General features: G+C 44.5%; 1 protein-coding gene across 6 annotated transcripts; it reads left to right on the top strand.

The window, feature by feature from the left end:
* The first annotated feature begins 37,428 nt into the window (after positions 1–37,428).
* LOC135552448 (endothelin-converting enzyme 2-like) lies at positions 37,429–141,361 on the top strand. Of its 6 annotated transcripts, none has more exons than XM_064984082.1 (20): positions 37,429–37,547; positions 37,658–37,803; positions 69,594–69,677; positions 82,186–82,330; positions 82,624–82,839; positions 101,411–101,535; positions 103,462–103,608; positions 103,932–103,997; positions 105,330–105,518; positions 124,233–124,375; positions 133,140–133,254; positions 133,676–133,786; positions 135,941–136,039; positions 136,275–136,352; positions 136,485–136,588; positions 136,901–137,011; positions 137,091–137,158; positions 137,322–137,512; positions 137,861–137,956; positions 138,361–141,361. In XM_064984082.1, exons 2-20 carry the CDS (start codon positions 37,771–37,773, stop codon positions 138,535–138,537), a joined length of 2,298 nt encoding a protein of 765 aa, XP_064840154.1. In that variant the 5' UTR covers positions 37,429–37,547; positions 37,658–37,770; the 3' UTR covers positions 138,538–141,361. The 6 variants fall into 6 exon arrangements, with proteins under 6 accessions (XP_064840154.1, XP_064840159.1, XP_064840155.1 ...); XM_064984083.1 differs by having other exon boundaries at positions 37,440–37,500; XM_064984087.1 differs by lacking the exon at positions 135,941–136,039.
* The last annotated feature ends 2,818 nt before the right edge of the window (positions 141,362–144,179 follow it).

Genomic DNA, 144,179 nt, shown 5'->3' with positions numbered 1-144,179 from the left:
GTGGGCACAGCCCATTACATCACTGGGACCGAGCTCCCTGCCATCCAGGACCTCTATACCAGCCGCTGACAGAGGAAGGCCCTAACAACTCCAGCCACCAAAGTCATAGACTGTTCGCTCTGCTACCGCATAGCAAGCGGTACTGATGCATCAAGTCTGGAACCAACAGGAGCCTGAACACTCCCATAGGGCGGCGCACAATTGTCCCAGCATCGTCCTGGTTTGGCCGGTCTAGAATTTGTTCTTAACTGACTTGCCTAGTTAAGTAAAACATAAAATACACCCAAGCCATAAGGCTGCTAAATAGTAGACATATCACACACGCTGTTGCTACAGTTTATTATCTATCCTGTTGCCTAGTCACTTTACTCCTAGATATATGTACATATCTACCTCAATTACCTCAAACCCCATATCGACTCAGTACTGGTACCCCATATGTGTATATAGCCAATCTTTCATTACTCATTCTGTATTTATTATTACGTGTGATTACTTTTCTATTATCTTTCTCTGCATTGTTGCGAATGGCCCATAAGTAAGAATTTCACTGTTAGTCTACACCTGTTGTTAATGAAGCATGTGACGAATACAATTTTATATGATCTGACTATCTGAACAATCAGTAAGCCTGACTTGTGTTAATAACCATGAGTGTACAAGAGGCAAACAGTTTTAGGCACCAAAATGGACCAAAACCGGGAGAGGGAGGGATCACCTAGACGTCCAAAAATAAATGTTCATTTTTGCTTTTTGTTGCAAATTGTCTTACATTTTTCATTCAGCATTCTTATTGGATGTTTCCCCCTCCCCCCTCAACCCTGGAGAGTGTGTGCGTGTCTGAGTGAATCACTCACTGAAACACAAAAGCTGTGTTTCAAATGCCACACTACTTCCAATATAGCGCTCAACTACTGGCCAGATATGCAGAACTTCATGGCTATATGCAGAATATTTCACATCCCCACAGTGCACAGCCTTTGTTAGGCTGCCACCATGTGGCCTGTGGTGTAAGTGAGACACACCTGCTTGCCTGCGATGGTATAGTAAATCAGGTTGAACCACTAAAAGCAGAAGTTAAGGTGTGCCTGCAACTCAATAGCCTGACGTAGACAGCACATTTTTTGTCCATTAATTAAAATAACATCAAATTGATCAGAAATACAGTGTAGACATTGTTAATGTTGTAAATGAATATTGTAGCTGAAAACGGCTGATTTTTTTTTCAATGGAACATCTACATAGGTGTACATAGGCCCATTATCAGCAACCATCACTCCTGTGTTCCAATGGCAGGTTGTGTAAACTAATTCAAGTTTGTCATTTTAAAAAGCTATTTGATCATTACAAAACCCTTTTGCAATTATGTTAGCACGGCTGAAAACTGCTGATTTAAAGAAGCAGTAAAACGTGTCTTCTTTAGACTCGTTGAGTATCTGGAGCATCAGCATTTGTGGGTTTGATTACAGGCTCAAAATGGACAGAAACAAAGAACTTTCTTCTGAAACTCGCCAGTCTATTTGTTCTGGACCTGTTAGCTGTTTAGCACCCCCTAGTGGCAGTTTAAGTTCAGCAGTCTAGAATTTACCTGCTTGTGTCATGTGACAGGAAGCAGTTTCAGAAGTGGCAATGTGTAAGATGTGCAAGTTTGACAGAGTTGTTACAATCCTTCAACATACTACTTTATAAGCTTTGTATGACGCAAGGTCTGTAAGTACATTTGTTTATTGACACAAGAAATGTTAATCACATAATTTTCATGTTTCTGTAAAAGATGAATAATTGAGTTAGCTGTTAGCTACTTTGCATTAGCTTCAATGCTATTTCTCCCTAGGGATACCTAGCTGAGTAATGTCAAGCATGCAGTTGCGTTCTAGTAACTTTATTTTATATTTGGCTCTATTTTATACATTTATTAATGCAGTTATTGTGGAAGACATTATGTGCTCTATACTACTGTAACTGAAAACATGTGATTTTGTGTTTGTTGCAGTTTCACACTGTGATTCAAGTAAACTTCCAAAACGGCACCCTGCTTCCCACAGAGTTATTTGAATGAGTGTTCAGGTAACTGGGTAGCTGGATATGGGCTACTGTACATTTAGCGAGTCCAGTATAGTGAAAAGACAGGCACAGCTACCCCTAAGAGAGAAACCTGGATCAACAAGGATTAAAGAGAACCTCTTAGAGATCGGGCTACTTTTTTCAACATTCTGTTAAAAATCGCGCAACATTTCAACGTCCTGCTACTCATGCCAGGAATATAGTATATGCATATGATTAGTATGTGTGCATAGAAAACACTCTGAAGTTTCTAGAACTGGTTCAATGGTGTCTGTGACTATAACAGAACGAGTTCTGTGGTCAAAATCGCCAGAAAACCTGGTCACTATAAATCGACGAAGAAAAAATCAATCCGCCAGCCCAGGTATTGTCTATTGGAAGGAAAAATAATTAAGAGTGAGATTACAGTTCCTACAGCTTCCACATGATGTCACCAGTGTTGTGATTTCGATTCAACTAAATCCTTGGTCATTTGAGTAATAGCCACATCCGGTTGTCAAGTCCACAGATGTAAACAATGGAACCGGAAAAGTTAGTTACGTTACCCAAACTCGTGCTTATTGAATACAGATCGCTCCGTGATCAATTTGATCATTTATTAACGTTTAGTAATACCTTAAGTTGGATTACAGAAGTAGTTTGAAGTGTTTTGTCAAAGTTTATAAGCAACTTTTTTAATTTAAAAAAATAACGTTGCGTTTAAAAAATGTGTTTTTACTGGATCTGACGGTGTTCATAAATTGACATTTTGGGTACACAAGGACCGATTTAATCGAAAAAAAGACCCAATTGTGATGTTTATGGGACATATAGGAGTGCCAACAAAGAATCTCGTCAAAGGTAATGAATGTTTTATATTTTATTTCTGCGTTTTGTGTAGCGCCGGCTACGATAATTCCTTTGTTTTACGTCCCTTCTGGTATTTCGGCGTGTTGCCTGCTATCAGATAATAGCTAGTCGTGCTTTCGCCGAAAAGCATTTTACAAATCTGACTCGTTGGCTTGATTCACAACGAGTGTAGCTTGAAATGACGAGTGCTATTAGCATTTGGCGTAGCGCATTTGCATTTATTGTTGGAAGGGGGTGCGGTTGCGTCCCGGGTGGGCCAGAGAGGTTAATGGGCTGTCATCTCGGCACAGAGCAAGGCATCACGACATTGCCATCTTAAGTCTTCACCCTACGTGCCACACTTACCTCACATCATCATGGCAGAAAGTAGTAAGGAAAATGTTACGCAGCAGGATGAAAACATTAAAGAGAAACATGGAACATTTGATGCACAGTCAAGTTCTCGCTCTTACAAATCAGTCAGTTCCAGGTCGTCAGCCAGTTCAAGGGCTAGTATAGTCATCGCCAAAGCAGAAGCAACCCAATCCAGAGCAGCTTATGCGAAGAGAGAGATAGACATTAAGGTTGAGAAGGCCCACCTCGAAGCAACCTTGGATGCCCTGCAGGAAGAAAAAGAGAAAGATGCTGCTCTAGCTGAGGCAGGAATACTGGAGGCCGCTCTACACGAAGGAGATCTTGGCTTCGCCGGCAGGTTCTCACCCGCAGTCCCACGTCAGAAACGCCTTCAGCGCATCTTGGACTATGTGATAGACCACGCTAGCCTTAGTTCAAGTCAGCACTTCAACAGTGTGAGGGATAAAGAACCATGTGACTCTGCCGACACAGTTACATCAGGTAACATTCACTGTGCCACCAACCAAACACACACAGACGAACAACCTACACCAGGTCATACGACCGTCGCCAGCCCGAGTAAGACCAACAACCAGAGGAATGGCGGGATAAAAGAAGAAAGTCACCAGCAGTTTCCTACTTGTTCCCATGGGAACCCCTGCAGAGCCTCTACTCAAGGTGAACATGGCATAACCCCCACCACCTACCCAGGAACCTTGCCCGCAGCCAGTTGGTCACTAGAGGGTTAAACCTGAGAACTATTGGGCTTGGAAAGCCTCCTTCCGTAATACCACATCAGAGATAGGAGAAGAGCTTGACCTGCTCATCAAATGGCTTAACGCAGAGTCTTCCGAGCAGGAACGCAGGATAAAGGCAGTCCATGTCAGACATCCGCCAGCTGCGCAGATGATGCTCTGGGAGAGACTTGAGGAAAGCTACAGCTCACACGAAGCCATTGAAAGGGCTCTCTTTTCCAAGTTGGAGAACTTCCCCAAGGTGACAAATAAAGAACCCCAGTGACTCTGTGACCTTGGATATCTACTATTGTGGCTCGAAGCTGCAAAGCAAGATTGCTACCTACCTGGCCTATCATTCCTGGACAAATCCAGAGGGGTGAGCCCAGCGTAGAGAAGCTCCCATATGGCCTGCTAGAAAAGTGGACATCAAAGTCAGGACAGACCCCAGCTTCAACTTCTCCTCTCAGGTGGCACCCGTCAGAAGAGACAAGCAAGACAGACATGGGAAGACTATCTGTCCACAAAACACAAGTGTCTTCAACTGAGAACACAGGGATCAGAAGAAATCAGTGGATTTGAATAAGCACTGCCCCATCTACAATAAGCCTCGTCCATTAAAGAAGTGTCGAGGTTTCAGAGAGAAGCCCCTGGAAGACCGCAAACAGTTCCTCAAAAGAGAACTGTGTTTTCAGTGCTGCTCTTCCACAAACCATCTGTCCAAGAACTGTAAGGTAACGATGAAATGCAATGGATTCGAAAGCAGCTGGCACTCCATCCCGGCCCAGCTCCATGGAAGTTAAGCTCATCCCCTTCCTCTTCAGAGCATGGTTGGGAGGAAGAAGGAGCGGCGAATCAGGAGATAATTTCTAAGCGCACCGAGGTATGTGGAGAAGGAATGAGCGCGAGAGCATGCTCCAAGATATGCCTTGTTTTGTGTTCCCTCGATGGACGACGTGACGAATCCAAAAGGATGTGCGCTATACAGGATGAACAAAGCAATCGGTCTCTAGCAAGATCAGAGTTCTTCAACATCTTCAAGGTCAAAGGTAATTCATCACCATACACACTCAAGATGTGTGCGGGACTCAGAGACAGCCGGCAGGAGGGCCCGTGGTTAAGTTGTGGAGCCAGTCGATGAAAAGATGAGTCCCTGCCTTTCCACACTCATCGAATGTAACCAAGTCCCTAACAACTGCTCAGAAATTCCCACTCCAAATGCAGCTCACCACCACATTCACCCAAGACTCATCATAATCGAGATCCCACCTCTGGATCCTGAAACAGACATACTTCTCCTCTTAGGCAGAGACGTCTTGAGAGTACATAAAGTCAGGAACCAAATAAACGGTCCAGACGATGCTCCATTCGCCCAGAAGATAGACCTAGGTTGAGTTGTCGTTGGGGACGTGTGTCTCAGAGGTGCCCCAAACCATCTCAGGTGAGCTCGTTCAAGACATCTTGGAAAATGGTCGTCCAACCTCCCTCAGCACCTGCAATAGTCAGGTTAGGGTGAAAGAGAAGCTCAGTTACGGAGCACAGCAGCAGATCCTCAACGAGCCAAACCTGCAAGACAACTCACTGACACTTTTTTTTGAGTTTGGTAGGCCCAGTATTGGTTGCCTTTGTTTGGTAAACTTGCCACTGCGGTGGATAGTTGTGTGCTGCGTTGGAGAGAGTACATTGGTTAGTTTCCAGGCCCCTGCCCAGCCTGGACACTCTTGCTCAACTTGCTGTTGGGACATCGGTCTGAGGAGGTGAGTACAATTGGCTGTGTACCTCAGTGTGAGATTTGGATAGGGTAGTAAAACTTCTACCCAGAGCTATAGCCTTTTTCCCCTGTTAGGCTTAGTGTGTTTTTTTCATTTTGGAATACATTGGGCATGGTTATTTTGTTTGTTATTTTTGTGTGGTGTCTGTGGATTGAGCAGTTGTCTCCTTGCCAGCGGGTTACAGTGCGTAATTATCCACCACATAACGAACTTTGAGCCGGCGTGTGACACCAGCGATCACAAACTTGCACCTTTGATCGACGACACGATATTCCTTCAGATCATGGACAACAAGGTCTGCCAAGACAGCTCTAACAGCTGGGTCGCACCCTTGCCCTTCCAGACTCCCAGACGAACTGCCTAACAATAGGGACGCTTGCAGTCGTCTCACCTCACTCCGTCGTGCAAAGTGGCCTCAGATGAAGGAGCACTTCCTAGAGTTCATGCAGAAAATACTAATCAATGACCATGCAGAGGTAGCACAATGACTTCAGGAAGGTCAAGAATGCTGGTACCTCCCTTCGTTTGGAGTCTATCACCCTAAAAAGCCAGACCAGATCCGTGTGGTGTTTGACTCAAGTGCACCATTTGAAGGAATCTCCCTCAATGATGTACTCCTCACAGGCCCTGATCTCAACAACAGCCTGCTGGGGGTACTCATGAGGTTCAGGAAAGAACCTGTGGCCATCACTGCTGAAATCCAGCACATGTTCCACTGCTTCGTGGCAAGAGAGGATCACAGAGACTTTCTCCACCTCCTGTGGTATCGCAACAATGACCCCAGCAGTGACATTGTGGACTACAGAACGCATGTCCACGTCTTCGGCAATAGCCCATCACCAGCCTAAGGAGGGCTGCCAAGGAAGAAAAGGATGACTTTGGCCATGATGCGTGAAGGTTAGTTGAACATGAGTTCTATGTCGATGACGCACTGGAGTCATTCACTATCGAAACGGAGGCCATCAGTGTCCTCAGTCGAGTACAAGAAATGATTGCGCTATCCAACCTCAGACAACACAAAATTGCCTCCAACAGTCCTATGCTGATGGATGCGTTTCCCCCGACGACCGGGCCAAGGACATTAATTAACTGTTAGAGCTAGGGCTACTTTTTTCAACATTTTGTTAAAAATTGCGCAACATTTCAGCATCCTGCTACTCATGCCAGGAATATAGTATATGCATATTATTAGTATGTGTGGATAGAAAACACTCTGAAGTTTCTAGAACTGGTTAAACCACGGCTATGACTATAACAGAACGTGTGTCTCGGGGAAAATCCCAAGGAAAACTGATCACCCAAAAGAAAAAAAATATCAATGTGCCAGTTGCCTGTATTGTCTATGGGAAGAGAAAATAGATGGCTCCCAGTTGACAATTCCTACAGCTTCCACACGATGTCTCCAGTCTTGGCAATTGGTGTGACATTATTCCTTGGTTCAACGAAGAAGAGGCACTTCCTGTCATCACTGCATCACAAAGGAAGTTTTGGTAGAGAGAATATCGACCATCGTCTCAAGGCTTAATGCTATTGAATACAGATCGCCCCGTGATGAATTCAATCACGTAGTAACGTTTACTAATACCTAAAGTTGGATTACAAAAGTAGTTTGAAGTGTTTTGTCAAAGTTTATAGGCAACTTTTTTAATTTAAAAAAATAACGTTGCGATTAGAAACTGTGTTTTTCCTGGATCACACAGTCTTCATAAATGGACATTTTGGGTATACAAGGACCGATTTAATCGAAAAAAAGACCCAATTGTGATGTTTATGGGACATACAGTGCCTTGCAAAAGTATTCGGCCCCCTTGAACTTTGCAAACTTTTGCCACATTTCAGGCTTCAAACGTAAAGATATAAAACGGTATTTTTTTGTGAAGAATCAACAACAAGTGGGACACAATCATGAAGTGGAACGACATTTATTGGATATTTCAAACTTTTTTAACAAATCAAAAACTGAAAAATTGGGCGTGCAAAATTATTCAGCCCCTTTACTTTCAGTGCAGCAAACTCTCTCCAGAAGTTCAGTGACAATCCGACAATCCAAGTTCCCAGACTTGGATTGTGCCCACAGATCTCAACCCAGCTGACCATGGGTCTAGATACATAACAGTAGCCCTCCTCAGCAACATGACATGGCTGTCTGGACCAGCCTTTCTTCAGAATCCAGCCCTGCACTCCTCCAAATCTCTGAGTTCTTTGACCTTATCAACACTGAGATACAGCCACCGGTGACTACTTTTGGGGATTAATCAGAATAGTTGGGTAACTTAAGATGTTTTATTTTTATTGCATGCTTATGTGAGATATGTCATTAGAATGTCTATTCTTGGATAATACTGTTGGCCGGTTGCAGTTATCTGTTCTCTATCAGGGTTCAGTTACTTGGGCCGCAGAGAGGGGAGAGGTCAAGCTTGCCCTCATATATAAACATATCTTTTAAACCATGTTAAGGGGTGATTGAGGGGGAACAAAGGAGACAAAGCTCAACGATAATTTATAGCTAATGCTGTCTGGCTATGGGATACTCCTCTCTCAAGTAAAGTCTTCCTTTGTAATGTTCCTAAGATCTGTTATTCGTCATGTGAGTTGAGATGGGTGTGTCTTGGCTATAAATGATACTAAGAACTGTTTTGTAAGGACTCTCAGAGAATTCATTTACATACACTGAATTGATCTGAGAGTCACAGGGTTGTGATGGAGCTCATATAATTAAAGATGGACTTTATGATAACTCTGACTTGTGTGTGGTTTGCTCTCATGATTTGGTAAATACAGGACATTTCCACTACACTACTCATGTCACTCAAGTCTCCAAGAATCTGTTAAGCTCCAAACTCTTTAAGCGTTTCTCCAAGAACAGTCTCATAAAGGCAGTAGCACGCTTAATCTCTCAGCCTGCACAAGAGAGCATGCAGAAGAAAGCAGTTTTCCTACAGACAGCAGTCTACGAAGTCTGCAGTCTATCTGTGACAGTGACGGACTGCTCATAGTTGGAGGCCTAATCGAACAATCTAAATTAGGGACATATGATTGCAACCCAATCATTCCAGGTCGTCACCACATGGCAACCTTGCTTGTGCGTCACCACCATGAGGCCGTGAAGCATCAAGGAAAATATTGCACAGAGGGTGCCATCCGAGCAGATGGACTCTGGTTGGGTGGAGCTGAGAGATGTATCTCTTCAAGTGTGTCACGTGCAAGAAGGTCCATAGGAAGACAGAACACCAGCATATGGCAGAACTGCCAGCTGAGTGGCTACAGGTTGCAACACCTTTCACCTATGTAGGCGTAGATGTTTTTTTCGGCCCATGGGAGGTGGTCTCACCCGCAACAGAGGAAGACACGCAATTAGCATAAGGTGTGTGGGATTGTGCTTGTGCACAAGAGCTGTACACATAGAAGTAATTGAATCACTAAGTGCTTCCTGTTTCATAAACGACCTGAGAAGATTATTCTCAGAGGCTTAGCAAAGCAAATACATTCAGATTGTGGTACAAACTCCACTTTTGGAGCTAGGAACCTGCTATAACATCTGCAAAATACTGTATGTGTACGCGACCAATAAAAATGTATTTGATTTAATAGCTACAAAGTTAACAAACCAAATGAACAACTGCAGAGCATTTAGTGCATTTTAGACCGGTAACCTCTTAAATGTAATGGGAAAATCTAGTTAAGTTTTCTGCCTAACTAGATATACCCAAAAGTAACAGCTGTGTAATTACATGATTCTGACAAGCAAAAACCTGACCTAAAAACTTGTTTTAATAAGTGGTGTTAGGTGTGGTCACGGGACATTTACAATCTCTAAACCAGTTAGCAATAGTTTGCATTATGCATATGCAAACTATCCAACACATACCAAATTGAAGCTAACCTTGTAAGATGTTTGCTGTTTGGTGAAAACGTTGTGTAAAATAAACATTTTGACTCTCTGGGCTTGTGATCAATAAAGGTATGTCACAGGCAGACAAATAAGATCATGATCTGTGGAGTCCCGGCTTTCGGTGTGTATCAACGTATTCCATGTTTATTTAGTTTATGCTTCACAACGATAACCAGAAAGTAGGTAGCAGCCATCTTAAAATGAGTTCATTGGCTCGGCCTGCCCTTATACATTCCTATGCCCATATTTGGTAGTAAGTTTAAGGCACAAATCAATAGCCAAGATTCTCAGCTTTCCGCAGACACCCTGCTTTTGCAGCAGATAAAAAAAATCTAATAGGGTCGACAAATATGGGGACTTTACATTTTAGAAGAAGTTAAGATATCTAGCTGGCAAACATTTAGTTGTGAATTCAATGCTGTCACTATATTGAACAAAAATATAAAGACAACAGGGAAAAAATGTCAAGGATTTTACAGTTCATATAAAGGAAATCAGTCAATTTAAATGAATTAATTCAGCCCTAATCAATGGATTTCACATGATGGGCAGGCACGCAACCATGGGTCGGCCTGGGAAGGCATAGGCCCACCCACCCACCCACCCACTGGCCCAGGCAATCATTCTCTGGCAGCTCTGGTGGACATGCCTGCAATCAGCATGTCAATTGCACGCTCCCTGAAATATTACACTTTCACAACAGTTTGCCAGCTAAATATCTTATAAATGACTATAAGCTTAACTATTTAAGATGGGCCAAATGCATTCTCTCCTTTTCAGGGCTCCAGCTATGCATTTGGGTTGCTAACTAGCTAGTGGCTATATTGCAAGATCAAGCTTCTTGGTTGCAGTTAGTTTATGTTTGCTTGTGCATGTTAGCATTTAGCTAGCATCCACTATGGGAATTCGCTAGTAATTGGTAAGCATTTCCTAGCCTTTTTTTACATTTGGAAAGCAGTAGGACCCCCTTGTGTGCACTGCCAGTAATACCGTATACCTCGGTATGGTACAGGAACAGTAGGAAGGTATGAACATCTTGATACCGCCCAACCATAGTAGCTTATTTCTGCATCCGTGTCGCAAAGAGGGAGAGAGTGATGGAGACCTGCCCGAGTCAGCATTAGTATCTACTTTCATAGAGCTTTGGTCAAAAATAGTGCTCTGGCCTTGATGGAATGGTTCCATTTTGGATGCATCCCTACCTAGCTAGGTGTCATTAACACAGACGTTACAGTATAATTTCCAGTCTGGATGCACGCAGCAGGCATCGTTCTTAAAACAGGCATCGCTCTCTACAGGCGTCGTTCTCCGAGTGTGGCGAGAGTGCCTGTAAAGAAGCGGACAGTTGGTGAGCCTAGAAGGGCTGGAGAGGCACGTTCCATTCAAAGGATCAACAGTAGAGAGAAGGGTGGTACCGCCCACAACAAACAAAAAAAAGTTCAATGACGGCCTAGGAATAGTGGGTTAACTGCCTCGCTAACCCTGATTCAGATGACCATCCTACCCATGCTAGATAATGGTGATATAATTTATAGATCGGCAGGTAAGGATTCTCTCGAGCGGTTAGATGTTCTTTACCATTCGGCCATCAGATTTGCCACCAATGCTCCTTATAGGACACATCACTGCACTCTATACAACTTTGTAAACTGGTCATCTCTGTATACCTGCCGCAAGACCCACTGGTTGATGCTTATAAAACCCTCTCAGGCCTCACTCCCCCCTATCTGAGAGACCTACTGCAGCCATCATCCTCCACATACAACACACGTTCTGCCAGTCACATTCTGTTAAAGGTCCACAAAGCACACACATCCCTGGGTCACTCCTCTTTTCAGTTCGCTGCAGCTAGCAACTGGAACGAGTCGAAGACTCAATCATGGACACTTACTGACAGATGTGGCTGCTTCACGTGAAGTATTGTTGTCTCTTGCCCTTTGCAGTGTTGTCTGTGCACAATAATGTTTGCACTATGTTTTGTGGTGCTACCATGTTGTGCTGCTACCATGCTGTGTTTTCATGTGTTGCTGCCGTGCTATGTTGTTGTCTTAGGTCTCTCTTTATGTAGTGTTGTGGTGTCTCTGTTGTCGTGAAGTGTGTTTTTGTCCTATATTTTTTAATCCCCGCAGGAGGCCTTTTGTCTTTTGGTAGGCAGTCATTGTAAATAATAATTTGTTCTTTACTGACTTGCCTAGTAAAATAAAGGTTAAATTAAAAAAAGTTAAATATTCGAGATGAGATACTAAAAAACACTTGACACTTGACACCATCTTGGTCTTTGTAATTACCAAACCGGAAATAGTTACTAAATGGCACGCCGAAGCAGCTTATTTCCACAGAAGATTTGCCACTCCAAACAAGTCTCGTACGTTTAAAAAAGGTGAAATTCAATGCATGCAAAATGCTCATTAGATGTCCAGAGATGCCTGAATAAATGGTTGCAAGTAAATTCAGATTGCAAGTATTTAACTTTGGGTGTTAAGTGAGGTAAACCACACATTTTCAGATGCTTTATATACAATGAGAATGTTTATATATCACGTCAAATAATGAAAACTTACGGAGTCTGGATCTCTTTATTAAACATACAGTGTACACTGAACAAAAATAGAAATGCAACATTCAACAATTTCAAAGAGTTACAGTTTATATAAGGACATCTGTCAATTGAAATAAATTCATTGGGCCAAAATTTATGGATTTCACATGACTCTTGGTCACAGATACCTTAAAAAAACAGGTAGGGGCGTGGATCAGAAGAATGTCAGGGGATTGTGCTGAAACATGAGGTGATGGCGGCCTATGCATGGCACAACAATGGGCCTCAAGATTTCGTCAAGGAATCACTGTGCATTCAAATTGCCTATCGATAAAATGCAATTGTCTTGGTTGTCCGTAGCTTATGCCTGCCCATACCATGACCCCAACGCCACCATGGGGCATTCCGTTCACAACATTGATATCAGCAAACCATGTGCCCACACAACGCCATACACGCTGTCTGCCATCTGTACGGCACAGTTGAAACCGGGATTAATCTGTGAAGTTGGTTGCGACTCCGAACTGCAGTCAGGTCAACAACATGGTGAGGACAATGAGCATGCAGATGAGTTTCTGACAGTTTGTGCAGAAATTATTTGGTTCTGCAAACCCATAGTTTCATCAGCTGTCTGAGTGGCTGGTCTCAGACAATCACGCAGGTGAAGAAGCTGGATGTGGAGGTCCTGGGCTACGTGGTTATACGTGGCCTGCAGGTGTGAGGCCGATTGGACGTACTGACAAATTCTCTAAAACAACGTTGGAGGTGGCTTATGGTAGAGAAATTAATATTAAATTATCTGGCAATAGCTCTGGTGAACATTCCTGCAGTCAGCATGCCAGTTGCACACTCCATAAAAACTTCAGACATCTGTGGCATTGTGTTGTGTGACATAACTGCACATTTTGGAGTGGCCTTATATTGTCCCCAACCCAAGGTGCACATGTGTAATGATCATGCTGTTTAATCAGCTTCTTGATTTGCCACACCTGTCAGGTGGGTGGATTATCTTGGTGAAGGAGAAATGCTCACTAACAGGGATGTAAAAAAAATTGTGCACAACATTTGAGAGAAATAAGCTTTTTGTGTGTATGTAAACTATTTGGGATAATTTATTTCAGCTCATGAAACATGGGACCAATACTTTACATGTTGTGTTTATATTTTTTGTTTAGTATATTTGAATGTTAACTGCCTATGTGTTCCAATTTGCATGTGCAAAAAAAGCTGGTTGAGAGAATGCCAAGAGTGTGCAAAGCTGTCATCAAGCTAAATACTTTGAAGAATCTAAAATCAAATGTATATTTGGATTTGTTTAACACTGTGAGCGGACCAAGTAATTGGGCGTCACTCTAAAGCGGGAAAGTGGAATAAACGAGTCAGCAGTAGGTTTTCTTGATTGAACACAGTTCTCTATTGAGGGCATTTGGTCAACAAAAACACTCCAACATAATCAATGAAAATCTTCCAAGGAAAACATACATCTTCTTCTCCAGATGAAACAGGAACACAATAGGATTATCTTTAAACTCCAACTAAAAGTCACAGGATTGTCACCTTCTTAGTGGTTCTTCCTGGATGGTTCTTCCTGGATAGCTCCTCTCTCTTGGTGGCCATCTTCCAGAGATAGTTTTCCCCCTCCCCCCTCTGCTGGTTCCATTCTCTCTCTTATAGGGGAAGGAGAGTATGTCATTAGTACCGTCAGCTGTGCTTAATTGCCTCTGGTTACCTTGTCTCCCATGCCTTGTTGGGCTACTATCCGTGAGCCCAGCCTGCCCTCTGGTGGTCCTTCCACAACACTTTTTTGGTTACTACATGATTCCATATGTGTTATTTCATAGTTTTGATGTCACCACTATTATTTTACAACATAAAAAATAGTACAAATTCAGAAAAACCCTTGAATGAGTAGGTGTGTCCAAACTTTTGACTGTTGCTGTATATACAGTAGGATGCTGCTTTTATAAATTGGGTTTACGTTTAGTGCAAGCCTTTCACAATACAGAAATACATAGTTAAAATTGTGTGTTTTGCACCCCTTTCTGTCCGATGTTACATTGCAACATTGCATAGCTAGTTTTTTCCCCCCACAGGAATATGTTATTTGGATCTTCTTGGGCAGTCCAAATCACTGCTTAAAGGGATACTTTGGGAGTTTGGCAATGGCCCTTTATCTAATTCCCCAGAGTCAGATGAACTCATTGATACAATTTTTATGTCTCTGTGTCCAGTATAATGGACGTTATAGGTAGTTTAGTGAGCCAATGCTAACTAGCATTAGTGAAATTACTTGAAGTCTATGGGTATATGGTAGTATGATTCTAAATAAATACTTAAAAAATACATATCTGTAAAATACTGAAGACGTGTACATAAAATGTATTTTTCTCCAAATACTCTTATCTGGAATTTAAAAAAATGGACAACATATCAACAATCCCCTCCGGGCAAGTCTGGGGAATATATCTCTGGATAAACACACAACATTTGGTCAATGCAGTTGCTTCTGAAGCTCAGACTTTAGCGAAATTAAAGTACACTGAATTTAGACTTCTAAACGCCTATTTAGACCAGATCACCATCTCTTCAAAGTAAGTTACAAAATATAGTTATGTTTGTAACACCCTCTATGAAATACACTTTTAAATAATGTGTAATTTAATGTATTGAGCTTTGACCATAGAGAGCCTTTTATTCTCTATGTTGGTTAGGTCGGGGTGTGACTAAGGTGGGTTATCTAGGTTATTGTATGTCTATGTTTGCCTGGTATGGTTCTGTTTATCGTTGTCTCTGATTGGGGATCAGATTTAGGCAGCCATTCCCCACTGTGTTTTGGTTAGTGCACATTGCACCGCTGTAGACACGATTTGTTAGTCTATTGTTAATTGTTTGGAATTCAGAGCACGCTGCGCCTTGGTCCGACATTCATTCTAACGAACGTGACCGTGTCACGCCTTGGTCTTAGTATTTTGTGTTTTTGTTAATTAGTTGGTCAGGCCAGGGTGTGACATGGGTTTATGTTGTGGTATTTCATAGTGGGTTTTGTAGTATTTGGGATTGCGGCTGAGTAGGGGTGTTGTATAGGCTTGGCTGCCTGAGGCGGTTCTCAATCAGAGTCAGGTGATTCTCGTTGTCTCTGATTGGGAACCATATTTAGGTAGCCAGGGTTTCACTTTGTATTTCGTGGGTGATTGTTCCTGTCTCTGTGTTAGTTTTCACCGGACAGTTTCGGTCACTTTTGGATTTTCGTTTTTTTTTCTTGTATTGGAAGAGAAGAGTACGAGCGCCATTCTCCTTGCGGAGTTGGTGCTAAATACATCATCACGGTCAATCCCTGGGATTGGGCTGGCTAACACGATTCGTTTTGCTTGGAAGGAAAATGAGTTGGAGCCGTTAGGACGAGAATCTTTTGGAAGAATTATATTGATGGGGATTCTAAAGCTGACGGTGAAGGACGTGTTTTGTTTCCAAGGCAACTCGTTGGAGGGAGCATACGACGTCGCGCTATATACGGAAGAAAAACATGATGATATCCTTAGAAGGGCAAGAGCAGTGGGAGGTGAGAGGCCGATGTGCCACTATGAAATATCAAGTCTGGCGAAGAATAACTTTAGGGTTGTAACTGTTAACATGTACAACCCTTATGTTAAAGATGAAGAGGTGAGGGCTTTTCTGGGGAGATACATGGATAACGTTTCCTCAGCTAGGCACCTCAAAGACTCCCTTGGGTTTTGGAATGGGAGGAGAGGTTTCCAGGCCCTCCTCAGGGAGGACCCAAAGGGACATGGTGGATACCTTCATCCTCCTGCTATGTTCTCCCTTGGGGCTGACAGGGGGACATTGTTTTATGCACATCAGCCCCCATTTTGCAGGCGCTGTATGGCCTATGGACACATTTTTGCCTCGTGCAGCATGAGAAAATGCAGATTTTGTGGATCTGAGGATCACGAGGCGAGGGATTGTGACAAGCCTAAGACATGCCATGGGTGTGGCTCGTCAGCACACCTGTGGCGGGGGTGCCCGGCCCGCCAGAGGTCATATGCGTCTGCGGCTGGGGGGGGAGCAGGAGCGGGGGATGGGGGAAGAAGAGGAGGGGAAGGAAACACGCCTCACGACAAGAATACAAGTCCAGAGGGGAAGGCCACAAGGAAGGAAGAGGAGCATGAAGCGGCGGATGGAAGAGAGAAGGAAACAGAAGGCACGGGAGTAGGAGAACCAGGAAAAGCGGTGGAATAAGGCAACCGAGTGGAGGAGAATGAGAGAGAAGAAAGCGAGGGAGGAATGGTGGAGAAGAAGACGGTGGAAGAGCAAGTGGACTGGGGGGAAAGTGACATGGTGGAAGAGATGAGGGGTATGGTGGAGAAGCTGGCGGGGGGAGGGGGTGGTATCTCTCCACTGCCGCCATCACCAAAGAAGAGAATGAAGAGGAGGGTGCGATTGGCCGACAGTGAGGGGGAGGGGATGGCCAAGAGAGTGATGGGGGTGGGAGAAACCTCTGGGTTGCTGCTGGTTTCCCAAGACTCTCAACTTCCTTTGGGTGGGGACACACCTAACAAGACTCAGGACTGGGTACAGGAGGAGGTGGGGAGTTTTTTGTTTGGGGACTCAGCCTCCCCAATTTTTTTCCAAACCAGCTGCAACACACTGGGGAGGGGGAGGATTGTGGGGGTAGACCCAGGGTGCAGGGCACCCCGAAGCCAAACACTATTCCTGCATCCTGGGATGGTGTGATGGAGGAAGAGGGGGGGATGTCGGGATTACAGATGGTGTTCTCACCGGTAGATATGGAGCAGGGGAGCATCGGGTGAGTCTCCTGTTTTTGTTTCTTTTTCTGTCTGAGTTTAGAATTTGAGTGAATTACATGTTTTATTATTTATTTTCTTCATGGAGTCTAATTTTACTTTTGTTAGTTTAAATGTAAGGGGTTTAAGAGATTGTTAAGAGGAGGGTGGTTTTTAGTTATTTGGAGGGTGTGGGTTTTGATTTTTGTTTTTTACAGGAGGTTCACCTGAGGGATGGAGGGGATGTTAGTAGATTTAAGAGGGAATGGGACAATGGGGAGTCGGTTTGGGGTGTAGGGGGGGTGCACTCATCGGGGGTAGGGATTTTGTGTGGGCACAGGGAGGTAAAAGTGGAGGAATCTTTTGTGGTAATGCAGGGGAGGGTTATAGGGGTGGATGTCACGATAAGGGATTATAATATTAGATTAGTGGTGGTGTATGGGCCACAGGTGGTGGCAGACAGGAAGGAGATGGTGGACTGTCTGACGCCCCTGTGTGTTACAAATAGGAAATTAGTGATAGGGGGGGATTTTAATACAGATTTATGAAGAGCGGGGGATAACAGTGCAGGCGCCATTGCTAGGCTAATGGCTTGTCATGGTCTGGTAGATGGTGGTATGCACACTACTCCGAAAATGGACGGTCCTACATGACGTAACTCCAGGGGGGTTGAGCGGAGGCTCGATTATATTTTTGTACCCAGGTCTATGGGAAAGTTGTCGGGGCGGCTGTTGCCTGTTTTCTTTTCAGATCACGACGGGGTGCTCCTGCAGGTGGGGTCGTCATTCTGCCTCTTTGGTAAGGGGTACTGGAAGCTAGATCGGGATGTGCTGGAGGAGCAGGCTTTTGTTGACGGGTTTTATGTTTTCTTTAGGAGGCTTGAGGGTCTCCGGTCCATGTGCGAGGGGGTGTTAGAGTGGTGGGAATTAGTTAAGGTGAGGATTAGGGCTTTTATAATAGGGTATTGCAAGAGGAAAAAAAGGGAGGAGAGGAGGGAGGTGGATCGTATCCAAAGGTTAATTGAACTCGAATACGAGGCAGGCAACCTCGGCGGGTCGTTTGACTGGGAGAGATCCTCAACCCTAAAGGCGCAGCTCAGGGAGTTGCAGGAGCGGAAGGCTCAAGCTTTCCTGGAGCGTGCGCATAGCGGCTTTCTAGAACATAATCAGACTTGTTCTGCTATGTTCTTTAAGTTGGTTAGGGCAAGACAGAGTAGGAAGGTAATGCATGGTGTTAGGGAAGAAAATGGTAGTATAGTTAGAGAACCAGAGGATATGGTCAGGGTGACAACTGATCATTTCCAAGGTGTATTTAAGGAAAGGGAAATAGATGTAGAGCAGGGAAATGTGTTTTTAGAACACTTGTCCAGGCGGTTGCCGGAGGACATTAGAGAAGTGATGGAGGCCCAGATTTCACTAGAAGAGGTTGAGAGCGCTCTTAGGAGGATGGGAAAAGGGAAGGTGCCTGGGATGGATGGGCTGCCGGCTGATTTTTATCTCAAGTTTTGGGGTATACTTGGACCGGTGGTCCTCGAAGTCTTGAAGGCCATCCTTGAGACGGGGGTCCCGGGGGGATCAATGGCTGTTGGTGTGCTGTCACTTTTATATAAGAAGGGGGAAGTAACTGACCTTGGCAACTGGCGGCCGTTGACCATGCTGTGTGTAGATTACAAGATACTTGCAAAGGTTTTAGCAGACCGGTTGCGCACAGCCCTTCCCTACGTCGTTCATGAGGATCAGACGTGCGGGGTAGAGGGCCGCTCTATTAGATGGAACCTACAGTTAATCAGGGACTCCATCGCTTGGGTTGAAGATAGAGGACTGCCTTTTATGGTAGCAGCGCTAGATCAGGCGAAAGCCTTTGATCGCGTGAATAGATCCTTTGTATTCAGAGTGTTAGGTCGATTAGGATTTGGGGAGAAGTTTATAGGATGGATTCGTACATTATATTTCGGAGCGGGGTGCCGAGTTAGTGTAAATAGTCACTTGGGTGACGTTTTTGACCTCTCGTCTGGGGTCAGGCAGGGGTGCCCACTCTCGGCTCTCCTCTTCGTTCTGTACATGGAGCCTCTGGGGGCTGCCATTAGGGCAGACACAGGGGTGGAAGGTCTGCTGATCCCTGGAAGTGGTGGACTGCGTGTTAAGATGACGCAGTACGCCGACGACACTTCCTTGTTGTTGTGCAAGGACTCGTGCTTGACAAGGTCCCTTGCCATCTTTGGGGATTTCACTCGAGTGTCGGGAGCAGTTCTGAACCATGCAAAGTCTTCCGTCAAGTTTTTCGGAAGATGGCGCGGTAGAACGGATGTGCCTGGGGGTTATCTCTCTGTGAGGGGGCCCTGAGGATTCTCGGGGTCCATTTTGAGACCTCCGGCTCTGCGACGCTAAACTGGAACATGCGTATTGCAGTGGTACAGAGGAAGCTAGCAATGTGGAAAGCTAGGTATTTGTCTTTTATGGGCAAAGTCCTGGTCCTAAAGGTGGATGTGTTGCCGTCGCTTTTGTATTTGGCATACATCTACCCATTGCCGGCTTGTCTGAGAAGGCCTCTAGTGAAGCTTGTGTTTCAGTTTATGTGGAGTGGCAGGTATGAGTGGGTCGCCAGGGCACGCATGATCTGTCCCATCGGGGAGGGAGGTAGGGGGGTACCACATTTCCCCTCAAGCTGGACACAATTTTTGTTTCTTTCTTGTTAACGGAGCTTGCTCAGCCAGTGATACACCCGTCCGGTTACCTCCTGCGGGTGTTTTTCTCGTATCAGGCGAGAAGCATAATGGTGTGGTCTAACACGGGTCCTCGGGCGGAACAGCTACCGTGGCACTTTGGTCATGCGGCCAAGTGGCTGCGTGCGCACCCTGAGGTTGAAGTTGCCCGAGTAGGTTTAGATCATAGGCACCTGTACGAGGAGGTCAGAAAGGCAGAGAGTCGGGCGCCTGTAGTAGGCATCTCGGAAGCGGTCTGGGAGGGAGTGCAGGTGCGGGGTCTGGACAACAGGCTCAAGGACCTGAATTGGTTGAGCCTTCATAAGTGTTTGCCGGTACGTTCCATCTTGTACCGGTTTAGTTTAGTGCAATCCCCCACCTGTCCAATATCCTCTTGTGGCAGGGAGGAGACTGTGCGTCATGTCTTTTGGGACTGTGCCTTTGCCGGAGTAGTATGGGCTAGGGCACGGGTGTTGTTAGGTTTGGTAAAGGGGGATTTTGTATTGACGTGGGCCAGGTTAGAGAGGGGTGTAGGGAGAGTGAGAGGGACGGATAGGGACAGGTTTCTGCTCTGGCTTCTCATGAGTCTCTTTAAACGGGGGCTGTGGGAAGCAAGGCTGAACATGGAGAAGACAGGGAGAGATTGGGGGGTGGAAGGGATAGTGAGGAGAGTGGAAGGAGATTTGAGGGGGAGGATGAAGAGGGAGGAGAGGAAGTGGGGGCAGCATGCTGCTCGGGAGAGGTGGAAGGGGGGTTTAGGGCTGGGTGTCATTTAGATTTGTAAAAGGATAGATTAGGGACGGGGAGATAGGGAAAGGTGTTTTGTAGGGTGACGGGGAGGGAAGATGCTCCCCTGAGGTTTTGTTTGGGGTTTATGTTTAGTTTAATTTAATTAGTTAAATTAAAAATATCATTATTTGTGTATGTATGTAAATTATGATTTGTAAAGAATGAATGGCACTGAAGATAATAAATTATTTTTATAAAAAAAAACAGGCTATATAGGTTTTTTTCACATTCCGTTTGTTGTTTTTGTATTTATAAGTTATTTCATGTATCGTCATTTGTTTCATTAAAGACATGAGTAACCAACACGCTGCATTTCGGTCCGACTTTCTTGCGACAAACGAAGAACGCCGTTACAGACCAATTGTATGTCCATTTTAAAACGGTAAAATTCAAAAAAATGTATGATAACCTAAGAAAATGTTTATTTCCTTCAAGGTTTGACATTTTTATGTTTACTTTTTGAAAATACAACTACTAAATGGACCAAAATACCAACAAATCTCAAAAGTTATAGGTAGATGCAAAAATATAATTTCGGCCTGGCCTCAGTTTACATGCAAGGAAAACTGGGTCCTGGCTTCTATGGGTTAAGTCAAGGTACCTCAGTCAAATCAAGGTACTCAACACCCCTAAATGAATGACAAATGGAAAGGAAGACCCACACATCAAACCCTGAACCCCAGGAAAGGGAAATGTTTGTACTCAAATACTGATATTTGATATTAGGCAGATCAGAGACCATTTGAGTTACTGACAACAGTACATGGTGGCAGGTAGTCCAGCGGTTAGAGTTTTGAGTCACACAAAATCGTTATAAATTGGGGACAGCGGTGGGATCAGCACCTTAACTAGTTCTAGCAGCAACTTGCAAGATTTGCTAACTTTAGATGGTTAGTTGCATGGGAAAATTGAGGCAGAAGTCGAACAATCCGGGAACAGCAATCAAACAACCACCGGCCGACCGACAGCCGGTGGTGGATCAGCCGGATGCCATGGACTGGTGGATTGACTAGCTGATATTACTGCGAGAATCTTTAGAGGGAAAAAAAAGTTGAATGGGCCGCTAGCAGCGCAAGTGAATGGATGGTGCATGGCAGATCGTTTGAACTCTCTCATGCTGTTGCTGAGGGGAAATGTGCAGAGATTTTGTAGTATTTTACCTCAGGATACCAAGAACGATTGCAACAGCAGAGGCATTTTGAACCACCAAAACATGCTGACTGGGAATGTGCTTTTTTTCAGGACAAAATACGTAAAGTGAGTGAGTGCATTCATGGCTTTGTGCATGATTTAAGCAGGATAGCTTCAAGGTCTTATCCAGATTATAGCACGAGCACAAGTGATTCACTGGCACGAAACCATGTTATTACACACATTGGGTGCAGTGATCTTTGTGTGCACCTGCGGATGGCAGTACCAAAATACATTGGAAGAGGCAATCAGCATTGCTTCAGCGCTTGATCAGATAAGGCAGCTAGACTTGCTGGAAAGCAAAGACACTGCTCAATACAAACTGAACATGTGTGGGACAAGCAAGGTTACTCTGCCTCCAGTTGGAGACTGTCAGGATTTGGCCAGGGTTGTTCCGGGTTTTGGTCACTAGATGCCCCCATTGTGCTTTTAGACCTTATGTTTTTTCCCTTGATTCCCATTATTATTTGCACCTGTGCCTCGTTTTCCCTGATTGTATTTATACCCTTAGTTTCCCTCAGTTCTGTGCTCTGTGTTTGTATGTTAGCACCCAGCCCTAGTGTTCTGTGTATTCTTGTCGATTCCGGTGGACGCTCTTGTGGAATTCTGTTTTTGTTTTTTGAGTATCTCTTGAGGCTTTTTTGTGCTATACCTACCACCTTTTGGATTTGCCATTTTGAATTGAAGGACTTCTCCTTTTTACTTTATTAAATACACCGTCTTAAGTACTGTTGTGTCTGCCTCATCTTCTGGGTTCTGCTGACTATTCGTGGCTCAGTTGATTAAGTGACTGTTTCTCACTCTGGAGACCCAGGTTCGTAACCGGGTCCTGACAGAAACACAGAGCCAAAAATGAACCCAGAGGCAGCCAGTTCCCAGGACATTTTTGCCATGCTGTCCCACCACCAGGAGACTGTCCAACGCCACGAAGCCGCCCTGGTTCAGCAAGAGGCCTTAATGGCTAGACATTCTCATCTTCTGTCGGAGATGCTGACTTCCATTAAGCAAATATCTGATCGTCTTACCCCGGCAACAGTTCCCGTCCCAGTACCTCAGATTCACGTACCCATGGCAGTTAACCACCTGGCTGAACCTCGTCTTCCACCTCCCCAACGGTTCTCAGGTGATCCAAGTGCTTGTAAAGGGTTTCTCACCCAATGTTCTCTCTCCTTTGAGCTACAACCCTCGTCGTTTCCCACCGACCGGTCTAAGATCGCTTATATCATCACCCTGCTGTCGGAAAAAGCCCTGGCCTGGGCTACTGCTGTGTGGGATGCCCATAGTTCCTGCTGTGCCAGCTACTCTGCCTTTGCTGAGGAATTCAAACGAGTGTTTCAAGGCCCAAGCAGTGGTTCTGACTCAGCCAAACAGCTCCTGACTCTCCACCAAGGTTGGCGCAGCGTGACGGACTATGCCATCCAGTTCCGCACGGTGGCAGCAGCGAGTGGTTGGAACAACGAGGCGCTCACGGTGTGCTTTCTGAAAGGCCTTTCCGACACTATCCAAGATGAACTGGCCACTCGGGAACCACCGGACAATCTCGAGTCCCTGATCAAGTTGGCCTCACGCATTGACCAGCGTCTGAGAGAGAGAGAACTCAACCGTAGACCTCTAGCCCCTATCAGTCCCAGCTCCGAGTCCCCACCTTTATCCTCGCTGGCTCCACCGGAACCCATGCAGATTGGACGCATCTCCCAGGCTGAGAGAGACCGCCGGATGAGGGAGCGACACTGTCTATATTGCGGCAAACCGGGCCATTTCCATTCCACGTGTCCCGGGCTCCAGGGAAACGCTCTGTCCCATACAGACCGGGGGGAACTGTAACGGGAAACATAACCTCCTCCCATCCGTCCAACTCCCGTCTGCTCATTCCAGTCACCCTCTCCTGGGACAACCACAAGCTTCACCTTCAAGCCTTTGTAGACTCTGGAGCCGCAGGTAACTTCATGGATGGTGTCTGGTCGAAGGAGAATGGCGTTCCCTCTGAACCTCTAAGTGAACCCATGAGGGTCACTACATTGGATGGAAGCCCTTTGGGATCTGGACTTGTCACTCATGTCACTACCTCCTTGCGACTTTCAGTTTCACAACACCAGGAATTGATGAACTTTCATTTGATCTCCTGTTCCGAGTTCCCTCTCGTCCTTGGATACCCCTGGCTTCACAGCCATAACCCTCACATCGACTGGTCTGTGGGCACTATCAAGCAGTGGGGTCCTACGTGCCAAGCTACTTGTATTTTCCAGAATTCCCCGAGTTCTACTCCCGAGTCTTTAGAATCCATCGACCTGACCCGAGTTCCCGAGTGTTACCATGACCTCAAACTGGTGTTTAGCAAACAGAGGGCCACGATGCTACCACCCCATAGACCTTACGATTGCCCCATCGACCTGTTTCCGGGCACTTGCCCCCCCAGGGGTCGGATCTTTTCCCTATCTCCACCCGAACGAGCTGCTATGGATACGTACATCAAGGACGCTCTGGAAGCAGGCCTCATGCGTCCATCCACCTCCCCGGCGGGAGCAGGGTTTTTCTTTGTGGCCAAGAAAGACGGTGGATTACGTCCTTGCATCGACTACCGGGGACTCAATGCCATAACCGTCCGTAACCGTTACCCGCTACCCCTTATGGCCACAGCCTTCGAGCTGCTCCAGGAAGCAGTTGTTTTCACTAAGCTTGACCTGCGGAACGCATACCATCTTGTGCAGATCAGACCTGGTGACGAGTGGAAGACCGCTTTCAACACGCCTACTGGTCACTATGAATACTTGGTGATGCCCTTCGGCCTGACCAACGCCCCAGCGGTGTTCCAAGCGCTCATAAACGATGTGCTTAGGGATATGCTTAACATATTTGTGTTTGTTTACTTGGATGACATCCTCATCTTTTCGAGCTCCCTTCAAGAACACACTAAGCATGTCAGACAAGTACTCAAACGCCTCCTGGACAGCCATCTGTACGTTAAGCCGGAAAAATGTGAATTCCATTCATCCTGAGTACAATTCCTGGGATTTGTAGTGGAACCCGGTCGAGTCCAAATGGACCCCAGGAAGGTAGGGGCGGTAGCGGATTGGCCCACCCCCAAATCCGTTAAGGAAGTTCAGCGTTTCCTGGGCTTCACAAACTTTTACCGCAAGTTCATCAAGAACTTCAGCTTGGTGGCATTCCCTCTCTCAGCTTTAACCAAGGGTGGCAATGCAAGGTTTTTGTGGGGAAGAGAAGCTGAGACGGCCTTCCAAGGACTCAAGCAGCGCGTTCTCTCTGCTCCCATCCTGATACTACCGACTACGGATGAACCATTTGTGGTGGAGGTAGACGCATCAGAGGTTGGTGTTGGAGCTGTCCTGTCTCAGAGGGGTGAAGACAAGAAGCTTCATCCGTGCGCTTTCTTCTCACACCGGCTTACCCCGACTGAGAGGAACTACGATGTGGGGGATCGTGAACTCCTAGCGGTTAAGATGGCATTGAAGGAATGGAGACACTGGCTCGAGGGGGCTTCTCACCCGTTTCAAGTGCTTACGGACCACAAAAATCTGGAGTATATCCAGCAGGCGAAGCGGTTGAACTCTAGACAAGCTAGATGGTCTCTTTTCTTCAATCGATTCCAGTTTATCCTCACCTATCGGCCCGGGTCGAAGAATCTCAAACCGGATGCCCTGTCCCGAGTCTACGCTCCTGCCATTCGAGATGACACGGACATGCCTGTCCTTCCTGCTGCTAAGATTGTGGCTCCGATCTCGTGGCAAGTTGAGGATACCGTGAGACGTGCTCAAGCTAGCGAACCGGACCCGAAAGGAGGTCCTGCCAATCGGTTGTTTGTCCCCAAGGCAGTGAGGACTCAGGTCCTTCTGTGGGGGCACTCCTCTCGCCTCACCTGTCATCCGGGCGTAGGTCGCACCTTGGAGTTCATCCAGCGTAAGTTCTGGTGGCCTACCATAAGAGAAGACGTTGCCACTTTCGTCAATGCCTGCCCCGTGTGCTGCCAGGGCAAATCTTCTCACCTCCGCCCTCAAGGACTCCTTCACCCTTTACCTGTTCCCCACAGACCCTGGTCCCATATCTCATTGGACTTTATTACTGGACTTCCTCCATCCCATGGCAATACTACTATCCTAGTCATAATCGACAGGTTTTCAAAGGCGGCCAGGTTCGTCCCTCTGACTAAGTTACCTTCTGCCAAGGAAACGGCTGAGTTGGTTATTAATCATGTGTTCCGAGTCTTCGGCATTCCTCAAGATATGGTTTCTGACAGAGGTCCCCAGTTCGCCTCAAGGTTTTGGAAGGCCTTCTGCCAACTCATGGGGGCTTCTGCCAGTCTATCTTCAGGGTACCATCCGGAGTCCAACGGCCAAACAGAGAGGATGAATCAAGAGCTGGAAACCACCCTCCGATGTATGACTCGTGACAACCCGTCCACATGGTCATCCTTTATTGTTTGGGCCGAATACGCGCACAACACCTTGCGCTCCTCCTCCACTGGTATGTCCCCGCACGAGTGTCAGTTTGGCTATGCTCCTCCATTGTTCCCGGACCAGGAGGCAGAAGTCAGAGTGCCTTCAGCCTTGAAGTTCGTCAGACGCTGTCGGCTTATGTGGAGGAAGACCCGTCTTAATCTTATGCGTTCCTCACAGAGGTACCAACAACAAGCCAACAGACGTCGCCGTCCCGGGCCTACCCTGCGCCCCGGCCAGAGAGTCTGGCTCTCCACAAGAGACTTACCACTACGGGTGGAGTCTCGCAAGCTGTCCCAGAAATACATCGGTCCCTTCAAGGTTGCCAGGAGAGTTAACCCAGTTTCTTATCGCCTACACTTACCCAGATCCCTTAAGATTAATCCCACATTTCACATTTCATTGTTAAAACCTGTTGTTTTTTCTCCCCTTGTCCCGGCAGACAGACCTCCCCCTCCGCCTCGTGTCATTGGAGGCCAGCCGGCTTATACCGTCCATCGGATACTGGATTCCCGCCGGGTGCAGCGGTCCTGGCAGTATCTGGTGGACTGGGAAGGCTACGGTCCCGAGGAGCGCTCCTGGGTTCCTGCCAAAGACATCCTGGACCCTGACCTCATTCGTCAGTTCAGGGCCCTCCACCCTGAGAGAGCTGGTAGGAACGTCAGGAGCCGTTCCTAGGGGGGGAATTCTGTCAGGATTTGGCCAGGGTTGTTCCGGGTTTTGGTCACTAGATGCCCCCATTGTGCTTTTTGACCTTATGTTTTTTCCCTTGATTCCCATTATTATTTGCACCTGTGCCTCGTTTCCCCTGATTGTATTTATACCCTTAGTTTCCCTCAGTTCTGTGCTCTGTGTTTGTATGTTAGCACCCAGCCCTAGTGTTCTGTGTATTCTTGTCGATTCCGGTGGACGCTCTTGTGGAATTCTGTTTTTGTTTTTTGAGTATCTCTTGAGGCTTTTTTGTGCTATACCTACCACCTTTTGGATTTGCCATTTTGTATTGAAGGACTTCTCCTTTTTACTTTATTAAATACACCGTCTTAAGTACTGCTGTGTATGCCTCATCTTCTGGGTTCTGCTGACTATTCGTGGCTCAGTTGGTTAAGTGACTGTTTCTCACTCCGGAGACCCAGGTTCGTAACCGGGTCCTGACAGAGACAATGTCAGAGTTCCAAAAGAGATGTTCAAGTCATTGTGTGAGAGCATTGCACACTTCCGTGAAAGTAAAGTTTTAAAAATACTTTTGATAGTTTCAAAACATCATCAAGAATAGTATGGTTTGAATACTTTTGATAGTTTAAAAAAAGATATACAGTAACAGTCAAAAGTTTGGACCACACCTACTCATTCCAGGGTTTTTCTTTATTTATTTTTTTACAATTTTCTACATTGTAGAATGATAGTGAAGACATCAAAATGATGAAATAACAGACATGGAATCCTGTAGTAACCAAAAAAGTGTTAAATAAATCAAACTATATTTTATATTTGAGATTCTTCAAAGTAGCCACCCTTTGCCTTGATGACAGTTTTGGACACTCTTGGCATTCTCTCAACCAGCTTCATGAGGTAGTCAGCTGGAATGCATTTCAATAACAAGTGTGCCTTATTAAAAGTGAATTTGTGTAATTTATTTCCTTCTTTATACATTTGAGCCAATCAGTTGTGTTGTTACAAGGCAGGGGTGGTATACAGAAGATAGCCCTATTTAGTAAAAGTCCATATTATGGCAAGAACAGCCTAAATAAGCAAAGAGAAACGACAGTCCATCATTACTTTAAGACACAAAGGTCAGTCAATCCGGAACATTTCGAGAACTTTGAAAGTTTCTTCAAGTGCAGTTGCAAAAACCATCAAGAGCTATGGTGAAACTGGCTCTCATGAGGACCGCCACAGGAAAGGAAGACCCAGGGTTACCTCTACTACAGAGGATAAGTTCATTAGAGTTACCAGCCTCAGAAATTGCAGCCCAATTTCACGCCGTATAGCATGGAGGAGGAGCTGTGATGGTGTGGTGGTGCTTTGATGGTGATACTGTCTGTGATTTATTTAGAATTCAAGGCACACTTAACCTGCATGGCTACCACAGCATTCTGCAGCGATACGCCATCCCTTTTGGTTTGCACTTAGTGGAACTATCAATTATTTCTCTCTTCAGGACAATGACTTTATCTCCAGGCTATGTAAGCACTATTTTACCAAGGAGAGTGATGGAGTGCTGCATCAAATGACCTGGCCTCCACAATCACCCTACCTCAAACCAAGTGAGATGGTTTGGGATGAGTTGAACCACAGAGTGAAGGAAAAGCAGCCAACAAGTGCCTCAGCATATGTGGGAACTCCTTCAATCAGAGAATGCCGAGAGAATGCCGAGAGTGTGAAAAGCTGTCATCAAGGCAAAGGGTGGCTACTATGAAAAACCTAAAATATTAAATATATTTTGATTTGATTAACACTTTTTTAATTACTACAATATTCCATATGTGTTTTTTTCTCATTTATGATGTCTTCACTATTATTCTACAATGTAGAAAATAGTAAAAATAAAGAAAAATCCTTGATTGAGTAGATGTGTCCAAATTTTGGGATGGTACTGTATATATATATATATATATATATATATATATATAAAGGAAGAGAAGCTTAGGCCTTGCCCTAGATAAAAAATGATGACGCATCCCTCCGAGACCTAATCTTTCCACAGAGCCATCTCAGGAATCATCAAGTAAAGGATTTCCTGTCAGGTCCACCCAGCAGGATGCCTCAGGGAATGTACACAGGCTTGGGCTGAGAGTGGTTCCATTCTATACAATAGACCAAAGAGGCCAGCAATATTCACCAACTCAGGTCTTGCAGCATGACAACTTATTATCAATTTGAACCAGAGTGGGCTAGTGGCAAGAACTATAAGAGGACGGGCTCATTGTAATTGCTGGAATGTTTGACAAGAGGACACATGAGCAGCGACTACAATAAGATGAATGACATGAGATATGTCAGAGAAAGCGACCCCGTTTGCTACACATAAAGATGGAGGATTAGAGTTCTCCCAAAAAGGTGAAATCTGCTGTTTTTGGGTTTTCACACTCTTATGTAGGTGTCATAGCCAGCCATAAAATGACGCAATATGTCAGAACAGGTCTAAATATGTGTCATGACAGTGTTATGATCATATTATAAGATATTTATGACTGTGTCATAACATGTTATGATGCTGGGTGTCAAGTATAGTGTTACCCTGTCACTATGATGTACCAAAAGTTGTGCGCCATTTACTCTATTTGTTTGGTGTGTTGTCATTTGAGTCTTTGTAAACAAATCATGAATAGCTTCAAAACATGTTTAAAACTATCCCATTGATCTCTAGGAATATTGGTCCTTACATCTATTGCTCTGTTAATGGTTTTCAGTGTGGTAGAGTGGACCTCCATGTAGGTCCAAGTACCATACAGTCTAATTCTAGTCTAGAATTATTTTGGACCATGATTCCTTCTGATTTGTGTTATGCGTAGGTCAGTTGAACAAACATTACAGACAGCAGCACGGCATGGGAAATGCCCTAAATGGCTGGAGACAGTTGCTATGGCAATACTATGACAACGCCTTAACTGGTCTCTATGGTGATGCTATGATGACCACTGCAGCTCAAGGCTAAGCATTGTGTGCTCTGCATCTGGTATGGGTCTGATTAGAAGTGCTTTTATCTAGTTTTAAGAAATACACTGACGCATATGGTTCACAGACTGCAAATTGTGGGCCCGTCTACCGCAGTGAATAGCAGCTTGGAGAGCACCGCTCAGATTTGTTTTGATTATGCATATTGCTGTTATTGGTTTGATAATTAGGCCTACTTCACTCAATAGGATGGGGCCAATGGTGGATGGAGCTACACTTCCATCCAGACACACATATTGATATGATTCTAAATATTACTATGGCATTTGGTATGTTCACTATGATCCTCTTTTGTATCAAAGCCTATGTCAGATTCTCCAGTGAGCGTAATTGGCTGCAACGAGTGTAATTTGATAAATAAAGTTGACATCATTAGAAAGAAGATATTCACCTCTTTTCTACTGTAGGTTTGTAATTCAAAATGTGTTTATTCTGTTGTTGCTACCAATATTCATACAAACATTTTGGGAAAAATGCATCAGGGATTTGCTTGCATAGGACTAGGCTTCCACTGTATGATATTAAAGGGAAACTTCACACTTTTTCAACTTCATATTCATCATCTCCAGCACCACCCCAACATCAACATATGTGAAAATGGTGTGTTTCTATGTTTTGTAGTAAAAAAAGATAGAGGAAGATAAGTGTTTCAAATGACATCATCGTTGTGCATCGTAATCAATTGTGATTGTATTATCTAACCATAGTTACTTTGGAGAGGACGGGGATGTATTTTCCAAGATGGCGTAGCAGTCAGACGTCTTTTTCTTTATCTTGTCGTGTCCCGTGTATATATCTTTTTATATATTTTTGAAATATTTTTCTTAACCTCAACTTCAACATACTTTCCTGCAATCCGCCTCACCCAATGTGGTATGGATCTACCGACGTAATCTGCCCGTGGGGGTTTTTCAACTGGCTTCTCCGTCACGACGTCCCCTGAATGCCCATCTGCTAGCCTGCTATCTCTGGCCCGCTAGCTGTCTAGAGCATATCGGACTGTGAGCTGAAGAGGCCCATCGGACAAATTCTTTGGCCACTATACCTATTTTGCCAATTGGCCTGAACACTTTTACCACATGGAGCCCTGCTGATCAATCACGACTGGTCTGCTGATGTAACAACACGAGGGGGCTACAACAGACTTCTTCCATTGCGATGTCCCTCTAAGGCCCTTCTGCTAGCTTGCTAGCTGTCTGAATCACCGTGTCTCCAGCCGCCGAGCTACTCACTGGATACCTATGATCACTCAGCTACGCATGCCTCTCCCTAATGTCAATATGCCTTGTCCATTACTGTTTTGGTTAAATCAAATCAAATCAAATGTATTTATTTAGCTCTTCATACATCAGCTGAAATCTCAAAGTGCTGTAACAGAAACCCAGCCTAAAACCCCAAACAGCAAGCAATGCAGGTGTAGAAGCACAGTGGCTAGGAAAAACTCCCTAGAAAGGCCAAAACCTAGGAAGAAACCTAGAGAAGAACCAGGCTATGAGGGGTGGCCAGTCCTCCTCTGGCTGTGCCGAGTGTAGATTATAAAGTGGTTTTAAACAAATCAAAAGTAGCCACCCTTTGCCTTGATGACAGTTTTGCACACCTTTACAAACATTTAAGGGTGTTATGAAACGTAAGTCAAGACGTTATTTATAGGGAGAATACGAACAGGCTATTGTAAAATATTGCTGAAAACATTAGGATTAGCATACAGTTGCAACATAATTTAGCCAATGAAAATGTCTCAACTATAAGACCCAACGCTGGAGCAGAGAAGCAGGTATGGAGAGTGAACATGTAATATTGAAAGACATGGAACAGTGTCAGAACCGGGTATCATAACGACCTATGACAATTAATGCTGAAGCGGGGAACAGAGCTGGGGAACAGAGCTGGGGAACAGAGCTGGGGAACAGACAGATATAAGAGTTGTAATAACACAGGTGATTGAGTCCATCTGATGCGCGTGGCGAGGAAAGCATGTGTGTGTAATGATGGTGGCAGGAGTGCGTAATGCTGGCCAGCCTTGCGCCCTCGAGCGCCAGGGAGGGAGGACGTGACAGTACCCTCTCCCTCTAAGGCGCCACCCGGCGTCCCACCTGGGCAAACCTGGAGGGCTGGCTGAGGCACAGTCACGGGACAAGCCAGCTGGGCGTAACATTCCGAAGAACCGGCAGAGGCGTGGGAGCTTGACAATCTGGCAGAGGCATGAAAGACTGGCGGTCCTGCTGATGCGTGGGTGCCCGATGAGCCGGCTGAGGCTTAACAACTGTTGGTCCTGCTGAGGCCTGATGTGCGATGGGCGCCTGCCGAGCCAACCCGGGGCAAGGAAACCGCTCAAGCCAGAAATGGCTCAGACGCCCGACGAGCCAGCTGAAGCACCCCCGGTTCCATTGGCTGCGGTCCCCCGACCCGATGTCACCACTAACTGATGAGCCAGCCCTCCCCGGTGCTTCATTTGGTGGCTTCAGCACTCTGTAAGAACCTACGCTAGAATAGAGAAGCAGGTATGGAGAGTGAACATGGAATATTGCACAGACATTTAACAGGACAAGAACAGCGTCAGAACACACAACGACATACGGGTAACACAACTACATACGATAATTAATGCTGAAGCGGGGAACAGAGCTGGGGAACAGGCAGATATAGGGGAGGTAATTATGGTGGCAGGATTGCGTAATGCTGAGCAACCTGGCGCCCTCGGGAAGACGAGAAATCAACAGAATGAAACAAACACTTTAAAGAACTGTTTTTTTATTAGGATAAATATGCATACAATAATAATAATGATATATAATAACAATAATGATAAAACTAATCGTAATAAATGCAAAAATAAATACATTTAAGTTTTTTAATTGTATCAAACCTGAATAGTCCACTAAAAGCAAAACTTGTCCCCAAAGAGGGCATTCCCCTTCTCTGGTTCTTTTCACTATTGGCTACTCTTTCTCCTCTAACTTTAATTTGACTTCAATGAAAAATACTTCCATCTTCGCAATCAACAGTAGCCTTTGGCCAAGTCTCCTCTTTCTTGATCTCACTCTCCTCAGCAACAGGTGCACGATATGTGAGAGGCCGGAACCAGTTTCAATTGGCTGACACAGATAACAAGCTTGCCCAGTTTTCTCATCACCTCACTAATTAAATGAATAGAGGATGGGTCCAATCGGGTCCAGACGGTAAATCAATTGTAATTGCACATATGAGTCTTGGTGGTACCAAACTTCTTCCATTTAAGAATGACGGAGAGCACTGTGTTTATAGGGACCTTCAATGCTGCAGACATTTTTTGTACCCTTCCCCAGACATGTGCTCCGACACAGTCCTGTCTCGGAGCTTTACGGACAATTCCTTCGACATCATGGCTTGTTTTTTTCTCTGACATGCACTGTCAACTGTGGGACCATATATAGACAGGTGTGTCTTTCTCAATCAAGTCCAATCAATTGAATTTACCACAGGTGGACTCTAGGTTGATCAATGGAAACAGGATGCACCTGAGCTGAATTTTGAGTATCATAGCAAAGGGTCTGAATACTTATTTAAATAAAGTATTTATGTTATTATTTTTAATACATTTGCAAAAAAGTTTAAAAAACAATTTTTGCTTTGTCATTTGTATTGTGTTTAGATTAATGAGGAAAATGTTTTATGTAATCCATTTAGAATAAGGCTGTAACGTAACAAAATGTGAAAAAGTCAATGGGTCTGAATTGTGTTGAGAAGAGCTTCAACACAAGGTGAGATCATTGCTCTCCAATGGCAAAGCTAAACCTTTGAAGGGAGGGAGACAGTCTGAGAGAAAGAGGCTGAGAGAGAGAGAGAGAAAGAGAGAGAGAGAGAGAGAGAGAGAGAGAGAGAGAGAGAGAGAGAGTGAGAAAGACTCAGCAGCACAGAAAGAAAACTTGATTGACTTTAGAAACAAGAAGAAATGACTTTTCCTGAGTGCCACAGTTGTGCTCTGTGAGATACCTGAGACCAACACACCTCAGTAAGACATTTGTGTTGACAAAGTGTGTGTGTGTGTGTGTGTACGTGCACACAAAAGAGTATGTGGCAAAAACAATTGAGAGATTAGATTGGTGTGCGTGAGAATGTGTACAGTGCCCTGCAAATGTATTCAACCCCCTTGGCGTATTTCCTATTTTGTTGCATTACAACCTGTCATTTAAATGATTTTTTATTTGGATTTCATGTAATGGACGCATACACAAAATAGTACAAATTGGTGAAGTGAAATGTAAAAAATAACTTTTTTAAATATATATATTTTTAAACTAACAGAAAAGTGGTGTGTGCATATGTATTCAATCCCTTTGCTATGAAGCCCCTAAATAAGATCTGGTACTGTACATCCAATTACCTTCAGAAGTCACATAATTAGTTAAATAAAGTCCACCTGTGTGAAATCTAAGTGTCACATGATCTGTCACATGATCTCAGTATATATACACCTCTTCTGAAAGGCCCCAGAGTCTGCACCCCCACAAAGCAATGGGTACCACCAAGCAAGCGGCACCATGAAGACCCTGAAGGAGCTGCAAAGCTCCACAGCGGAGATTAGAGTATTTGTCCATATGACCACTTCAAGCCATACACACAGAGCTCCAAAGAGAAAAAAATAAGCAAACACGTTTGGTGTTAGCCAAAAGACACGTGGGAGACTCCCCAAATATATGGAAGAATTACTCTGGTCAGATGAGACGAAAATGTAGCTTTTTGGGCATCAAGGAAAATGATATGTCTGGAACAAACCCAACACCTCTCATCACCCCCCGAGAATACCATCCCCACAGTGAAGCAGCATCATGCTGTGGGGATGTTTTTCATTGGCAGGGACTGGGAAACTGGTCAGAATTGACCAGGGAAATTCTTGAGGAAAACCTTTTTCAGTTTTCCAGAGATTTGAGACTGGGACAGAGGTTCACCTTCCAGTAGGACAATGACCCTAAGCATACTGCTAAAGCAACACTCGAGTGGTTTAAGGGGAAACATTTAAATGTCTTTTAATGGCCTAGTCAAAGCCCCAACTTCAATCCAATTGAGAATCTGTGGTATGAATTAAAGATTGCTGTACACCAGCGGAACCCATCCAGCTTGAAGGAGCTGGAGCAGTTTTGCCTTGAAGATTGGGAAAAAATCCCAGTGGCTCGATGTGCCAAGCTTATAGACTGCAAGAGAATTGCAGCTCGAATTGCTGCAAAAGGTGGCTCTACAAAGTATTGGATTTGGGGGAGTGAACAGTTATGCACCCTCAAGTTTTCAGTTTTTGTCTTATGTCTTTGTTTGTTTCACAATAAAAAATATTTTGCAACTTCAAAGTGATAGGCATGTTGTGTAAATCAAACGATACACCCCCCCCCCCCTCCCCCAAAAAATCTATTTTTATTCCAGGTTGTAAGGCAACAAAATAGGAAAAATTCCAAGGGGGGTGAATACTTTCGCAAGCCACTGTATGTGTTTGTGCGTGTGTTCACCCATAGAGTGAATCTCAGTTATTGTAGTGGTACAGTTAGGCCTGAGAGATGCTGATTTCAAAAGACGGAACTATCAATAACCGTGTCTTTCCAATATCCAGTGACATTGTTTTCCTTTTAGAATGTTAAAAACAACCTCCATGTGTCTCAGAGCTGACAGTACAGCCTTGGTGTATTGATCACTGAATGGCTCTCAAATGAATGTGCTTGGAGACACACTGGGGATGGAATTTCATAACAAGTACCTGAAAAAAAAGTAATGAATGCTTTTGATTACCACAATACCAGAAGCTCACAAATCATCCATTCCTTTGTGTTTGTGTCTTTGTGGCCTATGGGCCCTGGTCAAAAGTAATAAACTATAGTGGTTAAGGAGCCATTTGGGATGCATTTGTTATTTATTCATGCGGTACAACCGTATATCTATCTAATGACCTCCAAATGTTGGTCATCTGTGACTTGTCACCCAATGCATTATTTCTGGACTAAAGAACTGCTGCAATTTCAGAGGTTCTTCAAATCACTGCACAAGTGTGCTGGTCTGAAGCCAGTCAACACATTTAAATTTTGGTTTGTAGCCATTGCAGCATTATTCAATTACTGGCCAGCCACTTACAATATTTGATTGATGCAATGTATAGTTGAAGTCGGAATTTTACATACACCTAGATTGGAGTCATTAATACTAGTTTTTCAACCACTCGACACATTTCTTGTTAACAAACTATAGTTTTGGGCAAGTCGGTTAGGACATCTACTTTGTGCATGACACAAGTACTTTTTCCAACAATTGTTTACAGAGAGATTATTTAACTTATATTTCACTGTATCACCATTCCAGTGGTTGAGAAGTTCACATACACTAAGTTGACTGTGCCTTTAAACAGCTTGGAAAATTCCAGAAAATTATGTCATGGCTTTAGAAGCTTCTGATAGGCTAATTGACATAATTTGAGTCAATGGGAGGTGTACCTGTGGATGTATTTCAAGGCCTACCTTCAAACTCAGTGCCTCTTTGCTTGACATTATGGGAAAATCCAAAGAAATCAGCCAAGACCTCAGAAAAAAATTATAGACCTCCACAAGTCTGGTTCATCCTTGGGAGCAATTTCCAAACGTCTGAAGGTACCACGTTCATCTGTACAAACAATAGTAAGCAAGTATAAGTATAAGTATAAACACCATGGGACCACGCAGCCATCATACCGCTCAGGAAGGGGACGCGCTCTGTCTCCTAGAGATGAACGTACTTTGGTGCGAAAAGTGCAAATCAATCCCAGAAAAACAGCAAAGGACCTTGTGAAGATGCTGGAGGACACAGGTACAAAAGTATCTATATCCACAGTAAAACGAGTCCTATATCGACATCACCTGAAAGGCCGCTCAGCAAGGAAGAAGCCACTGCTCCAAAACCGCGATAATAAAGCCAGACTACGGTTTGCAACTGCACATGTGAACAAAGATCGTACTTTTTGGAGAAATGTCCTCTGGTCTGATGAAACAAAAATCGAACTGTTTGACCATAATGACCATCGTTATGTTTGGCGGGAAAAAGGATAAGCCGATGAACACCATTCTAACTCACTCTGCTTCAGGGGAGAGGTAGTGACAGCGCTGCATTTCCTATTACACTGTGACAAATACTCAGACCTAAGAGAATATTTCTTTTCCAAAATTATAATTCAATACAAAGAATTTGAAACTATAAAAGATGAAGAAAAAATCTAATATTTATTTGGTGAAAAGCCAAAATGTGAAGTTTTGGCAGCCCAATATGTGCCTCCTGCCACAACCTAAGGGACAGCCAGTGAAAAGTGCAAAGTAATGTGGATAATATTTCCCATCTTGTTTTGTTTTGTTCACGTCATGTCTCTTCTCAGTCATGTTGACACTGGCTTTAATGTATTGTTGTTCTCATTAACATTGTTGTTGTAGTTGTTGTTAATGGTAATACCATGTCCATTAATACTAATATTATTGCTGTTGGTCCCATTTATTTATATATAAATATATATTTTATATATAAATATATATTTGTATTTTTCGATATGTATACTTTGACAATGTAAGTAATAATGAACTTGCCATGTCGAGAGAGAGAGAGAGAGAGAGAGAGAGAGAGAGAGAGAGAGAGAGAGAGAGGGGCGGAGTGTAGTCAGCAGTGTGATTGCAATCTTCCTTCTTGTTCATCCCAGGGTTGGCCGACTACACGCGTGAAAAGGCTTTTTTTCCCAACATGGAAACATTCTGCTGTAGGTCTATTTTGCTTGCATTCGAGAGACACTCGTTTTGGGATTAGGTAATGTGGCGCGCACAGTCCATTGTGGTCAATTGCGGTCCTAGATCAATACGGATAGATTGACATGTGTGGGTTTAGTACATATCCTTTTGTTGTTTGTTGTTCCACAGGATTTGGTAGAGCGAGAGAGATGGCTTCTCGATCCAGCCACTGGAATCGTCAGCAGCAGAGGTAGCGTGTCTCTTGCACTCGCCCAGCGGTCGATTTTGCTGTCTGTTGCACGATGAGCGTAGCTCTGCAAGATTTGCGGAACAACGTAAGTCTTGTAATGATTTGATCATCTTCTTAAACGTGATGCTACTCTTCTCATAATTTATCAGGAGACAGAGCTCCGTGGACTCGTATGTGATCTAACCCCATTGCAATCAATCACCATATTTATTTTGTTGTGTTTCTTACTGCTAAACCATTTCGCAGTCATGATTCGAATATGACTTGTTTATATTCTGCACATGTTGTAGGCTATGCGGACAATAATGCTCGAGCAGATTCTCGGGTAAGCTTTGGTCCTCCTCTTATCCATCCTTAAAATACTGTGTTCGGCGCTCACTGCCCGTGATGAAAATGGTGCACTTGCTCTCTCCATACAAACGTCGGTATCTTTTCATAATTTAGCAAAATACTGTCATAAGAGAAAGTGCAGCCTCAGACACTCATGCATAAATCCAGAAACACGTTTTTCCAGCATAGGCCTACATGTTATTACATGTAATAATTTGATTGTATTTATTTGAAGTTGTTAGAGAGAAGTTGCTTAGCCCAAGGCCCACACCAGTAAATATTCATAGAGAGGCTGAGGTTTTATTCATTGTCATCTCTTTAAGGGCCACACAGCCTATGGTTGAGTTGTACTGTGTTCTCTCTATCTCACTCCTGTGCTCTCTCGATCTCACTCGTGTGCATGGGCTTTAGTTTTGGCTCACACAGCTGTGGAGCTTAGGAGACACTCAGTTTGAACGCCAGTCGGTTACACTAGCACATAACAAATTTAGGCCTAACTTGTTTATTTTGAACTTCTCCGTTCTGCTTTTTCATTTGTCCTCGGTTTTGAATATAATATATAGCCTTTTTAATCTCACTAATAGGCTTCCTTCAGGTCTTGTATTTTGTTGACTCGGTGTGCCTTGCCCACACACTGTTGCCTATGTTGGCTGAAGAAGGCATAAGGACATGATAGGGAACTGGAGTAAAGCCATGTATTTTACTATGATAACCAACACACAGCTATTGACTGGTCACACGGGACAGGCATTTTTGTTTTGTTATGTTGAGATTCCAGTCCGACAGGCTGTACCTGTTGTTGCTATGGTTCTGTTGCATTGTGTCGTTGTCACCTAAATATTGTGGGATATAAAAATGCACAACAATGACCATCTGTTCGGTATTGGAACAGTTTTATGATACCAAAGTGAGATGTGAAATGTCTCTTGTGATCCAACAGATAAGTCTATCTGGTTACAATTTGGGCTGGATAGGTCTTGTGCGTGTTTATTTCTGTGTGTGTTTATTCATGTGTGTTTGTCTGTCAACCATCAAACTGAGAGCAGGTGAAGTAGGCCTACTGCATGGGCTCTGCTTCAGGCTTATGGCTCTGTATAGACCTGTCTGTAATGTAGGCCTATGGAGCTGGAAGAGCAGTCCCCAACCACTGCCCAATATGCCGTGAATCAATTAGTAGCCTGTAGTCCTCAGGGGCATTTCTGAATATCTTCATTATCTCTCTAATGAACATCATTAATAACGCAATCTGTGCACTGGGCCACAGTGAAGCAGGCTGTCGCCCACTAGACACACTGTGCACTAACTCAACAAACTGTTACAAGGCCTCTACTGTTCCCAGTACCTGTGTTAAGAAGACCAATGGTATTTACACTGCCTCAAAGGGCTGATCTCATCACACTTTAGCATGTAGGACATCAAAGCACCTCAGGTCTGTTTCGGATAGTAGCATGCAGAGACATACAAACACTTACTCGCACAGGCGTGAGTAACATAGCGTAACGACCCTGGGTTTATAAGCGCAGAAATTGACTCTGCCGCACGAGCATGCTTTTTTGATAGCGCGCCAGACCTCGGGCTCGAAGGTCGAGGGTTCGAGACCTGCTCCCTGCTGTTTCATTACATTGGTGTCAGAAGTGATCAGACCTTGCATCCACGACAGTGCGTGTGCTTGGCTGGTGAGCGCGTTCCTGTAAGACATAGAGCCGCAAGCTAGCGCGAGGACGCGCTCATTGAAAGGAGGGAGTAGTGTAACGACCCTGGGTTTATAAGCACGGAAATCGACCCTGCGCTACGAGCATGCTTTTGCAGCACAGTCGATAACGCGCCGGACCTCGGGCTCGAAGGACCTCGGGCTTGTTTCATTACAATACTTTTATATACAGAGATCCATTTCCATATTTAGTCAACTTCTCTTTTGATTAACTGCCTTAATTTTGCTGGACCCAGGAAGCAGCAGCTAATGGGGATCCATAATAAATACAAATACCCAAAGTGATTTACAGTGCAGACATACAATTTCATTTTAGTGATCCCAGGGGGAATCACACCCGCAAGCCTGGCATTGCAAGCACCACACTCTACCAATTGAGCCAAACAGGATTATTTCAAGGAAGCAGCAATGACGCACATTTTTATACATTGGCATACGTCTCTGGGTGGCCTCAGTCTCAAGTGTTAGCAGTTGCTTTGCTGTGACCAGTTGAGGGAGTGATGGGAAAGGCCAAGCCTGAGTGACAGCTGGAGAAGGAGGCCCTTGAGTGACCTGAACCCGGGGTTTATCAGGGCTGGTGTATCCTGTGTGTGTGTGTGTGTGTCCTGCCTTAGGGCGGTGGGGTGAGCCCCTTCCTGTCTGAAGCAAGACTCTCCATCTGTCCTGGCTCCATCGGCAGGGCTGGAGAGGTCAACGGTTATGTCCTAAATAGCACCCTATTTCCTACAAAGGGCTGTCCAAACATAGTGCAATACTGTATCTAGAGAAAAGTGTGCCATAATTTGAGATTTGACAAATTTATGAATAACCCTATGCAGGCTCATCATCAAGACTTGAGACAATAAGCTGATTTATTAAGATCATGTAAAACCCTCACCACTGTCATTTGTCACTAACTGTCATCCATTTTAGCCTGTGTATACTAAATACATGAGATGCGGTCTGTGTTTCTTTTCCTTCGTCTACTGCTTTCTATTTAAATGCTCTCTGACATATTTTAAGTCCTCCCTCCTCTTCCTTCTACTTCCCTCTATTCCTCCATAACATCTCTCCTGGCAAATCTTTCTCTCTAACGCCTTGGTTGCTTGACAATGTTTCTCCCTCTCTCTCTCCATCTGTTCCACCCACCCATCAACCCACCTACCCCCTCTCTCTCTTTCTCTCTCTTTCTCTCTCTCTTTCTCTCTCTCTCTCTCTCTCTCTCTCTCTCTCTCTCTCTCTCTCTCTCTCTCTCTCTCTCTCTCCCTCCCCTCTTTGTGTTTTTCCTGATCTCGTTGTTTCACAACTGTGCAGTGTATCACCTGAGATGGACAAAACAGAAGGAGAGGAGGGGTGGATAGGCATGAGGAGGTAGTTGTGGGTATGACCATATGAACTGACCAGGAAAAACTCTGGGGCCCAGTTATAACCTTAGGCCCCTGAAAGGTCAAATGGTTAGGGAAAACTCGGGGCCCTATAGAAATGAGGTTAAGAAGTCATTTTTTTGTGTCCTGCATTTGGTTTACTGGATAACATCAGTGTCCTTTTGCACTTATCTGCCAGGGTCTGCATGGGATAGAATCCTCGTCCCTCCACAACTTTGTCTCACAAATGTCTCCTCACTTCTTTGTCTACCTACACTACCCTGCCTGTGCAATAGAATACCTAAAACAAAAAGAAAAGAAAAATCCCCTTTTCACCTATGTGTGTTGTCATCCAATATGTACTATACGTATTACTGAGTATTTTATTTAAATGCATGTTCATATCTGTGTAGTTCCCTTGAAATTGTTATACTGTTTGTAGACTTGCGGACTATGTATGTATGCATGTGTGTGTGTACCTGTGTGTGTGTGTGTGTGTGTGTGTGTGTGTATGTGTGTATGTGAGTGTGTGTTTGACACTTGGAGAATTAAACACGGTTATTGCTCTCATGGTAAAAGTACTCCATTTTTGTACTTGAGTAAAAGTAAAGATACCTTAATAGCAAATGATTCACGTACATTTTTAATAAATAAACTCACGGGACAATTTATACTATTTAATATTTTTTATGGACAGACATGGGCACACTCAGACATGATTTACAAATGCCGTATTTGTGTTTCGTGAGTACGCCAGGTCAGAGGCAATAGGGATTACAACACGTTAAATTGATAGATTCATATTATTGGACCATAATTCTGTGGTGCCCGGGCATTCGAAATGTAACGAGTACTTTTGGATGTCAGGGAAAGTCTATGGGGGTAATAAGTCTATATTTTCTTTCAGAATTTAATGGAGTAAATAATAAAAAATATAAACAGTAGAGTAAAATGCAGATACCTCCCAAAACTACTTAAGTAACACATGTCCTATTAAAGGAGCCACAAAGCGGGTATATCCTCGAAGCCTCTGTTATTTTCTGAAGAGACGGACATTGTCCTTTTTCTTATCCGGGAATATTCTTCTTTTGCCCCCCCCCCCGTCTTTCTTTCTCTCTTTCCTCCAGTCTTCTCTCCGTCCTCCCTCCTTCCTTTCGGTAGTGATAGAGAGAGAAGAGAGAGGGGTAGCCTTGATGCCTAGATCAGTGATGTCATTCTCTCTCCCTGGGGAGGACTCTACTGTCTCCCTCCTTCTCCCCGTCTGCCCCTCCCTCTCTTTTACTCTCTCAATCTGCTGTTCTCTTTAATAGATGACGCACTGAAGGGGACGAGTAGGGGTCAGGGGAGGAGAGAAACAGGAGAGAGAGAGAGAGAGATTAAGAGAGAGAACGTGTCATTTTTTCAGTGTACACACACTAACAAACAGAGGAATGACATTTGTAATGTGTGTTTGTTGGACTGAGAAAGAGAAAGCAAAGGGAAGAGATTTTTTGGTTTGTTTGTTTGAGCGTGTCTCTGTGCGTGTGTGTGTATATGTACCCAATTCATCAGCCTTTTACAGATGCACATCAATTAAAGCAAGGTAAGCTTAGTATTTCAACAACACTGGACTAATGTTGCTTATGTAAGATTTACATAACAGAGTAGCGGCAGCCTCCCCGGTTTTGTTTGTTGTGCTTGTTCATTTACAGCGCTCGCAGTGTGCTCTTGTGATGTGCGCTCAAGTGGCTAACTTCATTAGGGCAGCATTTTGTTGTCGGCAGAGAAGAGAATGTCCTTTCTGTGCGCGAGCAACAACAACAGTCATGCAGGCTCTGGCTAAAAGTAGTGCCCTATATAGGGAATAGCGTTCCATTTGGAACCTCTCTGTGGTGGCTGACTGTAACCAGGGAAGGGAAGGGGACGGAGGACGCCCTCTAGGGGTAGAGGTATGGAAGTGCATAATGACAGTGGTCACTGAACAGATGAATGGTTTGAAACACTTAGAAAAAAAGGATTCCAAAGTGGTTCTTCGACTGTCCACATAGGAGAACCCTTTTTGGTTCCATGTATAACCCTTTTTGGTTTCATGTGGAACATTAAGAAAAGCTCTCTACATGGAACCGAAAAGGGTTATTCAAATAGTTATGCTATGGGGACAGCCGAAGAACCCTTTTAGGTTCTAGCTAGCAACTTTTTCTTAAAAGAGTGTAGAGCTCCATGCATGAATGGGCATGTTGTTATTGTCAGTACAAGAACATGAAAGCTCTCTCTCTCTCTCTCTCTCTCTCTCTCTCACTCTCTCTCTCTCTCTCTCTGTCAGTCTTTCTCACTTTGAGGACTGTGGCTTTCGTTCTCTTGGAATTGTCTGTCCTTTTTTTGTAATAATGCACACAGAAGCAAGCTTGCCAAAGAAAATGGACCCCCCCCCCTTTCCACTCTATGGGGTAAAATTACCCATCCATTTTTCTCTGCTCCTTTTCTAAGAAGTATATCAAAATCAGTTTGTCTGTCTGTCTGTCTGTCTGTCTGTCTGTCTGTCTGTCTGTCTGTCTGTCTGTCTGTCTGTCTGTCTGTCTGTCTGTCTGTCTGTCTGTCTGTCTGTCTGTCTGTCTGTCTGTCTGTCTGTCTGTCTGTCTGTCTGTCTGTCTGTCTGTCTGTCTTTCATCCTGTCTCTCTCTCTCTCTCTCTCTCTCTCTCTCTCTCTCTTTTCTTCTCAACCCCCAGCTCATGCTGTTTGTCTGCTTTCTCTTACTCTGTAACTCGCCCTCTTTCACTCCCACTGCCTTCCTTTCACCCTCCCTCGCTCTTCAATTGCTTTGTGCTCAGTGTTTATAGTCCTTCACTAACTCTGCATAGAGGGAGAGAGCGAGAGACAAAGAAGAAAGAAAGAAAGAAAGAAAGAAAGAAAGAAAGAAAGAAAGAAAGAAAGAAAGAAAGGGAGGGAGGGAGGGAGGGAGGGAGACAGAGAGAAGAAGTGTAAGGACAAACTCTTGAATACTTTATTAAAGGTAAGTAAAGCGGAAATGTTCTCATTTATCCCTCCATATCTCTCCCTCTCTCTCTCTCTCTCTCTCTCTCTCTCTCTCTCTTTCCATCTCCCTTTCCATCTCCCTACTTCTCTCCTATGATTGTTCTAACCTGATTGAATAAGCTTATTGCCCATAAACCACCTTTTGACAGCTGTGCTGTGCCGGGGGTGTGTGTCAGGCTGTTGCTAAGGGCAATAAAAAACTATATGTGTGAATGTGCCGGTGTCTCTGTGTGTGGGAGGGAGTTGTTGTGACTCTCTGGATTGGGCTCATTTTCAGAGGGAAGAGAGAAAGGTCACGAATTGAAGAAAAGAGGAAAGGGAGATTGCTGAACCCTGACTTACGTTTCTGTGTCGCTAGTGAGCAGCATTTGATGTGTGCGTGTGTGTGAGCAGGACTCTGCCCTCAAGTCCAGGATGCAGTGGGCTGATAAGAGGGGTTTGAAATGGTAAAGGACATGGATCCTCATGCACACACACACAGAGACGCACACTACCATTTGAGGGTCCAGTGTGAGTGTCTGTGAAGGTCAAACACTGAAGTGGTGAGAGAGGGACAGGGAGTGTGTTAGATGTAAGCAAAGAGAGGGCCGTTATTTACTTACTGCTTCTAAGGACAACATCGGCCCACAGCTGGCTAGATCGAAACGGCTTGTATTGAGCAATAGTCCTGATTCTCACGCTCAGAATATGTCTCTTTTGCCTGTGCGAACAGAATGTGAAATCTGACACCACTTGAAGCTGGGTTGTCCCTCCGACCATTTCATTCACTCTTCTGACTGTCCATCAACTCCTGGCTGATTCTTATGTCACAGCCACTAACAACACTGGAATCCTAACATCGTAACGCAGCAGGAGAGAGGGGTTTCAGTGCTGTAGCTGTCAGGATTTGGCCAGGGTTGTTCCGTGTTTTTGTCAGTAGATGTCCCCATTGTGCTTTTTGTCCCTGTGTTTTTCCCTTGATCCCCATTATTGTTTGCACCTGTGTCTCGTTTTCCCTGATTGTATTTAAACCCTTTGTTTCCCTCAGTTCTGTGCTCTGTGTTTGTATGTTGGCACCCTGCCCTAGTGTTCTGTGTGCTCTTGTCGATTCCGGGTGAAGTTCTTGTAGTATTCTGTTTTTTGTTTTTGTTTAGTTTTAGTGAGTTTCTTTTTAGGTTTTTTTTGTGTTTTACCTACCACCTTTTGGATTTGCCATTTTTTATTTTAGGATTTTTTCTTTATTAAATACACCGTCTTAAGTACTGCTGTGTCTGCCTCATCTTCTGGGTTCTGCTGTCTATTCGTGGCTCAGTTGGTTAAGTGACTGTTTCTCACTCCGGGGACCCAGGTTCGAAACCGGGTCCTGACAGAAACACAGAGCCAAAAATGAACCCAGAGGCAGCCAGTTCCCAGGACCTTTTTGCCACGCTGTCCCACCACCAGGAGACTGTCCAACGCCACGAAGCCGCCCTGGTTCAGCAAGAGGCCTTAATGGCTAGACATTCTCATCTTCTGTCGGAGATGCTGACTTCCATTAAGCAAGTATCTGATCGACTTACCCCGGCAACAGTTCCCGTCCCAGTACCTCAAGTTCACGTACCCATGGCAGTTAACCCCCTGGCTGAACCTCGTCTTCCACCTCCCCAACGGTTCTCAGGTGATCCAAGTGCTTGTAAAGGGTTTCTCACTCAATGTTCTCTCTCCTTTGAGCTGCAACCCTCGTCATTTCCCACCGACCGGTCTAAGATCGCATATATCATCACCCTGCTGTCGGAAAAAGCCCTGGCCTGGGCTACTGCTGTGTGGGATGCCCATAGTTCCTGCTGTGCCAGCTACTCTGCCTTTGCTGAGGAATTCAAACGAGTGTTTCAAGGCCCAATCAGTGGTTCTGACTCAGCCAAACAGCTCCTGACTCTCCATCAAGGTTGGCGCAGCGTGACGGACTATGCCATCCAGTTCCGCACGGTGGCAGCAGCGAGTGGCTGGAACAACGAGGCGCTCACGGTGTGCTTTCTGAAAGGCCTTTCCGACACTATCCAAGATGAACTGGCCACTCGGGAACCACCGGACAATCTCGAGTCCCTGATCAAGTTGGCCTCACGCATTGACCAGCGTCTGAGAGAGAGAGAACTCAACCGTAGACCTCTAGCCCCTATCAGTCCCAGCTCCGAGTCCCCACCTTTATCATCACTGGCTCCACCGGAACCCATGCAGATTGGACGCATCTCCCAGGCTGAGAGAGACCGCCGGATGAGGAGCGACGCTGTCTATATTGCGGCAAACCGGGCCATTTCCGTTCCACGTGTCCCGGGCTCCAGGGAAACGCTCTGTCCCGTACAGACCGGGGGAACTGTAACGGGAAACATAACCTCCTCCCATCCGTCCAACTCCCGTCTGCTCATTCCAGTCACCCTCTCCTGGGACAACCACAAGCTTCACCTTCAAGCCTTGGTAGACTCTGGAGCCGCAGGTAACTTCATGGATGGTGTCTGGGCGAAGAAGAATGGCGTTCCCTCTGAACCTCTAAGTGACCCCATGAGGGTTACTACATTGGATGGAAGCCCTTTGGGATCTGGACTTGTCACTCATGTCACTACCTCCTTGAGACTTTCAGTTTCACAACACCAGGAATTGATGAACTTTCATTTGATCTCCTGTTCCGAGTTCCCTCTCGTCCTTGGATACCCCTGGCTTCACAGCCATAACCCTCACATCGACTGGTCTGTGGGCACTATCAAGCAGTGGGGTCCTACGTGCCAAGCTACTTGTATTTTCCAGAATTCCCGAGTTCTACTCCCGAGTCTTTAGAATCCATCGATCTGACCCGAGTTCCCGAGTGTTACCATGACCTCAAACTGGTGTTTAGCAAACAGAGGGCCACCATGCTACCACCCCATAGATCTTACGATTGCCCCATCGACCTGTTTCCGGGCACTTGCCCCCAGGGGTCGGATCTTTTCCCTATCTCCACCCGAACGAGCTGCTATGGATACCTATATCAAGGACTCTCTGGAAGCAGGCCTCATGCGTCCATCCACCTCCCGGCGGGAGCAGGGTTTTTCTTTGTGGCCAAGAAAGACGGTGGGTTACGTCCTTGCATCGACTACCGGGGACTCAATGACATAACCGTCCGTAACCGTTACCCGCTACCCCTTATGGCCACAGCCTTCGAGCTGCTCCAGGAAGCAGTTGTTTTCACTAAGCTTGACCTGCGGAACGCATACCATCTTGTGCGGATCAGACCTGGTGACGAGTGGAAGACCGCTTTCAACACGCCTACTGGTCACTATGAATACTTGGTGATGCCCTTCGGCCTGACCAACGCCCCAGCGGTGTTCCAAGCGCTCATAAACGATGTGCTTAGGGATATGCTTAACATATTTGTGTTCGTTTACTTGGATGACATCCTCATCTTTTCGAGCTCCCTTCAAGAACACACTAAGCATGTCAGACAAGTACTCAAACGCCTCCTGGACAGCCATCTGTACGTTAAGCCGGAAAAATGTGAATTCCATTCATCCCGAGTACAATTCCTGGGATTTGTAGTGGAACCCGGTCGAATCCAAATGGACCCTAGGAAGGTAGGGGCGGTAGCGGATTGGCCCACCCCCAAATCCGTTAAGGATGTTCAGCGTTTCCTGGGCTTCAAAAACTTTTACCGCAAGTTCATCAAGAACTTCAGTTTGGTGGCAGCTCCTCTCTCAGCTTTAACCAAAGGTGGCAATGCAAGGTTTTCTTGGGGAAGAGAAGCTGAGACGGCCTTCCAAGGACTCAAGCAGCGCATCCTCTCTGCTCCCATCCTGATACTACCGACTACGGATGAACCATTTGTGGTGGAGGTAGACGCATCAGAGGTTGGTGTTGGAGCTGTCCTGTCTCAGAGGGGTGAAGACAAGAAGCTTCATCCGTGCGCTTTCTTCTCACACCGGCTTACCCCGACTGAGAGGAACTACGATGTGGGGGATCGTGAACTCCTAGCGGTTAAGATGGCATTGAAGGAATGGAGACACTGGCTCGAGGGGGCTTCTCACCCGTTTCAAGTGCTTACGGACCACAAGAATCTGGAGTATATCCAGCAGGCGAAGCGATTGAACTCTAGACAAGCTAGATGGTCTCTTTTCTTCAATCGATTCCAGTTTATCCTCACCTATCGGCCCGGGTCGAAGAATCTCAAACCGGATGCCCTGTCCCGAGTCTACGCTCCTGCCATTCGAGATGACACGGACATGCCTGTCCTTCCTGCTGCTAAGATTGTGGCTCCGATCTCGTGGCAAGTTGAGGATACCGTGAGACGTGCTCAAGCTAGCGAACCGGACCCTAAAGGAGGTCCTGCCAATCGGTTGTTTGTCCCCAAGGCAGTGAGGACTCAGGTCCTTCTGTGGGGGCACTCCTCTCGCCTCACCTGTCATCCGGGCGTAGGTCGCACCTTGGAGTTCATCCAGCGTAAGTTCTGGTGGCCTACCATAAGAGAAGACGTTGCCACTTTCGTCAATGCCTGCCCCGTGTGCTGCCAGGGCAAATCTTCTCACCTCCGCCCTCAAGGACTCCTTCACCCTTTACCTGTTCCCCACAGACCCTGGTCCCATATATCATTGGACTTTATTACTGGACTTCCTCCATCCCATGGCAATACTACTATCCTAGTCATAATCGACAGGTTTTCAAAGGCGGCCAGGTTCGTCCCTCTGACTAAGTTACCTTCTGCCAAGGAAACGGCTGAGTTGGTAATTAATCATGTGTTCCGAGTCTTCGGCATTCCTCAAGATGTGGTTTCTGACAGAGGTCCCCAGTTCGCCTCAAGGTTTTGGAAGGCCTTCTGCCAACTCATGGGGGCTTCTGCCAGTCTATCTTCAGGGTACCATCCGGAGTCCAACGGCCAAACAGAGAGGATGAATCAAGAGCTGGAAACCACCCTCCGATGTATGACTCGTGACAACCCGTCCACATGGTCATCCTTTATTGTTTGGGCCGAATACGCGCACAACACCTTGCGCTCCTCCTCCACTGGTATGTCCCCGCACGAGTGTCAGTTTGGCTATGCTCCTCCATTGTTCCCGGACCAGGAGGCAGAAGTCAGAGTGCCTTCAGCCTTGAGATTCGTCAGACGCTGTCGGCTTATGTGGAGGAAGACCCGTCTTAATCTGATGCGTTCCTCACAGAGGTATCAACAACAAGCCAACAGACGTCGCCGTCCCGGGCCTACCCTGCGCCCCGGCCAGAGAGTCTGGCTCTCCACAAGAGACTTACCTCTACGGGTGGAGTCTCGCAAGCTGTCCCAAAAATACATCGGTCCCTTCAAGGTTGCCAGGAGAGTTAACCCAGTTTCTTATCGCCTACACTTACCCAGATCCCTTAAGATTAATCCCACATTTCATGTGTCTTTGTTAAAACCCCCTCCGCCTCGTGTCATTGGAGGCCAGCCGGCTTATACCGTCCACCGGATACTGGATTCCCGCCGGGTGCAGCGGTCCTGGCAGTATCTGGTGGACTGGGAAGGCTACGGTCCTGAGGAGCGCTCCTGGGTTCCTGCCAAAGACATCCTGGACCCTGACCTCATTCGTCAGTTCAGGGTCCTCCACCCTGAGAGAGCTGGTAGGAACGTCAGGAGCCGTTCCTAGGGGGGGGATTCTGTCAGGATTTGGCCAGGGTTGTTCCGTGTTTTTGTCAGTAGATGTCCCCATTGTGCTTTTTGTCCCTGTGTTTTTCCCTTGATCCCCATTATTGTTTGCACCTGTGTCTCGTTTCCCCTGATTGTATTTAAACCCTTTGTTTCCCTCAGTTCTGTGCTCTGTGTTTGTATGTTGGCACCCTGCCCTAGTGTTCTGTGTGCTCTTGTCGATTCCGGGTGAAGTTCTTGTAGTATTCTGTTTTTTGTTTTTGTTTAGTTTTAGTGAGTTTCTTTTTAGGTTTTTTTTGTGTTTTACCTACCACCTTTTGGATTTGCCATTTTTTATTTTAGGATTTTTTCTTTATTAAATACACCGTCTTAAGTACTGCTGTGTCTGCCTCATCTTCTGGGTTCTGCTGTCTATTCGTGGCTCAGTTGGTTAAGTGACTGTTTCTCACTCCGGGGACCCAGGTTCGAAACCGGGTCCTGACAGTAGCACTGTCAGAGTTCGATATATAGCCCATAATGTAAAATAATTCATAGATTTTAAACAAAAAATATTTTCTATTTGTCATAGACAGACAAGATTAATATGATTCGAAAGGGGAGTTCTTAACGAGTTCAGGAACTAGTTAGATCTCTGTGAGACGTTCACAGCGATGGGGCAGACGTTTTGATCGAGACCTTTTCTAACACTAAATATACAAAGATGTTTTTTTATAGTTATTAGGAAGGTCAAATCTTATTGTTAGTCGTTTGAAAAAATCTAGTAATTTGGAGCCTTATTCATACAGTTTTAAAATATTACGTATTTTTTATATTTTTATCATATTTGTACTGTGTACTTGAGCTTGTGTCCTCCAAAGTGACTACACAATTTATAACTATTTTTACCAGAAAGGTGAGATTTGAACCTTTCTTGGAGTATGCAGCATTACTAGTTACTGTTTTTGGCCCTCATTTTCCATTACATTTAGTTACATTTAAGACTTGTGACAATTCTTATGGTTCCATTTTCCCAGGCAACTTGGCAAGTCACAGCTTTAGTATTTGAAAAAACTAGCGTTTGAACCCAGGTCTGGTTTGTGTGTGTTTGTGTGTGTGTGTCTTTACTGTGTATGTGCTTGAGAGTGATGCTGGTGGTTATTTGTGTTTAGTGAGGACCTCGCCCATGTCTCATGACGTCTGTGTGTCTGAGCACCTTCACTCAGGGAAGATCAGGGTCCTGGAGTAAACTGCCCCCTTCCTCCCCTTCGCTCTATCGGTCCCCCTCTTTCCCCCCTTTCTGTCTGTTCCTCTCCCTTTTTTCTTTCTCTGCTTCTCTCCCTTATCGCTCTCCTTCTCTCTCTGTCCCCCCTCTTTCTCTCTTTCTGTCTGTCCCTCTCCCTTTCTATGCTTCTCTCTTTATATGTCACCCTCTCTCCCTCTCTCCTCTCTCTGTCTCTCTCACTCAGTCCCTCACAAATTTTCTCTTGCTCAGTATTCTAGTCAGCAAGTCCTCCTTATCTCACCCAGTCACAGCAGGTTTTGTTTCCTTCGCTCTCTTTGCCTGTGTGTCAAAACACGAGTTTGTCAAAACATGTCTGTATGTATGTATGTTTACAATATGTGTGCATGTGCGTGAAAGTAAGTGTACAACATGATAACCGTATGTATGTGCCTGCGTGCATGCATGCGTGCCTGCATATGCGTGTGGGGGACTGTGGTGACCTCTGTGGCAATACGGTGCTGAGGTGAGGTGGGGGGGTGAAGGGTGACTGTATTTCCAGCTCTTGGGGCAGAAGGCTGGGCTGTGCCAGGGTGAACTCCACCAATGCCGCTTTCCTTCAAAAACACTCCACAGGAAACCACTTCAAACAATCACATTCCGCACAGTGAAAGTTACACACCACTCCTGCAGCTCGGGAAAACCTCTCCCTTCCCTTCGCCTCCCTCGGCCTGTTTTCTCTCTCTCTCTCTCTCTCTCTCTCTCTCTCTCTCTCTCTCTCTCTCTCTCTCTCTCTCTCTCTCTCTCTCTCTCTCTCTCTCTCTCTCTCTCTCTCTCTCTCATACACACATGTAGCCTTACACACAAATACGCAAACGTACACTCTCTGAATCCCATTTAGGTATACAGAGCATTCGGAATGTATTCGGACCCCTTGACCTATCCCACATTTTGTTATGTTACAGCCTCATTTTAAAATGGATTAAAACATTTTTTTCCTCATCAATCTACACACAATACCCCATAATGACAAAGCAAAAAAACAACAACATTTTTTTCTGTTGCAAATGTATAAGAAAAAACCCCGGAAATATCACGTTTACATTAGTATTCAGACCCTTTACTTTGTTGAAGCCCTTTTGGCAGCGTTCACAGACTCAAGTCTTTTTTGGTATGACGCTAAAAGCTTGGAGGGGGAGTGTCGCTGTACAGCTATTTTCATGTCTCTCCAGAGATGTTAGACTTGTCCCGAAGCCACTCCTGGATTGTCTTGGCTGTGTGCTTCGGGTCATTGTCCTGTTGGAAGGTGAACCTTCACCCCAGTTTGAGGTCCTGAGATGGTTGTCCTTCGGGAAGGTTCTCCCATCTCAACAGAGGAACTCTCTCAGAGTGACCATTGGGTTCTTGGTCATCTCCCTTACCAAGGCCCTTCTCCCCTAATCACTCAGTTTGGCCGGGCAACCAGCTCTAGGAAGAGTCTTGGTGGTTCCAAACTTCTTCTATTTCAGAATGATGGAGGCCACTGTGTTCTTGGGGACCTTCAATGCTGCAGACATTTTTGGTACCCTTCCCCAGATCTGTGCCTTGAGACATTCCTGTCTCGAAGCTGTAAGGACAATTCCTTCGACCTCATGGCTTGGTTTTTGATCTGACATGCACTGTCAACTGTGGTAGAATTTATCACAGGTGGACTCCAATAAAGTTGTATAAACACCTCAAGGATGATCAATGGAAACAGGATGCACCTGGGCTCAATATCTAGTCTCACAGCAAAGGTACTTATGTAAATAAAGTATTTTTTCAATAAACCTGTTTTCGCTTGGTCATTATGGGGTATTGTGTGTAGATTGATAAGGAACTTTTTTTCATTCCATTTTAGAATAAGGATGTAACATAAGAAGATGTGGCAAAGTAAACGGGTCTGAATACTTTCTGAATGCACCGTAGGTGGAAGAACACCCTCTGGATTTAGCCCCAAGGAGTAGGCTTACTTGTGTGTGTGTGTGCGTGTGTCTGAACATTGTGTGTGTGTGTGTGTGTGTGTGTGTGTGTGTGTGTGTGTGTGTGTGTCTGTATATGCAAGTTGTTGCAAATACAGTCAGAAGTTTACATTCACCTTAGCCAAATACATTTTACCTCAGTTTTTCACAATTCCTGACATTTAGTCCTAGTAAAAATTCCCTGACTTGGGTCACTTCATTTTAAGAATGTGACATGTCAGAATAATGCTAGAGAGAATGATTTATTTCAGCTTTTATTTCTTTCATAACATTCCCTGTGGATCAGAAGTTTACATACACTCAATTAGTATTTGGTAGCATTGCCTTTAAATTGTGTAACTTGGGTCAAACCTTTCGGGTAGCCTTCCACAAGCTTTCCACAGTAAGTTGGGTGAATTTTGGCCCATTCCTCCAGACAGAGCTGGTTCGCTTTTTCAGTTCTGCCCACAAATTTTCTGTAGGATTGAGGTCAGGGCTTTGCGATGGCCATTCCAATGCCTTGACTTTGTTGTCCTTAAGCCATTTTGCCACAACTTTGAAAGTATGCTTGGGGTCATTGTCTATTTGGAAGACCCATTTGCGACCAAGCTTTAACTTCCTGACTGATGTTGCTTCAATATATCCACATAATTTTCCTTCCTCAAAATGATGCCATCTATTTTGTGAAGCTCACCAGTCCCTCCTGCAGCAATGCACCTCCACAACATGATGCTGCCACCCCTGTGCTTCCCAGTTGGGATGTTGTTATTCAGCTTGCAAGCTCCCCCCTTATTCTTCCAAACTTAACGATGGCCATTATCAGACCAGATGAAAGTATGATCTTTGTCCACATGTGCAGTTGCGAACCTTAGTCTCGCTTTATTATTGTGGTTTTGGAGCAGTGGCTTCTTCCTTGCTGAGCGGCCTTTCAGGTTATGTCGATATAGGACTTGTTTTACTGTGGATATAGATACTTTTGTACCTGCTTCCTCCAGCATCTTCATGAGGTCCTTTGCTGTTGTTCTGGGATTGATTTGCACTTTAACACCAAAGTACGTTCATCTCTAGGAGACAGAACGCGTCTCCTTTCTGAGCAGTGTGACGGTTGCGTGGTCCCATGGTGTTTATCCTTGTGTACTATTGTTTGTACAGATGAACGTGGTACCTTCAGGCATTTGGAAATTGCTCCCAAGGATGACCCAGGCTTGTGTAGGTCTACCATTTTCTTTCTGATGTCTTGGCTGATTTCTTTTGATTTTCCCATGATGTCAAGCAAAGAGGCACTGAGTTTGAAGGTAGGCCTTGAAATACATCCCCAGGTAGACCTCCAATTGACTCAAATTATGTCAAATAGCCTATCAGAAGCTTCTAAAGCCATGGAATTTTACAAGCTGTTTCAAGCCACAGTCAACTCAGGGTATGTAAAATTCTGACCCACTAGAATTGTCATACAGTGAATTATAAGTGAAATAATCTGTCTGTAAACAATTGTTGGAAAAATGACTTGTGTCATGCACAAAGTAGATGTCCTAATTGACTTGCCAAAACTATAGTTTGTTAACGAGACTTCTGACTTCAACTGTTCTCCAACCCAGAGTCCTGCACTCCTGGGCTGGGTAACAGTGGAGGCTGCTGAGTGGAGGACGGCTCATAATAATGGCCGGAAAGGAGTAAATGGAATTATATCAAACGTGTTTCAGCCATTATTATAAGCCATCTTCCCCTCAACAGCCTCCACTGTTACCCAGCCTAACTTCACATCACTGAGTTTCGGGTCTGTGTACTGGTTTCTCCTCATACAGTAGAGTACATTTACATTTACATTTAAGTCATTTAGCAGACGCTCTTATCCAGAGCGACTTACAAATTGGTGAATTCACCTTCTGACATCCAGTGGAACAGCCACTTTACAATAGTGCATCTAAATCATTAAGGGGGGGGGTGGTGAGAAGGATTACTTATCCTATCCTAGGTATTCCTTGAAGAGGTGGGGTTTCAGGTGTCTCCGGAAGATGGTGATTGACTCCGCTGTCCTGGCGTCGTGAGGGAGTTTGTTCCACCATTGGGGGGCCAGAGCAGCGAACAGTTTTGACTGGGCTGAGCGGGAACTGTACTTCCTCAATGGTAGGGAGGCGAGCAGGCCAGAGGTGGATGAACGCAGTGCCCTTGCTTGGGTGTAGGGCCTGATCAGAGCCTGGAGGTACTGCGGTGCCGTTCCCCTCACAGCTCCGTAGGCAAGCACCATGGTCTTGTAGCGGATGCGAGCTTCAACTGGAAGCCAGTGGAGAGAGCGGAGGAGCGGGGTGACGTGAGAGAACTTGGGAAGGTTGAACACCAGACGGGCTGCGGCGTTCTGGATGAGTTGTAGGGGTTTAATGGCACAGGCAGGGAGCCCAGCCAACAGCGAGTTGCAGTAATCCAGACGGGAGATGACAAGTGCCTGGATTAGGACCTGCGCCGCTTCCTGTGTGAGGCAGGGTCGTACTCTGCGGATGTTGTAGAGCATGAACCTACAGGAACGGGCCACCGCCATGATGTTGGTTGAGAACGACAGGGTGTTGTCCAGGATCACGCCAAGGTTCTTAGCGCTCTGGGAGGAGGACACAATGGAGTTGTCAACCGTGATGGCGAGATCATGGAACGGGCAGTCCTTCCCCGGGAGGAAGAGCAGCTCCGTCTTGCCGAGGTTCAGCTTGAGGTGGTGATCCGTCATCCACACTGATATGTCTGCCAGACATGCAGAGATGCGATTCGCCACCTGGTCATCAGAAGGGGGAAAGGAGAAGATTAATTGTGTGTCGTCTGCATAGCAATGATAGGAGAGACCATGTGAGGTTATGACAGAGCCAAGTGACTTGGTGTATAGCGAGAATAGGAGAGGGCCTAGAACAGAGCCCTGGGGGACACCAGTGGAGAGAGCGCGTGGCGAGGAGACAGATTCTCGCCACGCCACCTGGTAGGAGCGACCTGTCAGGTAGGACGCAATCCAAGCGTGGGCCGCGCCGGAGATGCCCAACTCGGAGAGGGTGGAGAGGAGGATCTGATGGTTCACAGTATCGAAGGCAGCCGATAGGTCTAGAAGGATGAGAGCAGAGGAGAGAGAGTTAGCTTTAGCAGTGCGGAGCGCCTCCGTGATGCAGAGAAGAGCAGTCTCAGTTGAATGACTAGTCTTGAAACCTGACTGATTTGGATCAAGAAGGTCATTCTGAGAGAGATAGCGGGAGAGCTGGCCAAGGACGGCACGTTCAAGAGTTTTGGAGAGAAAAGAAAGAAGGGATAGAAGGGATAGAGTAGAGTAGAAATAATAGTAAGTTACTTGAGCCTTGTCTGAGCCAGAATTGCCCGTTAGGGCATTATATACAACATTGTGGCCGGCTAATAGGGCAGGAGCCTATCTCCTGTTTCTGTAGCGTGAGGTAGCTTCATATACAAGTATCCCCCTGGACAGGATGCTAGTCAACTATGTAGTTACTCCACATACAGGGTTCGTCAAATGTTTAGAAACTGTTTACGTCTCATACAGAGTTCTGGGGTATTGTTTTGCAGGCGCTGTCCCACTGGCACCATTGCGGTCTCATTTCCAGTAAAGCAGCCCCACATGTTCAGCGTCATCACCGTTCCTCTGACCCAACCTGAACACTCCAGCTGTTCCCACAACAGCCTTTGTGATTGGCGCTCCACAGCTGTTCTGGACCACACGATAGCCAATGAGACTGCCCTGGAGACGGCCCCAGAACACATCGCTTGAATTTTTCATCAAGTGCCGGATGTCATGGGACCGGCTCTTCTGGTGGTTTCCGTGGCGACGGTACGCCGGGGGGATCACAGTTGTTTGAATTTGAGTTCCACAGACAGGGCACATAATTTGACAGAAAGGAAGAGATGATCCTTTGTCATCATTAGCTTGTCTTTCACAGTAACAGACTGATTGATTCATATTTAGGCTTCATGAAGTCCTCCTTGGTCATGGACCCATCTCCAGAAAGTAAATGATGGTGGTAATAATAATCACAAAACAACAGGATCACTATTCACTACAAATGGCTGTGGAGATTTACTGCATTGCTTTGTTTGTGGTTGTTTTCAAAATGGTAACCTCTATCCTACATAGTGCACTACTTTTGTAGGGCTCTGGGCTAAAGTAGTGCACTAAATAGGAAATAGGGTGTAATTTGGCACGAAGATTGGGTCTTATACCAGGCCACAGTTTAAGATCTTTAAGATCAGTGTAAGATCTTTAACAATATACCCACTACCTAGGCAACGAAGTGTGCTCAGTATCTATAGTTTGGGGTTTTGTTGATAGGCTCTTACTGTGTAAGATGCAGTTTCTTTTGGAAGAGACTAAGGTTTTACCAGGCATAACATGAATTAGGCCTCCCGAGTGGCGCAGCGGTCTAACATGCTGACCACACCGCTCATGTCGCAATTTTTTTTTTTACACATACACGTTACACGTTATTCAATCACTGCACCCACACTGCATGCGGGCGTCAGCAAGCGTCTGCGTGGCCAGGCGCTAAAATAGAAATTGGTTCTATTTGTGACACTCAACGCGCTGCAAGTCCGGTCTCTCCCATCTCCTCATTGGTTTTCAGGAGCATATACCCACGTGGGTGATTAAAAGATTCACTTAGGTCCGCACTCCGGTAGGTTGTAGTAATGCTGTAAATTTGGTTGCCAACCACCATATATAGTCCAAAGAAGAAAAATAAGCCTTGAGGAAGGTTGAGAGATGATGTGAAACAAATTCGGTTTACCTTTTTATCTGTGGATTAATTGTCGGAGTTGAGGACCTTGTGCATTTCAGGTAAAATAACAACCCAATGTTGATATACCAGGACAAATTAGCTAACAACAGCAAGCTAGCTAGCTAAATTGCCATAAATGTTTAATCCTTTTTGTCCTGTCCCCAAAATAATATAGTTTGTTTGTTTTCTGTTGATATTTCAACCTGTGTGTCCTGATCGCTTCTAGAGTGGGTGAACAAAAATGTTTTTTCGACATGGTGCACACGAACGCACATGTGCATCTGGTTTGGTCAGCATGTAAGGCACTGCATCACAGTCCTTGAGGCGTCACTACAGACCCAGGTTAGGTCCCAGACTGTGTCACAGCCCGCCATGATCGGGAGACGGTAACAGCATGAGGCAGCGCACAATTGGCCCTGCGTCGTCCGGGTTAGGGGAGGAGTTGGCGGGCCGGGATTTCCTTGTCTCATCACACGCCAGCGACTTCTTGTGGCGTGCCGGGCTCCTGCAAACTGACTTTGGTTGCCAGACAGTGTTTCCTACGACACATTGGTGTGGCTGGCTTCTGGGTTAAGCAAGCAGTGTGTCAAGAAGCAGTGCGGCTTGACAGGGTCGTGTTTCGGAGGACGCATGGCTCTTGGAACTTCGCCTCTCTCGAGTCCGTATCCAATTGTATGTCACGAAATTGGGGAGAAAAAGGGGTAAAAGTACAACAACAAAAATATTATAGTAATGCTATGAATAGAACTGACATGATTCCCTACTCTGTATGTATGCACAGCCTAGGACGATAGTCTGTTTTGTGGGGATGGCTTTAGAGAGGATAGGAGGGGATGAGTGGTGAGGAGAGGAGAGGAGAGGGGAACATGGTCAATGGGTGTGATGTGGGTGGATGAAAGGAAGGTTTTGTAACCTATTAGAAAGGTCATACAGAGAGTACTTTGCGTGCAAGTGTGTGTGTGTAGATGTGTGTGAGTGTGTGCTTGTGTCTCAGGGCATTTTCGTAAAAGTACTCTATAAGGAACCATTTCTTGATTCAGATGTACTATTTTGAGGATGTGGGTGTTGTCATAAAGAAAGGGAGAGTCAGAACAAATATCATTCACCTACTCTGTATGTGTGTGTGTCTGTGTGTGTGTGCTTGCGTGCATGCGTGTAGGGCCATTCACTAGAAAAAAGTGATGTTAGTCTCCTTGTCAGTGTTTTTTATTTTTTTTACAGATGGCCATCCACAAAGCTCCTAACATCTGTTTCACACTATCCCATTTATCCCATCAGGTCAATGATTATAGCCCATAGCAGTTGGCTTTAATGGGCTGCCATGATTTTTTTCCTCTGTATTGTGGCCATTGCCTTGGTGCACACACATACACACCATTATCAATAGTCTCTAAGGTCTCTATGTACTTTCATCTGAAGCCATTCTTGTTATTATTATGATTTTGCTATTGTAAATGTTTGTAGGCTTATGTAGCCAAATTGTATCTATGATCTTACGCTATCCATTAATGTTTTTTTGTATGCTATTTTAAAATATGAGAATTATCCAATGATATCAGGCCACACCCGGCCGTGACTACAGAACCCTGTGTGTGTCTTTTGACACTGTATAAACGAGTCACCCCGCAATGTTTGTCATTATACCCTGATGAAGACAGCTTGTCTGTCGAAACGTTGGACTTAACATTTTTTGCATCTGAGCTTCTAGAGTGTGCGGCCCTCCTTTATTTTTTAAATTGGTCAGCATGTAAGGCATTTATATTACATTTACATTTAAGTCATTTAGCAGACGCTCTTATCCAGAGCGACTTACAAATTGGTGAATTCACCTTCTGACATCCAGTGGAACAGCCACTTTACAATAGTGCATCTAAATCATTTAAGGGGGGGGGGTGAGAAGGATTACTTATCCTATCCTAGGTATTCCTTGAAGAAGTGGGGTTTCAGGTGTCTCCGGAAGGTGGTGATTGACTCTGCTGTCCTGGCGTCGTGAGGGAGTTTGTTCCACCATTGGGGGGCCAGAGCAGCGAACAGTTTTGACTGGGCTGAGCGGGAACTGTACTTGCTCAGTGGTAGGGAGGCGAGCAGGCCAGAGGTGGATGAACGCAGTGCCCTTGTTTGGGTGTAGGGCCTGATCAGAGCCTGGAGGTACTGCGGTGCCGTTCCTCTCACAGCTCCGTAGGCAAGCACCATGGTCTTGTAGCGGATGCGAGCTTCAACTGGAAGCCAGTGGAGAGAGCGGAGGAGCGGGGTGACGTGAGAGAACTTGGGAAGGTTGAACACCAGACGGGCTGCGGCGTTCTGGATGAGTTGTAGCAGTTTAATGGCACAGGCAGGGAGCCCAGCCAACAGCGAGTTGCAGTAATCCAGACGGGAGATGACAAGTGCCTGGATTAGGACCTGCGCCGCTTCCTGTGTGAGGCAGGGTCGTACTCTGCGGATGTTGTAGAGCATGAACCTACAGGAACGGGCCACCGCCATGATGTTGGTTGAGAACGACAGGGTGTTGTCCAGGATCACGCCAAGGTTCTTAGCGCTCTGGGAGGAGGACACAATGGAGTTGTCAACCGTGATGGCGAGATCATGGAACGGGCAGTCCTTCCCCGGGAGGAAGAGCAGCTCCGTCTTGCCGAGGTTCAGCTTGAGGTGGTGATCCGTCATCCACACTGATATGTCTGCCAGACATGCAGAGATGCGATTCGCCACCTGGTCATCAGAAGGGGGAAAGGAGAAGATTAATTGTGTGTCGTCTGCATAGCAATGATAGGAGAGACCATGTGAGGTTATGACAGAGCCAAGTGACTTGGTGTATAGCGAGAATAGGAGAGGGCCTAGAACAGAGCCCTGGGGGACACCAGTGGTGAGAGCGCCTGGTGAGGAGACAGATTCTCGCCACGCCACCTGGTAGGAGCGACCTGTCAGGTAGGACGCAATCCAAGCGTGGGCCGCGCCGGAGATGTCCCAACTCGGAGAGGGTGGAGAGGAGGATCTGATGGTTCACAGTATCGAAGGCAGCCGATAGGTCTAGAAGGATGAGAGCAGAGGAGAGAGAGTTAGCTTTAGCAGTGCGGAGCGCCTCCGTGATACAGAGAAGAGCAGTCTCAGTTGAATGACTAGTCTTGAAACCTGACTGATTTGGATCAAGAAGGTCATTCTGAGAGAGATAGCGGGAGAGCTGGCCAAGGACGGCACGTTCAAGAGTTTTGGAGAGAAAAGAAAGAAGGGATACTGGTCTGTAGTTGTTGACATCGGAGGGATTGAGTGTAGGTTTTTTCAGAAGGGGTGCAACTCTCGCTCTCTTGAAGACGGAAGGGACGTAGCCAACGGTCAGGGATGAGTTGATGAGCGAGGTGAGGTAAGGGAGAAGGTCTCCGGAAATGGTCTGGAGAAGAGAGGAGGGGATAGGGTCAAGCGGGCAGGTTGTTGGGCGGCCGGCCGTCACAAGAAGCGAGATTTCATCTGGAGAGAGAGGGGAGAAAGAGGTCAGAGCACAGGGTAGGGCAGTGTGAGCAGAACCAGCGGTGTCGTTTGACTTAGCAAACGAGGATCGGATGTCGTCGACCTTCTTTTCAAAATGGTTGACGAAGTCATCTGCAGAGAGGGAGGAGGGGGGAGGGGGAGGAGGATTCAGGAGAGGGAGGAGAAGGTGGCAAAGAGCTTCCTAGGGTTAGAGGCAGATGCTTGGAATTTAGAGTGGTAGAAAGTGGCTTTAGCAGCAGAGACAGAGGAGGAAAATGTAGAGAGGAGGGAGTGAAAGGATGCCAGGTCCGCAGGGAGGCGAGTTTTCCTCCATTTCCGCTCGGCTGCCCGGAGCTCTGTTCTGTGAGCTCGCAATGAGTCGTCGAGCCACGGAGCGGGAGGGGAGGACCGAGCCGGCCTGGAGGATAGGGGACATAGAGAGTCAAAGGATGCAGAAAGGGAAGAGAGGAGGGTTGAGGAGGCAGAATCAGGTTGGAGAAGGTATGAGCAGAGGGAAGAGATGATAGGATGGAAGAGGAGAGAGTAGCGGGGGAGAGAGAGCGAAGGTTGGGACGGCGCGATACCATCCGAGTAGGGGCAGTGTGGGAAGTGTTGGATGAGAGCGAGAGGGAAAAGGATACAAGGTAGTGGTCGGAGACTTGGAGGGGAGTTGCAATGAGGTTATTGCAATGAGGCATTGCATCACAGTGCTTGCGGCGTCACTACAAACCAGGGTTTTATCCCAGGCTGTGTTTACAGCCCGCCATGACCGGGAGACGGTCACAGCACGAGAAGGCGCACAATTGGCCCTGCGTCGTCCGGGTTAGGTGAGGGTTTGGCCTGCCGGCCGGGATATCCTTATCCTTGTCCCATTACGCTCCAGCAACTCCTTGTGGCGTGCCAGGCTCCTGCAATCTGACTTTGGTTGCCAGACAGTGTTTCCACCAACACATTGGTGTGGCTGGCTTCCGGGTTAATAAACTATAATATTTCATACAGATGTTCAAGAAAAATTGCAAGTGCGCGTCTTCTTCCAACTGTGACTCCCGGTGCCAAAACTCAAAATTCTTCCTCGTTTGGGAAGAAACAAGCCTAAACCTTGGACAAAGACGGTTGACATCTAGTGGAAGACATACGAATTGCAATCTGGGAGCCAGATTTAACATTGTCCCTATATGTTGTAATAGAAGAGCATCGGATCTCAAAAAAACCCATTCTGATTGTTTTTTCTTTGGATTTTCTCCTACTAAATAATCTCATGTATTATTTAAACATTTCTACAAACTTCAAATTGTTTTCTATCCAATGCTACCAATTATATGCATATCCTGGCTTCTGTGCTTGAGTAACAGGCAGTTTACTTTGGGCACGTCAGTCAGACAGGAAGTAGAGAAAAATAAACCTTAGGCTGAAGAAGTTTTAAGCAAGCAGTATGTAAAGAAGCAGTGCGGCTTGGCAGGGTTGTGCTCCGGAGGACGCATGGCTCTTGACCTTCGCCTCTTCCGAGTCCGTGTCCAATTGAATGTCACGAAATTGGGGAGAAAAAGGGGTAAAAGTTCAACAACAAAATATTATAACAATGCTATGAATAGAGCTGACATGATTCCCTACTCTGTATGTATGCACAGCCTAGGACGATAGTCTGTTTTGGCTTTCGATAGGATAGGAGGGGATGAGTGGTGAGAAGAGGAGAGGAGAGGAGAGGGGAACATGGTCAATGGGTGTGATGTGGGTGGATGAAAGGAATATCATTCACCTACTGTGTGTGTGTGTGTGTGTGTGTGTGCGTACATGCGTGTTAGGCCATTCACTGTAGAAAAAAGGGATGCTCGTCTTTTTTTCTTATAGATCTGTAGTGTAGTGTTTTTTTTTTACAGATGGCCATCCACAAAGCTCAGTGCCACACCATCCCATTTATCCCATCAGGTCAATCAATATTCAATAGCAGATGGCTTTAATGGGTTGCCATTGTTTTTTCCTCTGTATTGTGGCCATTGCATTGGTGCACACACATACACACCATTATCAATAGGCCATCATCGTCACGATAGAAACTTAGTTGGTTTCATTAGTAGCCTGAGCCGTTATCAGTTTACATCAAGAACACTAACCCAGTCTTATCTATAACCCAGTCTCTGTATCTTATCTACAGAGCACACACACTCTCTCTGTGTCACACACACACATGCACATACTTGCACACATGCATGCACGCATGCATGCACGCACGCACCACCAATTACGCACCACTAATACAATCTGTATTGCGGTTCCCCCTTTGTTAGTCATGTATTGGTTCCATCCAGCCACCCACAACACCAGCATCATACACATCATAACTGAATATCCTCCCTCCCATACAGCCTTCTGCTTTATGACTAACTTCTCTTCCCATCCCGTTCATTATTAACCTGGTGAGAAGGGTCTGCTGGGAGGCAGGCTGTGGGAAGGGGATCCAGGGAGGAACATCATCAGGTGGGGACCAGATTGAAAATAGCTACAGACAGCAAGTGTGTGTGTGACTGCTTCTGGTGAGGAACTGTTGTTTTATGTCTCTTTAAAACTAGTGTGCTCCCCTTAGTTTGTCTTGTTTTGTTATACACAGGTTTGGGATATGTTGGTTTTGTTACGTGTGTTGTTTTTAGGGGAGATTTTTTAGAAGTGATGGGGCTCGCTGGTGACATCCAGAACAATGCAGAGGAAGATGCTAGTTGCGTGTGTGTGTGTGTGTGTGTGTGTGTGTTAGAGAGAGAGATACAGAGAGAGATACAGAGAGAGATACAGAGAGAGATACAGAGAGAGAGAGAGAGGGGAGCATGTCTAAAGGACAAACTTACTAAGCAGAAGGTTTTTCTGTTGGTTGGTCGACATGTGACAGTACAATATGATTACAGTGCGGAGCTAACAGACATAAATGATCAAATACCCAGGAAAAGCTCTTCTCAGAAAAAGAAAAATGTCTCCTAAAAAAATGACACAAGTGAGAGAAAGAGAAAGGTGAATCAGTGTAATATCCCAGCGGGCAAAATCGGTTGCAATTACATTTTTTATGATGTCATCTGTTGGATTGGATACTAGTTGTATATGGACATTTTGTTAACCAGATTATAACCAGAAAAGGATGTTATCTGACCTGATAACATCCAAAATATAATGTCTTTCACGTGACTTCTTGATCTCTAAATGAAACAGACGTCTTAAGCTGGTTGCAGAGACCTAATTGGCTGTTATATAAACTCAGCAAAAAAAGAAACTGTCTTTCAAAGATAATTCGTAAAAATCCAAAATCCACTGTTTCCCATGCTTGTTCAATTAATCATAAAAAAGCAATGAACATGAACCTCTGGAACAGTCGTTAAGACACTAACAGCTTACAGGCGGTAGGCAATTAAGGTCACAGTTAGGAAAACTTAGGACACTTAAGAGGCCTTTCTACTGACTCTGAAAAACACCAAAGAAAGATGCCCAGGGTCCCCGCTCATCTGCGTGAACGTGCCTTAGGCATGCTGCAAGGAGGCATGAGGACTGCAGATGTGGCCAGGACAATAAATTGCAATGTCCGTACTGTGAGATGCCTAAGACAGCGCTACAGGGAGACAGGATGGGCAGCTGATCGTCCTCACAGTGGCGGAACACGTGTAACAACACCTGCACAGAATTGGTACATCCAAACATCACACCTGCGGGACAGGTGCAGGATGGCAACAACTGCCCGAGTTACACCAGGAACACACAATCCCTCCATCAGTGCTCAGACTTTTCATAATAGGCTGAGAGAGGCTGGACTGAGGGCTTGTAGTCCTGTTGTAAGGCAGGTCCTCACCAGACATCATCGGCAACACCGTCACCTATGGGCACAAACCCACCATCACTGGACCAGACAGGACTGGCAAAAAGTGTTCTTCACTGACGAGTCGCGGTTTTGTCTCACCAGGGGTGATGGTTGTATTCGCGTTTATCATCGAAGGAATGAGCATTACACCGAGGCCTGTAGTCTGGAGCGGGATCGATTTGGAGGTGGAGGGTCGTCATGGTCTGGGGTGGTGTGTCACAGCATCATCAGACTGAGCTTGTTGTTATTACAGGCAATCTCAACGCTTCTGCGTTACAGGGAAGACATCCTCCTCCTCATGTGGTACCCTTCTTGCAGGCTCATCCTGACATGACCCTCCAGCATGACAATGCCACCAACCACACTGCTCTTTCTGTGCAAGATTTCCTGTAAGACAGGAATGTCAGTGTTCTGCCATGGCCAGAGAAGAGCCCGGATCTCAATCACATTGAGCACTTCTGGGACCTGTTGGATGGGAGGGTGAGGGCTAGGGCCATTCCCCCCAGAAATGTCCTGGAACTTGCAGGTGCCTTGGTGGAAGAGGGTAACATCTCAGAGCAAGAACTGGCAAATCTGGTGCAGTCCATGAGGAGTTGTTGCACTGTAGTATTTAATGCAGCTTGTGGCCACACCAGATACTGACTTTTGCTTTTGATTTGCCCCCCCCCCCTTTATTCAGGGACACATTATTCCATTTCTGGTAGTCACATGTCTGTGGAACTGTCAGTTTATGTCTCAGTTGTTGAATCTGGTTATGTTCATGCAAATATTTACACATAAAGTTTGCTGAAAATAAATGCAGTTGACAGTGAGAGGACGTTTCTTTTTTTGCGGAGTTTAGTTTATTTTCAACCAGAAAACTAGTTCACAACCAGAAAGTGTTGTCATAAATTTTTCCAGCTGGAATGATTCTTACACTTTCCAAACTGCCTTTTGAAGGGACACTTTGTGCTTATGTCAGTTGTGCCCTTTCAGAACCTTGTTCATGAGTAATGTTCTCATGGAGACAATGGCTCATTACGACCCTTCCCACTTAGGATCTAAAAGGAACAGATCACAGATGGAACCTAACATTTACCTTTAAAGAGAATGTTGTTTAGACAAGTTTGGAAGTTTATTGTTTGGAACGTCATCCCTGAGCTCGTCTTCCATACATGTGTCGTGTCTTTGGCTATGCCGGATTAAGTGATATGACATGCTATTCTATAAAATCATTTCTCCATTAATATTACCTGATTGAGCTAGTCATGTAAATGTAATTAACTAGAGTCGGGCACCACAAAATTATATTTATAGAGATGTTATCTCTCTTAAAGACCTAGTAATATTTTACATCAATAGCAGTCAATATTAATCGTCATCTTAATTCAGTCTCATTTGAAAGTTGTAAATTCTTGGTTATCTGCATGAACCCTGGCTAACAAGTTGAATCAGCAATACAAAATTGGGTTTAATTATTTATTTACTAAATACCTAACTAATCACACAGAATTACACATACACATAATTAAATCATAACTTGATTACAAAATTATGTCATAAAAGAAAACGTCCCGGAACCGATATGACAACTGGTTACACAAAAGAAATGGGCCGGATTTGAGTAAAAGAGCGGGAAGACTGAGGAACAAAGGGCGAAGCTGTGCTATCGTAAATACAGAATCTTATGCATTTTAAATTACTGCCCATTTGGAAAAGGAAAATGCAGTAAATATTTACTCTGAGCTGCGCTTCGGTAGGTTGGTGGTAAATGGAAGGCCATGTTGCCCAACTGAGTCCTTTGTCCTTTGAAGAATATCTCTGCTGGTAAATTGCAAACGTTGTAGTAACGTTGTTGTGTGGTAGATGGGATACTCTGTCTGTTCCTTCCTAACCTGCTGTTGCTAACTCAACGGCTAGGAGGTATCACTTCTGTAGTGAATAAGAGTTCAAAGTTCATACCATTTGCAACCAAACCTCACGCTGATGTTGGCTTCGATCTGTAGTTATTATCTGAACCATTCTGACACCGGTCCGTCGTCCTCACATCCTTGGAACAGGAGGTTATATTGTCGTCTAGGCTTTATATAGGAAGGGAGAGGAGGGCGTGTTTGAAAGGTTTTATAGCCCATGTCCCTTCACAGGGGCGGGCCACTGATTGAGCAGAGCCCAACCTTATGAAAACCCAAAGCTCACATTTTAGAAACTAAAATCACATTTCATCCCATCACGAATCATTTCATATTCAAACATTTATATTGAACAACAATTCCATGTGAATCTGACTCTGTGTAGACTTTCCACTGTAGAGTTTATGTCATCTTATCATTGATGAAAATGTCTCTGATGATAACCGAACTGACATCATATTCATTAAGTACCACCGCATATGTTCAATTTGTCGGATTACCAGAATATAGTTAATTTCCCCCCACCTTCTGATGTACCCAGAATCTCTATGTTAACCAAGGGTTTTGGAAATGTAACATCAGTAGGGTAGATAGATGAAAAAGGGGGGGAAGAGGTATTTATGACTGTCATAAACCTAACCCCAGGCCAACGTCATGACATATGTCATTCCAGCATGGGGGCATTCTTAGACAGTGTCATGCAGACTGTTACGCGGAGTGGAACAGGGAAACCCAAGAGCAGACTCAGATGAGGAGACTGGGATGAAGTAACCAAGGTATTTATTGAAACACAGGGGGAAGATGGAGTGCAGGCCAGGGGAATCTCGGGCAGGTTGCAGGAAACCAGTTGCGGAGGCTGAGGTTGGAGCGAGAGGGGTTGGGACAGGGTAAGCAGGTCCGAAGGGGAATCCAAGGGAGCAGTAGAGTGGGGAATCCAGAGCAAGGTAGCAGGATGAGGAGATGTAGGACTGGAGACAGGGACCAGAGTCAGAGTGGGCAGAACTGTAGCGAAGACGAAAACCGTGTCAGGCAAGGAAAACAGGCACAACAGGTTAACAGGATCTAAATAGTAACAAACGACTAGAAACATAGACTGACTGAGCAGTGATTACGATCTGGCAGTATGGAAGTGGCAGGAAGGACTGAGTATTTGTAGAGGTATTGAGGTTGCAGCTGGTGGAGATCTGCTCTGACTCCAGCACACCTGTCTCCACCCACACGATCACACAGAGAGAGAGAGAGAAGGAGAGGGAGAGGGTGAGGGAGAGGGTGAGAGCACTGGGGGAGTGGCGGCAGGTCAAGGAGACACAGGATGAGCAGTATGGAGTTATGGACCGTTATGGAGTTATCTGTGTGATGAGGAGAGTGCAGGCCAGTCAAGTTCTTCCGCACCGATCTCGACAAATCATTTCTGTATGGACGTCGCTTTGTGCATGGGGGGGCATTGTCATACTGAAACAGGAAAGGGCTTTCCCTAAACTGCTGTCACAATGTTTTGAAGCACAGAATCATCTAGATTGTCATTGTATGCTGTAGATTTCCATTCACTAAGGGGCTTAGCCCGAACCATGAAAAACAGCCCCAGACCAGTATTCCTCCTCCACTAAACTTTAAAGTTGGCACTATGCATTCGGGCAGGTAGTGTTCTCCTAGCATCCGCCAAACCCAGAGTCGTCTGATGGACGTCTGATTGTTGTCCATTGTTAAATAAACACTATGTGGCTGGGTGGGTGCTTGCATGTGTGTGAGTGTGTGCATCTGTCAGTGCTTGTGTATGTGGTATGTTATAACTTGAGATGGGATGTCATAAGGTGAATTCACCAATTTGTAAGTCGCTCTGGATAAGAGCGTCTGCCAAATGACTTAAATGTAAATGTAAATGTTAATTAAACACAGGGATTTGGATCTATCCCCTGGCGCTCCTGTATTTAGACTGCAGCTATGTTCTGAGTGGGAGTTGTCTGGCTCAGTTCACGGCAACTCATAAGATGGCCATGCTACAAAGAACCGGGTAGTCACTAAATGACCATATGTCACGTTCGTCATAATGATTGGACCAAGGCGCAGCATGCGTAGTGTTCCACATATTTTAATAAATCAAAACTCACCAAATAAAACAATAAAGCACAACTGAACCATGACGCTAACAGTGCTATTGGCAACATAACATAGTCAAGATCCCACGAATCACAATGGGGAAAATGGCTACCTCAATATGATCCCCAATCAGAGACAACGATAAAAAGCTGTCTCTGATTGGGAACCATACCAGGCCAACATAAACCATTAATCACCTAGATGACCCACCCTAGTCACTATCATGCTCCAACCAACAGAGAATAAACAGCTCTCTATGGTCAGGGCGTGACACCATACTACAAAGGACAGAAATGACTATCATCATTTCACCAAGCACATCAAGATCAGGTCGTACTCACACATACGCCTGTGTTCTGTGTTCCATCACCAAACATACACACACCTTAGTGTGGGAAGAGAGGGTAATGCATTGTGACGGAATGGCAGAGATGAGAAACCGCAGGGGGGTGTCTCTCCCTTTTCCTTTCTCCTCCCTTTCTCCCTCGCTCTCATGGGTGGCTTGTTGGTTTTCTCTAATACATTCCTTCATTCTAAGACGTGTACGTATGTCACTGAAGTCCTGTCACTTCTCTGCACTGCTTACTCTCTATTTCATCTGGTGAAAGCAACTTATTATTTTTATTTCTCTCCTACTATTACTGGTGCTAACTCTCCTTTCTTCCTTCTCCATGCAGATGTCCAGCTACAAGCGTGCAACATTTGAGGAGGAGGCGACAGACAACCCAGCTGATGGGAGCATGTCTCCGGACAGTGTGGAGGTCAGTCTGAGCTCAGTGGGGGGAGGGGGGGCAGAGGTCAATGGAAATGGAGGAGGCTCCACACAGTGTCAGTCTGTTATTAGAGTGAAGTTGAACTAGATGTGGATCCTGGGTCCATTTAGCATTTTCCCCACTAATGGTTAAGGTACCTAGGGGGTACTTCACCCCAGAGCATTATTACACCGAATCTGGGTTTAAGCTGCTGTTAGATTAGCCCAACGATCAGAAACAGAAAGCATGAAAGTATGATTTTTATTTTATTTAGCAGACAATGGATTTGTCATGCCTTTCTCTCACGTTCTCTTGCATTTGGTCGAACCATTGCAAATTTATCTGAGGATAGGCTGTCTTTTGTAATGTCATCATAAACTGTCTGAACTAAATGTAATCGTACAGTACTGATTTTAGAGAGAACTTTATTCTAGATGTCTGAAGTCAAATGTGAAGAAAGTTCAGCCGATTATCGCTGCTGATAAACAGTAGTAGTACATTACCTTTAGACATGTAATGTGTGCAGAGCCTGTGGAACAGTGGTAACGCTCCTGGCTATTCACAGAAATTGACATTAAGGGTTGCCCTATTGTCTGGAGCAATTGAACCGAGCAGTTGCGCAAGTTGAGCCTGCTCTTTGGTTTTCACATTGGGCAGGTAATAAAAAAAAGTGAAAACCAAACAGCGAAGAATTCCAATAGCCTAAAACTATTCCTCCCCATTGTTTAAGATAGACAATTTATGGCAGTTGTGCAAGATGAGCCTGCTCCGAGAATTGTTTTACTGAACAACCAAAATACAAATAATTCCAGAACTCTTCTATCTAATTCCTATGTGTATGTGAATACACTGAGTATACAAAACATCAAGAATACCTGCTCTTTCCATGACATAGACTGACAAGGTGAATCAAATCAAATTTTATTTGTCACATGCACCGAATACAACAGACCTTACAGTGAACTGCTTCCTTACAATCCATTAACCAACAATGCAGTTTTAAGAAAAATAACTGTTCGGTAAAAAATAGATAAATAAGACATAAAAATAAAAATAAAAAATAATTAAAGAGCAGCAGTAAAATAACTGTAGCGAGGCTATATACATGGGGTACCGGTACAGAGTCAATGTGCGGGGGCACAGGTTAGTCGAGGTAATTGAGGTAATACTGTATGTACATGAAGGTAGAGTTAAAGTGACTATGCGTAGATAATAACCAGAGAGTAGCATCAAGGTAAAATAATAGTCTGGGTAGCCATTTGATTCGCTGTTTAGGAGTCTTATGGCTTGGGGTAGAAGCTGTTAAGAATCCTTTTGTACCTAGACTTGGCGCCCTGGTACCACTTGCCGTGCGATAGCAGAGAGAACAGTTTATGACTAGGGTGGCTGGAGTCTTTGACAATGTTTAGGGCCTGGTATAGAGGTCCTGGATGGCAGGAAGCTTGGCCCCAGTGATATACTGGGCGGTATACACTACCCTCTGTAGTGCCTTGCGGTCAGAGGCCAAGCAGTTGTGCCATACCAGGTGGTGATGCAACCAGTCAGGATGCTCTCGATGGTGCAGCTGTGAAACTTTTTGAGGATATGAGGACCCATGCCAAATCTTTTCAGTCTCCTGAGGGGGAATAGACTTTTCTGTGCCCTCTTCATGACTGTCTTGGTGTGTTTGGACCATAATAGTTTGTTGGTGATGTGGACACCAAATACTTGAAGGTCTCAACCTGCTCCACTACAGCCCCGTCAATTAGAATGGGGGCGTGCTCAGTCTTCCTTTTCCTGTAGTCCACAATCATCTCCTTTGTCTTGATCACGTTGAGGGAGAGGTTGTTATCCTGGCACCACATGGCCAGGTCTCTGACCTCCTCCCTATAGGCTGTCTCATCGTTGTCGATGATCAGGCCTACCACTGTTGTGCCATAAGCAAACTTAATGTTGGTGTTGGAGTCGTGTTTGGCCACGCAGTCATGGGTGAACAGGGAATTACAGGAGGGGACTAAGTACACACTCCCGAGGGGCCCCTGTGTTAATTAAGGATCAGTGTGGCAGACGTGTTGTTGCCTACTCTTACCACCTGGTTGTGGCCCGTCAGGAAGTCCAAGGATCCAGATGAAGAGGGAGGTGTTTAGTCCTTGACAGTTGGTCCTCACATGCTTTGAGTACATGCCCTGGTAATCCGTTTGGCCCAGCTGCAATTGTTGTGAATGTTGACCTGTTTAACTTTTTCGATATAGGGGGCGCTCTTTTAATTTTGGGATAAAAAAACATTCCCGTTTTAAACAAGATATTTTGTCATGAAAAGATGCTTGACTATGCATATAATTGACGACTTTGGAAAGAAAACACTCTGACGTTTCCAAAACTGCAAAGATATTGTCTGTGAGTGCCCCAGAACTAATGCTACAGGCGAAACCAAGATGAAATTTCATACAGGAAATGCCCCAGATTTTGAATGCGCTGTGTTCCAATGTCTCTTTATATGGCTGTGAATGCGCCAGGAATGAGCCTACACTTTCTGTCGTTTCCCCAAGGTGTCTGCAGCATTGTGACGTATTTGTAGGCATATCATTGGAAGATTGACCATAAGAGACTACATTTACCAGGTGTCTGCTTGGGGTCCTCCGTCAAAATTATTGCGCAATCTCCAGCTGCGTCCACTTTTCCATTAGGTTCAGAGGAGAAAGGCAACTGCCACGAATGATTTATCATCGAATGGATATGTGAAAAACACCTTGAGGATTGATTCTAAACAACGTTTGCCATGTTTCTGTCGATATTATGGAGTTAATTTGGAAAAAAGTTCGGCGTTGTAATGACTGAATTTTCGTTTTTTTTTCTTAGCCAAACGTGATGAACAAAACGGAGCGATTTCTCCTACACAAATAATCTTTTGGGAAAAACTGAACATTTGCTATCTAACTGAGAGTTTCCTCATTGAAAACATCCGAAGTTCTTCAAAGGTAAATTATTTTATTTGAATGCTTTTCTTGTTTTTGTGAAAATGTTGCCTGCTGAATGCTAGGCTTAATGCTATGCTAGCTATCAACACTCTTACACAAATGCTTGTGTAGCTATGGTTGAAAAGCATATTTTGAAAATCTGAGATAACAGTGTTGTTAACAAAAGGCTAAGCTTCTGAGGCAATATATTTATTTCATTTAATTTGCGATTTTCATGAATAGTTCACGTTGTGTTATGCTAATGAGCTTGAGGCTATGATTACGCTCCCGGATACGGGATTGCTCGACGCTAGAGGTTAAAGGTTTTGTTCATATCGGCTACCGAGAGCATTATCACACAGTCATCCAGAACAGCTGGTGCTCTCATGCATGCTTCAGTGTTGCTTGCCTCGAAGCGAGCATAAAAGGCATTTATCTCATCTGGTAGGAACGCGTCACTGGGCAGCTCGCATCTGGGTTTCCTTTTGTAGTCCGTAATAGTTTTCAAGCCCTGCCACATCGGACGAGCGTCAGAGCCCGTGTAGTAGGATTCAATCTTAATCCTGTTTTGACGCTTTGCTTGTTTGTTGGTTCATCTGAGGGCATAGTGGGATTTCTTATAAGTGTACGGATTAGTCCCAAAATTGCCCTCGCTAGAAGCATGTGTTTCAGACATAAGGAAGTGGATGGCAGCAAACTTTCTACTTTTAAACTCGGATAAAACAGAGATGCTTGTTCTAGGTCCCAAGAAACAAAGAGATCTTCTGTTGAATCTGACAATTAATCTTAATGGTTGTACAGTCATCTCAAATAAAACTGTGAAGGACCTCGGCGTTACTCTGGACCCTGATCTCTCTTTTGAAGAACATATCAAGACCATTTCAAGGACAGCTTTTTTCCATCTACGTAACATTGCAAAAATCAGAAACTTTCTGTCCAAAAATGATGCAGAAAAATTAATCCATGCTTTTGTCACTTCTAGGTTAGACTACTGCAATGCTCTACTTTCCGGCTACCTGGATAAAGCACTAAATAAACTTCAGTTAGTGCTAAATACGGCTGCTAGAATCCTGACTAGAACCAAAAATTTGATCATATTACTCCAGTGCTAGCCTCCTTACACTGGCTTCCTGTCAAAGCAAGGGCTGATTTCAAGGTTTTACTGCTAACCTACAAAGCATTGCATGGGCTTGCTCCTACCTATCTCTCTGATTTGGTCCTGCCGTACATACCTACACGTACGCTACGGTCACAAGACGCAGGCCTCCTAATTGTCCCTAGAATTTCTAAGCAAACAGCTGGAGGCAGGGCTTTCTCCTATAGAGCTCCATTTTTATGGAACGGTCTGCCTACCCATGTCAGAGACGCAAACTCGGTCTCAACCTTTAAGTCTTTACTGAAGACTCATCTCTTCAGTGGGTCATATGATTGAGTGTAGTCTGGCCCAGGAGTGGGAAGGTGAACGGAAAGGCTCTGGAGCAACGAACCACCCTTGCTGTCTCTGCCTGGCCGGTTCCCCTCTTTCCACTGGGATTCTCTGCCTCTAACCCTATTACAGGGGCTGAGTCACTGGCTTGCTGGGGCTCTCTCATGCCGTCCCTGGAGGGGGTGCGTCACCTGAGTGGGTTGATTCACTGATGTGGTCATCCTGTCTGGGTTGGCGCCCCCCCCTTGGGTTGTGCCGTGGCGGAGATCTTTGCGGGCTATACTCAGCTTTGTCTCAGGATGGTAAGTTGGTGGTTGAAGATATCCCTCCAGTGGTGTGGGGGCTGTGCTTTGGCAAAGTGGGTGGGGTTATATCCTTCCTGTTTGGCCCTGTCCGGGGTGTCCTCGGGTGGGGCCACAGTGTCTCCTGACCCCTCCTGTCTCAGCCTCCAGTATTTATGCTGCAGTAGTTTATGTGTCGGGGGGCTGGGGTCAGTTTGTTATATCTGGAGTACTTCTCCTGTCCAATTCGGTGTCCTGTGTGAATCTAAGTGTGCGTTCTCTAATTCTCTCCTTCTCTCTCTCGGAGGACCTGAGCCCTAGGACCATGCCCCAGGACTACCTGACATGATGACTCCTTGCTGTCCCCAGTCCACCTGGCCGTGCTGCTGCTCCAGTTTCAACTGACCTGAGCCCTAGGACCATGCCCCAGGACTACTTGACATGATGATTCCTTGCTGTCCCCAGTCCACCTGGCCGTGCTGCTGCTCCAGTTTCAACTGTTCTGCCTTATTATTATTCGACCATGCTGGTCATTTATGAACATTTGAACATCTTGGCCATGTTCTGTTATAATCTCTACCCGGCACAGCCAGAAGAGGACTGGCCACCCCACATAGCCTGGTTCCTCTCTAGGTTTCTTCCTAGGTTTTGGCTTTTCTAGGGAGTTTTTCCTAGCCACCGTGCTTCTACACCTGCATTGCTTGCTGTTTGGGGTTTTAGGCTGGGTTTCTGTACAGCACTTTGAGATATCAGCTGATGTACGAAGGGCTATATAAATAAATTTGATTTGATTTAGTCTCCTGCTCCTTGAAAGCGGCAGCTCTACTCTTTAGCTCAGTGCGGATGTTGCCTGTAATCCATGGTTTCTGGTTAGGGTATGTACAAACATTCACTGTGGGGACGACGTCATCGATGCACTTATTGTTGAAGCCAGTGACTGATGTGGTGTACTCCTCAATGCCATCAGAAGAATCCCGGAACATATTCCAGTCTGTGCTAGCAAAACAGTCCTAAAGCTTAGCATTTGCGTCATCTGACCACTTCTTTATTGACGAGTCACTGGTGCTTCCTGCTTTAGTTTTAGATTGTATGCAGGAATCAGGAGGATATAATCATGGTCAGATTTGCCAAATGGAGGGCGAGGGCGAGGGAGAGCTTTGTACACATCTCTGTGTGTGGAGTAAAGATGGTCTAGAGTTTTTCCCCTCTGGTTGCACTTTTAACATTATGGTAGAAATGAGGTAAAAATGATTCCCATTTTAAGATTCCCTACATTAAAGTTCCCAGCCACGAGGAGCACCGGCCTCTGGATGAGCATTTTCCTGTTTTCTAATGGCCTTATACAGCTCATTGAGTGTGGACTTAGTGCCAGCATCAGTTTGTGGTGGTAAATAGACAGCTACAGAAAATATAGATCAAATCTCTCTTGGTAAATAGTGTGGTCTACTGCTTATCATGAAATACTCTAACTCAGGCGAGCAAAACCTCGAGACTTCCTTAATATTAGATTTTGTGCACCAGCTGTTGTTTACAAATATATACAGACCCCCACCCCTTGTCTTACCGGAGGCAGCTGTTCTATCTTGCCGATGCAGCGTAAACCCCATAAGTTGTATTTTATCCATGCCATTGTTCAGCCACAACTCTATGAAATAAAATATGTTACAGTTTTTATTATCCCATTGGTAGGATATTCGTGATCGTAGCTTGTTTATTTTGTTATCCAATGATTGTACGTTGGCTAATAGGACTGACGGTAGAAGCAGATTACCCACTCGCCGTCAGATCCTTACAAGGCACCCTGACCTACGTCCTATATCTCTGTCTCTTTCTCATGCGAATGACGGGATTCTGGCCTTGTCGGTTGTCTGAAATAATTCCTTTGCGTCCTACTCGTTAAAGAAAAAATCTTCAACCAGTACGAGGTAATGTAATTGCTATCCTGATATCCAGAAGCTCTTTTCGGTCATAAGAGATGGTGACATAAACATTATGTACAAAAGATGTTACAAATAATGAGAAAAAACACACAATAGAACAATTGGGAGCCCATAAAACGGCAGCAATCTCCTCCGGCACCATTCAGTCCAATCCAGGTGAAAGCTATGTTCCCTTATTGATGTCAGTTGTTAAATCCACTTCAATCAGTTTAGATGAAAAGGAGGAGACATGTTTGCCCTTTTGGGAATTGCCTTTCAAACTTAAATGTCAATCCCTGAGTCACATATAATACCCCCATTTTACATTTAAATTAGATTTTTTTGTCATTTAGCAGACACTCTTATCCTGAGCGACTTACAGTTAGTGCATTCATCTTAAGACGGTTAGGTGGGACAACTACATATCTCAGTCATAGTAATTACATTATAAAAAAAAAAGCTATCAGCAAATTCAGTTCTAGTAATTTAATTTATTTTTTTAATCCCCACCTGAGACCGGGATTCAATCCCCACATCCTCCCTTCCTAAGTGCAAAAAGTCCTTTCAAAAAAAAACTTTTGACAGTTCTTAAACTACACTAAATTCATACTTCATAGTAGTCCCTCATGAAAGACTGACTGCCAAATCGAGAGCTGGCCTGTGCTCTTGCAAAATTTTATTTTCGGTTCCAAGATGAACTTTATAGTGATATTTCATTCATTAGAAAAGTCACTCGGAAAGAGGAATGGAGGGTTAAAAATATATATACAGTACATTTGGAAATTATTCAGATCTCTTCACTTTTTCCACATTTTGTTACGTTACAGTCATATTCTGAAATGGATTAAAATTAAAATGGATTAAAAAAAAATCTCCAAATTTATTACAATTTAAAACATTACATTACAAGTATTCAGACACTTTTCTATGGGACTCTAAATTAGGTTCAAGTGCATTCTGTTTCCATTGATCATCCTTGAGATGTTTTTGCAACTTGATTGGAGTCCACCTGTGGTAAATTCAATTGATTGGACATGATTTGGAAAGGCACACACCTGTCTATATAAGCAGTGCTGTAAAGTAAAGTATGTTGTAAATGACTATTGTAGCTGGAAACGGCTGATTTGTTATGGAATATCTACAGTTAAAGTCAGACATTTACATTCACCTTAGCCAAATACATTTAAACTCAGTTTTTCACAGTTCCTGACATTTAATCCAATTACAAATTCCCTGTCTTAGGTCAGTTAGGATCACCACTTTGTTTTAAGAATGTGAAATGTCAGAATAATAGTAGAGAGAATGATTTATTTAAGCTTTTATTTCTTTCATCACATTCCCAGTGGGTCAGAAGTTTACATACACCCAGTTTACATATGGTAGCATTGTATTACAATTATTTAACTTGGGTCAAACGTTTCGGGAAGCCTTCCACAAGCTTCCCACAATAAGTTGGGTGAATTTTGGCCCATTTTTCCTCCTGACAGAGCTGGTGTAACTGAGTCAGGTTTGTAGGCATCCTTGCTCGCAAACGGTTTCTCAGGTCTGCCGACAACATTTCTATAGGGTTGAGGTCAGGGCTTTGTGATGGCCACTCCAATACCTTGACTTTGCTGTCCTTAACGCCTTCACGGTACACGTTCCCCAAGGGCACCCCCCCCCCAAGCTCAACTCAAAAGATGGCGCACAGAATGCAAAAATATTCTTAGAAATATTTAACCTCCACACATTAACAAGTCCAATAGCTCAAATGAAAGACAAACACCTTGTTCATCTACCCAGCGAGTCAGATTTCTAAAATGTTTTATGGCGAAAACATAGCACATCAAATCAAATCAAATTTATTTATATAGCCCTTCGTACATCAGCTGATATCTCAAAGTGCTGTACAGAAACCCAGCCTAAAACCCCAAACAGCAAGCAATGCATGTGTAGAAGCACGGTGGTTAGGAAAAACTCCATAGAAAGGCCAAAACCTAGGAAGAAACCTAGAGAGGAACCAGGCTATGTGGGGTGGCCAGTCCTCTTCTGGCTGTGCCGGGTAGAGATTATAACAGAACATGGCCAAGATGTTCAAATTATCATAAATGACCAGCATGGTCGAATAATAATAAGGCAGAACAGTTGAAACTGGAGCAGCAGCACGGCCAGGTGGACTGGGGACAGCAAGGAGTCATCATGTCAGGTAGTCCTGGGGCATGGTCCTAGGGCTCAGGTCCTCCGAGAGAGAGAAAGAGAGAGAGAAGGAGAGAATTAGAGAACGCACACTTAGATTCACACAGGACACCGAATTGGACAGGAGAAGTACTCCAGATATAACAAACTGACCCCAGCCCCCCGACACAAACTACTGCAGCATAAATACTGCAGCATAAATACTGGAGGCTGAGACAGGAGGGGTCAGGAGACACTGTGGCCCCATCCGAGGACACCCCCGGACATATGTATATCAAACAACCACTAGGACACATACAATATGTAGCCACATTGTCAAGCAAAAAGCACAATCACAAACGCAGGATTAAAAGAAAAATAATTCACTAACCTTTTGAAAATCTTCATCAGATGACAGTAATAGGACATGTTACACTGTACATTTATATATTTTTTCAATAATATGCCATTTATATCCATAAATCTCCGTTTACATTGAGCCATGTTCAAAAAATGCTACAGAAATGTCCGGAGAAATTATAAATAGCTCCGCCAGATAACGCCAGATAACAGCAATACACATCATAGACTTTGACTAAATATACATGTTCTACATATAGTTAGAAAGATACACTGCTTCTTAATGCAACCTCTGTGTTACATTTATTTTTAACGTTACAGAATTCGTTCACTAGGCAATATTCTGAGGTGGCGCTCAGACATAAGAAATATTTCTCTGCTGTGTTGGAGTCAACAGAAATACAAAATTACAACATAAATATTCCCTTACCTTTGATGGTCTTCGATCAGAATGTAGTGGAAGGAGTCATACTTACCTAATATAATGTTTGGTTTCAGTTTGTGTGTCTTTGTATTAGCATATGCTAACAGCTTCAGGTGAAATACACCAAAAAGGACTTCTGATCACGAACAGTTGTGCATCAAAACTTCAAAATTACATATTATATGTCGACTAAACTGGTTAAACTAAGTGCAGAATCAAGCTTTAGGATGTTATTAACGTACAAAACAATTGACGATTCAAACAAAAGAACGCAACTCTCCTCAGACGATGTGGAAAAAAGAGTGCCGTGTCTTCAATTGCTCCCTGACGCGCAGCTAAATTCTCGTGACACTTCGGTATTTTGCCCGCCAACCGGTCAAAGCTCGAGGGATTTTCTTCATTACTCGCTCCATTGAAAGAACACAGCACGCTGAAGACACAGAAACTGATCCCAGATCCGTAGCTGGTTGGGAAGGGTGGGGGCGATGACGTCAAAGTTGGGGTAACTTTCCTGATGAGAGAGAGAGTTTGGGAGAATGGCTGCCCTGTGAGTTCTGCTTTACATACAGACATCATTCAAACGGTTTTAGAAGCTTTAGAGTGTTTTCTATTCAATAATAATTATTATATGCATATATTAGCAATTTTGGACAGATTTTCTGTTTACTATGGGCACGCAATTCCTCCAAAGGGGGCAGTATTGTGCATAGCCTTAACTGGTTAAGCCATTTTGCCACACCTTTGGAAGTATGCTTGAGGTCATTGTCCATTTGGAAGACCCATGTGCGACCAAGCTTTAACTTCCTGACTGATGTCTTGATATGTTGTTTCAATATATCCACATAATTTTCTTCCCTCATGATGCCATCTATTTTGTGAAGTGCACCAGTCCCTCCTGCAGCAAAGAACCCCCACATCATGATGCTGCCACCCCCATGCTTCATGGTTGGGATGGTGTTCTTCGGCTTGCAATCCTCCCCCTTTTTCATCCAAACATAATGACTGGCAAAACAGTTCTAATTTCGTTTCATCAAACCAGAGGACATTTCTCCAAAAAGTACGATCTTTTTCCCCATTTGCAGTAGTCTGGCTTTTTTTTATGGTGGATTTGGAGCATTGGCTTCTTCCTTGCTGAGCAGCATTTCAGGTTCTGTCGTGATATAAAACTCGTTTTACTGTGGATATAGATTTGTTTGTACCTGTTTCCTCCAGCTTTCCTCACAAGGTCCTTTACTGTTGTTCTGGGATTGATTAGCACTTTTCACACCAAAGCACGTTCATCTCTAGGAGACAGAACACGTCTCCTTCCTGAGCGGTATGATGGCTGAGTGGTCCCATGGTGTTTATACTTGTGTACTATTGTTTGTACAGTTGAACATGGTACATTCAGGCGTTTGGAAATTGCTACCAAGGATGAACCAGACTTGTGGAGGTCTACAAATTTCTTTCTAAGGTCTTGGCTGATTTCTTTTGATTTTCCCATGATGTCAAGCAAAGAGGCACTGAGTTTGAAGGTAGGCCTTGAAATACATCCCCAGATAGACCTCCAATTGACTCAAATTATGTCAATTAGCCTATCAGAAGCTTCTAAAGCCATGATATCATTTTCTGGAATTTTCCAAGCTGTTTAAAGGCACAGTCAACTCAGTGAATGTAAACTTCTGACCCACTGGAATTGTGGTACAGTGAATTATAAGTGAAATACTCGGTCTGTAAACAATGGTTGGAAAAATGACTTGTGTATTGCACTAAGTACATGTCCTAAGCGACTTGCCAAAACTATAGTTTGCTAACAAGAAATGTGTGGAGTGGTTGAAAAATGAGTTTTAATGACTCCAACCTAAGTGTATGTTAACTACCGACTTCAACTGTACATAGGCGTACAGTTGTTCCAATAGAATGTTGTGTTAGCTAATCCAAGTTTATAATTTTAAAAGGCTAATTGATAATTAGAAAACCCTTTTGCAATGATGTTAGCACATCTGAAAACTGTGGTGTGACTAAAATAGCAATAAAACGTGCCTTCTTTAGACGAGTTGAGTATCTGGAGCATCAGCATTTGTGGGTTCGATTACAGGCTCAAAATGGCCAGAAACAAAGAACTTTCTTCTGAAACTCGTCAGTCTATTCTTGTTCTGAGAATTTAAGGGTATTCCATGTGAGAAATTGCCAAGAAACTGAAGATCTCTTGTACTGTGTACAACTCCCTTCACAGAACAGCGCAAACTGTCTCTAACCAGAATAGAAAGAGGAGTTGCTCAAATGAGCAACTGGGAGCTTCATTAAACAATACCCGCAAAACACCAGTCTCAACGTCAACAGTGAAGGGGCGACTTCGGGATGCTGGCCTTCTAGGTAGAGTTGCAAAGAAAAAGCCATATCTCAGACTGCCCAATAAGAAGAGAAGATTAAGATGGGCAAAAGAACACAGACACTGGTCAGAGGAACTCTGCCTAGAAGGCCAGCATCCCGGAGTCGTCTCTTTTTAATAAAAATGTAACCTTTATTTAACTAGGCAGGTCAGTTAAGAACAAATTCTTATTTACAATGACGGCCTACCGGGGAACAGTGGGTAAACTGCCTTGTCCAGTGGCAGAACAACAGATTTTTACCTTGTCAGCTTGGGGATTTGAGCATTAGGCTACATGCCGCCCAATTAAGGGGTATTGTGTGTGGATTGATGAGGGTGAAAAAAACTCTTTTATCCATTTTAGAATAAGACTTGAACGTAACAAAATGTGGAAGAAGTCAAGGGGCCAGAATACTTTCCCGAATGCACTGGATATATTTATTTAGACAGTATGCAAATCAGAAGGGGATACAGGCAGGTGGGTAAAAAACTGTGGGAAGGGATTGAACCCCGGTCTCCGATAGGGAGATTTGGATATATGACATGTGCTGGGAGTGTTAGAACTTCACTACAGCTCTGCAAGAATGGAAGCCCTCTTGACTATGTCTGTGATACATGTGATGTCATCCCATCCTCTCTTCTGTCTCTGGCTCATGTGTTCCCACAGGTTGGCTTTCGGAAGGGCGGCATCCAGCTCCTCGGTCCCATAGGCAGGAGGACTCAAATGGAGGTAGTGCTGGCTGGTGTGCTGCTCTGCTCTCTCCTGGCCCTGTTCGGATGTGCTGTCACGCTGGGCATGCGCTACAACACAGGCGAGGCCTTTGGTTACACTCACGGACACAGGCGCGCAAGCACACACACACAAGAACACAAGTGTTATGTCTTATAATAAGGCTTACAATATGTTATGTCTCTCTGTGTATCAACATTTCAGCTGGCTGGTGTTTAGCAGTATCATTATGAGTGATTATTAAGACATTATGGAGTCATACATGCTTGTGACGACAAAAGTGAACTTGCATTATAACCACATCATAAAGCATTATACTGTACCAGCAGGCTTTATAAAGCATTATAGAATTCTGTTTTTCTACCTTGAAACCAGACCCAGTGCGAAGCCTGTGTCTGACTGAGGCCTGTATTACGGTGGCCAGTAAGATCGTAGAGGCCCTGGACCGCAGCGCTGACCCCTGCCATGACTTCTACCAATACGCCTGCGGGGGCTGGGTACGCAAGAACCCCCTCCCTGATGGACGCTCTCGCTGGAACACCTTCAACAGCATCTGGGACCAGAACCAGGCTCTCCTCAAACACCTGCTGGGTGAGTTGTTTGTACACAATACACAGACAGACACACATTGCATACTGTAAACATAGCACACTATTTCATGACCTTGTTGACAGTGTTGGGAGTGTGTAGTCAAATTTGTATTATTATTTTTTTTTAACTAGGCAAGTCAGTTAAAAACAATTATTATTTACAATGACGGACTACACCGGCCAAACCCGGATGACGCTGGTCCAATCGTACGCCACCCTATGGGACTCCCAATCACATTGAACCAGGGTGTCTGTAGTGACACCTCAAGCACTGAGATGCAGTGCCTTAGACTGCTGCGCCACTCAGGAGCCCAAATCTGTTAACAGTGTTGACAGTTTTGTATGGTGGAAGTGTTGACAGGCCTGGTTCTAGTTTATTTGCTGGGCTGTTCAGGTCAGCATATAGAGTCTTTTCCCAGATCTGTTGAGGCTGTGTGGCCAAACACTAGACAGCACAAACGGGTCTTGGACCAGGCCCTGCCAGATTTAATAATGGCCCACCCAATCAAGCTGGCTTAAAATATATTTAAAAATAAATAAAAATGAACTTGATTTGTTGGTTGTATTGTCTCCTGACTCATCAGAACAGTTGAAAATGCTGTAGGAGGTTCCTGAGATCTAATTGGTTACATCGCAATCATATAGTAAATCAGAAGCCTACAGTCGAAATCTGCAAATTTGACAGCGAGTTGTGACTGTCAGTGAGAAGCATTTAAAATAACCCTAGACCTATGGCAACATTTTAAAGTTAAATCGCATAAACAGAAAAGTCACATATATTCTGAATGATCCTTTCTAATTATTTTTAAAAGAATAGTGTACACTAAAGAAATCCTGTTGTTTTTACAGTATCATACTGGCAGCCAGTAGTTTATTCCCATTAGTAGGCTACACCAGGACGAATCTCTTTGCACTAGTAGAGAGTGTCAACCATATCCCTGGTGAGTGTATAAGGACACAAGGCGAGACCCAAATGCAGACACAGGAAGCAGATGGTTGAGCACCAATATTTATTAATCCAAGGGGTAGGCAAAAGGGGACAGTCAAGAGTTCATAAACCGGGTCCAAAACAGTACCAGATGAAAGGCAGTCTCAAGGGCAGGCCAGGCAAGGGTTCAGTGACCAGATCAGAGTCCAAACAGTAGAAGGGGATAGGCAGGCTTGAAAACAGAACAGGAAGAGTGTTCAAGCAGAAGGGTACGGAGTCAGGACAGGCAAGGGTCGAAACCAGGAGGACTGGAACCAACAGAGACTGGGAAAAATAGGAGCAAGGGAAACTGTTGGTTGACTTGGCAAACAAGACAAACTGGCACAGAGAGACAGGAAACACAGGGATATATACACCGGGGATAATAAGTGACACCTGGAGGGGGTGGAGACTATCACAAGGACAGGTGAAACAGATCAGGGTGTGACAGAGTGCGCATACCGTCTTTATCATTGGATGAATCAGTCACTGGAATGTTTAGAACAATAATTTCCTCATATTGTATAATATGTATCTCCCTTTTTTGTAGCCCGAGATTAGATTCATTCAAGGCAAGGTCATTTTTATTGATCTCAGTTTGTCAGTATCAGCAGAGTAGGACCATGCTGTTATTTTTGTAGAATGCCTATTATTAAAGATTCTGATAGTGTCTTCAGACATGTAAAGTGACGTAGAATTGCACGAAATGTGTTTATAAAAGCCACATTTTTTCCCGAATCCTCCTAAAACTGTTTGCCTCCTCTGTTTTCCTCACTGCTTCCCCGAACATGGAACTCACGCACCGCCTATGACGTTGTGTAGCCTATTTCATTGTTTGTTTACTGTCAGACTCGGACAGTTTCCGTGGTGTTGACAGTAATTATAACTTGTGTAGTTGCGCTGCCTACTTGGCAATAGGCCTAATAACAGGCTTGTTTCCCAAGGGAACTTTGTGGTCACATTTATCCTGTGTTATGTGTTAAATTATGCAATGTGATTGCACAAATTTTCACTTAAATATGTCAGGGTATTTTTGCTGGAAAATTGTTGTCCCAGTCACTTTTACTCATGCCACAGCAATTTCTGCCTGCACCAAAAAAATCAAATCAAATTGATTTGGACCAGGCTAGTCAGCATCTACAGTGCTGTGTGGTTTTTGAGGCCAGCTGAATCAGCTTGTCTTGCTAAGTGGGCAGACCAAATGGCACCCTATTCCCTTTATAGTGCACTACTTTTTACCAGGGGCCCTTGTGCACTATGAAGGGAATAGAGTTCCAATGAAAGGAATAGAGTGCCATTTGGGACAGAACCCAGACCTGGGGCTGAGGGCCCCAGGTCAGTGCAGTTCTGGTAAATACCTTGCTGCTTCCGGTGCATGCAGAACTTTATACTCCATCGAATGTTGAATTAAAACTATTCAGTACTGGGATGCCAGTCTCACTCCATAATATACCAGAGGTTTACTGTGACCCTGTTTGTTCCCCTTCAGCCCTACTTTTTTATTTTAATTTTATTTCACCTTTATTTAACCAGGTAGGCTAGTTGAGAACAAGTTCTCATTTGTAACTGCGACCTGGCCAAGATAAAGCGTAGTAATTCGACACATAAAACAACACAGAGTTACACATGGAATATACAAAACATACAGTCAATAATACAGTAGAACAAAAGAGAACAAAAAGTCCATATACAGTGAGGGCAAATTAGGTAAGTTAATATAACAATTAAACACTGGAAAGGTAGATCGGCAGAAGATGAATGCGCAGGTAGAGATACTGGAGTGCGAAGGAGCAAAATAAATAAATAAATACCAGTATGGGGATGAGGTAGCTAGATAGATGGGCTGTTTACAGATGGGCTATGTACAGGTTCAGTGATCTGTAAGCTACTCTGACAGCTGGTGCTTAACGCTAGTGAGGGAGATGTGAGTCTCCAGCTTCAGAGATTTTTGCAATTCATTCCAGTCATGGGCAGCAGAGAACTGGAAGGAAAAACGACCAGAGGAATTGACTTTGGGGGTGACCAGTGAGATATACCTGCTGGAGCGCATGCTACGAGTGGGTGCTGCTATGGTGACCAGTGAGCTGAGATAAGGTGGGGCTTTACCTAGCAGAGACTTGTAGATAACCTGTAGCCAGTGGGTTTGGCAATGAGCAGTATGAAGCGAGGGCCAACCAACGAGAGCGTACAGGTCGCAATGGTGGGTAGTGTATGGGGCTTTGGTGACAAAACGGATGGCACTGTGATAGACTGCATCCAGTTTGTTGAGTAGAGTGTTGGAGGCTATTTTATAGATGTCATCACCAAAGTTGAGGACGGGACGGGAGAGCCACTAAAGCTTAAAGAGCAAGTGTTTAAGTGTGTGTGTGTGTGTGTGTATGTTTGTATGTGCATGCGTGTATGTGCGTATGCTTGTGTGCGTGTACCAGAGGTTACTGTGACCCTGTTTTTCCCTTTTAGCTGCCCTACTAGCAGGAAAGCCACTGAAGCTTAATGAGGGAGTGTGTATGTATGTGTGTGTGTGTGTATGCTTGTGTGTACGTGCATGTGTGTATACTTGTTTGTGCTTGTGTGTATATACATACAGTTAACAATATTATGCTTGTCCGAATGGGATTGTGTTAGCAATTCAGAAGAGAGATATGGCTTTCTCCCAGTAGTCTGTTTTGATGCAGCTTGTCAACGGTGTCTTTTTGTTCAACCATACAGAGAAAAAACAAACAGGACTAAATTAACTGTGCGCTGGTATAGAATTACTCCTCATCAACAACAGTCAGGAAGCAGTGCCAGTCTAAGGTCGTGTTCCAAATTGCTCCCTATTTAGTGCACTACTTTTGAATAGGGTGCCATTTGGGATGTAACCTGAGATGTCTTCTCAATAAAGTGTGTGTTGTCCTCTCAGTAAAGTGTGTGTGCGTGCTTGCGCGTATGTAAATGCGTGCGTATGTGCTTGAGTGAGTGCACGCGCATGCTTGCATACCTGTGTGTGTATGTTCTGCTGCTAATTTACTGCCGGAATATTCCAACTCTGAGTCATTTAATTAAATTATGTCTGCAACCATCCGTGTGAGATGGACCAGAGCATCCTTTGAGGTCACACCATTTAAAAAAATGGTTTTGTATTGTTGACAAAAGGGCATGAATTATAGCTTCTGTATGATAATTAGTTGATCTGTTCTGCAGCATTGGCCGGTCATGTAACATTCAAGATGGCGTAGCAGTCAGACAGTCTTTTGTTTTCATCTTGTCCCATATACTGTATACAGTATATCTTTATATATATAATTTTATATATTGTTTGTTGGCATATATTTCTTCATATTTTTCTTAACCCCAACTTCAACATACTCTCCTGCAACCCGCCTCACCCAATGTGGTATGGATCTGCTATTTTCTTTACCTCAGAACCGGAAAACCCAGCAGAAGCTAGCCAGCTAACTAAGTACTAGCTAGTAGTAAGCTAGCCCCTGCTAGCGGTCATCAGCTAACCTCTAGCCAGGACAACTCCTGCCAGTCTGTACAGCGAGTCTCAACCAAGAGCTTACCGGACTCCTTTTTCTCCATATCACCGGATTCCTACCGCAAGCTCTGAACCTCTTCACCTGGATCATCGTGGCTTGCTAGCTGCTATCCAATTGGCTTCTCCTGCTAATGTCCCTGTCCTGAAGTGAGCACCAATTAGCCTGGAGCTAGCCTATGCTACGCCCATCTCCCGGCTAGCTGAAGAGGACCATTAGCCACTCCTTGAGCTACAATACCTATTTTGCCAATTGGCCTGGATCCCTTTTATTGCTGTTACGGAGCCCCGCCAATCCAACTTGTCTGGACTACCAACGTAATCCGCCCGAGTTTAAAAACAAACTGGCTCCTTCATCACGACATCCCCTGAATGCCCATTTGCTAGCCGCGGACCGCTAACTATCTAGAGCATACCGGACTGTTAGCTGTAGTGGTCCATCAGTCAATTTCTTGGGCTACTATTCCTATTTTGCCAATTGGCCTGGACCCTTTCACTGATCCAGCACGACTGGTCTGCCGACGTAACCGCATGAGGGGCTACAGCAGCAGACATCTTCCGTTGCGACGTTCCTCTAAGGCCCTTCTGCTAGCCTGCTGGCTGTCTGAATCGCCGTGTCTCCAGCCCGTCCAGCTACTCATTGGACCCTATGATCACTCGAGTATGCATGCCTAATGTCAATATGCCTTGTCCATTGCTGTTTCGGTTAGTGATTATTGTCTTATTTCACTGTAGAGCCTTCAGCCCTGCTCAATATGCCTCAGCTAACCCTCTTGTCCCACCATCCACACTTGCAGTGACCTCACTTGGTTTAATTGATGTCTCTAGAGACAATACCTCTCTCACCATCTCTCAATGCCTAGGTTTACCTCAACTGTATTCACATCCTACCATACCTTTGTCTGTACATTATGCATATAATATATATCATACTGCGCCCAGAAATCTGCTCCTTTTACTCTCTGTCCCGAACGTACTAGACGACCAGCTCTTTTAGCCTTTAGCCGTACCCTTATCTTACTCCACCTCTGCTTCTCTGGTCATGTAGAGGTTAATCCAGGCCCTGCAGTGCCTAGCTCCACTCCCATTCCCCAGGCGCTCTCATTTGATGACTTCTGTAACTGTAAAAGCCTTGGTTTCATGCATGTTAACATGCGCCGACAGAGATGGCCGCCTTGCTTCGCGTTCCTAGGAAACTGCAGTTTTTTGTTTTTTTACATGTTATTTCTTACATTAGTACCCCAGATCATCTTAGGTTTCAATACATACAGTCGAGAAGAACTACTGAATATAAGATCAGCGTCAACTCACCATCAGTACGACCAAGAATATGACTTTCGCGAAGCGGATCCTGTGTTCTGCCTTTCAACCAGGACAACGGAATGGATCCCAGCCGACGACTTTGTAAAAGAGGGAAACGAGGCGGTCTTCTGGTCAGACTCCGGAGACGGGCACATTGTGCACCACTCCCTAGCATTCTTCTCGCCAATGTCCAGTCTCTTGACAACAAGGTTGATGAAATCCAAGCAAGGGTAGCATTCCAGAGGGACATCAGAGACTTTTTTTGTATTTTTTTTGTTCACCTTTATTTAACCAGGTAGGCTAGTTGAGAACAAGTTCTCATTTGCAACTGCGACCTGGCCAAGATAAAGCATAGCAGTGTGAACAGACAACACAGAGTTACACATGGAGTAAACAATTAACAAGTCAATAACACAGCAGAAAAAAAGGGAGTCTATATACATTGTGTGCAAAAGGCATGAGGAGGTAGGCGAATAATTACAATTTTGCAGATTAACACTGGGGTGATAAATGATCAGATGGTCATGTACAGGTAGAGATATTGGTGTGCAAAAGAGCAGAAAAGTAAATAAATAAAAACAGTATGGGGATGAGGTAGGTGAAAATGGGTGGGCTATTTACCAATAGACTATGTACAGCTGCAGCGATCGGTTAGCTGCTCAGATAGCAGATGTTTGAAGTTGGTGAGGGAGATAAATGTCTCCAACTTCAGGGATTTTTGCAATTCGTTCCAGTCACAGGCAGCAGAGTATTGGAACGAAAGGCGACCAAATGAGGTGTTGGCTTTAGGGATGATCAGTGAGATACACCTGCTGGAGCGCGTGCTACGGATGGGTGTTGCCATCGTGACCAGTGAACTGAGATAAGGCGGAGCTTTACCTAGCATGGACTTGTAGATGACCTGGAGCCAGTGGGCCTGGCGGCGAATATGTAGCGAGGGCCAGCCGACTAGAGCATACAAGTCGCAGTGGTGGGTGGTATAAGGTGCTTTAGTGACAAAACGGATGGCACTGTGATAAACTGCATCCAGTTTGCTGAGTAGAGTGTTGGAGGCAATTTTGTAGATGACATCGCCGAAGTCGAGGATCGGTAGGATAGTCAGTTTTACTAAGTTTGGCGACGTGAGTGAAGGAGGCTTTGTTGCGGAATAGAAAGCCGACTCTTGATTTGATTTTCGATTAGAGATGTTTGATATGAGTCTGGAAGGAGAGTTTACAGTCTAGCCAGACACCTAGGTACTTATAGATGTCCACATATTCAAGGTCGGAACCATCCAGGGTGGTGATGCTAGTCGGGCATGCGGGTGCAGGCAGCGATCGGTTGAAAAGAATGCATTGGTTTTACTAGCGTTTAAGAGCAGTTGGAGGCCACGGAAGGAGTGTTGTATGGCATTGAAGCTCAATTGGAGGTTAGATAGCACAGTGTCCAAGGACGGGCCGGAAGTATATAGAATGGTGTCGTCTGCGTAGAGGTGGATCAGGGAATCGCCCGCAGCAAGAGCAACATCATTGATATATACAGAGAAAAGAGTCAGCCCGAGAATTGAACCCTGTGGCACCCCCATAGAGACTGCCAGAGGACCGGGCAGCATGCCCTCTGATTTGACACACTGAACTCTGTCTGCAAAGTAATTGGTGAACCAGGCAAGGCAGTCATCCGAAAAACCGAGGCTACTGAGTCTGCCGATAAGAATATGGTGATTGACAGAGTCGAAAGTCTTGGCAAGGTTGATGAAGACAGCTGCACAGTACTGTCTTTTATCGATGGCGGTTATGATATCATTTAGTACCTTGAGTGTGGCTGAGGTGCACCCGTGACCGGCTCGGAAACCAGATTGCACAGCGGAGAAGGTACGGTGGGATTCGAGATGGTCAGTGACCTGTTTGTTGACTTGGCTTTCGAAGACCTTAGATAGGTTGGGCAGGACGGATATAGGTCTGAAACAGTTTGGGTCCAGGGTGTCTCCCCCTTTGAAGAGGAGGATGACTGCGGCAGCTTTCCAATCCTTGGGGATCTCAGACGATATGAAAGAGAGGTTGAACAGGCTGGTAATAGGGGTTGCGACAATGGCGGCGGATAGTTTCAGAAATAGAGGGTCCAGATTGTCAAGCCCAGCTGATTTGTACGGTTCCAGGTTTTGCAGCTCTTTCAGAACATCTGCTATCTGGATTTGGGTAAAGGAGAACCTGGAGAGGCTTGGGCGAGGAGCTGCGGGGGGGCGGGGCTGTTGGCCGAGGTTGGAGTAGCCAGGCGGAAGGCATGGCCAGCCGTTGAGAAATGCTTGTTGAATTTTTCGATAATCATGGATTTATCGGTGGTGACCGTGTTACCTTGCCTCAGTGCAGTGAGCAGCTGGGAGGAGGTGCTCTTGTTCTCCATGGACTTCAGTGTCCCAGAACTTTTTGGAGTTGGAGCTACAGGATGCAAACTTCTGCCTGAAGAAGCTGGCCTTAGCTTTCCTGACTGACTGCGTGTATTGGTTCCTGACTTCCCTGAACAGTTGCATATCGCGGGGACTATTCGATGCTATTGCAGTCCGCCACATGATGTTTTTGTGCTGGTCGAGGGCAGTCAGGTCTGGAGTGAACCAAGGGCTGTATCTGTTCTTAGTTCTGCATTTTTTGAACGGCGCAGGCACAGCTGGGAGCTGAGGGGGGTCGGTAGCAGGCGGCAACAGTGAGAGACTTATTTCTGGAGAGAGTAATTTTCAAAATTAGTAGTTCGAATTGTTTGGGTATGGACCTGGAAAGTATGACATTACTTTGCAGGCTATCTCTGCAGTAGACTGCAACTCCTCCCCCTTTGGCAGATCTATCTGGACGGAAGATGTTATAGTTGGGCATGGAAATCTCTGAATTTTTGGTGGCCTTCCTGAGCCAGGATTCAGACACGACAAGGACATCAGGGTTAGCAGAGTGTGCTAAAGCAGTGAGTAAAACAAACTTAGGGAGGAGGCTTCTGATGTTGACATGCATGAAACCAAGGCTTTTTCGATCACAGAAGTCAACAAATGAGCGTGCCTGGGGACATGCAGGGCCTGGGTTTACCTCCACATCACCCGCGGCACAGAGAAGGAGTAGTATGAGGGTGCGGCTAAAGGCTATCAAAACTGGTCGCCTAGAGCATTGGGGACAGAGAATAAGAGGAGCAGGTTTCTGGGCATGGTAGAATATATTCAGGGCATAATGCGCTGACAGGGGTATGGTGGGGTGCGGGTACAGCGGAGGTAAGCCCAGGCACTGGGTGATGATGAGAGAGGTTGCATCTCTGGACATGCTGGTTGTATAATGGGTGAGGTCACCGCAGGTGTGGGAGGTGGGACAAAGGAGGTATCAGGGGTATGAAGAGTGGAACTAGGGGCTCCATTGTGAACTAAAACAATGATAACTAACCTGAACAAAGGCATATTGACATTTGAGAGAGACATACAGCGAGGTATACAGTGATCACAGGTGTTGAATTGGGAAAGCTAGCTAAAACAGTAGGTGAGACAACAACAGCTAATCAGCTAGCACAACAGCAGCAGGTAAAATGGCGTTGACTAGGCAACGGGGCCGACAGATAAAACATAAACAAGCAGAACGGAGTACCGTGATTAATGGATTAATGGACAGTCCAACGTGCATCAGCTATGTAGCCAAGTGATCAGTGTCCAGGGGGCAACGGTGGATGGGGCAGGGAAGCTGGACTGGCGAGTGTTATCCAGGTTAAAAAAACAAAAAAAACTAACAATGACTAAATAGCTTGTAGCTAGTTAGCTGGTTAGCTTCTGGAGGTTCTTGAGTGTGTTCTAAAAATTAAAAATAATAGCGATTCCGTATCACATTGGGTGAGGCAGGTTCCCGGAAGGTATAAACAAATTAAAAATCGAAAAGAGATAGAAAGTAAATATGGGTCCAGTGAGTGTTTGGGACGCGGCGATTCAGACGGTTAGCAGGCGTGTGCTAACAAGCTAACAGTTAGTAGGCCGGGGATAAACGGTTAGCAGGCCTGTGCTAACAAGCTAACAGTTAGTAGGCCGGGGCTAAACAAGGTAGCAGTTAGCGGACCCGGGCTAAACAAGCTAGTAGTTAGCAGGCCGAATTAGCAGGCAAGGAGATAGCAAGGGCTAGAGAGTTAGCCTTTGGGGGACGTCGCGATGGGGTGAGTCTGTTTATTCCTCTTCATGCGGTGACATCGATAGACCGGTCGTGGGTCCGGGTATTGTAGCCCAGGAGTATGCTACGGTGGTAGCACAGGGGCTCTGGCCGGGCTAGCTTCAAGCTAAGTGGGTGGAAACGCTAGCCAGGGGTAATCGTCCGGGTTTGCGGTTTAGCTGGATAGCCAGTTGTGAAGATCCAGCTGAGAAATGTTCGGTTTGCGTTGGGAATCCGGGGATAAAAAATAAATAGGTCCGTTATGCTCTGGTGAGAGTCGCGTTGTTCGAACTGGCAAGAGCTATTCCGAGCTAAAGGTTAGCTGACGACCGCTAGCATAGCTGGTAGTTAGCTGGCTAGCTTCAGTTGAGGGGTTCCGGTTCCGAAGTAAATATAAATACTTTAGGAAAAATAGCTACATTGGGAGAGGTGGGTTGCGGGAGAGTATATGGAAGCTGAGGTTTAGCAAAATGTTTTAAAAGATATGCGAAGAAAAATAGAAGAAAAATATGTAAAAACGAAAGAAAAAAACTATATAAACGATATATACACGGGACACGACACGACAGGACGTCTTACTGCTACGCCATCTTGGTTTAGACTGTAACGTCTTTGCTTCACGGAAACATGGCTCACTGGAGAGACGCTATCGGAGGCGGTGCAGCCAGCGGGTTTCTCCACGCATCGCGCCGACAGAAACAAACACCTTTCTGGTAAGGAGAGGGGCGGGGGCGTATGCTTTATGGCTAACGAGACGTGGTGTGATCACGGAAACATACAGGAACTCAAATCCTTCTGTTCACCTGATTTAGAATTCCTCACAATCAAATGTAGACCACATTATCTACCAAGAGAATTCTCTTCGATTATGATCACAGCCGTATATATTCCTGCCCAAGCAGACACATCGATGGCTCTGAACGAACTTTATTTGACTCTTTGCAAACTGGAATCCATACATCCTGAGGCTGCATTCATTGTAGCTGGGGATTTTAACAAGGCTAATCTGAAAACAAGACTCCCTAAATTGTATCAGCATATCGATTGCGCTACCAGGGCTGGCAAAACCTTGGATCACTGTTATTCTAACTTCCGCGACGCATATAAGGCCCTGCCCCGCCCTCCTTTCGGAAAAGCTGACCACGACTCCATTTTGCTGATCCCTGCCTACAGACAGAAACTAAAACAAGAAGCTCCCACGCTGAGGACTGTCCAACGCTGGTCCGACCAAGCTGATTCCACACTCCAAGACTGCTTCCATCACGTGGACGTATTCGTCAACAACATTGACGAATACGCTGATTCTGTGTGTGAGTTCATTTGAACGTGCGTTGAAGATGTCGTCGCCATAGCAACGATTAAAACATTCCCTAACCTAAAACCGTGGATTGATGGCAGCATTCGCGTGAAACTGAAAGCGTGAACCACTGCTTTTAATCAGGGCAAGGTGACTGGTAACATGACCAAATACAAACAGTGCAGCTATTCCCTCCGCAAAGCTATCAAACAAGCTAAGCGTCAGTATAGAGACAAAGTAGAATCTCAATTCAACGGCTCAGACAAAAGAGGTATGTCGCAGGTCTACAGTCAATCACGGACTACAAGAAGAAAAACAACCCAGTCACGTACCAGGATGTCTTGCTCCCAGGCAGACTAAATAATTTTTTTGCCCGCTTTGAGGACAATACAGTGCCACTGACACGGCCTGCAACGAAAACATGCGGTCTCTCCTTCACTGCAGCCGAGGTGAGAAAAACATTTAAACGTGTTAACCCTCGCAAGGCTGCAGGCCCAGACGGCATCCCCATCCGCGCCCTCAGAGCATGCGCAGACCAGCTGGCTGGTGTGTTTACGGACATATTCAATCAATCCCTATACCTGTCTGCTGTTCCCACATGCTTCAAGAGGGCCACCATTGTTCCTGTTCCCAAGAAAGCTAAGGTAACTGAGCCAAACGACTACTGCCCCGTAGCACTCACTTCCATCATCATGAAGTGCTTTGAGAGACTAGTCAAGGACCATATCACCTCCACCCTACCTGACACCCTAGACCCACTCCAATTTGCTTACCACCCAAATAGGTCCACAGACGACGCAATCTCAGCCACACTGCACACTGCCCTAACCCATCTGGACAAGAGGAATACCTATGTGAGAATGCAGTTCATCGACTACAGCTCGGCATTTAACACCATAGTACCCTCCAAGCTCGTCATCAAGCTCGAGACCCTAGGTCTCGACCCCGCCCTGTGCAACTGGGTACTGTACTTCCTGACGGGCCGCCCCCAGGTGGTGAGGGTAGGCAACAGCATCTCCACCCCGCTGATCCTCAACACTGGGGCCCCACAAGGGTGCATTCTGAGCCCTCTCCTGTACTCCCTGTTCACCCACGACTGCATGGCCACGCACGCCTCCAACGCAATCATCAAGTTTGCGGACGACACAACAGTGGTCGGCTTGATTACCAACAACGACGAGACGGCCTACAGGGAGGAGGTGAGGGCCCTCGGAGTGTGGTGTCAGGACAATAACCTCACACTCAACGTCAACAAAACTAAGGAGATGATTGTGGACTTCAGGAAACAGCAGAGGGCACACCCCCCTATCCACATCGATGAAACAGTAGTGGAGAGGGTAGTAAGTTTTAAGTTCCTCGGCATACACATCACAGACAAACCGAATTGGTCCACTCACACAGACAGCATCGTGAAGAAGGCGCGGCAGCGCCTCTTCAACCTCAGGAGGCTGAAGAAATTCGGCTTGTCACCAAAAGCACTCACAAACTTCTACAGATGCACAATCGAGAGCATCCTGGCGGGCTGTATCACCGCCTGGTACGGCAACTGCTCCGCCCACAACCGTAAGGCTCTCCAGAGGGTATTGAGGTCTGCACAACGCATCACCGGGGGCAAGCTACCTGTCCTCCAGGACACCTACACCACCCGATGTTACAGGAAGGCCATAAAGATCATCAAGGACAACACCCACCCGAGCCACTGCTTGTTCACCCCGCTATCATCCAGAAGGCGAGGTCAGTACAGGTGCATCAAAGCTGGGACCGAGAGACTGAAAAACAGCTTCTATCTCAAGGCCATCAGACTGTTAAACAGCAACCACATTGAGTGGCTGCTGCCAACACACTGGCTCAACTCCAGCCACTTTAATAATGGGAATTGATGGGAAATTTTACCTTTATTTTCCTAGGCAAGTCAGTTAAGAACAAATTCTTATTTTCAATGACGGCCTAGGAACAGTGGGTTAACTGCCTGTTCAGGGGCAGAACGACAGATTTGTACCTTGTCAGCTCGGGGATTTGAACTTGCAACCTTTCGGTTACTAGTCCAACGCTCTAACTACGAGGCTACCCTGCCGCCCCAAAAGATGTAAAATATATCACTAGCCACTTTAAACAATGCTACCTAATATAATGTTTACATACCCTACATTATTCATCTCATATACTGTACTCTATATAATCTACTGCATCCTTATGTAATACATGTATCACTAGCCACTTTAACTAATGCCACTTTGTTTACATACTCATCTCATATGTATATACTGTACTCAATACCATCTACTGTATCTTGCCTATGCTGCTCTGCACCATCACTTATTCATATATCTTTATGTACATATTCTTTATCCCCTTACACTGTGTATAAGAAATTAGTTTTGGAATTGTTAGTTAGATCACTTGTTGGTAATTACTGCATTGTCGGAACTAGAAACACAAGCATTTCACTACATTCGCATTAACATCTGCTAACCATGCGTATGTGACAAATAAAATTTGATTTGATTTAGAAGCCTCCGCCCTAGGTTTGTTTTATTCACTGCTTTAGCACACCTAGCTGTGTCTGAATCCTGGCTTAGGAAGGCCACCAAAAACCCTGAAATTTCCATCCCTAACTATAACCTTTTCTGACAAGATAGAACTGCCAAAGGGGTGGAGTTGCAATCTATTGCAGAGATAGCCTGCAGAGTTCTGTCTTACTATCCAGGTCTGTGCGCAAACAATTTGAGCTTCTACTTTTAAAAATCCACCTTTCCAGAAACAAGTCTCTCACCATTGCCACTTGCTATAGACCACCTTCTTCCCCCAGCTGTGCCCTGGACACCATATGTGAATTGAATGCCCCCATCTATCTTCAGAGCTCGTGCTGTTAGGTGACCTAAACATGCTTCACACCCCAGCCATCCTACAATCTAAGCTTGATGCCCTCAATCTCACACAAATGATCAATGAACCTACCAGGGACAAACCCAAATCTGAAAACACAGGCAACCTCATAGATATCATCCTAATCAACCTGCCCTCCAAATACACCTCTGCTGTCTTCAACCAGGATTTCAGCGATCACTGCCTCATTGCTTGCGTCCGTAATGGGTCTGCAGTCAAATGACCACCTCTCATCTCTGGCAAACGCTCCCTAAAACACTTCAGCGTGCAGGCCTTTCTAATCGACCTGGCCCGGGTATCCTGGAAGGATATTGACCTCATTCCGTCAGTAGAAGATGCCTGGTTATTCTTTAAAAGTGCTTTCCTCACAATCTTAAATAAGCATGCCGCATTCAAAAAATGTAGAACCAGGAACAGATTTAGCCAGTGTTTCACTTCAGTGGTGTACTGCATTTGCATCATATAGCCCCCGCGATATGCAAATTTTCAGTTAGGAACCAATATACACAGGCAGTTAGGAAAGCAAAGGCTAGCTTTTTCAAACAGAAATTTGCATGTACAAACTCCAAAAAGTTCTGGGACACTGTAAAGTCCATGGAGAATAAAGAACCCCCTCCCAGCTGCCCACTGCACTGAGGCTTGGAAACACGGTCACCACAGATAATTCCACAATAATTGAGAATTTCAAAAAGCATTTCTCTATGGATGGCCATGCTTTCCACCTGGCCACCCCTGCCCTGGTCAACAGCCCTGCGCCCCCCACAGCAACTTGCCCAAACCTCCCCAATTTCTCCTTCACCCAAATCCAGACAGCTGATGTTCTGAATGAGCTGAAAAATCTGGACTCCTACAAATCAGCAGGGCTAGACAATCTGGGCTCTCTCTTTCTAAAATTATCAGACACAATTTTTGCAACCCCTATTACTGTTCAACCTCTCCTTAGTATCGTCTGAGATCCCCAAAGATTGGAAAGCTTACGCGGTCATCCCCCTATTGAAGAGACACTCTAGACCCAAACTGCTACAGACATATATCTCTCCTACCCTGCCTTTCTAAGTTCTTCGAAAGCCAAGTTAACAAACAGATCACCGACCAGTTCGAATCCCACCGTACCTGCTCAGCTGTGCAATCTGGTTTCTGGGCTGGTCATGGGTGCACCTCAGCCACGCTCAAGGTCCTAAACGATATCATAACCTCCATCGATAAGAGACAATACTGTGCAGCTGTATTCATCAACCCGGTCAAGGCTTTCGACTCTGTCAATCACCACATTCTTAATGACATACTCAACAGCCTTGGTTTCTCAAATGACTACCTCGCCTGGTTCACCAACTACTTCTCAGACAGTGTGTCAAATATGAGGGCCTGTTGTCCGGAACCCTGGCAGTCTCTATGGCAGTGCCACAGGGTTCAATTCTCCGGCCGACTCTTTTCTCTGTATACATCAATGATGTCGCTCTTGCTGCTGGTGATTCTCTGATCCACCTCTACGCAGACGACACCATTCTGTATACCTCTGGCCCTTCTTTGGACACTGTGTTAACTAACCTCCAGACAAGCTTCAATGCTATAAAACTCCTTCCGTGGCCTCCAACTGCTCTTAAATGCAAGCAAAACTAAATGCATGCTCTTCAACCGATCGCTGCCCACACCTGTCCGCCCGTCCAACATCACTACTCTGGACGGTTCTGACTTAGAATATGTGGACAACTACAAATACCTAAGTGTCTGGTTAGACTGTAAACTCTCCTTCCATTAAGCATCTCCAATCCAAAATTAAATCTAGAATTGGCTTCCTATTTCGCAACAAAGCATCCTTTACTCATGCTGCCAAACTTACCCTCGTAAAACTGACGATACTGTGGATCCTTGACTATGGCGATGTCATTTACAAAATAGCCTCAAACACTCTACTCAGCAAATTGGATGCAGTCTATCACAGTGCCATCCGTTTTGTCACAAAAGCCCCATATACTACCCACCACTGCAACCTGTATGCTGTCATTGGCTGTCCCTCTCTTCACATTCGTCGCCAAACCCACTGGCTACAGGTCATCTATAAGTCTTTGCTAGGTAAAGCCCCACCTTATCTCAGCTCACTGGTCACCATAGCAGCACCCAACTGTAGCACGGGCTCCAGCAGGTATATTTCACTGGTCACCCCCAAAGCTAATTCCTCCTTTCTTTCCAGTTCTCTGTTGCTAATGACTGGAACGAATTGCAAAAATCATTGAAGCTGGAGACCCATATCTCCCTCACTAACATTAAGCACCAGCTGTCACAGCATGTACAGATGCAGAGCTCACATAGCCTATCCAACTACATCATCCCCATACTGTTATTAGATTTTTTGGGGGCTCCTTTGCACCCCAATATCTCTAGTTGCACATTCATCTTTTGCACATCTTCCACTCCAGTGTTTAATTTCTAAATTGTAATTATTTCGCCACTATGGCCTATTTATTGCCTACCTCCCTTATCTTACCTCATTTGCACACACTGTATATAGACTTTTTCTCTATTGTGTTATTGACTGTATGTTTGTTTCTTTATCTTGGCCAGATCACAGTTGTAAATGAGAACTTGTTCACAACTAGCCTACCTGGTTAAATAAAGGTGAAATAAAATAAATAAATACAAATATTTCAGCAGCATGTGCGTTGCCATGACAGTGGTGCTTCAGAGCGAATGACGATATGCGCTGTGGAGATGGAGACGAGCATGTGACTAAATAAACTATCATACCACATCCTGTCTTCGATCTCCTCCTCTCATTCTCTTAAGACCTTTCCTCGTGTTTTTTACTCACTTGTTTCACATCTACATTGCCCCTGTTGGTAGCACTCTAAAGCTTTCTGCTTCAAACCCCTAACTTCCTGTGTCTCTCCCCCATCTTTCTCGTTCTCTCCCTCTGCCTCTCTGTCTTGTTCCCTCTCTCTCTCTGACTCTCTCCCATCTCGCTCTTTCTCTCTCTCCCTCTATGTCCGTATCTCCATTTCCTTCTCTATGGATCTTCAGTGTTTATTTTTTCCATTGATAAGGCTGCACACTAAAAACAAATGGTTCTAATAGTGACAAATTAGGGTCTTTGGCTTGTAACCACAGCAGATCCTTTTTGGTGCTATATGGAACCTTTTTTGACAGTTTTATAAATAACCATGCTCATAAGGTTCTAAATGGTTTAATAGCCATATTATATTGTTACAATTCCATAGGTTCCATTATTATGTTTATGAACCAGCTGAATCAGGTGTGCTAGCTCTGGAACGGCTGGGGGTCCCTGTGGAGAGAATTGAGAGCTACTGACTTAGTCAACCTTTCGAAATTAACACAAGGCCATATGTGAGTCGTTCACAAGACACCATCACGGGCCATAGTCATACACTGTATGTATGTGCTTGTGTGTGTCGCAACCGGCCCACAGCGGTCATGGTCCAATCCCCCAGCTCCCTAACTGTCAGAACAGTCAGCCATGGTTCAACAGCGGTTTAACTGTCCATGACGTCCTGTTATTTGCTTCTGTCCTCATCAGCTGTCATGGTAAATCACTTGCACTGTAAAAAAAAATGTAAAGTTGTTTTAATTAATTTTTATTTAGTAACTGGTTCCACAGCCTTTTTCAGTTTACTTAACTTTTCGGTCATTGTTACCTGAACTTAACATTTTTTGTTGGCCCAAACTTAGTGCAAAATAGTGTGTTTAATATACAATGTTTTGAACTTACGTTTTTGAAACGTGTGAGCATGATCATTGAGCATGATCATTTATTAAGTCATTATTATTCAGCCTGCCCTCACCTGGGATTGGAACTTAGCATTCCGATATTCTTGCTACGCCAGTATTACTGTGTCTATTACTTATTTCACCTGAATTTCTACACTTTGCACTTCAAAGTAAGTCTCAGGTCTGTTAAAAGTACACTCAAGAAAAACAAGTTTATTTATCATAGTGATAAAGGAGTAACATTCAAGCAGAACCCTAAAATAAGTCAATCAAATCAATTATGAGAGACATGGATACTGGCACAGACATGGTTGAATAGCAGGAAGATCAGATCAAATCCCAGATAAGGACATGTTGAATAATAATTACTCTATAAATGAGAATGCACAATGTCAGCATGTGTCAAATATGCATGTTGAAAACATTGTATTGTAAATGCGCTGTGGTTGTCCCTATAAATTATTTCTCAAAACCTACATTTTCTCAAGTTGGAGCTAAGTTTGGGGCACCTAAACATTTTAAGTTCAGTTAACACTTTGAAGTTGAATAAACTTAACAAGGCTGTGGAACCAGTTACTAAATAAATATTAGTTGAATCAACTAGATATATTTTTTTACAGTGTATAATAGAAGGAAATGACAGGTCTTGTCTCTGCCTCACACAATCACATTAGCCTCTGTTCTCCTCCTCCTCATCCATATTTTCCTCTTACCCCCCCCCCCTCTTTTTCCCTCCTTCTTTAGAGAATGGCACATTCAACTCCAGCAGCGACGCCGAGAAGAAGACCCAGTTCTACTACCTGTCCTGCCTCAACGAGCAGCACATCGAGGAGCTGGGAGCCATGCCTCTCATTGACCTCATTGCAAAGGTCAGCTTGAATTGCCTGTTGCCTGCTGAGTAGGCAGAGTTCTACCTTCAGAGACATGAAATGGTTCAAAATGGGACCACGTTGACTTCCCGGCGCTAATGCTACTGTTATCAAGTTCACCTACCGCCAACAGCGCGAAACAAATAAAAAAACAGGATTGCAAGGCTTTATTGTTTTGTTTTTTACGGAAAGGTTTGATGATCGACTAGGAATGCGTTAGAGATTGACCTAGGCCTTGCCTACACTAATCCAGTGCTTTTACATTTGTGGGGAGGAGTGAACAAGAGCACACTTCAGGTGGAAGGAGATATTATTGGGACACAACCAACCACGCACTCCATGGAGCCTTGGAACGGCTGGGGGTTAGGGTTAGTAATGAGCGATGAACCAACATTTTAGTTCTGTTTTTTTCTGAACCCAATGCACCATTTCTCCAGAGAGAAATTAAAGTCATTCATGAGATAAATCTAGTCAATAACTATTTGAGACGCTGGGCTGAAGGGAATTGTAGTTTTCAATAAGCAAATCGTGGTAATTAACTACTATGAAGCCAGTTTTTTAGGCTCAGAGATGAATACACTTTTATGCCAGCTACATTCTACGTTAGGTTAGATACACATAGACCGCATGAGAGACGAATGTACACAACACAACAATTAGAGAGAGGGATAGATTATGCCTCATCTACTTTGAAGAACTAGTAAAATGATTGTCAGACAGTTCTGCAGCTTGCTTAGACAGACTAGCCTAGATAAATAGGATGACATTACAGTATGGGGAGTACAGAGATAACATTGTCTGTCTGTTTGGCTGCTACTGCCTGAGCAGAGATGAGATGATGACTTTAAGGAAAGTTAAATAATAAAATAATAAAGTCATCAAATAAAACTAAGTAATATACCCAACTGAAATCAGTTTCTATTTTTTATTGATGTCTACCCATTGTGTAGGTACCTGACAGAGACAATGGAATATTTCATGTTTTGGCAATTGAATGTTCACTATTTTTGACTTTGGAATTGTCATTAAAAATCATGATTAAACAAAGTAATAAAAATCTAAAACGTGATAAACATTTTTTTAAAGAAGAAAGGAATGAAGAAAGAAATAGCTATAAATTCACTGTATCCTTTGTAATCTGCCTTTTGATGAGAACTGAAGTGATGGACTGGCTGGCTGCTGAGAAGCAGCTTGAAGTCTGTCTCCTGTCTTATTTCTACCAGGTAGAAGGGAGATGGGAAATTGAAGAACACAAGTTGTAGAAATAGGACTGTGTGTGATTGGTGTGTGTGTGTGTGTGTGTGCATGCCTCCTTGCCTGCGTGTGTGCTGTCAGCAGCAATCCATCCCATCCATCAATCCATGTCTGTTTGTTAGTTATGGTTTGAAGAATTAGCTGGGCTGGACTTTTTCACTTTTCCAGTCTTGTGCTACTGCGTCATCATGTCCTTGTTCCAAACTCTTTTTAGGATGGGCCTTGAAAAAAATCACACCCCATCCTGTTACTCACATTCTGTGACAAGACCCCATTTATCTGACGATACGATTTTAATATGTGTGTTTTTGTTTTGTCTTTAAATTGACAAAAGTGGTGCCATTAATCGGAAAGAAAATGCTATACTATACTGTAGAGATAAATCAAAATGCTTCAGGGTATAGATCTAGGATCAACTTCCTTTCCCCAATCCTGACCTTAAGCATTAGTGGGGGAAATGCAAAACTGACCCAAGAACTTATACCAATAAAAATAATAATAGATTTATCTCTGTCTGAGCTTGTCGTCCCTCTGTTTTGTGTGTGTGTGTGTGTGTGTGTGTGTGTGTGTGTGTGTGTGTGTGTGTGTGTGTGTGTGTGTGTGTGTGTGTGTGTGTGTGTGTGTGTGTGTGTGTGTGTGTGTGTGTGTGTGTGTGTATGTGTGTGTTTGCAGACAGGGGGCTGGAACATAACGGGGCCCTGGGAGAAGGACAACTTTATGGAGGTGCTGAAGACAGTGTCGGGCCCCTACCGTGCCCAGCCCTTCTTCACCATCGGAGTCAGCGTGGACCCCAAGAACTCCAACAGTAACGTCATCCAGGTCAGCTGCTCTGGCTCTGGGTCTTTTGAAATGAAAATACATGTACTAGCACACACACATAAACACATAGGCATGCATAGACACAGACAGACCCACAGACACATTTCATATTTTTTATAAGGTGGTATGGTTCCCTTGTTGTTCTTTCCTGAGTCATAAACTAAACTGTCGAGATTCATTTGTTTTAGAAGCGACATATATGCACATCTAATGTATTTTTTGGAATATATTGTTGAATATGATAGTGAATGGACTCTGCACACTGCAATTCATTCTCCCTTATGATTAGTGTGTTTGCTTACCTGTTCATACATTTCCGCCAGGTGGACCAATCAGGGCTGTTCCTCCCCTCGCGGGACTATTACCTCAACAAGACAGCCAATGAAAAGGTGAGTCAAGTTTGGTGGCTGGAGGGGGTGAGCTGGGTGTGGGTCTTTTCCTACCTCTGGCTGTCAACATGAGGTACTGTAATAAATGAACATATATTTATTTAACCTTTATTTAACCAGGCAAGTCAGTTAAGAACAAATTCTTATTTTCAATGACGGCCTAGGAACAGTGGGTTAACTGCCTGTTCAGGGGCAGAATGACAGATTTTGTACCTTGTCAGCTCGGGGATTTGAACTTGCAACCTTTCGGTTTCTAGTCCAATGCTCTAACCACTAGGCTACACTGCCGCCCCATATATTAATGTCACAGGAGGCTGCTGAGGGGAGGACGGCTCATAATAACGTCTGGAATGGCAAAAATGGAATGGCATCAAACATGGAAACCATGTGTGTAATGTGTTGGTTAACATTCCGTTGATTCCATTCCAGCCATTACTATGAGCCTGTCCTCCCCAATCAAGGTGCCACCGGCCGCCTGTGATTACTTTAAAATACACACCTTTATTATTCCAAGCGTTGGGAATTTAGTTTGGCATTTCAAGCTTCACATCATTAAAACACAAAATATAATGTCGTACTGTCTGCAGAAGATGGCGGCTTCCTCTCCTGCTGTATCTGCACAGGCTTCCGTGGCAGGGGTAGCTCGCATCATCCATTACCTGTTTATCTAAATGTTGACGTGCATATTGTTGTTCCATTCTACTTTCCCCTCCACATAGCCTGTCACAAATCGCTCTGAAACATACCAGGTATATTTTACCATAACTGGCTGAGAGAATACTAGGTCACTTTACAACGAACTGGAAAGACTGAAATCTTCCACAGAAATAAATCCAGCAGCGGGTATTTCATTTTGATAGCTCTCATTCTCTTGTGACTGTACCACACCAGTGTAGAGCCAACTTTGACTAATCAATGGTGTTTCACTAGGAAAAAACTCTGGGCCCTAGTTATAGTCACTGTAGTCAGAGTTTTTTTCTGATCAGGTCAGGTGGTCAAGAAAAACTCCTGGCCTTACTCTAGTCTGCAGCATTACCCGTGGGTGGCCAACCCTCCTCTTGGAGACCAACTAGATGTGCAGTCTTTTGTTCCAGACCTACTATAGCACTTGTGATTCAGCTAATCAAGGTCCTAAGACAGCAGCTGATTAGAATCAGGTGTGTTAACCCTAATTAGAGCAGGGCTATAACAAAATCCAGTGAAGGGTTTGCAATGGAAAACAAAAAAGGGCATTTATGATGGTACCTACCCTTTTTACTCTGTTACTGACCGTTGTCTTACATTTGGTGGTGACTGGACACGACCCTGAGATTATCCTGTATCCATTCCCAGGTGTTGAAGGCGTATCTGGACTACATGGTGGAGCTGAGCCTGCTGTTGGGGGGGGATAAGAACTCCACGCAAAGCCAGATGCAGCAGATCCTGGACTTTGAAACAGCGCTCGCCAACATCACAGTACCGCAGGACAAACGTCGAGATGAGGAGAAGATCTACCACAAGATCACCATCGCCGAGCTGCAGGTGTGTGTGCGTCTGTCGGGTGGGGGTTACAAAGAGAGAGCAAGTGGGCTTCCATGTGCATGCAGTTGCTTGGACGCGAGTATGTGTTAAGACTTCTATGAATGGTGGGTGGAGGAGTCAAGCGCAGAGAGCAGTAGTTCCGTACGTGGATCTTTTATTCCAATGACAGCGGCAAAACGGACATGCAAAACACAAGGGCGCATGAAACAACCCATCCAAATAAAGAGGACTAAAACTGTCCGGAAAAATAGAGATCACAATAATCAACCAACACCATAAAACAGAGAACAAGCCCACACAATAACCAGCGGGCCTAGTGCCCTTAAATAGCCTACAAACAAAACTAAACTCAAAACAGGTGTAACCAATTAGACCCAACTAACAGAAACAAAAGGAAAGGGAATCAATAGCAGCTTGTAGGCCGGCGGCGACGACCGCCGAGCGCCGCCCGAACAGGAAGAGGCACCATCTTCGGCGGGATCCGTGACAGGACCCCCCCTCCCTGATGTGCGGCTCCCGCTGCGCGCCGACCCCGGCCTCGATGACGACCCGGAGGACGAGGCGCGGGGCGATCCGGGTGGAGGCGGTGGAAATCCCTCAAGAGGGAAGGATCTAAAATGTCCCTCCCCGGTACCCAGCACCTCTCCTCCGGACTGTACCCCTCCCAGTCCACGAGGAACTGCAGGCCCCTCACCCGGCGTCTCAAGTCCAGAATAGCTTGTACCGTGTACACCGGGGACCCCTCGATGTCCAGAGGGGGCAGAGGGACCTCCTGTACCTCACCTTCTTGTAGGGGACCAGCTACCACCGGCCTGAGGAGAGACACATGAAACGAGGGGTTAATGCGATAGTAAGAGGGAAGTTGCAATCTATAACACACCTTGTTTCCGGCAGGGCAGGCGGAGGGGCAGGTTTCGGGTCGAGAGCCAGACCCTGTCCCCTGGTGTGAACACAGGGGCCTCACTGCGGTGGTGGTCAGCGCTCCTTTTCTGCCGTTCACTGGCCTGCCTGAGAGAATCCTGGACTTCCTGCCAGGTCTCTCTAGAGCGCTGTACCCACTCCTCCACCGCAGGAGCTTCGGTTTGACTCTGATGCCACGGGGCCAGGACCGGCTGGTAGCCCAGTACACATTCGAATGGCAACATGTTCGTGGAAGTGAGTTCTGGGCCAACTCTGCCCACGGGATGTACCTCGCCCATTCTCCTGGCCGGTCCTGGCAATACAACCTCAGAAACCTACCCACTTCCTGGTTTACTCTCTCCACCTGCCCATTACTTTCGGGGTGATAACCAGAGGTAAGGCTGACCGAGACCCCCAGACGGTCCATAAACGCCCTCCAAACCCGGGACGTGAACTGGGGACCTTGATTAGATACGATGTCCTCTGGAACCCCGTAGTGCCGGAAGACGTGGGTAAATAGAGCCTCAGCAGTTTGTAGGGCCATAGGGAGACCAGGCAATGGGAGGAGACGGCAGGACTTAGAGAACCGATCCACAATGACCAGAACGGTAGTGTTCCCCTGAGATGGGGGAAGATCAGTAAGAAAATCTACCGAGAGATGAGACCATGGCCGTTGTGGAACCGGGAGGGGTTGTAACTTTCCTCTTGGCAGATGCCTAGGAGCCTTACTCTGAGCGCATACCAAACAGGAAGAGACATAGAGCTTCACATCCTTAGCTAAGGTGGGCCACCAGTATTTCCCCCTAAGACCCCGCACTGTCCTATCAATCCCCGGATGACCCGAAGAAGGTAGTGTGTGAGCCCACCAAATCAATTTATCACGAACACCAAGCGGCACGTACCGAAGACCGGTCGGACACTGTGAAGGCACAGGTTCAACCCTCAACGCCCGCTCGATGTCAGCGTCCACCTCCCATACCACCGGGGCCACCAGCCGAGAGGCTGGAAGGATGGGAGTGGGATCGATGGACCGGTTCTCGGTGTCATTAGAGACTGGACAGCGCGTTAGCCTTAGTGTTAAGGGAACCTGGTCTATAAGAGATCGTAAATCTAAAGCGTGTAAAGAACATGGCCCACCTACCCTGACGTGGATTCAGTCTCCTCGCTGCTCGAATATACTCCAAATTGCGGTGGTCAGTCCAGATGAGGAAAGGGTGTTTAGCCCCCTCTAGCCAGTGCCTCCACACCTTCAGGGCTTTTACCATAGCTAGTAACTCCTGGTCCCCCACATCATAGTTCCTCTCCGCCGGACCCAGCTTCTTGGAAAAGAAAGCGCAGGGGCTGAACTTCGGTGGCGTGCCCGAGCGCTGTGACAGCACGGTACCAACCCCAGCCTCGGACGCATCTACCTCCCCTATGAATGCTAACGGAGGGTTCGGATGCTGGAGCTTCAGTAAACACGGGAGCTTCAGTAAACAGCGCCTTCAACTGGTTGTAGGCTCCATCGGCCTCGGCCGACCACCGTAGACGCCCCTGGCCCGCCCTTCAGCAGTGAGGTAATGGGCGCCGCCACTTGGCCAAAACCCCAGATAAACCTCCGGTAGTAATTGGCAAACCCTAAAAACCGCTGCACCTCCTTTACCGTGGTCGGAGTCGGCCAATTACGCACAGCGTTAACGCGGTCACACTCCATCACCACCCCCGAGGTGGAAATGCGAGGAAGGAAACAGCTTGTTTGGAGAACACACATTTCTCAGTCAAGACGTATAGGTCATGCTCCAGCAGTCGACCAAGGACCTTGCGCACCAGGGAGACATGCGCGGCACGTGTGGCAGAATAAATCAAGATGTCATCAATATAGACTACCACACCCTGCCCGTGCAAGTCCCTGAGAATCTCATCTACAAAGGATTGGAAGATGGCTGGAGCATTCTTCAACCCATACGGCATGACGAGGTACTCATAGTGCCCTGATGTGGTACTAAACGCTGTTTTCCACTCGTATCCTTCCCTGAATACGCACCAGATTATACGCGCTCCTCAGGTCCAGTTTTGTGAAGAAATGCACTCCGTGGAATGATTCCACCGCCGTAGCTATGATAGGTAACGGATAACTAAATCCCACTGTGATCGAATTGAGAGCTCGATAATCAATGCACGGATGCAGTCGTCCCTCCTTTTTCCTCACAAAAAAGAATGTACCCCTGTCTCAGAGCTTCCGTGACATATGTCTCCATAGCCAACGTCTCCTCCTGTGACAATGGGGAAGTGCAGCATTCTCCTGGAGGTTTATCACGCAATCCGGCCGTCGATGGGGTGGTAATTTGGTTGCCTTTTACTTACTAAAAGCGATAGCCAAATCGGCATATTCTGGGGGAATGCGCACCGATGGAAACTCCCATACACCTACCTGAACACTCGTCTGATCACCCCTGAAGAGCCCCCTGTCTCCAGGAACTGAGGGGATTGTGAATAGCCAGTCTTGGAACCCCCAACACCACTGGAAACCCAGGTGAATCAATAAGGTAGAAACTAATCTGCTCCCTATGATCCCCCTGCGTTACCATGTTCAGCAGAATTGTGGCCTCCCTGACCAGCCCTGACCCTAACGGTCGGCTATCTAAGGAGTGCACGTGGAAAGGTGGGTCTATCTGCACCAACGGAATACCCAACTTACGGGCGAGTCCGCGATCCATAAAACTCCCAGCTGCGCCTGAATCGACTAGCGCCTTATGCTGGAGAGATGGGGAAAACACAGGGAACAAAATAAAGAAAAACATGTGACCAACAGGGAGCTCTGGGTGAGTTTGGTGCCTACTCACCTGGGGTGGCTGAGAAGTGTTCCGCCTGCCAGCTCAACTCCCAGAGGGACTCCTCCAGCACCGGTCCGAAGTGTGTCCTCTCCGGCCACAGTAGGCGCAGGAGGAGCCTCCTCCTCCGGTCCCCCTAGAAGCAGCTCCTCCCAACTCCATCGGAGTTTGAGCGGGAGGGCTGGAAAGTGGAATTGACGGGACCCCTTCTGAACGCCTGCAGGCAGCTAGCAGGTTGTCCAGTCGAATCGACATGTCTATAAGTTCATTACATTTTTACATTTAAGTCATTTAGCAGACGCTCTTATCCAGAGCGACTTACAAATTGGTGAATTCACCTTCTGACATCCAGTGGAACAGCCACTTTACAATAGTGCATCTAAATCATTAAGGGGGGGTGGTGAGAAGGATTACTTATCTTATCCTAGGTATTCCTTGAAGAGGTGGGGTTTCAGGTGTCTCCGGAAGGTGGTGATTGACTCCGCTGTCCTGGCGTCGTGAGGGAGTTTGTTCCACCATTGGGGGGCCAGAGCAGCGAACAGTTTTGACTGGGCTGAGCGGGAACTGTACTTCCTCAATGGTAGGGAGGCGAGCAGGCCAGAGGTGGATGAACGCAGTGCCCTTGCTTGGGTGTAGGGCCTGATCAGAGCCTGGAGGTACTGCGGTGCCGTTCCCCTCACAGCTCCGTAGGCAAGCACCATGGTCTTGTAGCGGATGCGAGCTTCAACTGGAAGCCAGTGGAGAGAGCGGAGGAGCGGGGTGACGTGAGAGAACTTGGGAAGGTTGAACACCAGACGGGCTGCGGCGTTCTGGATGAGTTGTAGCAGTTTAATGGCACAGGCAGGGAGCCCAGCCAACAGCGAGTTGCAGTAATCCAGACGGGAGATGACAAGTGCCTGGATTAGGACCTGCGCCGCTTCCTGTGTGAGGCAGGGTCGTACTCTGCGGATGTTGTAGAGCATGAACCTACAGGAACGGGCCACCGCCATGATGTTGGTTGAGAACGACAGGGTGTTGTCCAGGATCACGCCAAGGTTCTTAGCGCTCTGGGAGGAGGACACAATGGAGTTGTCAACCGTGATGGCGAGATCATGGAACGGGCAGTCCTTCCCCCGGAGGAAGAGCAGCTCCGTCTTGCCGAGGTTCAGCTTGAGGTGGTGATCCGTCATCCACACTGATATGTCTGCCAGACATGCAGAGATGCGATTCGCCACCTGGTCATCAGAAGGGGGAAAGGAGAAGATTAATTGTGTGTCGTCTGCATAGCAATGATAGGAGAGACCATGTGAGGTTATGACAGAGCCAAGTGACTTGGTGTATAGCGAGAATAGGAGAGGGCCTAGAACAGAGCCCTGGGGGACACCAGTGGTGAGAGCGCGTGGCGAGGAGACAGATTCTCGCCACGCCACCTGGTAGGAGCGACCTGTCAGGTAGGACGCAATCAAGCGTGGGCCGCGCCGGAGATGCCCAACTCGGAGAGGGTGGAGAGGAGGATCTGATGGTTCACAGTATCGAAGGCAGCCGATAGGTCTAGAAGGATGAGAGCAGAGGAGAGAGAGTTAGCTTTAGCAGTGCGGAGCGCCTCCGTGATACAGAGAAGAGCAGTCTCAGTTGAATGACTAGTCTTGAAACCTGACTGATTTGGATCAAGAAGGTCATTCTGAGAGAGATAGTGGGAGAGTTGGCCAAGGACGGCACGTTCAAGAGTTTTGGAGAGAAAAGAAAGAAGGGATACTGGTCTGTAGTTGTTGACATCGGAGGGATCGAGTGTAGGTTTTTTCAGAAGGGGTGCAACTCTCGCTCTCTTGAAGACGGAAGGGACGTAGCCAGCGGTCAGGGATGAGTTGATGAGCGAGGTGAGGTAAGGGAGAAGGTCCCCGGAAATGGTCTGGAGAAGAGAGGAGGGGATAGGGTCAAGCGGGCAGGTTGTTGGGCGGCCGGCCGTCACAAGAAGCGAGATTTCATCTGGAGAGAGAGGGGAGAAAGAGGTCAGAGCACAGGGTAGGGCAGTGTGAGCAGAACCAGCGGTGTCGTTTGACTTAGCAAACGAGGATCGGATGTCGTCGACCTTCTTTTCAAAATGGTTGACGAAGTCATCTGCAGAGAGGGAGGAGGGGGGGAGGAGGATTCAGGAGGGAGGAGAAGGTGGCAAAGAGCTTCCTAGGGTTAGAGGCAGATGCTTGGAATTTAGAGTGGTAGAAAGTGGCTTTAGCAGCAGAGACAGAGGAGGAAAATGTAGAGAGGAGGGAGTGAAAGGATGCCAGGTCCGCAGGGAGGCGGGTTTTCCTCCATTTCCGCTCGGCTGCCCGGAGCTCTGTTCTGTGAGCTCGCAATGAGTCATCGAGCCACGGAGCGGGAGGGGAGGACCGAGCCGGCCTGGAGGATAGGGGACATAGAGAGTCAAAGGATGCAGAAAGGGAAGAGAGGAGGGTTGAGGAGGCAGACTCAGGAGAAAGGTTGGAGAAGGTATGAGCAGAGGGAAGAGATGATAGGATGGAAGAGGAGAGAGTAGCGGGGGAGAGAGAGCGAAGGTTGGGACGGCGCGATACCATCCGAGTAGGGGCAGTGTGGGAAGTGTTGGATGAGAGCGAGAGGGAAAAGGATACAAGGTAGTGGTCGGAGACTTGGAGGGGAGTTGCAATGAGGTTAGTGGAAGAACAGCATCTAGTAAAGATGAGGTCGAGCGTATTGCCTGCCTTGTGAGTAGGGGGGAAGGTGAGAGGGTGAGGTCAAAAGAGGAGAGGAGTGGAAAGAAGGAGGCAGAGAGGAATGAGTCAAAGGTAGACGTGGGGAGGTTAAAGTCGCCCAGGACTGTGAGAGGTGAGCCGTCCTCAGGAAAGGAGCTTATCAAGGCATCAAGCTCATTGATGAACTCTCCGAGGGAACCTGGAGGGCGATAAATGATAAGGATGTTAAGCTTGAAAGGGCTGGTAACTGTGACAGCATGGAATTCAAAGGAGGCGATAGATAGATGGGTAAGGGGAGAGAGAGAGAATGACCACTTGGGAGAGATGAGGATCCCGGTGCCACCACCCCGCTGACCAGAAGCTCTCGGGGTGTGCGAGAACACGTGGGCGGACGAAGAGGGAGGGAGAGTGTGGTGTCCCGACAAGCTAGCTACCGGCGGACGTCCTCCCGGAGGCTGCATCGTTAATGGTCCATCAGGGCCCTGTCACTCCACCCCGCACCAGCAGCCAGGGTCCGGAACTCCAACGCGAAGTCCTGCGCAATCCTCATCTCCTGTATGAGGTGGAACAGTTGCTCACCGGGTAGTGGTCCCGAGCCGAGTCTGGGCTGTTCCAGACAGCGTTGGCCCAGTCCAGGGCCCTACCCGACAAACAGGAGACGAGGAGGCTCACACTCTCCTCACCCGAGGAAGTCGGACGCACGGTAGCCAGGTAGAGCTCGAGCTGGAGCAAAAATCGCTGGCACCCAGCCGCAGCTCCATCGTGCTCCCTCGGGGGAGAGAGACTCAATGTGCTGGACCCAGATGACGATGTAGGTGGAGTGGGTGCCGTCGTCTGTGGGGGAGCTGGGGTAGACGTCGGTAGACCACTCCTCTCCCATCGCTCCATCCTCTCCATCACCTGGTACATCGCTGAACCGATCCGATGGAGGACAGCTGAATGATGATGGACGCGCTCTTCCATAGTTGGGAGAGGGGTGGTCGCTGCTCCTGCTGACTCCATTCAGTGGTGTGGGCTTCTGTTAAGACTTCTATGAATGGTGGGTGGAGGGTAGTGGTCCCTGTTAGACCCAGCTAACAGAAACAAAAGGAAAGGGAATCGATGGCAGCTAGTAGGCCGGCCGGCGACGACGAGTGCCGAGCGCCGCCCGAACAGGAAGAGGCACCATCTTCGGCGGGATTCGTGACAGTATGTATGAGAGAGAGAGAAAGGGCAAGAGAGGTACATATGTGAGGTGGATTTTTTTGTGAGGCTTTAACCTCTTGATACTCCCCACCCCGGATCCGGGATCGTGAATAAAGCCTCAGGCTCATTAGCATAACGCAACGTTAACGATTTCTGAAAATCGCAAATAAAATGAAAATAATGCACCTGCTCTCAAGCTTAGCCTTTTCTTAACAACACTGTCATCTCAGATTTTCAAAATATGCTTTTGAACCATAGCAAATCACTAATTTGTGCAAGAGTATGCTAAGCTAGCTTAGCATTTTGAGTAGCATTTAGCACGCAACATGTTCACAAAAACCAGATAACCAAATAAATAAAATCATTTACCTTTGAAGAGCTTCGGATGTTTTCAATGAGGAGACTCTCAGTTACATAGCAAATGTTCAGTTTTTCCTGAAAGAATCTTTGTGTAGGAGAAATCGCTCCGTTTTGTACATCACATTTGGCTACCGAAACGAACTGAAAATTCAGTCACCAAAACTTCAAACTTTTTCCGAATTAACTCCATAATATCGACCGAAACATGGCAAACGTTGTTTGGAATCAATCCTCAAGGTGTTTTTTCACATATCTCTTCATTGATATGCAGTTCGTGGAAGCCTGCTTTCCCCTCAGAATCGCATGGAAAAATACCAGCAGCTGAAAAAGACGCACCAATTTCGACGGAGGACACCGAGCGGACACCTGGTAAATGTAGTCTCTTATGGTCAATTTTCCAATGATATGCCTACAAATACGTCACAATGCTGCAAACACCTTGGGGAAACGACAGAAAGTGTAGGCTCATTCCTTGCGCATTCACAACCATATGAGGAGACATTGGAACACAGCGCCTCCAAAATCTGGCTCACTTCCTGTATGAAATTTCATCTTGGTTTCGCCTGTAGCAATAGTTCTGGGGCACTCACAGACAATATCTTTGCAGTTTTGGAAACGTCAGTGTTTTCTTTCCAAAGCTGTCAATTATATGCATAGTAAAGCATCTTTTCGGGACAAAATATCTTGTTTAAAATGGGAACGTTTTTCATCCAAAAATGAAATACTGCCCCCAGAGGTTCAAGAGGTTAACATATCCACCCTTTGATTAAATATTATACATCCAATCACACATGTAGTTATATTGTAATATTAAAAAGCCTATTTCTATTTTTATTAGAAATATTTATTGACATCAAACATCACATCACATAACCCACTACTTGCATTCGCACTGACTGTTTCTTAGGCCTACATTAGAATCTTCCAACTCTTCTTATCTAGATTTTCATGACAATTTTCATTAAAAAAACGGTTTAATATTGAAACAGGATACAACCTAACCTCCCTAAACATCAAAAATGGTCTCCTCAAACATAAATTCCCCGCAAATGAAGGATCCAGATTCATCCACTTGTTCTGTAGACATGCATTCAGCACTCCACGGGTCAGAACCTGGAATCCGCTGGTACCTCACCATCTATCGTCATCAATTTCTCCAGAGTCCTGGAAATAAGGCCTCGTACACAGGGAATTAGATAACAGCCCCATAAAACTAAAACAGTCACACAGGTGAATGTAGCCCATAATACAGTGATCATAATATTTTTCCATTTTCCAAACATACTATCAAACCAATTAGTCAGAGAAGTATCCACCCCAGAGTTTTCTGCCAAACCGTGAGCCAGGGTGGTCAAACCAGCTGAGGCTTCGGGCACTGATTCATCCGGAGCTGTGTTATTTGAGATGTAAGCACAAACATGGTCCAGATAATCACGCATACTTCTCCCTTTTCAGCCAATAACATATCTAATGCAATTATATTCTGCCAAGCCATCAGTCTGGTTGCTTCAGTCTGTTCTGCAAAACCTTTAATAGCATCTCTGGTACAATTGGTAAAACGCAGTTGATTATAATAAATATAATTAATCCAGTCCACGTTCCTATTGAGAATAGACCACCTGGAAATTCTTAACTCTAATCCTGCTAGGATTCTTATCTCTTGCTTTGAACTCATCTGGCACCCCCCGTGGAACCCCAATGTTATCAATGTATACTTTGTCATCAAAAGACTCAGATGGAGTAGTTCTTTCCCCCGTTTGGCTAAAACTTCATGTCTTGGTGTTGAATAAGTGTGAAAGGCATTCCCAAATGTACAAGGGAGCATAATCCTGTCCAATCTGCCGGTAAAACCTCACCCTGACATTTCCCAAGAGTACTGTACTGGGCCAAACGGTAATAATCTCCTCCGGTCACTGTAAAGGGAGGAACCTGTGGATATAAATCGTGCAAGTCAATGCAATTGTCATTATCTGGCATTCCTGCTTTCGTGAACAGCTTTACCATACTGGCCTAACCTCCTCTACCCGGAACCGTACTAGGGTGTCAAGAACTGGTCATATCCATCATACCACAACCCTAGATCCTCCTTCATTACTGTTTAAAGGGTTAGGCGTATCTTTATGCAATACATCCCTCTCTCCGGATTACAATCAAAAACTCTCACCTTCACTATACTCCACCTCCTTCCATACTGGGTGAGTGGATTCATATAGCCCTCTCTCTCCAAATGAGCTATGACCTGTGTCCACGATCAATATGGGGACCTGCACCGAAATATACCATAATGGCTCAGAGTCCTAGACTGCCATGTAGTTAGAGACCCCATTTGGTCTACATAAAACTCCATTGAGAGATCCTTCCCAACCTCTACGCTAACTTCCTGTCTACCCAGATCTAGGGATCTCTTATGCTTGTTTTGGAACAAAATCTTCATCGTCTAAACCATGGGTCAAATTACTACTCTCCGCATACTCAAGTAGGACGTGCTGTATCAGGAATATGGCACCCACAATAAGACAGCTCAGACGAACAGCTTCCATGTGAAACCCCACCCTCTCCCTGAGAACACATCACTAGCAAGAGCCAGCCAGACACACCTTCACTTCTATGAACAAAAACAGGGGTGATAGGACAGGAAGGATTTACTTCATTCGAGAGATGGCCCCCGGAATTCTGTTAATTCCAGTTCTCCTCTCAAACACTGTTTATTGTTCGACAGTGTCGAGGTGTCTTACCTTCCCGCCATGTGATATGAATCTGGGTAGCTCTTTCAGCTAGCTGTCACCAGGAGTCCTTGGTATGGTCCCCCCAACAAGCCTCGGGGACTGGATTGAGTGACTTCACCTGTAATGCATAAAATCCTGGACATACAGGCTTGGTTAACAAACAGTTTCTCATATGTTTTATCTGATTATATCTTTAACTTCTATGCCTATTTCTTATCCAATAGGCCACTAACTTACCCACCCCCCTTTTGATACCTGGCGCTGCCGAGGTAACAACCATATATGCCCTATCAATAATGACTTAGGTAGGATTAGTAAATGATCCTTATTTTCTGACATTATCATGTATGTCCAATTCTCCCTTGGGCATCCATTCATCTCAATCCTGTATCAATTCTCTGTCAAGTGCCTTATCTAGTTTAAGAAGTATCTGTGCTATTTATATATGTTCTTAAATATATATATTTACCGATTTAAACAGTAATTTCTTTCTCTCCTATCTCTCAAAATGCCACTAAGCGTCTCACTGTTTGACTATCTAAAATCATTGATTTTAGAAAAAACATGTCTATAAGTGGCAATCTCTAAAGTCCTTACATTTCCTTAATCAATCTATCTTAATCCTTACAATAATCCTAAATCATCACAGATATCCTGTTAAATGTAATACTATTTTAAGAACTCCTAATAGTCAAACAGAGCCAAAATAAATGCTAACCATATCAAAATCCTTCCTACACTTACAAGCTCTTTCCTTCAGGGATATTCAGTATTCTATCTGACAATAACATGACTTGAATATATGTTGCATAGTGTGGAATACCTTATCTATAGTAATTTATCACCCCTATTTATTCTCAATGATAAATATAATTATTTTATGTTGTAATATCAAATCAATAATAGCCAATTCAAAAACTTCACAGCTAATATTGTAAAACAGAATCCTGAAACACTTTCTCTTCAGTGATTCAAACAATAATTCTAAACCCCAAACTAAAACTCCATTATAATTAATTTACCTTAAAATTAGTAACCCGACTGACCACAAAGTCATTATACAAATGGCTGTCCCCTGAGGCTGATCAGACCTCAAAAGATAGCCATGACAAGGTCAATAGGTCATACCACCCTTTTATAGTCATGTTCCATACTACATTAGACATATTAAAGAACCCTTTATCCTTAAAATCAAAAAAATTCACTTGTGTAATTAAAACTCATAAAATAAAAAAACTCAAAGTTCCATATGTGAGTGTGCCTCTTTAAATACCTTTGCACTAATACAAATAGTCCTAACAAATGTTTTATGTGTATATATTTGCAAACCTTAATGAATAAACAACTTAATAAACTTCCAGGTCTTTTTCAATTTGGTCGTTTATTCCCTCAATCTCACCCTCTCTCCTCAAGATTATCAATCCCAGGAAACATCTAAAAGTTTGACACCTAAACCTCAATTTTCCAAGAAGAACACAACACGCCTAACTAGCATTCACTATGCTACTTCGATTCAGAAACTCAAAAGTGAACTATAAACTAAACCTAATGATAACTTCCCTTTGACTCAAATCATTAATCATAAGTTTTAAACAACGTCTATATATATGTTTACTTAAATGAACATGCTACCCTTAGATACAATTAACCTGATTACATTATTATCCAATGTATTACTTTTTCCCTCTGCCGCAAATGTCATACATTTCTCAGTGTAAGAAATCTGTAATTTAATCCCAGATATTTAATAAAAATGTAAACGCATACTCCCATGGCTCCTTCAATTTACATATTTTAGATAACTTCCATCCATCCCGGAATAAGGAATCCTACTTAAACACACAATGTTTAACTAAGTTAAATCAAACCCTAAAATTGACCATAACCAGTAACCAAATAAACAAACAACCTTTAGCAACAAAAAACAAACTATACAAAAACTCACTACTATAATGCTTCAGATGACAAAATTACTCAGAGACTCACTTTTACATCTCAATAAAACAAATCATCATCTGCTTGTTCCTCAAGAAAAAAACAACTTGCCCCTGTTACAGACATCTACGTATCAGGGGAAAAGCTCAAATAATCAAATTCAACCTAGCTAATTTCCCAAAACATATGCAATTATGTTTTTCTATCGAGGTTGCTGTTCAACATTAATACCCTAACATTGTTCCACATAATGGAAACAGTGCTCCAATTCACTGGTGTTACATAAACAATTAAACCTGGAGTCAACAACCATCAGAATCCATTATCACGATGTTTTACGATTCAGACATCCAGTTTCCCTTTCTCATAGCCTAATACAGTCCAAATAAACGCCACAAATCTCATGCCCACCTAGCGAATCAGCTGCTAGTTTTTAGCATCTTTCCTGACTATCCTGACGACTCACTTTTAGAAATGTATTTGGAAATTATTATCAACTTCTGAAAAGTGACTCAAAACAATAATGCACGCATTTTCCTTCTAAAAGACAAACAATTTTCTCCGTTACCCTCAGTCACATCATTTCCGTGGCAACAAAAGTGTTTTGCGAGTGATGTCATCAACAAGCGCTCAACCTCGACCCAATCCGTAACGACTTTCAATGAATTGTAAATAATTGTTGGTTGTCTGCAGCAACAGTAGTACGGGTTCGATAAACCAAACCTAATTTATCACATCTGTTCAAATCTTGAATTATAATTTACAACATCAACCAATATCTCTAAATTCGCTAATTTTATAAAAACATTTCGATGGGCATAAATCGTAATTGTCTCTTCGTTATTATTTAGAATTCATTTTGATTTAAGTAACTGTCTCATCTTTGACTTAGCATTTTAATTACGACTCTATTCCCAATATGTTATTCACTTGTCTAATTAAAACTCCTAATAATCCATATGTGAGTGTACCCCTTTAAGATATCTTGTCTCTGGGAACAGGGAAATCCCCTTCAGCCAAACTTTTACTACAACAACGAAACCTAATAATTATGATAATCCCTTCACATCATTCGTTTTAAATCCCTCGATGTTTCATGTAACTCATTCAGTCTATCTTCAAATTGTCGTCCCAAAATATCTTATACACTGCCATACATCAAACCACTGTGATAAACGTGCACTGTGCCTTTAAGATAAGACATTTACTTGTTCCCCGTAATGAAAACAGATAGTGTTTTTAGAATACGTTAACTTCTTGTTCGAATTCACTGCCGTTGCCTAACCAAAAATCAATACTCGGGATAACAATCACAACTTTTTACGATTCAACTATTCTTACCTATTTTATAGTCCAAAGTGTTGCACTATATAGCCCAATTGAATGCCTAGCAATTCCATTGCTAGCTGTAGCATCTTTTCAGACTATCCTTACGATATTTAGCTCCTTTAAAAAAAAAATATTTGGAACTTTTAGCCACTTTTGAAAAGTAACTCTAAGCTAGAATGCACGCATTTTCCCTCTAAATGCCACAACCCATTTTCTCTGTTTAAATTTGAGGAACTGGGTTGTCAACGTAAACCGAAGCCGCAGTCAGCCTGTCTCTGTAAAATATATATTCCCTATTCAGATTGAGTTCTGCTTTAAATTCTATCAACGAAGTAAAACCAACCAAACTTCTCAACTTTCTATACCCTGACATTTAAACGTACCATGTTCTGTGCCAAATTTATCGTATGTCAGTCGATTCATAAAAACTATAACATCCTGATAGCACGAAATTGTATCGTATCTCTCCGTTATTCCCTACATTTAACTTTAGGTGACTTTCTCTTCTATGATACATTTATTTAAATACGACTCCCATCTCAATACATTATTCCAGCAGATCATTTTGGGCAAAATAGCGTATTACATCGAAATTGTCTCGCCATTATTTTGAATGACTTCTTTTTTCAATTCAATCTAAACAACATATAAACCGTTCAGTTCATATCTTATACAAACACTAGCGACCGTATTTTTCAGGCAAAACATACAAATAGATGAAGGGTAGCCTAGTGGTCAGAGCGCTGGACTAATAACTGGAATGTTGCAAGTTCAAACCCCCGAGCCGTCAAGGTACAAATCTGTTGTTCTGCCCCTGAACAGGCAGTTAACCCACTGTTCCTAGGCCGTCATTGAAAATAAGAATTTATTCTTAACTGACTTGCCTGGTTAAATAAAGGTACAAATAAAATTAAAAAAAACTCAAATCCCCCCAGAATTGAGAATATAGGCTACTAAAACCTTGCTGCCGACTGGGAAAAGCATTGTTCGTTGGATCTAGTCACCGTCTGGGGTGTATACCGGCCTGTTTTTTAACCTCAATTCAGAGGCCAGGTCTTAAATAACGGGACCAGACCCGCTCGTGCACGATTCTTCCGGCGTACGACCTCCAGATGGCAGAGACGGGTATTTTAGATCCCGGTTCGAAGGACCAATTGTTGCAGGAATTTAATTCCTCTGTTTTAATACCCAATTAAAATTAAACACTCTGTCAATTCATAAGGATTTGTAAGATCCTTATTCTATAATAATGGACAGAGCCCAGTCTTAAAGTCAATCAGCAGAGTTCATTCACGAGAGTACTGAACACGATACAGGTTACCACAGGTTATAAACTGAAAATGACGTCATTAGTTCCAGTACCAACCCTACTCTTCTCCCACCCTGGTACAAAGGCAGTATCTCAAGCCTTCCCACATCGTCTCCCTTAATATAATTTATGGCTGAGCCAAGGTCTTCCGGTGTAGACAAGCATTCTAGCCAGTCTGAAGATTTAGTTCATTCATTTCTACCAAGGAACAAACCGTCATTGTTCTAATCCTTGATTATATTTACACACATTATATTCAGTACTAGGATTAAGAAAGAAAATTCATACATGTACAGTAACATAATAGTATTCTGATTAGTACATCCTGATTGAAACGTATACATAATTAGTCATTATAGATAAAAAAATTCCCTTAACATCTACCTTTGAAGAACTTTGAATGCTTTCACTCAGGAGACTCCCAGTTAGATAGCAAAAGTTCCTTTTTTCCAAAAAGATAATTTTTGTAGGCGAAATAGCTCCCGTTTGTTCATCATGCTTGGCTGAGAAATCGACCGGAAAATGTCACCACTACAACGCCAAACTTTTTTCTAAATTAACTCCCTAATATCGACAGAAACACGGCAAACGTTGTTTAGGATCCATCCTCAAGGTGTTTTTAACATATCTATTCGATAATATATCCGTTGAGGCAATTGGTTTCTCATAAGAAGCGATTGTAAAAATGGCTACCTCAGTATTTTACGCAAGATTTTCTGCGGGAGACACCTTGCTAAGACGTCACAATGCTGTAGACACCTTGGGGAATACGTGGAAAACGTAAGCTCATTCATAGCTCATTCACAGCCATATAAGGAGTCATTGGCATGAGGCAGTTTCAAAAAATGCGGCACTTCCTGGTTGGATTTTTATCTGGGTTTCGCCTGTAACATTAGTTCTGTGGCACTCACAGACAATATCTTTGCAGTTTTGGAAACATCAGAGTGTTTTCTTTCCAAAGCTGTCAATTATATGCATAGCCGAGCATCTTTTCGTGACAAAATATCTTGTTTAAAACGGGAACGTTTTTCATCCAAAAAATTTAATAGAGCCCCCTAATGCATAACAGTGATAACAGAGCCTCCTATATGGTACATTTAGAGTTATTTATGCAACTTGAGTTGTGATACAAACCGTAGGCTATATTTTTTCATATCTCATACATTCTAAGCCTGCATGATGCAACTCTAATGATGATTTGAAAAAAAGTTGCATGAAAGTCTCGGTTTCTTGACAGGTTGCACACAGTCTCTCATTCACAATTTGACAAGCGCATGATAACATTCTCACCCATCTAACTATTCTCAATTTAATCTGGTCTTTACATAGAGCCTACTAATATACACTACATGACCAAAAGTATGTGAATACCTGCTTTTCAAACATCTCATTCCAAAATCATGTGCATTAATATGGACTTGGTCCTCCCTTAACTGCTATAAAAGCCTCCACTCTTATGGGAAGGCTTTAAACTAGATGTTGGAACATTGCTGCAGGGACTTGCTTCCATTCAGCTACAAAAGCATTAGCGAGTTGGGCACTGATATTGGGCGATTAGACCTGGCTCGCAGTCGGTGTTCCAATTCATCCCAAAAGTGTTCGATGGGGTTGAGATCAGGGTCCTGTGCAGGCCAGTCAAGTTCTTCCACACCGATCACGACAAACTATTTATGTATGGGCCTCTCTTTGTGTGTGGTGGCATTGTCATGCTGAAACAGGAAAGGGCCTTCCCCCAAACTGTTGCCACAAAGTTGGAAGCACAGAATCATCTAGAAAGTCATTGTATATTATAGCGTTAAGATTTCCCTTCACTGGAACTTAGGGGCCCACCTCGAACCATAAAAAACAGACCCAAAATATTATTCCTCCTCTACCAAACTTTACAGTTGGCACTATGCATTGAGAAGGTAGCATTCTCCTGGCATCCGCCAAACCCAGATTAGTCCGTTGGACTGCCAGATGGTATAACTATCACTCCATAGAACACGTTTTCATTGCTCCATATTCCAATGGCGGCAAGCTTTACACCACTCCACCTGACGCTTGGCATTGCACATGGTGATCTTAGGCTAGGCATGCTTTTAAATGAGGAAAGTTGAGAAATAAATATAGTAGGCCTAGCCTATAGAAGCTGATGGGATCTTCTTTTTAATAAATGCCATCAAACTCTGTTTTATCACGCAATTGCATAGCCTATAGAAACGTTGTCACCATGGGTTTATAGGAACACATTTCATTCCATGCATCATCCAGCTATGAGAAGCTGACTCTCGCTGCGCAACAGGTGATCCTATTCTACTCAAACTCTGCCAGGGCTCTCATGAAGTGTTTGATTTCATTTTCGATTCCATTTACATTGATGTCATAGGGATTTAAAGGGACAATAGAGCGCTGAGTACCAGGCCACAAGCAACTGGCCGTTAGCAAGTTTGGTAGGCCACTAATGAACATCAGCAGCATCAGAGTGCAGTTTTGGAGATGTTTAGTTACGGTCATGACTCCTGACTGCCGGTGTGGCGTTAATATATTGGTCTCAAAGTCAAAATTCTGGTATTGTGACAACCCTAATCTTTAAACATGTTACAATGCATCGTAAGGATTGTTAGAAAAAAACAAGTAGTCCTACTGTACTAACTGTCACAGTCTCTTTGGTTTGCAATAAAGACCAAACAATTAAACAGCCCAGAATTTTCTTTTATCCCATCATCTCTCTACCTCCCTGCTCTGTGCTCGGCTCTGGATTAAGGCAGTGGAATGAGTGTCTGGGGCTGATGGCTGATGGTTTTACTTTAATACCCCTACAGACCCTCCAGGATAGGGGTGGCTTTAGTTGAGTCTGAGATCTGGAATGCAAATATATGAGGGCTCCTCTTACTGTTTTGTGTCTCTCTCTCTGTATGATGGATAATTTGGTCCAGTTTGAAGGGATAGTTTACAAATCAAAGGTTGCGTTCAGATTCTCTACCCTTCTCCAGAAGTGTGCACTTGTTTACTCCCACTAATGCATTGGATTGGAGCAAGCATGGCTGAAGGGAATTTCCACCATATTCCTTACACCAGTCCATGCCTTTGAAATCTATGACGGGGAGTGTATGAGTGCAAATTTTGGGAGAAGGGAATAGAATCGTAATGTAGCCTAAATCACACAAAAAAAAATTGTTTGTCAGACTGTTTCAAACGTGAAATACAGTCTAATGTTCTTGTGTGGGTGGTATAGTGGTTAGTCCACCATCTATATGGAGGGAATTCCCACTGCTTAAAAAACAAAAGTTGATCTGTCGTGTGGATTCACCATTATGTCTCATGAATCGGATAGATAGACACAATTTTGTATGTGAAAAGATTAAAAGTGTTGTGGGACATGGACTCCTTTCAACATGAGGCAACTTGAGTTCTGAAAATGTCTATAAACTTTGTTTTTGTGTTCAACTGTCTTTTTCACAAGGGTGACCTCTAACCTCTCTCGCCCTCAGCTGCTGGCTCCAGCGGTGGACTGGCTGGACTACCTGTCCTCGGCCCTGTCCCCTCTGGACCTGAATGATACAGAGCCAGTGGTGCTATATGCCAAGGAGTACTTGCAACAGGTGTCTGACCTGATCAACAAGACCGAGCGCAGGTGAGGACCTAGATGGAACTCAACCTGATCGTCCTTATTCCCCGACAGCCAAAGATCAGGTCACATGGTCAGGAAATACTCCAGGCCCCACCCGTAATACATTATGTCATCGCTGAATGGGCTGTCATGCACCGTGTTAAGGGCCAGAGGTTTTTCCTGACTAATCTAATCTGACAAGGGAAAACTCCTGCCCTACCAGTTTTTTGTCATGAGTCTTGTCCTGGAGGCAGAACTGAGCAATTTACACTACACAAGGTTAGGTTTAAGTGACCAAGATTTATGACTTGATTTTCTGATTGTCAACTGGTTTTCTGAATGACAAGACATCATATTACCAGATTACAACTAAGTTGTTTCTTTAACAACCAGGAAAATCAAAGATCAAGACGTCATGGGAAATGTAATTTTATATTCCTATCTGGTCAAATAATCACATCACAACCAGATAAAGACATATTTTTCCAGTTGCTAAAAGTTAACTACCGTTACGATAACACTTTCTATGAAGCCAGTATGCATAATGCATTATACAGCATTATAATACACCATGATAAAAGAATAATGCAGTATTAGCAGAGTTAGGCACACTTATAATGTAACAGTGCTTCATAACTGCAGGTCACTTTTTCCGAAAGGATCATACAGCATTATAATGACCATCAGTGTGATGCATTTCTAACATTTTTGTTTCTCTCAACCAGTGCTATATGGGTTTTTTAGGTGAGCGCTGATGCTGCCCTGTGATAAGCAGTGCCCACTTTGTCAAAGGCAGGGGCGCAAAATATTTTGATTGTCCATTCCCAGCGGGCCTCTCCAGGGTGGTGTAAAAAGTATTATTCTTTTGGCTCTGTGCTCCATAATTTTCCTTCAAATCGCAAGAGGCTGAATGTATGTCACAGGAGAAAGCATCCTAGTGAGCAAAACAGCACCCCTCTGTCTCTCTACGTGTAGGCCATCTATCTGATGCTGTCTGGTCCAAACAAGTATGACATTGTTGCCGCCCTTAGCGGCAGCAGCATCTTGAGCAACCAGCAAGCATCTTGCCTCCCTTGACAAAAAAAGTCAAACAAATTTGCAAGTCAGCGTTGAGCTAAACTAAGAATGGTCCTATCATATCCCTTTGAAAGCATATGTCATTGGCAGAAAAACTTGAATTGTTGCATCTTGTTGTGTTGTCCTCCACTGGCAAGCTAGCCAGCTTGCTAAAATTTTCCCTTTCCTAAATTAGCCATGGGTAGAGATTTGGACTTGTGTTTACTTCGCCAATGATTATAACAGCGATTCTGATCAAACCATTAATTCATACATTGTTGTGCCCCTGGCCAGAGAAAATGGAAGATGTAGAAGGCTAATGTTGCCCATGAATGGAAGTTAGGCTCGCGAGCAAGCATTTTCGTTAAGTTGCCTAGGACAACAAAAAATAAAAGGGTGTACTGTATGACAGTGATAGACCGTTTTGTCAACATGAAAGAGAGGATGATATTGACATTTCTCTACAAGTAGGGTGAGTCAACATGTTTTTCTACTTTAGCAAACACACACACACACACATAAATCAGAACCATGGACAACCACATCATATTTAGCGTTTGTTGATTGGACAAATAATTTTTGTTATCTTTTGTTGCATTGTATTAGAATGACATACTGACCACACCGCTCACATTACGTAGGTGATAGAAAGATGAACTGAGGTCCACAATCCAGTCCAGTTGGTGGTGGTGATGTCCCTTAAAGTTGGTTGCCAACTGTCATATAAAGTCTGAAGAAGAACGAAGGAGGAGAGATTACTAGAATCTAGGTAGGTTTACCCTTTTATCTGGGGATTAATTGTCGGAGTAGAGGACCTTGTGCAATTCAGGTAAAATCAATCAATCAAATGTATTTATAAAGCCCTTTGTACATCAGCCGATGTCACAAAGTGCTATACAGAAACCCAGCCTAAAACCCCAAACAGCAAGCAATGCAGCTGTAGAAGCACGGTGGCTAGGAAAAAAAGGCAGGAATTTAGGAAGAAACCTAGAGAAGAATCAGGCTCTGAGGGGTGGCCAGTCCTCTTCTGGCTGTGCCGGGTAAAGATTATAACAGTACATGGCCAAGATGTTCAAATGTCCATAGATGACCAGCAGGGTCAATAATAATAATAATCACAGTGGTTGTAGAGGGTACAAAAAGAACAACCCAATGTGTATATCCCTGGACATATTAGCTAGCAACAGCAAGCAAGCAAGCTAAATGGCCATGAATGCATTTCACTAAGTTCTATACATGTTGTATTCGGCGCACATGACAAATTAACTTTGATTTGATGTTTCACATGTTTAGACCTGTCCCCAAATGAATATAGGTGGTTCAGAGTTTGTTTTGATATTTCAACCTGATTGCGTCTGGTGTGGCTGGACAAAATGATGGCGCACATGGACACACCCGGGTTCCCAGTCTCGTCAGCATGTAAGCATAGGTGATTTGATGATGTTGAAATGGTGCTGGAATAGTGCAGGCAGCTTGCTTGACCATGCTGTAGGTCATGTTACTGTACAGTCATGGCGAAAAGTTTTGAATGACACAAATATACATTTTCACAAAGTCTGCTGCCTCAGTTTGTATGATGCCAATTTGCATATACTCCAGAATGTTATGAAGAGTGATCAGATGAATTGTGATTAATTGCAAAGTCCCTCTTTGCCATGCAAATGAACTGAGTCCCCCAAAAAACATTTCCACTGCATTTCAGCCCTGCCACAAAAGGACCAGCTGACGACATGTCAGTGAAATTTCTCATTAACATAGGTGTGAATGTTGGCGAGGACAAGTCTGGAGATCACTCTGTCATGCTGATTGAGTTTGAATAACAGACTGGAAGCTTCAAAAGGAGGGTGGTGCTTGGAATCATTGTTCTTCCTCTGACAAGCATGGTTACCTGCAAGGAAACACGTGCCGTCATTGCTTTGCACAAAAAGGGCTTCACGGGCAAGGATATTGCTGCCAATAAGATTGCACCTAAATCAACCATTTATTGGATCAAATCAAATCAAATCAAATTTTATTTGTCACATACACATGGTTAGCAGATGTTAATGCGAGTGTAGCGAAATGCTTGTGCTTCTAGTTCCGACAATGCAGTAATAACCAACAAGTAATCTAACTAACAATTCCTAAACTACTGTCTTATACACAGTGTAAGGGGATAAAGATTAAAACCTGAAGGGGATACGGGTTCCCAACTAGGAACACACCCCCCCAGCCCACAACGATGGCGCAGGGAAAGCAAAAATATTCTTAAAAATATTTAACCTCCACACATTAACAAGTCCAATAGCTTAAATGAAAGATAAACACCATGTTCATCTACCCAGCATGTCAGAATTTTAAAATGTTTTACAGCGAAAACATAGCACATATTTATGTTAAACCACCACTAGGGAAACATACAATATGTAGACACATGGCTATGCAAATTAGCACAATCACAAACGCAGGATTAAAAGAAAAATAATTCACTAACCTTTTGAAAATCTTCATCAGATGACAGTAATAGCACATGTTACACAGTACATTTATGTTTTTTTCAATAATATGCAATTTATATCCATAAATCTCCAGTTACATTGAGCCATGTTCAAAAAATGCAGCAGAAATGACCGGAGGAATTATAAATATCTCCAGCAGCTAACGCCAGATAACAGCAATAAACATCATAAACTTTGACTAAATATACATGTTCTACATATATTTAGAAAGATACACTTCTTCTTAATGCAAACGCTGTGTTACATTTATTTTTAACGTTACAGAAATCGTTCACTATTCAATAATCTGAGACGGCGCTCAGCCGTTATTTCTCTACTATGTTGGATTCGACAAAAATACAATTTTATAACATAAATATTCCCTTACCTTTGATGGTCTTCGACAAGAATGCCGTGGAAGGAGTTATACTTACCTAATATAACGTTTGGTTGCAGTTGGTGTGTCTTTGTATTAGCAAAAGCTAACATCTTCAGGTGAATTACCCCAAAAATGACTTCTGGTCACGAAAATTGCGCATCAAAACTTCAAATTTACATATTATATGTCGACTAAACTGGTCAAACTAAATGCAGAATCAAGCTTTAGGATGTTTTTAACGTACAAAACAATTGGCGATTAAATCAAACGTAACGAACTCACTTCAACCAGCTTGGAAAAAAATGTCTGTTTTTCCAGAGCGCGCTCCTGAAAACTCGTGACACCTAAGTGTTTGGCCCACCAAGCAGTCAAAGCTCGTGCTATTTTCTCCATTGCACGTCTCACTGTAAGACGGGAGCGCGCTGAAGAGATAGAAACTGTTCCCAGAGCCATAGCTGGTTGGGAAGGGTGGGGGCGATGACGTCAAAGTTGGAGGAATTTTCTAAGGAGGGAGAGATAGTTTGGGAGAATGACTGCCCTGTGAGTTCTGCTTTACATACAGACATAATTCGAACGGTTTTAGAAGCTTTAGAGAGTTTTCTATTCAATAATAATTATTATATGCATATATTAGCAATTTTTGACAGTTTTTTGTTTTTGTTTACTTTGGGCACACCATTCATCCAAAAGGGGGCAGTATTTCTCATAGCCCTAACAGGTTTTAAAGTGGCTAGTGATACATGTATTACATAAGGATGCAGTCAATGAAAAAGAGTACAGTACATACGTATGCATATGAGATGAATAATGTAGGGTAAGTAACATTATATAAGGTAGCATTGTTTAAAGTGGCTAGTGATATATTTACATCATTTCCCATCAATTCCCATTATTAAAGTGGCTGGAGTTGAGTCAGTGTCAGTGTGTTGGCAGCAGCCACTCAATGTTAGTGGTGGCTGTTTAACAGTCTGATGGCCTTGAGATAGAAGCTGTTTTTCAGTCTCTCAGTCCCTGCTTTGATGCACCTGTACTGACCTCACCTTCTGGATGATAGCGGGGTGAACAGGCAGTGGCTCGGGTGGTTGTTGTCCTTGATGATCTTTATGGCCTTCCTGTGACATCGGGTGGTGTAGGTGTCCTAGAGGGCAGGTAGTTTGCCCCCGGTGATGCTTTGTGCAGACCTCACTACCCTCTGGAGAGCCTTACGGTTATGGGCGGAGCAGTTGCCGTACCAGGCAGTGATACAGCCCGACAGGATGCTCTCGATTGTCCATCTGTAAAAGTTTGTGTACTTTTGGTGACAAGCCGAATTTCTTCAGCCTCCTGAGGTTGAGGAGGCGCTGCTGCGCCTTCTTCACAACGTTGTCTGTGTGGGTGGACCAATTCAATTTGTCCGTGATGTGTACGACGAGGAACTTAAACCTTACTACTCTCCACTACTGTCCCGTCGATGTGGATAGGGGGGTGTCCACAATCATCTCCTTTGTTTGAGGTTATTTTCCTGACACCACACTCGAGGGCCCTCACCTCCTCCATGTAGGCCGTCTCGTCATTGTTGGTAATCAAGCTTACCACTGTAGTGGCATCCGCAAACTTGATGATTGAGTTGGAGGCGTGCATGGCCACACCGTCGTGGGTGAACAGGGAGTACAGGAGAGGGCTCAGAACCCACCCTTGTGGGGCCCCAGTGTTGAGGATCAGCAGAATGGAGATGTTGTTACCTTCCTGGGGGAGGCCCGTCAGGAAGTACAGTACCAAGTAGCACAGGGCGGGGTCAAGATCCAGGGTCTCGAGCTTGGTGGCGAGTTTGGAGGGTATATGGTGTTAAATGCTGAGCTGTAGTCGATAAACAGAATTCTCACATAGGTATTCCTCTTGTCCAGATGGGTTAGGGCAGTGTGCAGTGTGTTTGCAATTGCTTTGTCTGTGGACCTATTTGGGAGGTAAGCAAATTGGAGTGGGTCTAGGGTGTCAGGTTGGTTGAAGGTGATATGGTCCTTGACTATTCTCTCAAAGCACTTGATGATGACAGAAGTGAATGCCACTGGGTGGTAGTCGTTTAGCTCCGTTACCTTAGTTTTCTTGGGAACAGGGACAATGGTGGCCCTCTTGAAGCATGTGGGAACAGCAGACTGGGATAAGGATTGATTGATTGAATATGTCCGTAAACACACCAGCCAGCTGGTCTGCGCATGCTCTGAGGACGTGGCTGGGGATGCCGTCTGGTCCTGCAGCCTTGCGAGGGTTAACACGTTTAAATGTTTTACTCACGTCAGCTGCAGTGAAGCAGAGTCCGCAGGTTTTGGTAGCGGGCCGCGTCAGTGGCACTGTATTGTCCTAAAAGCGGGCAAAACGTTATTTAGTCTGTTTGGGAGCAAGACATCCTGGTCCGCGACGTGGCTGGTTTTCTTTTTGTAATCCGTGATTTACTGTAGACCCTGCCACATACCTCTTGTGTCTGAGCCGGTGAATTGCGACTCTACTTTGTCTCTATACTGACGCTTAGCTTGTTTGATTGCCTTATGGAGGGAATAGCTACACTGTTTGTATTCGGTCATGTTTCCGGTCACCTTGCCCTGGTTAAAAGCAGTGGTTTGCGCTTTCAGTTTCACGCGAATGCTGCCGTCAATCCACGGTTTCTGGTTTGGGAATGTTTTAATCGTTGCTATGGGTATCGTCAATGCACGTTCTAATGAACTCGCTTACCGAATCAGCGTATTCGTCAATGTTGTTGTTGGACGCAATGCGGAACATATCCCAATCCACGTGATCGAAGCAGTCTTGAAGCGTGGAATCAGATTGGCCGGACCAGCGTTGAACAGACCTAAGCACCGGAGTTTCTTGTTTTATTTTCTGTCTGTAGGCTGGGAGCAACAAAATGAGTCATGGTCTGCTTTTCCCGAAAGGAGGGTGGTGGAGGGCCTTATATGCGCCGCGGAAGTTAGAATCTAGGGTTTTACCAGCCCTGGTTGCTCAATCGATATGCTGATACAATTTAGGGAGTCTTGTTTTCAGATTAGCCTTGTTAAAATCCCCAGCTACAATGAATGCAGCCTCAGGATATGTGGTTTCCAGTTTGTATATAGTCAAATAAAGTTCATTCTGGGCCATCGATGTGTCTGCTTGGGGGGGAATATATACTAGTAGAGAATAGCAGAGAATTATTTATTTCATCACATTCCAAGTGGGTCAGAAGTTTAGATCCACTCAATTAGTATTTGGTAGCATTGCCTTTAAATTGTTTAACTTGGGTCAAACGTTTTGGGTAGCATTCCACAAGGTTTCCACAATAAGTTGGGTGAATTTTGGACCGTTCCTCATGACAGAGCTGGTGTAACTGAGTCAGATTTGGAAGGCCTCTTTGCTTGCACATGCTTTTCAGGTCTGCCCACAAATCTTCTATAGTGTTGAGGTCAGGACTTTGTGATTGTCACTCCAATACCTTTACTTTGTTGTCCTTAAGCCATTTTGCCACTCCAATACCTTGACTTTGTTGTACTTAAGCCATTTTGCTACAACTTTGGAAATATGCTTGGGGTCATTGTCCATTTGGAAGACCCATTTGCGACCAAGCTTTAACTTCCTGACTGATGTCTTGAGATGTTGCTTCAATATATCCACATAATTTTCCTACATCATGATGCCATCTAATTTGTGAAGTGCACCTGTCTCTCCTGCAGCAAAGCACCCCCACAACATGATGCTGCCACCCCCACGACATGATGCTGCCACCCCCCATGCTTCACGGTTGGGATGGTGTTCTTCGTCTTGCAATCCTACCCCCCTTTCCTCCAAACATAACGAAGGGCATTTATGGCCAAACAGTTATATTTTTGTTTAATCAGATCAGAGGACATTTCTCCAAAAAGTATGGCTTTTTTATGGCGGTTTTGGAGCAGTGGCTTCTTCCTTGATGAACGGCCTTTCAGATTATGTCGATATAGAACTTCTTTTACTGTGGATATCGATACTTTTGTACCTGTTTCCTCCAGCAACTTCACAAGGTCCTTTCCTGTTGTTCTTGGATTGATTTGCACTTTTCACACCAAAGTACGTTCATCTCATTGAGACAGAATGCATCTCCTTCCTGAGTGGTATGATGGCTGCGTGGTCCCATGGTGTTTATACTTGCGTACTTGCGTTTGTACAGATGAACGTGGTACCTTCAGGCATTTGGAAATTGCTCCCAAGGATGAACCAGACTTGTGGAGGTCTACTATTTTTTTCTAAGGTCATGGCTGATTTCTTTTGATTTTTCCATGATGTCAAGCAAAGAGGCACTGTGTTTGAAGGTCGGCCTTGAAATACATCCACAGGTACACCTCCAATTGACTCAAATGATGTCAGTTAGCCTATCAGAAGCTTCTAAATCCATGACATAATTGTCTGGAATTGTCCAAGCTGTTTAAATGCACAGTCAACGTAGTGTATGTAAAAATCTGACCCACTGGAATTGTGATACAGTGAAATAATCTGTCTGTGAACAATTGTTGTAAAAATTACTTGTGTCATGCACAAAGTAGATGTCCTAACCAACTTGCCAAAACTGTAGTTTGTTAACAAGAAATGTGTGGAGTGGATGAAAAACAAGTTTTAATGACTCCAACCTAAGTGTATGTAAACTTCTGACTTCAACTGTATATTGCTGTATAATGCATTTTGCATATGGTCTTCTTAAAGTGTTACCAAAATTCCATATACAATCAATATCTGACCTGACCATAATCTCATGAAAAACATCATAATGACGTCCCTGCATCCAGTTCTGCCCATGAGGAATCCCCAACCATTGACTGTCGTTGTTGTTTCTTTGCTTGTCCTCGTCATCCTTGTCATCCTCATTTCCTCTTCCTCCCCGTCTCTCGCCGTCTCTCAGCCTGCTCAACAACTACATGATCTGGAACCTGGTGCAGAAGGGTGTGTCCAGTCTGGACCAGCGCTTTGAGAACGCCCAGGACAAGCTGCTAGAGAGCCTGTATGGAACCAAGAAGGTGTGTTTTTAGGCTGGGCTCTAAACGGCAACCTATTCCCTGTGTAGTGCACTACTTTTGACTAGGGCCCTCTGGTTAAAATTAGTGCACTGGGGAATAGGGTGTCATTTGGTACAAAGGCATATTCTTACTTATGTCATTCATTAGCCAGGATTTCAGAAAATACCTTGTTAGGGCTGGTTTCCCAGACACAGATTAAGGCTAGAAAATATATATATTTCAATGGAGATTCTCTGTTGCGCATGCTTTTTAGTCCAGGACTAGGCTTAATCTGAGTCGGGTGATTTTTATGTGAGACTGTGAGGGCTCATAACAAGCCATGTGTGCTACCTCAGCACACTTACAGTACACACACGTTTCACAACCAAAAATATAAACAGCTGGTGAGACTTATCTCGGTTGTGTGTGTGTGTTCGCTCAGTCCTGCACACCTCGATGGCAGACCTGCATTGGGAACACAGATGACACGCTCGGCTTTGCCCTGGGTGCACTCTTTGTCAAAGCAACGTTTGATGAACACAGCAAAGAGATTGTGAGTATGATTGACGCACAACTGCATTTACCCTAGTGGTTACCATGTGTAGGCCTAATGAAAGGTCATCATAAGAGGATCCTATTTGCCAAGATATTATTGTAATTTTCATTAATAAGATATTTCAAATACTTATAAATGTTTATGAATACCTACAATGCATTCGGGAAGTATTCAAACCCCTTGACTCTTTCCCCATTTTGTTACGTTACAGCCTTATTCGAAAATTGATTAAATAAAAAAAAATACCTCATCAATCTACACACAATACCCCATAATTACAAAGAGAAAACAGGTTTATAGAAATGTTTGCAAAAAAAAAACAGGTACCTTATTTAAGTAAGTATTCCCGACCCTTTGCTATGAGACTTGAAATTGAGCTCAGGTGCATCCTGTTTCCATTAATCATCCTTGAGATGTTTATACAACTTGATTGAAGTCCACCTGTGGTAAATGCAATTTATTTGACATGATTTGGATAGGCACATAGGTCGCACAGTTGACAGTGCATATCAGAGCAAAAAAATGTCAAAGAAATTGTCTGTAGAGCTCCGAAAAAGGATTGTGTCAAGGCACAGATCTGGGGAAGGGTACCAAGAAATGTCTGCAGCATTGAAGGTTCCCAAGAACACAGTGGCTTCCATCATTATTAACTTCTTTTGGATTTTTTTCTTAGCCAAACGTATGAACAAAACGGAGCAATTTCTCCTACACAAATAATATTTTTGGAAAAACTGAACATTTGCTATCTAACTGAGAGTCTCCTCATTGAAAACATCCGAAGTTCTTCAAAGGTAAATGATTTTATTTGAATGCTTTTCTTGTTTTTGTGAAAATGTTGCCTGCTGAATGCCTAGTCAGGATCGAGGGAAAGATTAACTGCGCAACGTACAGAGAAATCCTTGACAAAAACCTGCTCCAGAGCACTCAGGACCTCAGACTGGTGTGAAGGTTCACCTTCCAACAGGACAACGACCCTAAGCACACAGTCAAGACAATGCAGGAGTTGCTTCGGGACAAGTGCAGCTACACTCCCCATCCAACTTGACAGAGCTTGAGAGGATCTACAGAGAAGAATGGGAGAAACTCCCAAAAACAGGTGTGCCAAGCTTGTAACGTCATACTCAAAGGCTGTAATTGCTGCCAAAAGTGCTTCAGCAAAGTACTGAGTAAAGGTTCGGAACACTTATGGAAATTTATTTTTTCCGTTTAAAAAAAAATACATTTGCAAAAATGTATAAAAACCTGTTTTTGTTTTGACATCAAAGTGTATTGTGTTTAGATTGAGGATTGTTTTTTAAAATCCATTTTAGAATAAGGCTGTAATGTAACAAAATGTGGAGAAAGTCAAGGGTTCTAAATGCTTTCCGAATGCACTGTATAAATGATCTGTATAATGATATAAATGCTTATGAATTGTAAAGCTTATAATGTTATATTTATTTTCAATTATTATAAATGATTGAAATTAATGAAATACTCATTTAGTGATAGTTCCCTGTCCTGCAGATGGGAGAGGCAAATATATAGAAAGTAGAGACTGGCTAAAGGAGACAAAAAATGTAACATTAAATGGTAGAGTAAGGACCAACGTCGGAGATGAGAAACAGGTACGGGGAGTCAAATTTTTTATAAGGAACAGACATGAAACAAGACAGGCACAGCGTTAGCACACTGGCAAAACAACGACATTCGACAATCAATGCAGCAGCGGGGAGCAGAGATGGGGAACTGACAAATATAGGGGAGGTAATAAACAGGTGATTGAGTTCAATAATACACTGATGTGCGTGACAGCAAAAAGCAGGTGTGCGTACTGATAGTGTCAGTAGTGCGTAATGCTGTGGAGCCTGGCGCACCGGGGGGGAGAGCAGGCGTGACAGGTAGATTGTTATTGGGTAGAGAAGAGAGGGGCAAATAGAAGAGAGAGATGTGGAAGGGGATCGAGAGGAGGCACAGAGGGAGGACTAACAGTTTATACAGGTTGGAAATAGGTCACACAAGTTTTCTTGTTTTTTTATCATAATTCAGGAGAGATTGGCCGGTTCAGATTGCCTCGGGTATTTAGTCCATATCTGAGTGTAATTGCAAGAGAAGGATCTACATCTTTCCCTCTTTCTTACATTTAATTTCTGTCTCTCACCCCACTAACAGGCAGAGGGTATGATCAATGAGATCCGTACTGCCTTCAAATATGCTCTTGATCACCTCAAGTGGATGGACAAACAAACGCGTCAGGCAGCCAAGGACAAGGTCAGATAGCCTGTCCAGTAGGTGACAACATATGTATGGGTGCCAGAGGGTATCTCTGTGTGTGTTTGTGCGTGTGTTTGCGTCCCTGCGCATCTGTAAGAGACAGAGGGGAGAGGGAGTAATATGGGTTTACAGGTTACAAAACAGTAGTTAGTCCTCTTTGTCCAGACCTCCAAATAATGGAACCAGGAAGTTTCTTGACCTGTCTTATCCTTGTTTCACTCTTGGTTTTCAGGCGGACGCCATCTATGACATGATTGGATTTCCTGACTTCATCCTGGACCCCAAAGAACTGGATGATGTTTATGATGGGGTGAGTTAGTGCCTTTTGTTGAGTTGTCATGATTGAACCACACATTGAACCCTGTGATTTCTTTAAACAAGGCATGTTTTATGTTTCTGATCAGTGAGTAATTCTCTATTGTCCCTGTCTCTCTCTCCACAGTATGATGTCTCAGAAGACAACTTCTTCCAGAACGCACTCAACTTCTACAACTTCTCCGCCAGGGTGATGGCCGATCAGCTCCGCAAGCCGCCCAACAGAGACCAGTGAGTCTTCATCAGCTACACCCATCATTATCAACATCACCATCATCATTCGATTGGAATTTGTACTCTATTCCCTAAGTGCACAAATTTGACTGTTCAAACACTACATTATTTGAGATGCTGTTTGCTCCAGTGGTGTCTGGTGTCATGGAGGATGGGCTCATTGTATTGGCTTGAACAGAATGAATGGAACATTATCAAAGACATACCATTCCATTCATCCCATTCCAGAAATGACAATTAGCACTCCCTCTCTCAACAACTTTCACAGGTTTTCTTTTTTAAAACACGGCTCTGCCACCTTCCTTCCAGATGGAGTATGACCCCTCCCACAGTCAACGCCTATTACATGCCCACCAAGAATGGCATTGTCTTTCCAGCTGGAATCCTCCAGGCACCCTTTTATGCCCAGGATCAACCCAAGTGAGTGTGAGTGTGAGTGTGAGTGTGAGTGTGAGTGTGAGTGTGGTTGCTGTTCTGACTCCATGTAAATTCTCTGTAGAGCACTGAACTTCGGGGGGATCGGAGTAGTGATGGGACACGAGCTCACTCATGCCTTTGATGACCAGGGTTAGTGTCCGCATTTAACAGATTCCACAGAACTCATGGATGCATCCTCACAAAACACCCATTGACAAACACACACCGGCATGCATGCACAGACATGATTACTAAGTGTGCGTGTTTGTAAAGATAGTTCTTATTTTTTTTAAGATGATTTTTCCTTAATCAGGCAGGGAATACGACAAAGACGGGAACCTTCGGCCCTGGTGGCAAAATTCCTCTGTGGAATCGTTTAAAAACCGCACAGAATGCATGGTGGAGCAGTACAATGGGTTTACCATCAATGGGGAGCATATAAATGGCAAGCAGACGCTGGGAGAGAACATTGCTGACAACGGAGGCCTAAAGGCAGCCTATAATGTGAGTGGGTCTCCCTACTTGATAACACATTACATTTAGTTCCCCTACTGTCTCTGTAGTAATTTAGTAATCACTGTAGTATTTATTAGCCGTCGTATGTTGTTATTTTGTAACAGTAATGAAGTTGAGAGGTTATTGCTCAACCCCATTACTGCCAAAGCCATTGCTATGTAATTATAAAGCAATTACATAGTTGCTACTTTTACTACAGTTATTACAGTGTTACTTCCCATGGTGGCAGTGGTGGGATCTAGGGCAGCATGATTCTTATTATACTATACTTCACCTCAGGGGTAGCAGAGTGGTGGTTAATGTTTCTATAGTAATGGATTTTTCTGTTGTGTTCAGGCGTACCAGGCATGGGTGCAGGAGAACGGTGAGGAGAAGAGGCTGCCAGCAGTCAACCTGACCAATGACCAACTATTCTTTGTGGGATTTGCACAGGTGGGTGATGGGAGTGTCCACAAAATGCATTACACACATCCTGATAGAGTTCATGTATCAAATACTCATATTTTAGGTTTGAGGTTTGCCTGACCATGTCAGAAGCTTTAAAACTTGGGGCCAGAGTTTTTCCTAGTCAGTTCACGCTCTCAGGAATAACTCCTGGCCCTATATCATGATGTAAGGTGAATTGAGAGTGAATTCACATGGATTTGAGGGTGATGGTAAGATTGGAATATTACATCTACTGTTGGAGTGGAGAAGTGGATGGACAAACATGAGTACAAATGAATAAAACACCATTTTGGGAATAGAGTGAGTATAATATGCAACAGTTTGGCAGCCCGATAGGAGAATCATTTTGCTACTGCCTGTTTTACTCACTGAGACTATTCTTCTCTCAGGTGTGGTGTTCCGTGCGAACCCCTGAGAGTGCCCACGAAGGACTCATGACGGACCCCCACAGCCCCCCAAAATACCGCGTCATCGGCACCCTCTCCAACTCGCCAGACTTTGCTGAGCACTTCCAGTGCCCCACTGGCTCCCCTATGAACTCAGGTCACCGCTGTGTGGTGTGGTAGGGCCTGTGAGAACCAGTGGGGGGGTGCTGTCTGTGGAATGGAGAAATGGAGAAACAAGAGGAGGAGAAGAACCTCTAACTAATCATCAGATTTTTTTTCTTCTAATTCTCTTTTGTTTGTACATGATACTGGATCACTAGCGGTTTGTGGGTAGAGCAGGACCAACTCCAGGTGAGGGAGAGGGATGTGCGTGGAGAGAAATGTTGTCATCAGCTGATGTGTGTGTATTTCTAGTGTTATGGTATTTTTCCTCTTTCTCCATCCCCGCCCCCCACTCACCGGTGGGGCACAAAGGCACATTTTATTTATTGTTTTCTAGACTTGGTAGGGGGCCGGGTAGGAGAAGCCACTAGGGGCTGTCTATCCCTTCACCTTTCTCTATGCTTCTGTGTCGTCACTGTCCTTGCTGTATGCCCTGTTTACAATTTAAACCAGAGCCCTCTATTGAATTAGGGCTCTCACTGAAGGCACTATGACACATCACACGATGGGTTCAGCTGCCTTTGTGACCTTGCAGGAAGCGCAGAAACTTGGCTGTGACATCACAGGATGGGTTCATCTGCCTCTGACCTCACAGGAAGTATATGGCTTCATCTCAAATGCCATCCCTATTCTCTATATTAGTTACTTGCCTTGGCACATCCACAAGAGAGCACCACTGCTTCTGGTCTGCATGTCCTATATAGTATACATATAGTACAATGTGGCTCCGGTAAATAGTAGTGCCCTATGAGGTGTCATTTGTATAGGGTGTCATTTGAGATGGATCCATTAAGGCTCAGCTCTCTTTCTCTGTTGCTTCACAGGAAATGCACTGGCGTATGTGGGTCCTCAAAGATACCACTCAGCACCCTCTGTGGCATCAGGTGTGGGGGATCTTAATACAACAAAAATTGCCTCCTCTCCGATGTACAATGTTCTACTGTGCAAAATCACTGGACATGTGAAAGCAATATTGAAGCCTACTGATAGGCATTGCCACAATATCACTTATAACTATCCCATTTCTTAAAGATCGGTGGCGAGTAGATTGAATACATAGGAAAGGGTACATAGGAATGCCACTTAACAATGTTGATCCAACCATGAGAAGGGTGACGTTGCCCCTAGACGCTGATCTTGGGTTTAGTTTCCCCACTAATGGTTAAGGTTAAGATTGGGGGAGGGAAAGCTGATCGTAGATCTGTACTTAGGGGAAACATCAACATCCAACCACAAGATGGGCAAAAGTCCTTCTGGGACCTACAGACAGTGCTGGACTGGCTGTGACACCAGTAGTAAGGGCACTCACCACTTGCTTATCTGTGTTTTAGTTGTTGTTGCTGTTGTTGTTATTGGCATATTCTGAAGTTGACAAAATTGAAATGAGATTCTCATTTTTAAAACTGCTTTTTGCCAAATATGTTTTTTTCGTTTGTTTTGTTCCTAGTGTCTAGTTGATTCTTTGTTTCTCTGGGAGTGATGTTCAGTGTGTGTGTGTGTGTATGAACAACCTTCAAAGCTTGATTTTTACTGTGTTTAAGCTGTCAGCTTCATTGCGAAAGGACAATTTGTGCATATGTGTGTATGCACGTGGTTGTGTTGGTGTGTGTGTGCGTGCGTGAGCTTGTATGTGTCTGTGTGTGGGTGCATCTGTTGTGCACAGGTGTGCACGTGTGCAGAATTCTTTGATATTTCATCCCCACTTAAATTGAACTATCAACAATGTCAAGTCAGCTGCAGTGATTTCACCTCACATTCCAAAAAACACTAATTTGAAATGAATGGATATGTAAAAGGAAGGGATATGTTTCTAAAGAACTCCTTGTTTGTACATCCTCCACTTCAGAGTGTTACAGACTGTCTGTTCGTAAGTCAGGGTGGGTACAGGATACCTTTGTTCATCGGGTTACTGTTCAACTCTTGTTCATTCAAGCTATGTAAATGTTTTATCTCTAGTTGCTCTTGTCGTCACTTTGCAAGGTTGTTTCACTACAAGACACTACAATGCAACACTAGTCCTTCAATGCAGATGGAGTTGTGCTATCTAATGTAAGACAATGAGGTGAACCAATTGGAATCAGTTGATATTGTCTGCAATCAGAAGCATTCGTGTTCGGTGAACTGCCCTAGTAAGAGTGTCTCAGAAAAATCTACCATTCAATTTCGCAACAATAAAGGACGCTAATATGATGCATCCTTCCAGTTCATTATAACGGCCATTCTCGTACATTTTGTGAAATCAAATATCTAGCACAGAGAGTTGTCTATTGTACACAACATTTCTATCTGAGCGTTGTATCCTCAAAGCTCCATGACGAGGTTCACACGGGCAGGGGTTAGAGGTCAGGGGGAAGTGCTTACATGTAGCGGGTTGGTCAGGGTGAGCCTTGAATATTTACTTAATGAAATACAGATCTATATTTAAAAAATGTTTACTTGAACATGTGTAAAAGCCTTTAATTAGCTAGGTAATGCCATTAAGTGTTCTCTGGTCTGATGTGCTGTGTACCAGTTTGTCACTCCACAATTCTCTTATTTCTTCAGCCATCCAGTCATACACTTTTCACATGATTTACTCAATAACTTCACTCAATAACATCACTTTAGTGACTTTTATGGCCCATGGTTGAGATACAGCTGGCAGTATCTTCTGTGGCAAGTATATCCCAACTAGCTGGTATGGAAAGACTGACCAATCAGTAGTACCACATTCTGCTGAAAAAAAAACAAGAAAAAATGAAACTGAAATAAAGGAGTGTATTCAGAATGTATTCAGACCCACATTTTGTTACATTACAGCCTTATTCTAAAATGTATTAAATTGTTTTTCCCCCTCAGTCTACACACAGCAAAAAACTGTTATACTGTTTCCGTTTTTCACTTTCTTGTCCTCTTTTCCTCCTTCTGCTTTCATTGGATCTCTCAAGAAACTCAAGTGCCACATTGTGACATCATCACTTCCAAGTGACATTCTTTGAAAGTGAAATCAAGCAATTTGTGACACAAATCAGCTAATAAATCCACTTTGCAACCACTTAGACAAGAAATGTCAAGTGTTCCAGCTTCGTCTACTTCTCTGCTACTCAAATCTGGAGGTTGGAGACAAAAATGATATTCACATCAAAAGTTACAGGAGTTTAAGTAACAGCACCAACATCAGTTTCTGTAACATTTTGGCAAGCAATGTCTATTTTGACCAATACTGCAACAAGTTAGACAAGAAGTTAGAGTGAATGGGATATTCATCTACTTCTCTGCTATTCATAGCTGTGTGCAGAATCCAAATATTCCATACGGAACTTACGGTACAGCTGTTTTTGTAACTGCATTACCACGTGTTTTGCAACCTTCCCAAACAACAGTCGTTTTGACCACTTTCAGAGCATTTTTGAGGAAAAAAGTTCCGCACGCTAAAATCTTCCCCTGCTTCTCTGCTCTTCATAGAAAGATGCGGATTTCAAATCGGGGCTACCAATCTGTAACTATAGCCGTTTTCGTAACCCATCGCCTCACTTTCAAGTGTCTGTAAATCATGCCAGCAGCAAGGCAATTTATTACTCTCCCAAAAAACTATCATTTTGACCACTAAACAAACAGTTAATTAAACATATTTGGGCAAAAAATCTTCCAATACTTCTCTGCTTCTCAAAGGTCGGAAACGCTTTTAAAATTGGGTCTATCGTTCTCCAGGGAGAGCGATTTAAGAAACCCCTCACCTGCTCTTCACTAACAGCTCTCTGTGTCAATACTGATATTCCAAAACGGAACCGTTGGCTAGGATCCTCGCAGACGCTGCAGGGCCAAAATCATGAGGAGACACTCCTCCTACACCGTTAAGCTAGAAATGCCGTTCCAATATCTACAAATTCGCAACGGTCTCGATCAAGTTGTTTGTATAGAATTTTTGATATCTGTTATACTGTTTCCGTTTTTCACTTTCCTTTCCTCTTTATGCCCTCCTTCCGCTTTCATTGGATCTCTCAAGAAACTCAAGTGCCACATTGTGACATCATCACTTCCAAGTGACATTCTTTGAAAGTGAAATCAAGCAATTTGTGACACAAATCAGCTAATAAATCCACTTTGCAACCACTTAGACAAGAAATGTCAAGTGTTCCAGCTTCGTCTACTTCTCTGCTACTCAAATCTGGAGGTTGGAGACAAAAATGATATTCACATCAAAAGTTACAGGAGTTTAACTAACTGCAGCAACATCAGTTTCTGTAACATTTGACAAGCCTCAGGCTCATTTTGACCAATACTGCAACAATTTAGGAAAATCGAAATTAAAGTAAAATATTGTCTTTGCTCTCTATTCATAGCTTTTCTTAATCAAAATTGTCATCTCAGATTTTCAAAATATGCTTTTGTAACTGCAATTACTAATTTGTTTCAACCTTCCCAAACAACGGTAGCATTTTGACCATTTTCACGTAGCATTTTCAGGAAAAAGATCCAAATAAATAAAATCATTTACCTTTGAAGAGCTTTATGTTTTCAATGAGGAGATTTCAAATACCAGATGCGCAATCTGTAACTCCTAGCCTGTGTTAGGAGAAATCGCCCGTTTTCAATTGTCTGTAAATCATGCCAGCAGCAAGGCAATTTATTACTTTCCCAAACAACTATCGTTTTGACCACTAAACAAACAGTTACACAAACATAGTTTGGAATCAAAATCTTTTTCACATATCTCTTCATTGACATCAGGGCGGAAACACTTTTAAAATTGGGTCTATCGTTCTCCCATGGAAAAATACTGGCCTGCTCTTCACTAACAGCTCTCTGTGTCATTTCTGATATTCCAAAACAGTGGCTAGGATACTGACACCGGGCGGACGCTGGTAAATGTGGTCTCTTATGGTCAATCTTCCAATGATCTGCCTACAAATGAGGAGACAATGCTGCAGACACCTTGGGCAAGAAATGCCAGACTCCAATATCAACAAATCTTGCGTTCAACAGTCTCGATAAGTTGTTTGAAAGAATTATTGAAATCTGTTATAATTTCCTGGATGCCAAGTCATCTTGTCCTTTTATGCCTCCTTCCGCTTTCATTGGATCTCTCAAGAAACTCAAGTTGCCCCATTTCTGACATCAAGCAATGTTTTCACAAATCAGCTAATCAGCAATTATAACCACTTAGACAAGACATGTCAAGTTTCCAGTGACAAAATATCTTGTTTAAAATCTGGAGTTTGGAGGCAAAAATTAAATAGCGCATCAAAAGTTACAGGAGTTTAAGTAACAGCACCAACATCAGTTTCTGTAACATTTTGGCAAGCAATGTCTATTTTGACCAATACTGCAACAAGTTAGACAAGAAGTTAGAGTGAATGGGATATTCATCTACTTCTCTGCTATTCATAGCTGTGTGCAGAATCCAAATATTCCATACGGAACTTACGGTACAGCTGTTTTTGTAACTGCATTACCACGTGTTTTTCAACCTTCCCAAACAACAGTTGTTTTGACCATTTTCAGAGCATTTTTGAGGAAAAAGTTCCGCAAGTAAAATCTTCCCCTGCTTCTCTGCTTTACGTAGAAAACGGCGGATTTCAAACCGGGGCTACCAATCTGTAACTATAGCCGTTTTCGTAACCCATCGCCTCACTTTCAAGTGTCTGTAAATCATGCCAGCAGCAAGGCAATTTATTACT

Source organism: Oncorhynchus masou, chromosome 13 (assembly GCF_036934945.1).
Source record: "Oncorhynchus masou masou isolate Uvic2021 chromosome 13, UVic_Omas_1.1, whole genome shotgun sequence".
Classification (NCBI taxonomy): Eukaryota; Metazoa; Chordata; class Actinopteri; order Salmoniformes; family Salmonidae; genus Oncorhynchus; species Oncorhynchus masou.
This window is presented reverse-complemented; position numbering and strand designations above follow the sequence as displayed.

Coding starts and splice junctions, on each gene's coding strand:
- LOC135552448 (XM_064984082.1), top strand. CDS start 37,771: ATGAGCGTAGCTCTGCAAGATTTGCGGAACAAC. Junction 69,678..82,185: donor TGTCTCCGGACAGTGTGGAG/GTCAGTCTGAGC, acceptor GTGTTCCCACAG/GTTGGCTTTCGGAAGGGCGG. Junction 103,609..103,931: donor CCAACAGTAACGTCATCCAG/GTCAGCTGCTCT, acceptor CATTTCCGCCAG/GTGGACCAATCAGGGCTGTT.